Below are 144,179 nucleotides of genomic sequence, written 5' to 3' on the forward strand. Positions count from 1 at the left end.
TTTTTCTTGATCTTCTGCGGCTATTTGAATTTGACTGTAACCACTGAAACCATCTAGAAAAGAAAAATACTTTTTACCAGCTAAGTTGTCAAGGACTTGGTCTATAAATGGCAATGGAAAGTGGTCCTTCTTAGTGGTTGAATTGAGATCCCTATAATCTACACAAACTCATCATTTTCCTCCCTTCTTGGGTACTATGACCAAGGGTGAGACCCATTGACTATCGGAGATAGGGTATATAAAATCAACACTTAATAGTTTCTACAATTCATTCTTAACAATATATTTTAAGATAGGATTAACTCTCCTTTGAGGCTGTTGAATAGGTTTGAAGTTAGGGCTGATATAAATCTTGTGAGTGCAAAGCATAGGATCCAATCCTTTCATGTCCATGTAATCCCAAGAAAATGTGCTTTGATTCTCCTACAATAACTACAACATAGCTTCTTGTTGGGAGGGTGATAAGGCATTGTTTACACTCAATTCCTTGCCTAGACCAATTTCCATTTTAATAACCTTATATCTGCCATGAATAATTGAGCAATAGGAGAAGAATCCATCTCATGAGGTAATAATGAATGGAGAAATTGTGAAGCTTCTGAATGATGTAGTGAATTCAAAGATGGTACAATTGTTTCTAAAATACATTCAGCTTAAGGACACATTGGGGATTTTGTTCCATATTCATTTAGAATAATGTATGAAATTATTTCATCTTCTTCTCAAGCAGTTATGAATAATTTTCTACCTATCATCATCAACTGATGGATGGAAATGGCTTATGGATGATCATCACCCAAGTCTGGCCAGATTACTTGGTCATCTAGTAATAATGGTTGAGTAGGGGAGTATAAAGTCAGGTTCTTGGTATGAACACCATTGGATATTGTCATCTTCCCAGATCGGCAAGTTATATAAGCATTTGTAGTGGCTAACCATGGTATCCCTAATATTAAAGGATATCCTCCCATATTAGCCTTTGGGGAGAGAACAACAAAATCAACTAGATATTCCCAAGAATTTAGGGTGACTATAACATCTTCTATCATCCCATCTAGTTTAATGGTAGAGCTATTAGCAAGTTGAAGGATGTTGGGTGTCTCTCTAAGGCCAACAATATGCAACCAAGATAATACCTCATTTTTCGTGACATTAATAGATGCTCCTAGGTCAACCAAAGCATTTTAAACTTGGATCCCATGAATAGTAACTATAACTACAAGACTCCCAGGTTAGAGTATTTGGGTACAATTAATTTCTCGAGCATTAAGTCAAAAAAACTATCCTAGGACATGAATGGTTTTGGTTTTTCCTTCTTCCTTCCTGACTGCTTACTACATGCTTCCTTAATAGCTTTAGTATAGGCAAGGACTTCCTTAATAGCATCCAATAATGGTATTTTTACTGTCATTGTTTTAGTTGATTAAGCAAAGCAATGACAGCATGGTTCTCCATGGTCTGGCCTTATTCTATCAACCTATCGGGAAAATGGAGGTTCTTTGGCTACAAGAGAGGTATGCTGATTTGAATCATTTGTATACTTAGTCTAAGGATCCTCAACTTTAGTTATTATAGGTTTTGGGGCACAAGAAGAGTGGTGCTTGACCTTAAGTGAATACCATTCAATAAGATGGCATAGTTTTGATGTTGAGTCTGTTATTTAGTATTGTTCATATTAGGGTTGGGTTGAACTGGTAGTTGGGTCTTCTTGGAAGGATTATTAGTAGCTATAGGAGGAGGCATTAGAGCTTGCTGCTAAGTTGGTGGCAATAGGGTTGGCTGACTAGATTGGGTACTCCAATTCTAAGATTGTTGCCAACCCTGATTTCCACTAAAACTAGTATTTTGAATTTTTTTTCCATTGATTATTATTATTATAACATTAAAGAGGATCTTGTGGCATACCTTTTCTTTGAGCCCATGGTCTTCTTTGAGCAACATAGTGTACCTCTCCATTGTCATCAATGGATTTGAACTCGGTTGGCATTAGTTGTGTCTCCATACTTGCAACGAACTTACATCTACAATGCTTTTTCTTTTCTCTACAATGTGGATAGTATTTAGTCAACATGGCATTAGCTTCATCTTTCTTTCTTTAGGCATGCATGGTGTCTAGCTAAGTGGCTACATCGTTAATGATATCTTGCTTGAAGTCTGATAGAAAATTAGATAATTCCATCTTGGATACTCCTGAATTGCCATTGGACTTATGTGGTAGGTCTCCAAGTCCCCTATATTTCTTCACAGTAGCTCTAGAATAATTTACGTATATACTCTATATCTCAGTCAAAGTCTTTTGAGTAATGTCACCTCCTACCATAAGGTCTACAACTTCAACGCTTCCTTCATTTAAACCTCTCAGAAAAAGATGTTTATTTGATTCCTCATTCAATTGATGTTGTGTGTTACACTGCAGGTTGAACATGAACCAGGAAACATGATCTTCCAAGGTCTCATCATCCTTTTGAAACATTTTGAAAATGTCATCCCCTTTCAAATCTTGACCCCTGCAACATTCCTTATACTTTGTGAGAAATAGATTGCTCATTGTAGGCCAATCTACTACAGCATTGGCACCCAACCTCATGAACCATCACATAACATCTTCTTTAAGGGTAGAAGGAAACAACTTCAATTTGTGGGCATCAGTTGTATAGTCATAACTTATACATAGTATGTCAAACTCAAAGAGAAAGGTTTCAAGGTCTTCTGTGATCAAGCCATAAAACTTGGGAAGTGTAGCAACAAGTATGTTTTTCAAATTTTGGTTACCTTGTTGAGGAGGGATAGGAAAAGGAAAAGTTGGTTGAGGTTGAGGATGAGCCATTCCTAGAGGAGGTACTATTAATGCTTCTTGATATATGACAAGAGCAAGTGGATTATCTTGCTATTTAGGTTCAACAAAAAGATTATTTAGATGCAAGGATTCATCAGAGGATAAGAATATTCGTTCTTGAGTAGTAGCAAATGGATTTTCAAAAAGTTCTTCTTCATTCTCACTGTGTGGTTCTTCATGTTCAGGATTTAAAATGTCTTCCTAAATATTACGAGGAAGAAATCTCCCAAAGGGGTCTCTTCTTCTATGCATGCAAAATAATGTGGAATCTAATCTAACATAATGACTTTAGGGTTGGATTAGATTGACACCTTCCCCGACAATTATACCAAAAATGGTTGGTCAGCCAAATACCTCACTAACAAAGGATTGGGCATCCTTCTACATTGACTCTATGATTAGATAGAATCGTGTATTTTCCTAAGAATAACATACTAACTTCATTTTATTTGTCAACCTGGGAGCATAAGCTTGAGAGGGTGGCCGCAAAGTATATTCTCTAATTCATCTTTAAGTCATTACAACTAAAATAGGAAAGAAATGTTGAAGGAAACTAAGCTAGGAACTGAAACGACATTTATCTTAAACCTTAGATTTATGCTACAAATAGTAAATCTATTTATGCACCTATGTTGTAGGAATAGTTTAATGATTCTATTATCAATGGTTGCAAGAACAACAAAAGTCTACTTTGCAAAGAAAAAAACAAGGAAATAAAATCTATTCTAACAAAGTAGTTCACTCACTAAGTGGGCCGGCCCCCTTGGATGAGTGAACAGAAAGATGGTCAAGACTAAAGGTCGAAACTTGAACTTTTTATTTTATTCATTCATAGTAAGAGATTACATCTAAAAACAAGATTACACACTAATGAACAAGCAATCTATTCTATCTTCCTTCTAGTCAAAACTAGGAAAAATCCCTTTTCAAGGTTATAGTGGGAATTATTTAAAGGAAAGCTACAACAGCTTCCTACTCCTACGATCACTCCATCAGTGAGGATCAATTATAGATCATAAAGTTTACAACAAAAACATCATTAACTATGTTTTAACTCCTCCAAGAATATAGTAGTTAAAGGAAGTTATCTTCATGTGCTACCATAATAGAAGTCGTACAATAATCTACTTGCGCGGTGATTCATCAATCATCTGGTCGGCTTTGACTTAGTGTTGAAATGTTAACTTGAATATGTGCAACAAGTACCTACAAAACATTAAACACAACAACTTCCACATACATTATTCATTTCATCATCAATGTTAGAAAAGGTGTAATGTTCAAAATATCACTCTTGCAAATCCTACGGCTACAGGAAGAACCTACCCAAACATAACATAGATGAGGAAATATGTATTAGTGTATAATATTCCTTCATTGAACCATAGAAATCCATAGATTCAAGAAAACACAACATATTTGAACAATCTATACTTTAATCTCCATGTCTTAACATATAGATAGTATATTTATAAAAAGATAAGTTCGTTTGCTTAAACCATGGAGTCATAAAATGTTTCTTGCAAGATAATTTTCTAAAAAAAAGATAAAAGGTTCCCAAAATAATGGCCTTTTAGATGCTCATCAGTGATTCTCTATGAAAGGCCAACCCTATTAAAGGTTACAATACACACTGTTAAATGTGACTTGGTTAGAGGATTTCAATCACCCTGTTAAGAGTGAGGCTTGTTAGAGGACTTTAGACCATTCACTTGGAATGTCACCTAGTTAAAAGATTTACAAATGTTTGTTGGGTCAACCTTAATCCAAAGGATTTACCCTAGACTGACACAATGATTAGAAAGTAATAGTAAGGCTTGATCTGATAAAAAAATACAACTCACTTGCAGATTACAAATCTTTGTTTCAATGCTCCATTCTACTTGGCTTTCACACACTTCAGCTGTAATAGCTTTTTCACCCTTGAAGCATTCATACTCCTAAGCCTTCTTGCTTTACATGCCAATTGTAGTCTCTTTTATTTGATTACTAAATGAAGCAACACCCTAGACTTCTTGTCTTCCTTAGCTCCTTGCACATGACAACCTTTGCTTGTAACCAACTCTCTATAAATAGAGAATCAAGATATTTTGTCATTTAACCACAATCATTTATTTCAGGGTTAGGCCAGATTAGGTAGGATACAATGAATCTACCCACTTTTCTATTTGCTTCCTCTAGAAACTTCTTCCTCAATCTTCCTTGAAGTCACCACAAAATGGTTTACCTTGAATTCTGTGAGACTAACTCATCATAGTTATCTTCCACACACTTCACACAATTCAAGAAAATGAAATAGTTAGCTCAGATTCGTCAAATCTTTGATTTAATGTGAATATTGGCACTTAGCATCAATATGTTGTCACTTGACTTCCCTACTATTCTTCCACTTGGTCAACACTAGTTTACTTGGTGAACACTAAAGTTTGTTGATGCTCGACATCAACTAAACTTTACTTGGCATATAGTGACAATCACTCGGCTTGCACTATTTTTCTTCTTTTCTTAGCACCTCTTGTTTTTCGCTCGACTTCCACTAATTTTTGCTTGGCTTGCATTGACTACTCAACAAGGCTTGACAGATACTTTTCATACTTGATCTTCTTCTATTCTTAACTTGAGCAATCTTTTATTTCGGACTTCAAGTAGATAAATAATTCACTATAGTATCAATGTCTTACTTGGTCTTAGTGCTTCTTTTACCTACCAAATAACTCAACCTTTCTCTAGGTGCTATTGTTATCTCCTCTTCTCAAATCCTCTTCATCAATCAACCAAATGATAGCTTTCAGACCAAAATAGCAATTGTCTCACTAGCAGGTAACAGGTTTGACATCTTTGACAAAATAATGATTATTCCATTACAAGTTCTTTACTCGAAAACCATCTCATATCAACAATTAGTACTTGTCTTGTGGTATAATATTATTAGCTGATAGGCTTCTCGATTAAGGTTGCTAGCAACTGAAATTCAACTCACGCTAATAAGTTTCTGTTAATAATGATTTCTGATTGCCAGCAAATGGTTTGACATTAAAGGTGGGTGCCACACTGTCCTGATTAATTTTATTGATTTTAAGTATTCAGGAAGTGATTTGTGCCATAGAAGCACTCAAAGATTGTCTAAGGTGCACTACATGCCTCTAGGGAGGAAAATAAATATTATCGGATTGGTAGCAAAAGCGCTTAATTGCTATTTTCAGACTTTATTCAACTGGCTACATTCACTCGCCACTACGAGATATTTGTTTCCAAGTGAGGAGTTGCTGATTTGAGGTTTTCAGCATTCATTTTTGTCAATATTTGTAAACACTAGGATTTTCTACACCCAAAAATTGAAGATGGTTGTCAAATAGGATTGTTCTATGTGCATTTATTTTCAAGTATTGGGGACTCTAAGGTTTATGTGGTCTTTTTTATCAAAAAAATGGTGGCATTTAGTGGCTTATGCGGTGAATTTTTTCTTTTTATTTGGATTTTGTAAAGCTTTTAGTAGTGGGCTGGACTTTTTGTGTTTTCCATGTCAATACTTGGTGGACGGGGGCATTTGCGTTAGGATTTTTGTTAATGGTCGAGGAATGTAACATTTTTTGATCTTCTGGCTACTAATTTTTTCTCTAAGGTTTTCTTCATTTTCTATTGGATATGGAGTATTTCTTCAAAGCCCGTACAATCATCGCCATGCCATCGCATGAGACTATTATCGACCAAGGTGTGGAGTTATGCCCCTTTTCAAAGAACATTACCAAACCCACAATTTTTTCTTTTCCTCGCTGATTCAGTTTCCTACACTAGTAAGTGTCATTTCATCTCACAAATTCCTAACATTCATGATTTTTTCATGGATTTTTATCAGATGCATATGAAAGGTAAATGTGTTTTTTAGGTCAACAACACCTCAGTCACTATTATCACAAACCATATGTGAGTTTCATTCTATTGATTTCCGCAAAAAAAAAATTCATTTGTGTTGCATACTTGTTCAAGATCCATGTCATTGGACATTGATCATACCAGGCTCAGGATTTTAATTGACCTTATATGCATGCTAAAGATGACACAACTAATACTAATTTTGATTCTATTTATTTACATGCTTGGAACACCTAATCCTGATTTTTTATTCTCTTTATTTGCATTCTTGTTCACTTTTTTTGCAACCAAATTTGACTCATGCAAGTAAACCACTACTGATAAATATTTTTAACTTTCCATTAAAAAAAATTCAGACATGGTTTTTCCCATAGATGGTTTTGCACTTATACCACATGGGATATCATTTCACATGGTAATTAAATGCAATAATAAATAGAGAGAAAGTGTCAGATGCGTTCATGAATTGAAGTGATTTTAGAGGACAATATCACTTTCAAATTGCATGATGAGTAGGGAAATCCAAGTGATAATGGGATAAAATTTTATCCAGATATTCGCTTTAAATAATCCAATGAGTTTACAGAACCACACTATGAAAAAAATTACATTCCAAGTATCAAGCGTAGTAATATCTCCATCCTTTTTTATAAGATCAAGCACACAGAATAGAGCAAATCAAGAGAATAGTATAATCAAATCTATGAAATATGGAAGATTGGGAAACTTGAATGTGACAGTCCTAGATTACTCACTTTATAAACATAAACACACACTTAAAAACCTCAACTCCAAATCATTTCAAACTTGGTACTTTTACTACATCTGCCTTTGGTGAAGAGCACCAAAATATTAGGAAAATACCAGAAAAACCAACAAAAACCACTTCTTCCCACATCAACTATCCTGGAATTGTAAGGGAAACAATGAAGTTGCTAATGTACAATTTGGGATTTATGTTTTTAGCAATATCATTCTGGTTTTGATGTTATGTCTATATCTATTCTTGCAAACTATTATAATAAGAAGTTGAAGGTTTTTTTAGATGAGCTGAGCCCATTTTAAGTATTAAAAAAAAAGTTAAAACAAATGATTTTCATTAAATATGTGTTGCGAGCTTTTTTATTTTCACTAAATTTTTCAAAGAGACTTTTCCACTAATATCATGGTATTCTAGTCATTTAAAATGAAAGAGCCAACAACGTTAAAAAAAACTTTCATTTAAATTGTAACAAAGCATTGCAACATTTTTTTCCTCCTTCTACGCTAAATTCATGTGTGTGAAATGGTTGCGAATGCTTTCGTTCATAATATGTCTTTAACAGGTTCATAATTTTTTTAATTTAAAATACCACGAATGAGGAGAATAATTTTTTTTGATGTTGATGTAAAGATGAGTGATTTGGCTTTTAGTCATGTTTTTAGTATAGTTAGGCAAAAGTTGTTGGATTGAATTTCCTTCAATCTTTCTTCAAGAAAGGAATCTATTAAAAAATCTAAAAGCTAGGAGAGACTAAATTTCTTAGCCAAGTCATTCCAATTTCTTTATACAATGTATAATCTAACAATTAAAGGTGTTAGAAAATTTTATTCTATATAATCTAAGCTAGGAGACTACATTCCTTGGCACTAAATTCTATAATTTAACAATAATGAACTTGCTGAAAAGGTGTTAGAAACTTTCAAGCAGATGAGATTGTAAAATGTAAAGCCAAATCCTTTTGCCACTGTCCTTCCTCTCATTGTCCAAATGAGAGCTTCCAACAAGGTCATGTTCACATCCATCCAAGCATAATTATAAGCCATTGCCATCTCATGGAATGGAATGTTTACAACACATGCACACAATTTGTTTTGCAATAAACCCTCAAAAAAATTGAATTAAAGATGCTCTATCAAACTTTTTTTTTAAAGCATTGTAAGCTCTTTATTCTAGGTGCATGGAGTAATACACGTTAACTAATGGATTAGTATTCTAAATACTTTTACCATATCATTAACTCTATTGAAATACACCCATAGATTATTAGACTGCTATGCTCACGTTCATATATGTGCTCTTTGGTGAGGATGCCTATATGTTATTTTCTTTTCAATTATTTGTTTGATTAAATAATTATATTAAATTTAAATTCAATCTAATAATATATTAAACTTATATAATTTATTTACATAATTAATTATCATATATATTTTTGAAAAGAATTATACATTAGTTTTTTATTAATATGTATATTACTTGTTCCAAATATTATAGTTATAAGTATATTTTTTCAATTATATATTAGTTTAAATATACAATTTTATGTAATAGTCAAAGTTCAATGATTTATTAAATGAAGCTCAATCATAATATAATGATTAGTTATAAAGATTGAGTTAAAACACTTTTCAAACTTTTATAAATTTTAATTTTAATTTTGAAGTAAAAGCTAAATACTCAAAAAACTAAAAATTCAACATCTATATTTATATTATATTGTATTATATTTATTAATACATGTACTATATTTATAATTACTATATGTGTATTTATTAATGTACTATATGTATTAATACTATTACAAATTTACTATTACTAATATATATTATATCACTAAAGTGTAGAAATCCAGGACAACTCTAATACACCTTGTGAAAGGTGGATGGACAAAATAAACTAAAATGAAAAAGTACTCAATGTGTTGTGGCACTAATATATTTCATTAACCATTTTGTCCATATCAATACTATTACAAGATGCCTCTATTTATAGAGATCTTTGATTGTATTTGGAAACATCTAAATTAACCGACATAAGACAAATAGACTTTTCTAGAACTATCTAAACATAAATGACATCTAGAACTTTACAAACCTAAATATTAATTTGACCTAACCCTATTCAATAATCTCGTCGATGGGGAAATTACACATATCAACATAAAGGGCCTTATACTAAACCATCATTCTTTTTTGTAAACTTAAGAAAATTTACCATTATGCAAATGATTCAAATATTTTACTTTAAAACCATGTTACTTTATAAGACACATTTTGTATCAATATAATGAGCTTGATTTATTTTTTATTTTTTTCTTTCTACAATTTTAATGTTTCAAATCTTTTTTTAATTAACTATACATAAATATAGAAGTTTTTAAAATATTTTTCCTTTTCATTGTTGAAATGTTCCAAGTTTTTTTTTCAAATTAACTATAGATAGATGTATAGAATTGAAAAAATTTATAATGTAATAGTTCACAAAATAATTTATCTTATAATCATATTAATAAAATGTAAACACAATTTATAAATTCATCTATTATATTTTAAACTTCAAATTATTTCTTGTTGGCGTAATCCTTGCACCTCCTTTTAGGTGCAAGTGCTACTATATATATATATATATCTCCTAGTGCTCAGTATTGCCTCTAACAAACTATGCATCCAGGGTCTACTATCTCTTTACATTTCATTCTTTAGAGTCAGATCTCTCTACCAGCTGCATGCTTGGATTTTTCATTCTTTGAATTAATGTGTTCCCATATCGATCACACATTAGTCAAAGAGAGAAAAATGTAATCACCCAAAAATGCTCACCTAAACTATTAGCCCCCTTTCTAGTATTTTCACTAAATTTATTAAATCACTTATTTTGATCAAATCCTCAAAGATTCATTATTTGACTTTATCCTATAGTTTGATCACTATATCTTAAGTTATTATTTAATTAAAAGGAACTTGTCCCCCTTTAATTAAATAAAAGATCCAATTCCCCACTTATCCTAAGTTGTGCACACATGAAGTATTATTCCCACTTTAAAAATAAAAGAAAAAGCCTTTTTGTTTCACATAGGGCAAAAAAGTCAACTCTTGATTATGATTGGTGGAAACACTTATGCTCATGGATCACTCAACTTTCATCCTCCATCCTTTTATTAGATCCCTCTTGCTCTATGATCTCTATCATCCATTATTGTTTAAAAGGGAAAGCTCTCTCCTCATCTCATAACATTCATACTTTTACTAATGTTATGTTGTAGGAATCTTGGGTACCCTTTGGAGCTTTGGAGAGATTGTGGCATTCTTGCATACTTCATCATCATTTGCATTTTAACATTATGTAATATAGTGTACCTTTCTTTTTCATACATTAGAATAACTCATCTAGCTTAAATATGAGGATTGTAACACTCTCATTCTTGTTAGTTAGTTTCCATTTTGAATTTCATTTAGCTTAGTGCCATTTGCATAACATTTTGTAGATTCTTGGACACTTGCATTGTTGCTTCTATCTTCGAATCTCCCATTTCATGGTGCACCTTGCAAGGGGTTGCATATCTAAGCTCATTTGAGAGCCACAATCCTTTTCTTGCACCATTTGCACATCATGACTAGGGAGCTCTAAGTCATCATTCGAGATTCTCAATCAATGAGATCCCTTGGATAGAAGGACTTGGAGAAGTGTACATTTTTGTGTATATACTAAGAAAAGAAAGCCTGAGGAGAAAAAGTCATATGTTGAGCCTTAGAAGGCCAAACCCTAAACCCTAAACCCTACATGAGATGAGATACACAGGTTGAATCTAGAAGTTCCCACACAAGGACAACAACAACTAGTACCAAGTTCCAGCACTCCAAATTCCAAAGGCAAGAAAATAAAGAGGAAGACGAAGGAGTCTCCATAGACCATGAAAGGTAAACTAGTTACTCTTGACGAAGAGATTATGATTCTGAATTGGGATACATCTAATTTAAGCATTGAGTGAATGAGAACACTTAGTGACTTGTTGAACAGGAAGGCAAAGCAAGAGCAGATGACAAAAGAGCATAAAAAAAGACATGTATTATATGATATTAAGGATATATTTATTGACACTATTTTTGTATATAACTTAGATGAAAAATCCCCCATCATAAATAATTGATCAAGATAATTGTGAAGCTAAATGACCTTGATGTAGGTACACAAGAAAAAATCATGCAGTGGTCAAAGGGGAAGTTTGAGAATGGAGTATTGGAGAAAGTGATAACTGAAATTGCACTAAAAAAAGGAGAAGATGGACAAAATTGATGCAGATCTATACAGGAGTGGTTAAGATCTATAAATGAATCTAACTTCAAATTCAATATATTGTTCAAAGATTGAATTTCTACAAGGGAAACAGACAAAGTTATTGCATGAGGAATGCAACATCAGATCAAAAGTCACGTCTATTCAAGCATTGTTATTACCTCATTTGGAAGCAATACAAAGGAATTTACAAGTTGCTAAGGACCTATTCATAATCAACAATTGTCTATAGCTGACAATATGGTGGATCTCATAGCCAGATTAGAGATAAAGAGAGAAGTTCTTTAGACACTCAAGAGCAATTGGGACAAGCCAATGGCTATTATCTTGAGATTACACTACCCATTTTTTAATGAGTTTGGTATAATTCCCAATCCACAACTAAACGTCACTACTCAACATAAGTGACAAAAACAAGGGGGAAATATTTATATGATCAAGTATGAAGATCTTGAAAGGAAGAAATGTAAATGCTATGTATATTATGATTGTGAAACAAATTTTTTTTTAAAAATGACCGAGCTACAGGTATGGAGTACAACCTAAGGGGGAACAAATGTTTGGAAGATTTTGTTATGTTAGATTTTGATCATGATAAGTGTTTTTGCCAGTAATTCCAAAGGGGGAGATTGTTGACCCTAAAAGCAATCTTAGTAACGTCTATTAGTGCAAAACACTTAGTCATTCACAAGGTAGAGTTGGTCGATCAACACTACGATCGAGCCATAATAAAAGCTAAGCTGTAAAGAGAAGAAGTGCATAAGTTCAGTATGTGCTAAGCAATCAATAATCATCAAGCATTCAGTGGTTGCCAAGCTATCAAGAAGGAAAAACATCATATATGCCAAATGATATATGAGTCAAGCAATTTAGAGTGAAAATAGTTCAAGTCGAGCGAAGTCTATGCCGATGATCAACATGAAGAACCAAGCACGAATAAGCGATAGAGGTTGTACATGTCAAGTTATGCAGTTAAGTATATGAGTTTGGAAAGACACAGAATCTTATGTAAACCATTTTTTTGATCATGAAATGTGTTTCTACGATTGAGCTGAACAACATAGAGGAAATTACACCTATACATCTGCATCATTTATCCTTGTGTAGTATGAAGGACCAATCATAAAATTTGAAAGGTTAAGCAAAAAAAAGATGAATGAGGATCTTTGGTTATGATCAAGAAGTTTCTTAAGATGGCTATTTAAGCACAGCTTCAAGACAAAATATGTTGTTGCAATTTGGAGGAGAGCGTGTATACAAAGCTGAAGGAGAATTAGTGAGTTGAGAGGGAGTAAGATGACTGAGTAATGTAGTGAGGAGTTGTTGTAGATCAGTCACATTGAGGTGATTACATATTGGATAGAGAATATCCATTATCAGCAATTAGTACAAACTGAAGAATCAAGGTACAACTACATTCTAATTGGTGTATCAGTTGAATCTCTTAACAAAGTGGTCCTAACAAGCCTATTGTAAATCTCTTAATAGAGTATTCACTTAATTGTGAAGTTGAATCCTTTTGTAAAGGTAGAATTAATAGTCTTGTATGCTTTTAACATAGCAGACCCCTCATAGCGTAGATCATCAGAAGTGATCAAATTGTAGCCCTAACAGGTACTTTGTTATTGCAATAGTGAAGATTTTTTGGGTGCCATCCTCATCACAATTTTACCTTCACCTTGGAGGGTTTCTAAGTTACCAAATCTTGTATCAAGTGTTATTTACTTATTGATATGTTTATTCATGCTAGTAGATGTTATATTTGGTATTACATATTATTACATGATATTGCATGATTGAGGTGTGTTGTGAATTATGTTTAGTATGGTTTATGTTTGAAGTGGTAAATGTTTTGGAGATCCTAATTCACCCCCCACCCCTCAACATCTCACTTTCCCATTATATTTCCAAGATATAGTTCAATTTGGTAGTCATACTAATGGAATTCCTCTTTGAGCTCTTCTTCTTTAACAATGTTGGAGGTAGTTTTGATGCCACATGGACTTTATTGTATTTAGTAATTATCTCGTTAGAAAGCGATGGAGCATTATGTACAACTAAAAGGGAAGTCTTTCATGGCCAAAGGTTTTCCCTAAACATTGTGTGCCTCAATTTTCTTGGCCGCCTCTACACATTGGATTGGGTGAGTCAAAAAAAATTTGGGTTTAATTTCAATCTTTTAATGACTTGTGCAAGTGGCTCGCTATCGAACATAAGCTCTACTTCTTCTTTTGGCTTTGTGTAAGGGGTTCCTTTGGGTCCTCTTGCTTCAACATATAGACTTCCTATTTAACTTTTGTTCTCATGTCATTGTTTGCTACATCAAATAGGAAATGCTAGTAATATTAGCCTAAGAAAGAAGATTTTTCTTAGTTCTAATATTAGAATCCTAGCTTCTACATCTTTCTATTGCCTAAAGAAATAATGCACAATTACTAGTATAAATGAGTATCAATGAGGGCTGATTAGATGCAATATATACATACTTGTACACAAACACAGAGAACAAAGGCATCTTATAAGTCAAATGTGCACTTGTAAGTATATATGCTCACTATTCTTCCTGTACCATCTTAAATTGGAAGCACTCTAATTTAATGGAGGTTTAGCACCTATTTAATGTAAGATCATCAATCTCCTTGTGCCTCTCCTTCTTTCTTGCCTTTTATGTCTTTTCTCCTAGGTGGAATTGGGGTCTAACCTAATCGATCCTCTTTAAAGCTCCTATTTGCATGGCGTTAAGCTCAAGGTGGGATCTATCCTCCTAGGTCCTCTCTTCCCTTCATTTAGCTACTCATAATCTATTCTTCATGCCAAAATAACTATATCTCAGACTTTGCACCTAGTTTCTTGGATTTGGTATCTGTTTTGGGATCCCAAAGGTTGTAGGCCCTAATCATTAGGGATTTAGTGTTCCCCTAACCAGCCAAGAACACAACTCACACTTGATCAGAAAATTAGGGATGTAGTGTGTCCTTGATTAAGCCCTATTTTGGGTCCTGTATTTAGGTCTCATGTCTAGATAGCCTCAGGGTGTTAATTTCTAGGTAAGTTGGCCTGCAGAAATTAGTCAATTCCAAATCCTTTTTAAGCCTTTCCATTTTCTTTATATCTCATATCCAATCTCATATCATATCCAAGCATTCTATGATCAAGCACTCACAAATTCAAGCATTCTAGTTCTCAAGTTTTCAAGCCTTCAAGCATCTTTCAAGCAATTATTTCATTGAAAGTCAAGGATTCAAGCATTAAATTATGGGAGCCATCCTCAAGATCTCCTTCAATCCATTCAAGATCCTTGGTTGCTTCTTCTACTTCCATCCATTTTCATCTTCTCGATCCAAATCAATTAGTAAAGTAAGCACACTGCATTCGATTCAAGAGATCTTACCATTGCAAGGTGAATTCATATATTTGCTTTACAATTCATGTTATTTCAATTATTTAAATTCAAGGTTAATTACTAAACTAGGGTTTGACCAAGGCAAACCCCCCATCAAACAAAAAAAAACCCTTCTTTATTACAGGTTGTGTACATTCAATTGACAAACAAGTTGTAGATTTGAGTATCCTTTCGACTTTCTTTGAAACTGCAAATCAAAGTCAACTTTGCACTCATTCCATCAAGGCCCATCAAATTGCCCCTAATGCTTCAATAGTGACAAGATTGACCCCGATGCTCTAATTCGACCTTGAGAGATTGGTGAATGATTTCTAGGTTTTGTCTGCAATGCAGATTTAGGCCCACATCTAATGATTCCCATCCATTATGATAAGTACAACAAGCATAAAATTAGGTTTTAAGATGTGTGTCTTTTATCTTATTTTTCCTTTCAACATATTCACTCATATCTAGCTCTAGCCTACCATCTCATCTAGGGTTTTCAAGGACTTTGTTATCTTTTGCCTTATTCTTCCCAAGACCTAGTTTGCATTAGTGCTCCTTTCTTGATTGGTTAGCACTAATCTTTCTAGTCTCAATTCTTTAGAGTTAGGAGTGAAAGGATTGATCTCCTTGATTCCCCCCAGCCCATTATACAGTGCATGGTTATGTGGTGAACTTAGGCTTTATATCCTTGATTCACATTTACACCCGTACACTTCCTAATAGAACTATAGTAGAATACTAACAATAATAAAATGCTGATACAACATCTCATTTAACTTACGATTGACATTGGAAGAATTTTCCATAAGCAAGTTGGGAGAAGAAAATCACGATTAATTATGTCACATATAGTAAGTGGTATGACTGTTTCCTATTTGATATTACTCTATCATGCAAGAACATGCTAAGATCTGATCAGTTGTAAATTTTTAATTAATTGATAGGATAATATCAACTATTGGAAGCCTTTGCATGCAGATAAGAAACTAGCAAGGTAAATTCATTTTTATTGTTTTCTTTCTTTCATTCATTATAAAATAGTCAATGCTTTGGGGAGTGAAAGGGAATTCCTCCCATGTAGGAGAAAGATAGTGAAGGTAAAAGTTTTAGGAATGGAAATTAAAATGGAAACCTGTTATAGGGTGCAACCTCTATTTTACTAAATATTGGGGATTTAGAATGCAATATCATCAAAATCTTATAGATTTGGGGTGAGACATAACAAATAGGTAGAGCACGAGTTCCCATAAAGCATTGATTTTATTTATGCAGATTTCCAAGCGAGATGAATCTAGGTGATTCTAGAATCAATTGTCATACCCAAAAAACCCTCTAATTCTTCCTAAATTAGAAGCAGTTATTGCTTAGGCAAATATGAACAACAGGCTTTGCAAGCAACAAAAAACCAAAGCTTAACAATCCTGAAGCGTGTGTGGTGATCTTGTTGACTTTGTTATTGGTAATGTTATTAAAGTTAGCTTTTAATAGATGGACAACCAATAAAATTTCTGCAAAATCTAACACCAAAGTCTTTGTAACAAATTGTTGAGGAGAAAGACTTCACTATTTTAAAAACTTCATGGATATTGGAAATGAACCTTCATATTTGGTTAATTGATCAAGGAGCTTCAACCAAGGTGATGCACTTTCTAGACATTATGACTACCTCCTTTTCCTTCTAAATATTCCAATTGGATAAAACTAAAGTTATCTTCTTGAAGCACCAACTCATATTCATAAGCAATTTACCTCCAATCCTAGAATTTGGAAATACATTATATAACTAGTTAGTTGATATCCCTGACTCATAAACAAAGATTCTTAGTAAAGAATACACACAAACATTGAATGAATATATGGCTATTCATTTGATGGAGGATTTGACTAATTTGATAATATCCACACCCAATTTATCTAATCTTTTTGCATGCTAGAGGCAAGGGCACTAGATTTTTGAGTCTAAGATTAACCAGTGAACCAATATCACTCTTTAAAACATCTTCTTAGTCTGTAATAAGAATTAAAATCTCTTTCAATCTTCACAAAAGAAAATAAAGGAAATTGTTTCAACCTTAAAAAGCATAGAATTTCACTTAACGATAGAGAGCGAAGTGATGCTTTATTGAATTTTTTCATCTTATAATGTTCTTGCATACTCACTTTTTCTATTGGCACAAAGATCCATGTACAAAACTCTTTAGAAAATCTACACCTCATTGCATGAAAAGAATGTCTCCTGAACAAGTTTTATTTTCTGCAGTTATTGCATGTTTAGAGAATCACAACAATGGATGCGTAACCCTCTCGTAAAAATAACAATTTGCACATTGAAATATTACACACTACTAGAAAAAGAAAAAAATGTTGATAAAAATAATAACCACCAATAAAAAAAGATTTATTTTCATATATGATATAAAATAATTCCATCATATCTTACAAACTATAGTCTAAAATGTTATTATATGAAAATGCACTATTTCCAATCAATGAACTAATACTTTTGAAACGATTGAATCGTTTAGTCTCGGAATAATAATTATTAGTTCCTGTCGTAGGCATGAAACTATAGCATTCAATGCATTTCAACTTTTTAATTTGTTTGTCCAATTAGAACAATTTATTATTCAAATACTTTTTGAGCTATAAGTTTTCATATTTATTGCATTAAAATTAATTCAACACAATATATTTATTGACACTTTAATTGGTTATTTTTGCTATAGTAGGGAGTGCAACTTTTTCATATGTTTGTTCAATGAGAAAATTTATTATTCAATTACTTTTTGCAATTATAATTTTTTAATATATATGATATTTGAAATAATTCACAAATCTGTTCTAATTTGATTTTTTATATTTTAGAAGAAATTATCATTTTAAAAATAAATCTATCCTCAATATTTGATATAATTAATGAGAAATTCTGATAAAGAATTCTCTAGCATTTTTATTTCCTTACAAGAATAATGTTCATTTCTTTCTATTCTTGCACTTTGTTGGTGCAAATGCTAGTTTTTCTTGTAATACGACGACACCAGTTATGGCACAATGCATATATACAAATGCATGTACCTTACAGGAGAGCAACACTTTCCTAGTATCATCAGTCCCTGCAATATCCGGCTGTTTTGTTTTTCACGTCAAATCCAAGGTTAGCTAAGTCACGTTCCCGTCTGCCACTATCAGATCATATGCTCTGATCAAACGAGGCGTCGCAAAACAATAGGCTGAAAGAAACAAGGAGAGGACGAAATCGTAACAAGAAGATCTTCCATGGTGATCGGCGTCAACACCAGCATATCGTCCAATTCCCTTCTGTCAGGTAAATTTTGTCTGTACGAAACCCAACATGATCAGAACAATTGCCCCACTTTGCTGCGTTTTGAAATATCGTTTATTTACATTCCTGTTTGGCCGAGGGGTCTTTTTATTCTGTGTAAATTCTTTCTACATGTCAACATGTTTGTGATTTCAGGCTATATTGCTAATATTTGGGCTTATTCTGCGGTTTGATAAACATCAGACAATATATTAATTGATAATATAAAATTATTCGTTTCTTTGATTGTTATTTGATGCTTGTGGCATTTTGCAGGGCGCAATGTTGTTTTGCAATGTCAGGGTTGTTATACAGAGGATCTGGGGTTTAACACATTTGGCTGGAAGCCAGTGACACGGGAGGGGCGGATGAATAATTTTGGACCGAGCAAACAGGCTAATGGTCAGTGTGCTTTTCGGTAAGCGATTGCACACCTGTCCAGTGGGTGCCCCCTTTACTCATTCTTCTATTTTTGGTCTTTGTTAATTTAATTAGCTTTAGGCAGTATTTGCAAGATCAAAATCCGTAGTTGTAATATTGGTTCTTGCCATGTGGTGCTAACCAAAGCTCCATGCGTATAGAGAGCTATGTTTGTTTTCTTAGTTTTGGTAAATTTCCTTTTGTCATGTAACCTCCTTCTGCCTAGATTCTTAACGAGCGGTTTTTCTTCCTTAAAAGTAACTGGAGCTCTGTTCTTAAGTAGGCTTATGTTTTATTTTATACAATCTGGTAAATCTCTGTTTTGGAGCGGCCATTGGCTTAGATGTGGCGACCGAGATGTAGTCAATGGAACTGCAACTCTATTCTTATGCAAAGGTTTATGTTCATTTGATAATTTTTTCCTTGTTGGGGAGGGGCTTCTGTATAGTCAGGAGTTTTAAATTTTTTTGACTTGATAATATTTATATCTTCCTTATGGGGCAACCTCTGGCTTAGATGTCATTTTCAGTGAAGAACGGCAATCGTTGATGCGTGTTTTGTGACACTTGCCAACACAAATTAAAATATCAAGTATTTCATCTTCTCTTGAATTGGGAAACATCAAATGCTAAAGAATGTGAAATTGTGTGGTCAAGTAGGGCATTCCCAAGGTTTACAATGTAAATATGCGACTTTGTGTTGGATATAGGCCCAGTAAAATGATGTGATTTTTCTGTTGACACACAAAGGGACTTTGCACAATCATTCTTGGATTCATCAACTCTTTTCCCTTAAAGCAGCTGAAACTTGAACAATAAATTCACTAGGACTTCAAACAAAAGACAGAAGGGGAAGGGTTTAGAGAAACACACGAAGGACAAAGATGATAATGGACAATGCTTTGATAAATGGATGGTCTAATCAAGTTTTGTTTTTCCACGAGGAAACAACTATACAAAACTGATGTAATCTCCGAAAGTGGTGAAGGATTTTTATGTTGTAAACATTCATCCAAACACCCAATACTGACAATCCAAACAAACATCCAAAATACACTGCAATTTGGAAACAACAAACTACAAATGGCATGAACCAACAAATTCAACATATATCTTCACATTTTTCCATCAAGATCAATGAATTTCAACTAAAACTTGTGAAGTAGAAACCATGCAAAATGTTGAAACTTTGTAATGTTCCCTTTGTGAAATAGGATTAATAATAAAAATAAAATAAACATATAAATAAATTAATAAATAATAAAATATAATTACTAGTTAATTAAGCTACTGAAAGGACAAGAGATACATAATGAAGATCTGTGATTCTATCAATATTAGATATAAAAGGGAGGAGAGTTCATTTGAAAGGGGATATGAAAGAAGAGAGAGAAAGGAGACCCTAGGATTTAAAAAAAAATCAATGGAAGAAGATAGGACTGTAAAGAACATAAGGAAGTGATTCTTTCAAAGGGTAGTAATAATGATGGGTTGTATCTCTTTCAAAGGATTGTAATTATGAAGGAGTATGACTGTTTGAAATGGTTGTAATTGCGAAGGGTTGTGACTCTTCTAACAATGGACAATTATGAAGGGTTGCGACTCTTGCCAAAAGGTAGACATGATGAAGATTTGTGATGTCTCCCTCACATTGAAAGATATAAAGGGAAAGAAAGATCAAATGAAATAGAGAAAAAGGATTAGAGAAGATCTAGAGCAGATAGAACAAAAGTATGAGGAAGGAGAAATAAGAATTGAGAAGGAAAGAAGAAAAAAAGATGTGGATTTAGAAGAAGATACTTAAAGGGGATATGTGTAGATTTGGGAAGCAATAAGGACACATTTGAGAAGTAAGAGATAGGCAAAGATTAAATAAGTGAAAGGGGCAACAATTGTTATCAAACAAATTTATTTTGTTAGGACCAAAGTGTGTGACCCTTTTATCAGGGTATTAACAAATGAAAGGATGTGACTTCCAATACTCAAAGGAGGCATGAAAAAGAAGAATATTGTTGAAGAAGGGCATTGAATGAAGGAATAAATAAACATTGAATCAGATTAAGAACTTAATCTGGCAATACTCAATCACAAGTGAATGTGAAAGAGTCTTCAATTAAGGGAGAATCGCTGAGGGCACCATGTTGCAGTGGGAGTTAAAGGAGAACAACTATGAGGGCACTCTACTGCACTGTGAGAGGGGGAACTGCTAAGGGCATCTTGTTGGAGTGGTCGTTAAGGGAGAATAACTATGAGGGCACCCTATGGCACTGTGAGGGATAAACCATAATTGGCAAACTCTCACTAAGCAACAACTTCCCAAGCCCCTAAAAGTTTATTCGGGAAAAAATTGGCCAATTTTTTTTAAAAACTCGGGAGCCTAAAAAAACTGATAAAGTTTAATTGAAAATATTTTTTTTTTTCAAATTTCAATGAGAAGATGCATTTAATGAGTTAGTTAAAGAAAACACAAAAGAAACAAGCAGAGTTTAGATATATATAAATGCATAGTGGGTACAAAATCGCATTCTCATGCGGAATGCTGATGGCGGGAAGCAAAATAGTAAATAGTTTTTGTCAAACTAGAAGTAAATACTAAATAGTTTTTGTTTCCAAGGCACAATGGGGACGAGGCTACATGCTACAAAAGCTTAATGATTCCAACCTGCATTGTTTCTATAATTATCTTTTGACTTTCTAAATCCCACTTAAGAAATTGTATGTTTCAATCACAAAGAAATGACAACAACGAAAACAAACAAGGCACAAATTTGTCATAGTTTGACCATAACTCCCTTCAAAACAAAACATCCAAGATGTCGTTGACTTCTTTCAATTGATGAAGTTATTTGCATGTGGGTTAAGTATCAATAGATTATGATTGCAGCTAAAGTAGAAACATTTCTTGGTAGTATTAATTTTTGCTTCCATGGAGTCCATTTACAATATAGGCAGCTTACACCATGAAATAGAAAACACCTGACTATATATCAACTTGGTAGAATAATAACCCAAAAAATTGTGCAGACGAGTTTTAATCAGAAAATCGCGAGTTTTTCATAAAAATTGCCGAAAAATTGGCGAGTAATCTGCGCTTTTTTGGGTGCAGCCAAGTTTTGAAATTGGCGATTAGTTTCGCCAAAACCTCGTCGGGCTATAAAACTCAACGATTTCCTACTCATTGCAGAGTGTGCCAACCATAGATAAACACTATGAGCATCTTGTTGCATTGGCAGGCAGTTAAGGGAGAACAACTATGAGAGCACCTTATTGCATTGTGAGAGTAAGAACAACTAAGGGCACCCTATTGCAATTACCTTCCCTACACCTACGTCGGGTGACTAATGGTGAATCATAGAACTCCAACTATAGAAGAATGAAAGAGGACTGTATAGAGGGAGAACCATTATCTTAGGGCACCCTATTATGTCTCCTTACTCCACATCTTCTTAATGGGTATTCACATACAATGTAAAACAATGAGAAGGACATATTTGCTTTAGTCTAACTCTTGGTTTATCTATGAATAATATTTACATTATAATCTAATCCTAATAATAAATATGTGTTAGAGTATCTACTTGTATGTTGGCATTTGTGTTCATGTGCTGAATGCAGGATTCAAGTTACGTATCACATAATTAAATAAACCATTTAATAGTTTAACTCTAACCCTAATTTGTTGCCGTTGTGATTAAGGGCAACTTCTAGGGCAAATTAGGAAGGGGATATTACAAACTCATACACAAAAATCCACCAATTCTTCAATAAAAATTGTATATTAACTTCAACGTAATCTTGGCAACAATTTGTGATCTACTCCTATTACTACTACTTGCTAAATGACTAATACTAACAACTCATAACTTTACAAGTGAGAAGGCCAAGCCTTATATAGACATCTCAATTACAATAGAGGGCCCATGTTGATTCTAAATCAACGACCAAGATAATTCAAAGGGAACCCTAGTTGGGATAGTTACAATTACTGCTTACATACATTTAATGCCATCTAATGAGGAGATTACAAATCTCTAAGTATATATCTTTTCAAGGATGAACCATGTACTATTCAAGTAATGCCTTCCATATATCCAATTGTTTGATGAGTTTGATTTGATGAATTTAGACATGTGTTAGAGTTGTTTGATTGGTTGAAGATGACTAGGTGACACCTCAACATGTATGTCTCCTAATCTTGCACGATTCTCAAAGTATTCTTTCTTCTTTTTTGTTTCAACTCTACTTCATCATCATAAAGGAGTCAGTGAGTCTCTAGCAAGATCTCTTGATCCTCAACATTATCTAACTTTTGATTGATTGAAATTGTTCATTAGCTAAATTGCTCCATTTTTACCAATGTTGTGCTCCATTCTTTGGAATTCTTCATTGTTCTTGAGAAATTTTTTTCTTTAACATTTTCTTGTCTTGAAACTTCTTGTTGATTCCAAATTCATTATTTTTTCCTTTTGGATTTGTTGAGTCATTCATGTAGTAATTGATGTCCTCTTCATGTTGATTCTCAGATTTCCAAAGGAAATCCAAGGATTCTGTAGCATCCTTTACTTGCGAAGCAATTTCCTTCCTTGATCTTGGATTCTTTCTTAAAGTGATAGTCTTTTCCCTTTTTGTTCTCTTCATCCTCCAATCATCATCTTTGTCATACAATAATCCTCGCACAAAAAAAACACTTAAGTCAAAGTTATAAATAAAAATTGAATGCAAGAAAACTTTGAATAACTTAAAATATTTTTCACGACGAACAAGCCCTCAAAGAAATCATGAATTGAATTTGAATTTGGATGTGATTAGAAATTGGAGGTTTGAAATTTGGTTTTATCCCTCACAAATCTGGACTTGTCACTAGCCATGACTTCTCTTAAGAAACCTCAAGGACTTGGAACGATTAATTATGCGTGTAAAAATATAGTAATCAAAAGGTTAGGCATCAAGATACAATAGATGATTCCCTTTCAAGTCTAGGATAAATCCTAACCAGATGAGAAAGTCAGAGAATAATGACTTTGGATCCTCAAGCACTTATAAATATTCATTCAAGAAATGAACTGAACATAAAATCGGAATCGTACCCATGTATGTCGAGACAGCACCTTTTTTAGAAATACAGATCTCATAAAGGAATCTAAACCTAAGCAACAACAACACTAAAGCAAACTAAATTATTAGAATCAATGACACTGGGCAAACCACAAGCAAACTAAAACTATCTACCAAACTTCTTGGACTAAATGACTCAAGGCTGACCTACTCTAACCATGTACAAAACAAACCTGGGTGAATAAAACTCAAAAGACCTAAATATGTACATGACCTTAATGATTTCTCAAAATGCTCAACAACAACAAAGCATTCTTTATGGTTTGAAGCTTTGCAAATTTGTCCTTACAAATTTGTTTTACCACCTCACTTTCATGTTCACGAAATCAACGACTGAAGGAGTTGCTAGGTAAAATGGAAAACCAATTGGCGGATGACCTCAAGAAGCGTTTGTTTGTGGAGGGGCTGATATTCTCCCTCAGAAGAAAAATGAAGATTATACCTCCCTTATAACACGAGAATGCATACAGTAAAGCAACAGACATTGAGAGTGCAAACAAAAACTCTTGGAAGAAAAAGAGCAAACCATCAGATGAGGATTTCGCAGAGGGAAGCAACAATGACGAAAAATCTAATAAAAAGTTACAAATCCTTCATAAGGACATGCATTGAATGATGGAGGAGTTTAAAGCAATGAGGGTTAGCACGATAAAGAGCGAAGGTGAGTTATGGTGCACAAACTGTAAGGAGGAAGGTCATACTAAGGGCACATGCTTGAAGAAAGCCATCGACGACATTTGCCAGGTGATGGGACATTTCGCCAAGGAATGCCCATACAATATGAAAATGAGGGGTCCATAAGTACTCTTCAGTTAGGAACAATCATTGATGTCTACAAAAGTGTACAATTCTTAGACACAAACCAATATCAACACATCATCAGATGGATACTGTAACAGTTGATGCGGGGTAGAGGCAACAATAACAGCAACTAAGGTCGGAGTCAAATTTAATATGATGCGAAGGGTTGCCTTATGATTTAGTGTTGAGCTTTCAACTAGTGGGGACACTTTGTTTGTGAGGGCCAGAAGGAAGAAACCCCAAAGTATTTATGTTGATGGTGTGGTATGGGTGATTATGAGGACACAAATTGCATGAGGCTTCAAGTCAACCTACTGAACATTGAGAGGTCGGGTGAAGACGAAGTGGATACTAGCAATCACTTTGACATAGGACAAGATGGCAACATATCTAGACCCCCGAACTGAGAAAAAGAGGGTATGGAAAGCAAAGGTAGTGATGATGGTGAAAAGAAGAGAGACCCATGACATGAAAGGTACTTCATGTCATACGTGTACATAAGCCAAAGAAAACATTATGAGGCAAGTGTTGCAAATGACACTTGTTAAAATTAAGGACATTCTAGAAAGAATGTTGTAGTTGAGAGTGGCCATACTAAGCACCGTACTAGTCCCTACTCGTACGACAGAGTGCACAAAGGTTCCAAGAAGCCCTTCGACGAGCCTTATGTTCCTAATCGTGGACAATGGCCAACACCCAGAAGTAGTGGAAATGGCAATTCTCAAAACCAACCTCACTGACAGTACTGTCAACATAGGCTTAGGGTAAATGTGTTACTAGAAGAAACACAAAAGAAACTCGAGAGACTAACACTATGTTGTTGACCTTCAATCTAGTGGGTGTCGACGAATACAGTATCAAGGCATTTGGTACTTTGATGGCGCAATGGTAACAACTGCTACCCAACCTCTTGTCTTGGACTTCGTGGTGATTCCCTTGAAGAAAAAAGGATACAATGCCATCTTGGGGAGAGGGTGGCTTGTCACGGCTAAGGTGAACCACAACTAGAAGCTAAGCATCTTGTTAATGAAGAGCGGGAGAAGGAAATTTGTCATCAACGTCAAAACTCAGATGATGAGTGAGGAATTTGCATCTTTGTTGGAGTTGGAGTCCAAGGGAGAGTTGAGGGGAGTAGAAAGAAACCTCAAGATGAAGCTAAATGATGAAGGCATCTTGGAACTTGAAGGATGCTCCAAAGATGACATGAATTCATGAACAAACTCTTCCGTTGGCAGATGGAAGATTACGAACTATTCCAGCGTAACATGTTGCAGGTTTATGAGGATTCATAGAAAGACTTGTTGCCATTAGAGTATGGGTAGTACAAGGAAGGAGAGGCCCAAGTCAATGAGTCTCTGAAACACAAATTTGACAAGGAGAAACCCATAAAATACGAAGATCCCTTGCTAAAGGCTACACCTCGAAAATGAGGTGAATCCCAAAAATCTATTGGTAGGGGACGATTGGAATCTAGTGCCGAAGCCACAACATTCAAAATTTATAATAAGTACAAGGATGTCTTTGCATTGACATATAATAAGCTTAAGGGAGTGCCTCTAGAGTTGTCCATACATCGCATTCCATTGGTACCTGGAGCCAAGCCGGTACAAAAGAGGCTGTACAAAATGAATAAAAGTATGTTGTCAGGGCAAATGAGGAAATAGAGTGAATGCTTGAGGTAGGCATTATCTTTCTGGTCTAAACTAGTGAATGTGTATCAAGTTTTAACCATTGTAATCTTATTGAAGGAGACAAACCAAATCCACATATGTGTGGACTTTTAGTGGCTAAACGCCATCACCATCAAAGACCCCTTCCCCATATCATTCATGGAGGAAGTCACGGTACACAAAATGTATTCATTTATGGATGGGTTTTTGGGGTATAACCAAATCAAGGCATTCCTAAATGACTGGTCCATTTATAGTGGACAAGATACACACTTGGTAGCCCTATGAGAGGGCATGGAAAGGTGTCGAAGGGCCTGATTTGCGTTGAACCCAAAAAAGTGTAGATTCATGGTGCCTCAAGGGAAGTTACTAGGCTACATTGTATGCAAGGTTGGATTGAAGACAAACCTTAACAAGTGAGGGTGATTGTGGAGATGGAGCCTCGTACAGATGCCACTGGAGTAAATTCTTTCCTTGGCCACATGAGGTACTACAGTAGGTTCATAAAGAACTTTGCCCAAGTCTCACACCCTTTAGACAAATTGACATGGAAGGGTGAGTCGTACACTGGGGGACGACATAGGATGAAGTACTTGAGGAGTTAAAAAGAGAAGGTTGGTGGGTGCGCCAATACTGGCATACCCTAATCGGGACAAGGAGTTACACGTCTATGTGGACACTTCAAACTATGTAATTGGCACTACGTTGGCTCACTATGGGCTAGACCATCCAATCTATTTTGCAAGTAGATTGTTGTCTAAGGCAGAAAATAATTACAGTACGATTGAGAGGGAGGCTCGCAGAATGGTCTATGTTGTCCATAAATTCAGACATTACCTTCTAGCGACTCTGTTTACATTCTATTTGGACAACCGAGTGCTCATGTGCCTGGTAATAAACCCATCATTCAAGGATAGTTCAATAGGTGGTTACTTCTGTTGCAAGTTTTCACCTTCATAATCATGTATGACCAAGAAAGAGCCATGTGATTGTTGATCAGCTATCTACAAATAAAATCGGGAGAGCTTCCAAAGGAGTTAATGATGATTTCCCGGATATCGACTTGTTTCACATTGTGGTATTATTGGCGTGGTACACTAGCATCAGAGAGTATCTCTTAATGTCGTAGTTCCCGAGGGACATGCCACCAAGAGAAAGAAGGAAGCTCATCATGAGGAGCAAAACATTCCAGTTGCTTAATAGACTATTGTATAAGATGGGACTAGACTAGGTGCTACAAAGATGTGTCATGGAGGAAGAGGTTCCTAGAGTTTTACGAGAAGCACATGAAGGCCCAACAAGAGGGCATATAGGTGCAGACACCACAGCAAGAAAAGTGTTGCAAGCAGGCCTCTGGTGGTCCACATTGTACAATGATGTCTGAGAATGAGTCATAGGGTGTGATACATGTCAATGGGCTGGGAAGCCGTTGAAGAGGGCTTTTATGCCACTCCTCAATCCCTTGTATGCTTAGGAGTTGTTCCAATGGTTGGGGTTGTACTTTATTGAACCGCTGAAGGTCGACTATGCCCAAATGTGATGTTGCATTGTTGTGGCCACATAATATTCAATTTAGTGGGTAGAAGCTTGGGCTTTACCTGATAACTCGGTATTGAGTATGGCCAAATTGATCTATGAGCAAATATTTACATGACATGACATCCCCATCTAGCTGAAAAGTAATCGGGGAAGACACTTCATCAATCATGTGATCAAGTTGTTAATGACAGAGTTCAAAATTATTTACTCTTGTTAAGCCCCTACCACCGGAGGGTTAGACAGGCTGTAGCTACCAATAAGATTCTGGTGTATGTAATCTACAAGTCGTGCAAAGTGGAGTAGGAGGACTCGGAGGAGTTGCCTTCGACATGTGGGCCTACCGCACGACCTACAAGGTAACGACTAGTCAAAACGGCCTTCTAGTTTATGTAGGACTAGGAGGCTATTGTGCCAACCAAGTTTATGGTACCAACTTATGAATAGCCATTGAAAATTGGCTAGCTAATATGGAGAGTTTGACGAAGAGGCTATATGCGCTAAACAAACTTAGTGAATGATTAAATGATCGCACAGTGGGTGACAAAGGTAGCCTAACAATGCCAAAAGCTTTAGCATGATAAGCACCTCAAGCGGATGAGATTTACCTTAGGACAACTGATTTTGAAATATAGTGGTCGAAACGGAGAACTACAGTCAAGCAAGAAATTTAAGAGGCAAGTGGTGGTGTCTGAGAGTGAATTTGACACAGAAGACAAGGAAGGTGATGATAGTGGATGAGAGGAGTTTGACGACACATCACGAGTGAGTGGAGGAGTTTTCGCATGGTGGGCAGATGAGAGTAGCACTTGATTACGTGAGAGATATTGGAGTCTGAGGGTGTGAAGAAGTTCTTTCTTCGGCCAGGCGAGTGGAGGTGCCTGCTAGATGCTCTAAAGGTTGTCTTATAGGAGCAAGATGCATGTTAGACATCGCCATAGCTCAGATAGCATTGATGAATGGACTCCAGAACGGTATCGTGTATGATTGGGCCTCGGTGTTGGTAGACCGCATGGAGGAGTTTATGACATTGCAACACCACACATTTTATATGTCACACCATGCCATAGGGCTTTTCTCGAGGCAGTGTGTGCTTAGGTAGCTCCACACTTGCACCATCTTGTGCCACAGGGTCGTCTACACCCTGACCAACCACCCATCTTCTATTGGTTGCATTTGGACATTTTGGGACCTAACGGAGAAGTACAATCAAGCAAGAAATTTAAGAGGCAAGTGGTGGTGTTTGAGAGTGAATTTGACACAAACGATGAGGAAGGTGACAGTAGCGAACGAGAGGAATTTGATGACACATCATGAGTAAGTGGAGGTAGTTTCTGCATGGTGGGCAGATGAGAGGAGCACTTGATTATGTGAAATATATTGGAGTTTGAGGGTGGCGTTAAGGGCCTTTCAATAATGAGTATTACCGCACTCATTGTCTCTTTGAAGGGAGTTGTTTCAGCCTATCTTGTCTAGGGTACCAGGATTTGGCGAGTTGCGGGGTACTGTCATCTTGGCACCCTAGCGTACCATGATGGTGGAGCTTGTTGAGACAGAGGTGGCAGAGACAAAGATAGTGGAGACAGAGACAACAGTGGGGACAAAGGAGGTAGTTGTAGTGTGGTTGGTCGACAGGGATGTGTCGAGGGATGGTGTGGTCAAGATGCTAGTTAGTATTAGTACGAAGTTTGAGATGACCATGGATGCTTGGCTCCCCCATTTTCAGCTTGTGCCCCTGACACCTATTAGGGGCCAAACAATCACCTGTGAGGGAGCCAGAGGCAGAGATAGATCTTGTTGTAGATGGCTGGGAATAGTCACCTGTGAGGAGGAATGTGTGGGCAGAGTTGAGACAACCCTTCAATAGATATTTGAGCTTCATGAGGAGATTCATGGAGAGTCTGGCGTTTCGGATCTTGACCAATATCTAGCAGACATGGTGGTAGGCGCCAGGAGGATAGTGGCTTCAATTCGGTTATGGGCCCACGAGGGGGTAGATCAGTAGGTTGAATAGTTGTTGACATTTGTTAGTGGGGGTTGTATCCAGGAGTTTCCCAATGCTTTGAGTCTTGGGGATGGCCTGCCATTGAGACCCTCAAGATGTTGGAGGGTTGGGGCCTTTCTGAGCATACAAGAGAGAGTCCCATTCAAGCCTTATTGAGGAGGGTTAAGCCTTATTGAGGAGGGTTGTGTAGGTTTTTCTAAAAGGGGTATCATGAGTGGAGGAGGAGTTAGCATGTGGCCTCGGGGCTGAAGACCAACGACTGGCAGTAGTTGAAACTCAAGAGGCATTGGCCACACGACTCCAGGAGGTCGAGGAGCAGTTTGCCCAACATAGGGATGAGTTGGCCTAATACAAGGATTAGTTAGCCGAGATGGAGGCACAATGGGCTCAGGCATGGGCTGAGCTAGTGATGTTGGAGACACGCCTTACTAGTTCTATGGAATTGACGATGGAGAAAGATAAGAAGATTTTGGAAGCAGTCTACATGGTGAAGCCAACACAGGAACAACAGATGAATAGAGAGCAACTTGAAGTTCCAAACTGAGCAGGTGTACAGGCTGAGAGAGCAGCTGACAACTTCCACACCACATCCTTCCTCATTAGGGACACTTTCTCAGCCCCCTTCTTGCTCTCTTTATTTGTATAGTTGGTTTTGTTTTTGTCCCCATTTAGTTTTGCGTTGTTGCGAGATGACTGTCTTTTACGGGGAGGGATGATGTTGGGTAATTATGAGTTGTTAGTACTTGTTAGTTAGTCAAAGGGATAGGTAGTTGGGGATGGTTGCAATGCTTGGTGCTTGCACCCATCCGACCCTTATATATGTTATGTATTGCATTCGATAGAGATCATTATGGTTGTTGGCATTGTCATGTTGCTGTTAAGTAGTTTTCTGTCATGCATTGTAAAGCATTTGGTGGAATTAATGAAGAAGCAATTGTGAGTTCTCTTTTATACTGTGTTCTGTTTCATTTTCTATTATTCTCGTATGCATTAAACTAGTTACCCTATGGGGTAAACAAATAGCTGCCAATATCTTGTGGCAACATTTCTGTGAAGTTGAAAATTCTGCCATTTCATTTGTTTAAGGGTGTTGTACAAGTACAAGATAACTGTAAGATTCTTTGAGCTGTTGAATCACAGAAATTTTGTGTTTCAACAGTTATTATCCTCTTTGCGGTTGCCATACCATGTTTTAGGGGAGTTGCAGGATATTAGCTGCTATTTTAGTGATTGTAGCATATTTTTGAAACACTCCCCACCTGCTGCACACTCTATAAGCAGTAGTTAAAAATGGATATAGCAGCAAGCATTTTTGATACAGAATTCAGCTCATTCTTGTTTTTGGGGCTTATTATATCTAGTTTATCTGAGCATGATTTCTGCTAATAAAAAATGCCAATTTCAAAGGGTTTCTGTGGACTTAAAAATATATATTGTGTTGTGGTTTCGGCATTAAAAATATATTGTTTTCATGAATTCGATATTCATTTTGGAAGGCTTGCCAATAGAATGAACATGGCATCAGTTTCATATTTTATAATTGCAAGTATTGTAAATTGTGCAGCTTGCCACTAGTATGCTGTAATATGCCCTTTTGGAGTGGGATTTAATAGCAAATAGTAATAATAAAATTAAAATTAAAAAAATTAAAAATAAAAGTAAAATAAAATATAATTAAAATTTAACTTAGCTCAATGAATGGTCAAAAGGCATGAATGAAGAGTTGCCTCTTTAACAAATGAGAATCAAAACGCTTAAGTGGTTCACATAGACCCTCTACAAAAAGCACTATGAGTCTCCTTTGTCACATCTGGAATCGTTATATATAGCCTTGAAATTTTGCTACCTCATGCTCAATTGTCCCTTCTATCCTCAACTGTACTAGCTCCCTGAAATGAATTTCTAGATCCTTTTGATCAAACCTCACCATTAATCTTTGGCTGAACTCCTATCAAGCAGTAATTGAGTTGTGTCTTTGGGTCACCATGCCATATTACAGCCACTCATGAACTACATTGTCTAGGTGAAGGGTTGCAAACTTGATTGCTCCCTCTTTGTACATGGGGTTTACTGAGAAATAGTTATCCTATTTCTTCTACCAAGTTCGAGCTGTAATCCGATTGGATCTATTATAGGTGGTTTTACGAATTTAGTGATCATTCCCAACAATTGTTGTCGTATATCTCTCCTTGGCTGATCCTGATATCCTATTCCCCTACTATGATCATTTCTTGTCTTTATATCGTAATACTCCATGAGTGACCTGTCATGATGGAGGCTCGGGATAGAGCACTGTACTTTGCACAATATCTTGCCATCTCATCCTCAAGTCTTGGTGGGGCTTGCTACTCTTCTTCCAATGGGTCCTCTTCTTCACTTTGCAAATGGCTTGGTTGGTGGATTGACTGAGACTTCCTCATTAGCTGAGCGACTTCCTTCTGCACCATGTGGAATAGACCTTCCAATTTCCAATCTTGATTCATTCCTCATAAAGTCCTCACAATATTTTCCATTCACTCCCTCCTGGTGGACTGAAATTTTTACGTTAGCTCTCTATTTTCGTTCCTAATTTTCTCCTAGAGGTTGATTTCCTCGTTCTTACAACTTATGGCTTCTTTCCTTTCTCTCTTCACTTTTCTAGTGTCTGATTTTGGCTCACTTTTTTGCATGAATTTGCATCACACAACCCCAGAGGCTGGCAGAAAAGGCGGCTCTGATAGAAGTGGAGGATCCTGAGGTGTGGACTGTTAAGCCTGAGCTGTAGCTTCCTTCTGTGGATTTGCTTGCCCTGCAACTACCAATGGAACGTATGGCATCATTGTTGAATGGTCTCGTAGCCTCCAGCCTGCAACTTGCCCAGAATTTGTGTACTTCAAACCTTAATTCCCAAAAGATGGTGGATCTACCGTAATGGTTGGTGCCTACACACCTTAAAAATGTTAGATTATAGTTTATCGATGCCTAAAACGTGACAACTCTGTTGAAGATGGTTGGCATGCTGAATTTGATTCTGTTGGTAGCGAATCTAATGTTATGCCTATTTGTATCATGAAAACTGCACCTTACTATTGGTTTTACGACCTAGTAGAGATCACCTTGTAATGAAGAATGTTGATGCTTATAAAATCAGTTTCCTTGGCCTCTGGTTTAAACTACGATATATTCAACGATTGTAGGAGAAATTTATGAAATTGGTAGTCAGAATATACTGCAAAGAACTAATTTAGTAAGGCAGGAGTTTCACCCTGATCTCAACTTGCCTTCTGATAAGGGTTTTCCTCCCTTTTGAGAAGAAACAAAGTTGCTACAGTCAATTTTTTTAAATCAATGCACCCAAAATGGAACCTTCATCTCTTTTTATATTGTCCTGCAAGGTAGGTTTGTTGGGCCCAAAACTATGTGTGAGAAATTGAATTCAAATTTAACTTTGTTTTATTTAATTTTAGATTTATTATTGTTTTATTATTAAATATTTATTTATTTATCAATATATTATTATTTATTGTGTTTTAAAAACAACTCTAATTTTGGGCGTTAGGCCAACCAGTTTGGCTAGGAACATGACAGTAAAGATGTGTACTATATAATATCAATCTTATATACCTGTAATAGAGTTGAAAGCATTAATCAACATGCAGCTCTTCGGAGATGGACATAGGTCTTCTTTTGTTATATTTGTTCTTGGATGTCTTGTTTGGCTTATTAATTTGCATCATATTCACTAAGAACATTACTTTTTGACAGTGGGAACCATTATATTGGACTATCGGATTGTTATAGAGTCTCTAGAGCAGGAAAGCTTCGACATGCAAAAATTCAAGTTGCTGCAGATTACTCGGACTCAAGGTCTGCTTCTTTTAACTGCCATGGTGAATTAGGTTACCATCCACTTGAAGAAATAAGTGATAGTGAAAATGCTGAGAGGGGAGAGTCAAGACTATCTTTTGCTGAAATTGCTAGGAGCACTGTCGAGGTACTTGACATCTATGTTGGGAGCTCATTGCCTTGTGCCAAAATTATAGATTTTTAAATAACCTTTATAGCATAGGTACCCTAATAGAAAATTAAGAAAATTAATATTAAGAAAATTACTGATTGGTAGAGATCCATTCATATAAACGTCTCTTAAATCCATTCATGCAGGCAAATCACAAGGCAGTACTGGTGCATCCAGGAATGATTAATAACGAGCCATACCAGGAGACTTCCTTTTCTGAGTTGGAATATATTATTGATGATTATGGAGGTTTGTGGAATGCTTGATGAAATTTTTTGGTACATGTTGCTGCTGCAAGAGTTAAAACTTAGTACCTTCACCATGTTTTTGATTTAGCTTGTTTTGAAGATCTGTTCTTGGATTTTGCACAAACTTACTATTTTTGCATATAGTGTTACAGACATCTACTTTGAGTTGAATGGTGATGAGAAAATTCTGCGAAGCCCTAGGGCCAGAACTCCTGTGGTGTGTTAGCTTATGCAATTCTTTCATCTATGTTGCCTCCTTGATGTTAAGAGATTTGTTGTTTTACTTTTTCCGTGTTCATAATCCTTAGACAATCTTGTTAAATTTGATGCCAATATGTTTAGAATGTTTTCGTTGGATTGGATGAATTGCAAATCTATGGAGAGCAGGAAAGAGCTGCATTTGAAAATCAGAACAATATTTTCATTTACAACAGCAGTGATGCCAATGACAAGTATGATTATGAAGAGGTTTGTGCCAGTGAGACTATATTATCATTTACATTTTCCTTCTAGTCAATATTTTTAGAAAGTTAAGTTTTGAGAATCCCTTCTATTTGTGTTTGATATCTTTATAGGACTGGAATTTTATTGATTATGAAGGATATGACTCAGATTATTCTGAAACTCCAAAAGACTGGGCAAAACTAGACACCATGCTTATGGTTCATCCATTGCATTTTGCAAAAAAGATGGTCAAGGTAAGTCGTACACTTGGTAAAGAAACAGCTAATAAGTTTTCTTGTGGATGTTGTTTTGCATTGGTTTTGGTTTTGTTAAATAGCAAGGTCCTACAATGCATGGTTTGCAAACTCTGCGAGTACTCTCAATTTTTTTATTGGGCAAGTTTTCACAAGTTTAACTCTTTCATTTTATAGATACAAAAAAAAACATGGCTACAAATTTTAATGCAGGTAAATAAGTTGGTTAAAATGCATTTTTCACATGTTGTTTTTACTTTAGATTCTAGAACCATGCATTTTCTCTTTTGAGATGTCAATTTCTAATTTAATACATTTTTTAATAGAAGTTTACAAAAAAAATTGTTTTTAAAGAGATTAATTTTTAGTATTTGCTAAGTTGCCGAGTTTTTGCTGAGTTCTTGTCGAGTATTTGTCAAGTTGAAAATATTGGGCTAACCAAATACTCTCTTGAGTCCAAGTCTGTGAACTATGCTATAATGGCACTAGGAAATTGATATATGCAGTTCCAACCACACCTGCAATAGAAAGTTTTTAAACAACCTACCAAATCCATTTTGGTAATGATTGAATGCAATTTTAATTCTTATATCACATGCTGTAGACTTATTGCCATTAAATTACTTTTGATTGTCAGTGAGGGTCTACAACTGTTGTTGATGGATACTGCCTTTCAATAATCTCATGTTTGTTATGAAAGTGTCCAACGATAAAAAGTGCAAACTCAGCACTCATTTGACTGAATCATATTGCAAGTCTATCTATATCATATAGTCATGAAAAGCCTAGAGCATGTTTTTTTTCTTTTCCAAGTTACTGTTCATTGACACTGAGGCTTCTTGACTTGTCTTACAACAGGAGTTCATGGATAATACCTTTCTTTTGTTATGTAAGTGACTTAATGACTACAAATGCAAACTGGCTTTCTTTTGATAGAACTACAATGCAAGTCCATGTGTATGATATACCACGTTATTCTAGGATACAGTAGATTGAAATGGTCAGATATGAAAATTAATTAATTTTGACAGGCTGACATTGTCACCTAGATGCTTAAATACCCTCCTTTTTGTTTTTGGAGAATAAATGAACACTTCGAGTGGACTTAGAAGAGTTTCTACTAATTGAATGCAACAATATAGCCGTCTGGGTAGGGACAGTACTTTTCTAATCCTACTTTAGTTAGGTTTTGGCCAGATAATGTGGAATGTTTGAACTGATGAACAATTTTGTTACCAGCTGGGGGAGCTCGTTTCATAAAGTGACATAGATATTGCAACTTGCGCAACAATATAGCCCTCAGAGTATGGACAGTACTTTTTAAATCCTACTTTAGTCAGGTTTTGGCCAGATAATGTGGAATGGTTGAACTAATGAACAATTTTGCTACCAGCCGGTGGAGCTTGTTTCATAAAGTGACATAGATATTGAAACTTGCACAACAATATAACCGTCAGGGTAGGGATAGTACTTTTTAAATCCTACTTTAGTCAGGTTTTGGCCAGATAATTTGGAATGGTTGAACTGATGACCAATTTTGTTACCAGATGGGGGAGCTTGTTTCATAAAGTGACACAGATATTGTTATAATATCAGAGTAGATAAAGGGAGCTCAAAGAATAAATCTTCTGTGATATGTGACATGCCACCATGCATCCCTGTGAGAACATTGGTGTAATGTATGATTAAGATCTCTAAGGCAAAAGGGAAAACCAATGTCTTGCTTAGAGCACTGGGTTATTGTATGGTTCTCTTTGCAATTATAGAATGGCATGACACACACTTTCAGGGCATTCCATTGTTTAAAAATCAAGCAGACCTCTTTCTGTGGTATTGAAGTGCTGGTTTTCTTTCCATGGAAGAATTTTCTTCCACAGAACCTGCCTGGATCATGTAATCATTCCTGCAGATTGGTAAGTGTTTCAAAGACACCATTAAGCAACATCTACTTATCTCAATCCTGAAGGAAGAGATTGATTAGGGAGCAGGGGTTCAGGAAAGGATAGTTTGAGGCTTTGAGCTTTTTCCTCGAATTTCATGGCCTTCAGGGACTTGATCTTTGTGTAGTAGAGTATCGTTAATGAAATTAGAGGTGCATTTTGTGATTGTGTCTTGGCAAATATGTTCAAGTTCAATCATTAACCAGGTTTACTTCATGCTTGCTCAAACGTAGAACTTGGATAAGCCATTACTGGAGGAGCTATAATTGGATTATGAAAGCGATCCATTTAAATGTCACATTTTCCATAGATATAGTCATTTTACTCATATTTTGTCTTTCTAGTTGAGAATTGAAGCTCTAGCCTGGAGCAAGGGGAGGCTGGTACCTTCACTGACAACTTTTCTGTATTTTGAGACTTAAGAAGTAAGAATTCAATGTCAAGTGTACTGCATGCCCTATGTAGTGTTACAGAGATCAAGTCAAAAGATGATCAAACGAAGTTAACATTATATTTATATTTTCAGTTTCAGAAAGAGGGTAAGCATATTAGTTCTTTGAGCATCAACAAATATCAGTCTATCAAATAAGTTGCAGAAAAATTACTTAGTCAACTCAGTAGAATGCAATCTGTTTGATGGAATGTTTATATCCGGGAACTTGTGAAGTCTGCAAAAACTTGGTTTACAATTTAGCTCAGGTCATTACATTGCAGGACTGCTTTTCCCACTTATGGGCTGAATAACCTCCTCTAACTTTCAAGTCTCATCAAACAAAGGCTGGTCACTCAGAAATGAGCTGAAATTGTGAAATTCTACCAAGAAAATTATAAAAAAATGTAATATCCCCTTTCTGAAATAGGATTCAATAATCAATAATAATAATAAATTAAAAAATATAAAACTAAATAATATAATGTAATTACAAGTTTATTATAATTTAATGAAAGGTCAAGAGGCATGCAATGAATAGTTGTGACTCTCTCAAACATGAGGTATAAAAGGGAGAGGAGTTAATTTGAAAGGGAGATATGTGGGAAGGAAGAAAGAATGGAAGATGTGAATCGAGGAAAAAATAATGGAAGAGGGAAGAGGAATGAGAAGAAAATAAAAAATCACTCATTAAAAAAGCAGAAGTGATGAAGGGTTGTGACCTTGCAAAGGGTGGTTATTGCGAAAGGCTGCAACTCTCTCAAAGGGAAGCAATGATGAAGGGTTTTGACTCTCTCAAAGGGAAGGAATGATGAAGGGATGTGACCTTCCAAAGGGTGGTAATTATGAAAGGCTGCAACTCTCTCAAAGGGAAGCAATGAGGAAGGGTTGGGACTCTCTCAAATAGAATGAATGATGAAGAGTTGTGACTCTTTCGGAGGTTGGAGATTGTGAAAGGTTGTGACCATTGCAATGGGCAGACATGATGAAGAGGTGTGACTCCCCCTCACATTGGAGAATATAAAGGGAAGAAGGTTAAATTTGAGGAGGAAAGCTAAGGGAGTTTGATTCAGGGAATAATTTATTATTCTTAAAGGAAATAACGAAAAGTGGCGACTCAATTCTTATGAAAGCCAGTGGCCTTTTTACTAATAAAGTCTAAAGGAGAGTTCACACCAAGCATTTGTGGAAGGTTGTGACCATTGCAAAGAGCAGACATAGTGGTATGGCTCCCTCACATTAGAGAATATAAAGGGGAGAAGATTTTGTTTGAGGAGGAGAGCCAAGGGAGATCAATTTGGGGAATAATTTATTGTTCTCATGAGAAAAAATTCTTATGAAAGACAGTGACCTTTGCACTAATAAAGGAGAATTCACTCCAAGCATTAAATGACCACTTATCAATCATCACTCTTGAATCTATCAAAGCAAATCCTTCACTCACCCATCATTTAGTAATCCCTCAAGAAATCAATCAATCATAAAGAATAAATAAACAATCATCGAATCCATATTAATCGTCACTTCATCTTGGGATCAAGGAAATAGATAATTTAGTAATCAAGCATCACTCTATGAAATCAACATTCATTCAATCATCATTCACCAATATATCAAACAAAATTCATTATAACGTTACATTATCACTCATCAATCATCTAATCAACAATCACTTAATCATCACTCACCAATTCCTCAAATCATCAATCAAGGAAGATCAAACAAGATCAATATTTGAATACAAGCGATCTGTATTTCAGAACACAACCATTTGGTGATATAGTAAATATTGCACTATGCAATAGAGTAATAGAATTGATACTTAACTCATATCTTGTCCACGTGATGATACGAAATGCTACTATTTAACTACTTATAACCCAACAAGCAATCATGTAGAGAAGAGAAGGAAATACAAGAAGGGAGAGAAAATATTAGTTTTCCATCTAAGTAGGCTATGCCACTACCCCATGATGGATGACTTACGTATCTGCTAGATGTGGGCCATGAGGTTGTTGCATTTCTCTCTCGAGCTTAGGAGGATTTATGGGCACCCTATTGCAGCTTTCTCTCCAACCTCTATGAATGGTTGATTGTTGGAGAAGTCACAATCATATGTAGGTAAATAAGGTGACATGAATAGGGAGGGCAAATAAGAGCATCCTCACTAAGCAAGCCACATCATGATGGATGATTCACATGTTTGCTACATGTGGGCCAAGGGTTTATTGGGTATTAAGTCCCCTCTTGGGCTCAGTGTGATGTTGTCTTTCGGCACCCCATCATGCCCCCTCATTCAACCCTTATTATGGTTAAAAACGAAAAATGAATATAGATATTACATGAGTAATCTAATGGGTATATATATACATACATATTTATGTATGTATGTGTTTGATCCCTAACCCTTGTAGGAGCAATTTGGCTTAGAATTTATATGTCTGATATTGTTTAATATAATTTTAGGACCTAAACCAAGATCATTCTTGTTAAAAGGGCATTTTAATTGGTAAAGTTATAACTCGAACTGCATTTCTTATTTGAATGTAATTTATGATCTTAGGGCAAGATTTAGGGCAATCTTAAGGGACATTACAAAAAGGGAGCACATCTTGTGAGAATGAGGATTTGAACCAAGGAACATAATGGACAAGTCTACAAAAGGGACACACTAAGAAAGAGGTGTTCCATGTGGCTGCATGTTGCGTTGTATATCATCACCTTCAACTTCTCAAAATATGTCCATAAATTAATGAAAAAAAGAAAAAAGAAAACTTGTGGAATCATCCTCTGGTATTTGGCTAAGGTTCCCAATGTGACCAACGAATCAAAAAAAACAAAACAAAAGTCTATGGCAGGTTTGAATTCTGTCCTCATACAGGTACGCAGCCTCATGCTCATTCGTTGATGTAGGAAACAGTGAACTCCTTTTCCTAGTGCATTAAAATTTAAGATGGTTTGATGATTATTCTAGATCTAAAACCTTTCCTACTTCTAGTGCCTACCTTATCTATTTCATATGCCAAAATTCCAGCACCCCTCTTTATTAGCAATTGTTGGTGTCTTATGTTGCAAAATCTTCGTCACTCCCTTGTAGAGATTCATGTCTCTTGGTGTAATAAAGGAATAATGGTAGCCTTGGACATGTTTTTCCTTGGTGTAACAACCGCTTTTCTTGGGTCTAAATTAACATCTAACATAAGCATAAAATACAGTTATAACTTTGATTTCATAAAAAGGCAGTTACATCATTCATGTTCATGTGAAGAATATTTATCGTTAAAGTCAGTTAAACAAAAATTTCTTAACTAAATACTTGAAATACCTTTATATGAAATTACTTTAGAAATTGAAATCACATACCTCGGAAAACTGAGATTGAAGATCAAATAAGTATGCTTCTGCAACCACCCGTTAGTCCACAAATACACCATAACAATTTCTCAAATCGACTGCTATCTCAAAAATCATTTGATGAATACAACTAAATAACACTATAACTTAAATTAGGGCATCACATATCATCTTACCAATTAGGGCATCATTTACCTTTGGTTTATTTAGGGCTTTTGATACCGCTTTACCACTTAGGGCTTCTGTGACCACAGATTTAATTTAGGGCTTCCTCGACCACAGATTTTATCTAGGGTTTTCGCGACGATGGATTCAATTTAGGGCTTCCGCAACCATGAATTCAATTAGGGCTTTCGATACCATAGATTCAGTTAGGACTTCCAATACCACTGTATTGATTAAGGTTCCAGCTGTCACACAATCAATCAAGGCTTCAGATTTCTTTTCCTTCCGATTGCTTATCTGTGACAATTTCTCAAGATTAGATAATTACTTATATTCAATATTCATTTATATGAAAGTAAAATAATGATAACAATGAAATGCTTCAATTTAATCTTACCTTCTCATAAACAAAAATGATAATACTTGTCTCCGATAAACAATTGATTGCATGGCTTATCTCTGTCTAACACATATACGACATCTTGAGAGAGGTGAAACATTGCCAAGGGCTTAACCTCCCAGCCTCGGACCACAATATATATCCCCACACGATCTCTAACGAGATTGGCCCTCCCTACCCGGAATTGACAGAGAACATCTTACCATTCACTGGGCATCATGATATATAACACGACATACGACATGGTAGCAGGAGATCATCATAACAAGAATATGCATGAGCTATTAATTAATTCATATTAAATGGTAAATATTGAAAAGTCTTAAATGATACTGATTCATATTATTGAGGATACTTTTCTCTTACCTCATCACCCATCTTCTTGGCTTCACAGCCGAGTGAGTTCCAGGTATTCAAGATTCTCAGACCAGATGGCTCTTACAATTATTCAAGAAGATTATATACAACATCATTTCACATTCTATGATCATATTCTTTAGTGATCTCAAAATTGACAATATTCTTCCTGATTGAAACATGCATAAGCTAAAGAAATGTTTTATGTATTATTTTTACAAGTACTGATGTCAACTCGTTTTGTCGACTCTCTACACCCCCTCAACCTATTCAGGCCCCCAAGTTGGTGATTCCTAGGTGTTATCAAATTAAAGATCCTAATGATACTTTACAACTTCTTCACCACACACTGGCGTCTTCGCCTGGTGAATTCCTTGGTGTTCTGCTTCTAATATCTCATTCCCAGTTAAATATATGTTTCGAGATGAATTTGATTCCATTTGGAATGATAACATCTATGCCTTGAGTTGTATGTGAATTTAAAGAATCCCTATTTTATCTTCTCACATATTCAGTTATATATGAATCGACAGATTATTACGCATAAACAATATCATATTATAACCAGGATTACGACAGATTGTATAAGCAAAATCATAACTTCAAGAAACCGTCAGTCTTGGTAAAAAAAAAAAATAGATAATAATTTTATGCTTAAAACCTTTGTCTTACTATTGATGTCTTTAAGGAACAGAATTCTAAATAATCAAGTGTTAAAGAAGGTTACGGGTTGCACCAAATATCTTACGAGACCAAAAATCTGAGTTAGACTTGCAATGGAATGAATTCGCCAATCCCTGCTTCCTGATCTGGAAGACTCGCCATTGCATGTATGACCCATAAGATGAAGCCACACTATCTGGATAGCCTTCTGGTAACAGCCAAGATATCATAAAAGTTTTTCAAGTCCATGGCAATCTTGTCTTCTGAATATGCAATGATATTGACCATCCTGAAACCAACTTTCAATAGACGTTCTTCTAGACCCCGCACACATACATATTTCCTTAGATTCGCGCCATCTTTCTCTATACACAAGTATTCCATTATCATGCCGACGCAAGTACTTCGTTGAATTTGACAACATCGCCTGATGAAATGGGTGCTCTAAGAACAGACCCCCTAATACCGTAGAACTACAGGATGCATCTTGCTTGTTCGGAGCCAAGTCAAAACAACAGCAAGCAGATGTCACCCCTTTCTATTGATTCTCCATAATTGCTTGGGAATTCGCCCATAAGAAGAAAAGGTAAACTGGTGCTTAAAACAAAATTTTTATATCTTCAACTCCCATTCTTGACTTCTTATAACATAATAAGGTGACCCATTAACTTCTGTAACTTAAAAGATTAATAGACAAGTAAGAACGCCAAGTGTTTGATCGGTTATAAACAAAGATTATTAAAATGAAAAGAATAAAAGAATGGAAAGAGAGTTGGAAGGTTGTAATTCAAAAATTATAATAATAATTGAAATGTTATTATAATTTGAACATTATTAAAAACTTACAAGCAACATTACTTTATTAATTATTAAATTAAAAAGGTGCCGAGCCATCTATACATATATGAACGTTTTTAAAAATTAAAAAATATATTAAAATCCTTTGAGATATATTTTTTTTATATATATATAATCTCAATTTTTTTTTTTTTATTAAATTATTAAATAACTCATGCAAGTCCTGCACATGTATTCTAGCTAGATCTTGTACTTGTCTGCCCAGTGATGGTGATGCCCTGCCTAATTCTTTTCTGACAATGCTTCCACCCCTTCGACATGCTCCCTGCAAGAAATTTCCTAGTAATTAATTAATTTAATCATAACAGTTAACCTTTCATCTTAATTCCATGAATTCGCAATTAACGATCAACTAACATGTCATCTTTATTTGAAATCATAACAACCATCTTATCATTTCGCCAGAATATATCAAATTAGACTGCCAACTGACTTCATGTGAACCTCAACAGCTATAATTCAAGCTAGGTCAAAAATTGGGATGTAACACTTGGCTTGCAATTTATGAAGTTTTTGGCCACATGTCAACCTATCAATGTATACTATCCCAAATAACCACTTTTTAGCCACATTAACAACCACCCATTCTGCTCTCTATAGCATGCTTGTAGAAAAAGAAATTGAAGAGACCAAAATCCCACATGTTATTTCAGTTAAATGAGATCTAAAATGAATCTTTCCCATGTCAAGAATGTGTTGAACCAGGTCATGACTGATCTCCAGAGGAGACCTAGTGTAGATAACCAAACCATATAATAGTTATAGTTTACATCAGTCATCTTGTACGCTCAATTGTTTAGGAAGTGTAATTATGTATCACTAGTTGATTGAATTCGTTGTGGGTAGTTGCTGACAATTATGATTCCCTGGTAATTGTTGGCAAGTTGATATACTAGTCCCATGGTTGGAAAATGGGACTATGTTGTAAGAACTTATTCCATATCCAATTTTCTATGAGATCATTGATGAAAAAAATAAATAACTCTTAAATCGTGATGTTTCTATCAGGATTTAACTGTGTAGTTTTGGTGTCAAACTCATTGACTCATGTTTCATGAGTAGTGATTCACACGAATCCATCTATCATGACAATAAATGGAATACTTAGCACTCATTGGATCTACGTGATGCTCATTGGATAAGTCATCTCTAGTAGGTTAAGAGATGAGAAGCAAATACTTCTTTTATATGGAATACATGTCCCTTCGTAGATTTGATTCCAATGGGGTGAGCACAGTTATCACTGAAAGATGTGGTTCCAGTGGGGTGAGCGCAGTGATCACTGAATGATGTGGTTCTAGTGGGGCGAGCATAGGTATGCCGGTCATTTGTAGAAGGCTATTTAACTAGTATTATCATATTTTAAAAGAGTGACATTCTAGAAACTCACTCAATCTTTGTTCTCTACCTTGGATGTATATTTCCTGGTTTGATGGAACTTTGTTCAGCTATATTGTCAACTGGAAATGCAATTTATCGATTTGACTTGGTTTCTCTAAATCTCTTTGCTATTGCTTCTCAAAAGTTTGTATCAAGGTGCTTCACCTTTGTGAGCATCACCTAGATCCAACGAGTGCTAAGTGTTCCATTTATTGTCATGAGAGATGGATTCGTGTAAACCATTGCTCATGAAACATGAGTCAATGAGTTTGACTCAAAAACTACATAGTCAAATCCTGATAGTAATATCACAATTTGACTTGCTGTGGAAAAATATCTCCTACTTATCAACTCTTAAATCTTTAGAATTAGCATGTTATTCAGATTCTCATGTAAATGAATCATGTTTGTATAAACTAGTTTGCTTTAGTAATTGTCTATTTGTAGATCAACACCCAAACTGCAATCAATATGGGTCCTGTGATCTACAAGTGTACCTCAGACAAGGAAGAAATAAGAGTTTACATACAAGCACAAGGACAAGGGAAGTGGCTCAATTAATAGTTTCATGTAATTGTCCCTCACATGCAATATCAGATTCAAGGGTCTATATTCACTCTGCACGAGGCTGAATTTAATGGAATCATCCTTCACTCTAGCAACCCTGTCAACAGCTTAGAGGGTCAAGATTCAGGAAGAATTGTGTGCTCTTTCACTTGTTTGGTTGGTGGAAGGGATTTGATCAAAAGTTCTAAGTTCCAAACTAGTTTTATCCTTGAAATGTTAGGAACATTTCCTTAATGGAGTATGATGTGATCTTTTCACACCATTACCTTATTGTAAATGGGGAACCCCTCTTTTGTTTTAGTGGTTTGTATTAGATTATTTTTAATCCCTAAGTTCTTGCTATATTTAGCTCGTTATTTTATAACCTTAGTTAATGATCATTTAGGCTTTATTTTTAGTTCTCTTAATCAGTTCTATTTTTAGACGTGGTCTTCATGTAGACAACTTTGCTTTTTATCTAACTCTTTTTATAGTGTCTGTAAACTCTATTTAAGAGTTTGTATTGTTAATACACTCAATTCAAATTTTTAAAGTTTCATCGCATCAAAGTAGAAGCCAGTTTGGGTATGACTCTTTTATCGGAGTGTTTTAATATTTTTTTGATAAAATTATGAGTTGGATTTTAATATTTATTTTCCTAAAAAATTATTTGTTTCCTATTCCCTGATCCAGGTTTTTTGATTGAGTTTTCTGCTCAAAAATCGTTTCTGGTTTTTGTAATACACAAAGCTCATGTGGGATGTTTTGTTAGAGATTCCTGTTTTAGGGTTTTACCCTTTTTTCCTAAAGAATGATGCTTTTTAATCTTCAAATCATGGTATCTTGTTGTTGCTTTTGGGCATCCTACTCATCTGCAAAAGTTTGGAGGGTTTGCCGATTTTTCCTCAAAATCATGACAGTCGTCCTTAGTTGTTCTCTGTCTATAGGGAAGGAAAGTTTTGCTATCCATTATCATGTTGGACATTTTCAGATGTTTTCTAGTGAAAGATTTTGCAGATTTTGGGAGGGTTTGTGGTTAGACTCATCTTAGTGGCAGAGTCAGTGGTAGGTTCTTCTTTATTGTTGCAGACAATTCTGAAGAAGGGCACAGCCTTCACTTTTTTTCCTAGGTTAGTCTTGGTCATTAACATTCTGTAGATCGATGGAGGGTCTCAGCACCAACAAAATGTTCTGAAGGATCTTAATTAGTTATATTTTTAGATGTCTTTATTTAGACAACTTTGCTTTTTTACTTGACACTTTTTATAGCATTTGTAAACTCTATTTAAGAGTCTGTATTGTTAATACAATCTATTTCATTTAAAAAAAGTTTGTGTCTGTAGTACTTAGTTTTAGTCGCAGCTTGGCAACATTTTGAGGTTTTGCAGTAAAAATTCAACAGTAAAGAATCATTTTTGTTGTTTTCATTAAATAAAATTATTAAATCATGTCATTGCAGAAAAAATATTCATGCTTAATAGCTTAGTCTTATTATCTCTATTAGCAACAAATCTAAATAACACATCAAACACAAATTAACTACTACAAAGATCTATCATATTGAAATCTATCTTGGTAACACAGTATAAAGCATAAGACATCAACATTATAAAACAGTGGTAAGACATCACCAGTATAAAACAGCAGGACACAAAAATTTAGATGGCGTGTAGATGTTGAAGAAGCAAACAAGAACTGTTAAAAGTTTTTAAAGACTTATTCGAACCCGTTTTGGAGGATAATGACGAGTCTATATATTTTGTGAAAACTGAGAAGGCACCCTCAGATCTATAAACCCATCATAGTGAGAAGCCAGATGAAATTAGGCTTAATTCCAACTCAGCTGGAGTTTTAATGATTCTAGCTGATATATGTGGTACCTTGTTCCTTTTTCTAAGTTAACACAATATGTGCTGAACTTATGAAAGGGGGAAGTTGAAATCTGATCCACAATGGCAGGGAAATAGTCCTTCCATCTAAGTTGCAGCACTGAGAAAATGGTTGTGGTAGTCATCTCTAGCAGGTTAAGAGATGAGAAGCAAAGACTTCTTGTATATGGAATACATGTCCCTTAGTAGATTCGATTCCAGTGGGGTGAGCACAGTTATCACTGAAAGATGTGGTTCCAGTAGTGGGAGCACAGTCATCGCTGAAAGATGTGGTTCCAGTAGGGTGAGCACAGTCATCGCTGAAAGATGTGGTTCCAGTGGGTTGAGCATAGGTATGGCAGTCATTTAAAATGGTTGTGGTAGTCATCTCTAGCAGGTTAAGAGATGAGAAGCAAAGACTTCTTGTATATGGAATACATGTCCCTTAGTAGATTCGATTCCAGTGGGTTGAGCACAGTTATCACTGAAAGATGTGGTTCCAGTAGGGTGAGCACAGTCATCGCTGAAAGATGTGGTTCCAGTGGGGTGAGCATAGGTATGGCAGTCATTTTTAGAAGACTATTTGACTGGTATTATCATATTTTGGAAGAGTGACATTCTAGAAACTCAATCAATCTTTGTTCTCTACATTGGATATATATTTCCTGGTTTGACAGAGCTTTGTTCAGGTATATTGTCAATTGGAAATGCGATTTATGGATTTGACTTGGTTTCTCTAAATCTCTTTGCTATTGCTTCTCAAAAGTTTGTATCAACAATTTTCTTTCTTATGTTAATAGAAGCAAGTATATATGGAATTGAAGGCTAGACACTTCGGTTTTTCATAAAGTTTAGTCAGATACTAATTTTTTCATGCAATGACGTATGAGTTCTTTGTCTAAATATTGTGCCTTTCTCCTGTTTAGGCGGTTTCTACCAACTGCTCTGAAAAGATGGACAGACCCTGTAATGGCGTTGCAATAATTGGACTTCTAAGGCCTGCTCTGATGGAAGAAGAATCTTATCTACGAAGGTTTCTATATGGTAAAGAATACTCAAGTGGAGATGACAATTGCATAGGAAAAAATGGTAAGTAATTTTTTAATAAATGTATGATGATGAAGACAGAATTGGAAACTGCTAATGAAAAAAATGATTTTCTTCAAGATAAGAGTGTTAGTGGCAAAATTTTTGAGATGATAAAAATAAGTTCCGTCTTAAAAACAGATATTAAATCTTTCTTCATGATTGCAGATGAGTTCAGTAATGGAAATGGAGAACCAAAGGCACTTTCTGACAAAGGAGAAGGCAAAACACAATCAGAAAATCAAAATGTTTTTAAATTGGATGACATGTTGGAGTCAGGATATGATGATCCTACCGATAGTGGTCCGAGTGCTGATGATCCTGACTTATTGTCCATGATAGCACCTGAAGCTGAAGAATCTTGGACTCTAGGATCAGAAAGTGATAGTGACTCAATTAATTCATCAATATACAAGCTTGAGATTCTTAGCATTCAACTTACATCTGTTTATGGTAATCAGGCAAGTAACATGGAGCTAGATAAATTTTTCTAGTTTTTCCTTCTGATGGAGGCCAAATTTTTGGGGTCTCCGTTTGTGCACTATCCTGAATCTTTTCGCCCTTTGATTAATATTGTTGTCCTATTTTACAAAATTTAGTTATCTCTACAAATTGTCAATCATGATTAGTCTTCTCAATATTCCTACAAAATATTATCCTAACCAATACCACATAGGTATAATGTCAAACCATTGGTATGTAAGGTCTGGCCAACTTGTAACTAAGATATGATACCTAGCTTTATGATAATCTCACAAGTTATCAATGCACAAATTAGTAAACTCTTTTCTATTCAACTGTTGTCATCTCAAATCATCACGTTCTGAAGAAGCCACCCATACAGCAGTGACATTTTCATATTGCATTTAATCTTTTAGATCTTCACAGACATTACTTCAAACACTTATCTTGCTTTCTCTATACGGCAAACATCTCTCACTATTAGCCTGGAATCTTATTGGAGAAATTCTGAACTTACAATATAAATGATTTGCTAAGAAAATAATGAAACGTATCACCAAATCGTGCTTAGCACAGGAGTGGCAGAAAACAGAGATATGCGGAAGGAATTATTACACCTGGAATTAATCTTCCTGCGCCAAACAATACGGTAGAATACTGGTTTCTCAAGCAGTAATGATTATTCTGGAAACTACATTCCGTTGGATAAGGATGTGTTTATATTTCAGCGTTAGTGAAAGGAGTTTCAGTTTGAGATGACAGAGCACATTTTTATGAAACCATAGATATATCTGAATGTACTCGAGGAGCCATCGAAGCTTGGAAAGCAAGTGTTGGATCAATCCATGAATTCACTTCACACCAGCGATGAAGGTTGCAATTATGACTTAAAGGTCTGTCACGGTATTCCAGTGCATTGCGCATGGGGAAAGTAATGTCTTCTGGACACTGAACACCAAGCGAGCACGTACAACAGCAATTCTTATCATTGTCCAACGTGGAGTTATTTGGAACTGAAGAATTAAAAGTAGGACATGTATTTGCGCATAGGAAGCAATCGTAACTCAAGTTGTGTGTCGCTGGAAAATATGGCCAGGAGAGCAGTAGATATATAGTACTGGCAATCCACGTCAGAGCTGGGAAATTTTCGAGCATCAGGATGTATTTGTTTATACATGGCAATTTGGGTTTCATGCCAACGTGTGAAGAGGATAGAGTGACTTCAAGAGTGGTGAAAGCACTACGCTTGGAATGGAGGAAAGCCTTGGCAAATGGCTTGAAATGGATGGCCCGTGCTGTAGTTCGTATCTCAGCATCCAGAAGCGTGTGGAGTGTATGTTCAAGTAATATCTGCATCTATCGAAAGTTTTTATCTAACAGACCAAAAGAAAGATTATTCAAAATGTCCGCTAAGGAAGGAAGAAATGCCAATCAAACATTCGCTTGGAGATGTTTCGTTTACAAGTAGCATCAAATAAATTAACATTATCGCCAAGGATTTAAAAATGAAAGCCCAATGAGGGTAAAGCTAATTACGGGAGGATGATTAAAAGATATAACTATATTTATTATATGTAAATAATCTTAATTTTTATGATTGAGAGGTACACCCGTTCAAAACAGAAAGGCATATTGGTTTATTCTCAAAATATAAAAGGGGAGTTATTCATTTGCATAAAGAATAAGAAGACACATTTGATGTTGGATATTTGACATTTATATATTTATTTGTTTGGAGGAATAAGGGGCTAAAAATATGACTTTATAATATGGATTCAAATATTTTATTTTAAATAAAAGGTCTTGTTTTGTATATTTTTATTGGAGGCATGGAGATTTAAACTGCAGTTGATTCGTCCTTTATAATCATTATTTTTATTTTTTTTGTAAATATATTATGTCAGATAAGTGGACAAGGTCATCTATGGCATTTTAAACTTGATCATTGCAGATATTGTGAAAGATTTAATTGTTTATGAATCTGTGTCCAGTTTGTCTCCCCGACCTTAGGAGTTAAAGTGCAATCTGGACTAGTTTAGAATTGTGTATATATTTGATCCGTCGCATCTTGATTATTCATCTGTTTATAGTTTATGTGCATAGAACATTATAAAGTTGTATGTTATAATCTTTATTGTAGTTGACTTTGTTGCCTGAATAAGCTAAAGCACTGGTCTTTTTATCATTGAAGTATTGGATTTATATTTGAAGTTAGAAAATCTACAACTTCTTCTTACAAACCTTAAATCCATTGTTAAGACCTTATGCAAAACATTCATTTCAAACTAGCACGTAATTCCATATTAATTGAGTTCAAAGACCTTGCCAGTCGAAGAACTCCAAAGCTTAAATTCGTTATAGAAATCCTTGAACTAGGCAGTTAGCGTTTATCTACCCACCTAGGTGTAGCGGAGCCTAAAGTGCAGGGAAATCAAGGTGGTTCTTGTTCATTGGTTAGAACTGATTGTGGGATCCTATCAGAGAAATGGCAAGCTCTTGGATTCAAATTTGCGGTTTTGGGAACCAAGACCTACTAAAATTCATAATCGTAAAAGCTATAGCTAACATAATTAGAACTTGTTATAATTTGTTAGTAATTGTGATGCTGCCCTATTTTGTTAGTTTATTGTTGGCTTTGGGTAGTACGGTACATAATAGCTGTAAATAATCTAAATAAAAATGATTAGGCTCTCCAAAATCTCCATAGTCATGGAAGGGGATGGATCTGTCGATGGTCATTCATGATTTTCATTCATTTTAGTCAAGTACTACCCTCAATAGAGCATTTATTGTGAAGTTGACCTATATTGTTAGTTTATTTTTGGCTTTGGGTAGTATGTTGATATATAGCTAGAAGTGCTTACCGATGGTCATTGTCTAAATTACAATGGTTGGGCCTGAAAATATAATTGTCTTATTTATGAAGGGGGATGGATTCTTGGATGGCCCTCCATGATATTCATTTAGTTTAGTCATGCACTATCCTCAATAAAGCATTTATTGTGCTATTCTCATACATTCATTCTTATATGTATTGTTCTATCTCTATCTTTGGCACCGTGGCATTTGTATAAATTTGGATCATCAAAATTGGTTTACAGGAAACAATAGTCAACAATACCTATTGATGGTTATGTCAACATAAATGGGTCAACCAATTGAAGTAGTAGTTGAAATGAACCAATAATGAATGATAAAATGATCTCACAAGAGATTTTAGGTATTTTTGGTGTCTATTTTTATAAGAATACATTTGAGAAGAATATGAAAACTATCATGTATTGCAAGACATTGTATCGAACAATTTGGTAGCAACATAGGAAGTTGACACATTTCTTAATCGCCTTCCTAGACTCCTTACACTAAATAATAGCTCAATACTTTTGTGCCAAATGTGATTGTGAAGGGAGGACAACTCTTACAACTATATGAGGAAAGGCTTTGTATTGAGGGAGAAGAAAGATTAGAGGACCAATGCCCAATTGCAAGGAAGTGAATGCTATTGAACTTAAATAAAGGATAGAGAAAGGGAAGCCTAATATGGGGTTGGACCAAACTATTTGACAGTCTATGTAAGTACTAGGATAAGAAGAAAGAAGACAAGGGCTATGAGATGTGGCCTCATCTAGGAAATTATGCCACAAGTATGGGAGATTATTTGAAACCAAAGGGGAAGTGAAAGTTGTGTGAGAAGGAACTGAAGCCAATGTTGCAATTAAAGAAGAGCTTAGTTGGTTGAAGAAAATTGTACACTATTTAATTGTTCGACAATTGTCTCTTCTAGAGGAATGAAAATCAGATCTAGTTTGGCAGCCAAGGTAGGCCGCATGCACAATGTGAAAGTGTAATAATTGGGGCCATTTTGCAAGAGATCGCTCTAGTAGTCAAAGGAATTTAGGAGTTCTAGGTCAATAATTTGGCCTTGCAGGCCATGAAAGTGGCAATCGCCTCAAACAAGCCTATGTCATATTGCTGACATGGTTTCAAATGAGTTAATGACAATTACTAGATCGCAAATGAAAAGAGATCAATAATTGGATCCTCCCACAAAGGAGGAAATATTGGTCAAAACAAGAATTGAAGTTCACGGAGAAATGATTGAAGAAAGATGGTAGTCACCTGTGATTACTAGGAAAATCTTCCATCCACAGTACCTAGGCAATAGATTTATTGTGCAGCATTCCAAATTGATTAATGCACAAATTTTTTGGTTCAAACATGGAATACACATCCTTGCTTAGTATACTAGAGGACACGATGTTAGGTGATGCGGGGAGGATGTGAAGCAAAATAAAGGACCAATGATGAATCCTGCTCTATTAGGTGATCATGTAATTATCATGTTCTCTTGATGACTGTTCTGGTGGGATGGCCAAGGAGGGATTAATTTGTTGGCTTTTTATAGCCTTTACTTCATTAAACACCATTCATACAGCGGTTTTCATATCCTTTAATTCTTTGACCATTTTTAAGGCAACTGGAGAACATTAGATATTTGGATATAATGGTATAGTTTTCTTAGGTGCATCTTGCCCAGTCTATATTAGTTAATATTTATCTTCTTGGAGCAATATCATAAGCTGTTGGCAGCTCAGTGCCTTACATAGATTGAAACATCACAGCAATTTCAGGACTGAAAAATTTCAAGAAATATAATACCATTTGAGAAAGTGATATTCAATCTTGAGGGGTTATATTACAAGGCTTGTGGAACTTGGTTAAAAATAGTAAAAGCAGTTATGGTTTCCATTAGAGCCCTCATTAGTGTTGTTAACTACTTTACATAGAGAGGTTATCTCCCTTTTCATTTAACTTGATGTGTAGTGCTTCCAACTGATCCTCACTTGTTATAGAATTTGAGCATACAATTCTAGAGCAATCTAATGCTTCCCTTAAAAAGAGGCCTCCAAACAATCTCTAATCTGCGTCCTAATGTGTAAAGTCATTGTAATATCCCACTTGAGGATATCGGTTGCCTAACTTATAAGAAATAATTTTTCGAGAGTATAAACAGATAATTCATGCATGAATTCAGATTTAAAACCAGTAAATGAACCAGCAAATGCTCATGAAAAAACCTCAGAATTGTTATTGTATTATAAAACATCAATATAATAACCAGATATTCAAAAATCCAATCTTAAATACAGTTACAGAGTCAGATTAGAAAGCTCAGAAAAGAACTTGTAACACCAAATGTGAACTCTGATGTGAATCCACTTCTAATGCTGAACCGGGTTGGCTTCCAATCTGGTGAGTTGAGCCCGAAGGTTTCTGTCCTCAGGTTCTGAACATGAAGCTGAACACTTGGTAGATTTCTCCAAGAGAAACTCAAGACTAAAATCAATATCCAAGTATGTCCATATGAATGAAGCCTTCTTTTAATGCTCAAAGCTGTGACCCTTCAGCTCCGTTCTCCTGTCTTTCTCGTCTTATTCCTCCTTTGTCACTTTTTAGCCCACTTTATGATATTAATTAACTTATTTATAAATTTACATTATGCCCTCATAAGTCAATTTTAATATTACATGAATATCTTCTTAATTTCCTAATGTCCCAAAAAAGGGGACATTACAGTCATGGACAATACACAGATTTGCAATATGTTGTAAATCTTTAGTGGGATTCCTAGAGTTTTCCCATGTGATAAGGGTAGAGATTTTTAGGTCTGAATTGGAATAGCATTCCAGATAGCTGGAGCCACTGGTGCAAATGGGGGCTTTCATTGCCCCATGATGCAAACGTTTGATTCTTTGCCATAGTTGTAGTATGAGATGGTTGGTGTTATTGAAGGAGTTATTAGCTAACCTGAACTTGAGTTTAAGGTTGTCTCTTCATTGGAGATAAATGGGAAAGAACTGCAAGGTATGAAGCTGATGCAGATCTAGTAAATCCTTTCTGTCAAATGCCTTTGAGTTCCTCTTTTTAGTAGTTGTAAGGTGAATGAAGAATATGTTTAAAAAAGTAAAGCAGATCAAGATTTTATTAGAACTTAAATCAGCATGGGACGTCCCCAGTTTTGGCATCAATCTGATTTCAAGAATGCCACATTGCCCTTGCAACCATAGATAAGATAAATTTATTAATGTCCAACAAGAGACCAACAAGGGTCTAAGGGACTATAAGTTTACAAACAATGGAAACCACCCACAATAGGGACATCAAATGGTGCCCACAAAAGAACAAAGCAACAAAGGAAGATGCCAAGGAAAAGGAGTAGGGTCCCTTCTCTCGTTGGAAAAGTCCATCATTGAAGGATAAGGAACAGGGCGACCAAGGGTCCCAGAACGTCTCTAAATACTATCGAATGAGTGCTGCTGTTTGGTGAGTCCAGAATAGGGGTTCATTGATTTGATGTGGTCGGGAGCAGGAGTGCATAACTGTCGCTTCATGCTTGGCGGAGGACATGGGTGCATAAAAGTTGGTGATATGCTGATCCAAAGCCTGGTGTTGAGGAAAAAGTAGCTGCAAAGTATTGTTTCGAAGCTGAGTGGCCTTCCAAAGAGAGAGCGCTAGGTAGTGCTAGTCAATCTAACTGAAAAAAGCCGATAAGGACCTGCAATCTTAGAAAGGACAGTAAAACCTCCCTTTGATCTCATTGTAGATGGGACAACGAAAGATGAAGTGAATCTCCGTTTTAGTCTTCGCCAAGGTACATAAACGACAAATATGGTCCTCTCTGTTGATGTGATGGTTTGTCTGGTATTTAAGCTGGTGGGATCCAACTTTGAAGGAACCAAGAGAGATACGAAGGGCATGACACCAATGTCGGATCAAATATGCAGGACACACGATAATCCTATCACAGATATTTGAGAAGTGCTCGGCATAATAGGCCATCCACAGACGCAACCTTCCTGGAGGGTTGATTCAAGTCGTCCCAATGTACCATTTGTAAATATCGAGTCTCACATGCCCATTCAACTCTTGATGAGAGAGCTGAGTAGGAGCATCCAGAGAAAATTGATAGGGAGGGAGACAATCAATCTCAATCTCGATTGAACCCAATAGAGTAGTGGCCTGAGCGTACCAACAGCGGGCTTGAGTGGATGAATTAGAACCAACAACAGTGACTGAAGAGCAGTAAGCGAGGTAGGAATATTTGTGTTGACCACCAGTCGAATCTGCCAAGCCCCAAAGACAGTGAAGAAACCAAACTAGATCAAAGATGAGCGCAAGTCTGAAGTGGTGAGCCCCAAACTTCACCAAAATAACATTGCAGGGAGTGGAGCAAGGTACCAAGGGAACGAGGTGCGCTAGAACAACTTCGGCAAATAAACAAGTGTGTCATGAAGGGATTTGCATTGGGAAGTAATGGACAACTGCTTCTTATGGCGAAGAAAGTGGTGATACGAAAGCCGCAACTAGGAGTACAAGGGAGAGTGAGCAGCCAAAGCCAAACACGGATAGCAATGGAACAAGGTACCAAGGGAACGAGGTGCGCTAAAACGAGGTACCAAGGGAGTGGAGCAAGGTACCAAGGGAACGAGGTGCGCTAGAACAACTTCGGCCAAAAAACAAGTGTGTCACGAAGGGATTTGCATTGGGAAGTAATGGACAACTACTTCTTATGGCGAAGAAAGTGGTGATACGAAAGCCGCAACTAGGAGTACGAGGGAGAGTGAGCAGCCAAAGCCAAACACAGATAGCAGGGAGTGGAGCAAGGTACCAAGGGAACGAGGTGCACTAGAACAACTTCGGGCAATAAACAAGTGTGTCACGAAGGGATTTGCATTGGGAAGTAATGGACAACTGCTTCTTATGGCGAAGAAAGTGGTGATACGAAAGCCGCAACTAGGAGTACGAGGGAGAGTGAGTAGCCAAAGCCAAACACGGATAGTAGGGAGTGGAGCAAGGTACCAAGGGAACGAGGTGCGCTAGAACAACTTCGGCCAATAAACAAGTGTGTCACGAAGGGATTTGCATTGGGAAGTAATGGACAACTGCTTCTTATGGCGAAGAAAGTGGTGATACGAAAGCCGCAACTAGGAGTACGAGGGAGAGTGAGCAGCCAAAGCCAAACACGGATAGCAGTGGAAGGCTTTGCAGTCATCGTCGAACCATTGGTTCACAGGGTAGGTGTTCTTGCGCATTGGGCTGAGAGGGGAAGGAGAGGTGCGGCGGGGGATGGAAAGGAGAGTCGACTCCCAAATCGCAATAACTTGAACATAGAAGAAACCTAGCTAGTATCTGAGAAGCGATTCGGGGGGAGGAGTTGTCTAAGATGGATGCTAAAGGGGGCCTCATCACTCTTAGGATACTAGAAAAAGGTATAGAGGATAGCAATTGTTGATGAGGGCTGATGAGGGGGGGCCGAGGGCTGGGAGGAAAAGTGGATAGAGATGTTGAGGAGGGCATGATTGATCAACAAGAGGCGAGTGATTGTGAAACAACTGTTGTCACTTAGGTTTGCACCCTTGTCCAAAGCCTATGCATGAGGACAACCTAGTGAAATATGGAAACAACCTACAAGCTGTGGGACTTGAACTGTGAGGTTGAGTCTCCGGAGAAGGCCGACTTCCTCTTACTATCAGGATGCACCTAACTACTCTTGGAGAGGAAAAGGGAGGAGAGCATAAAAGAAAATCTACCTAATCTAGTCTAAAGAGGTGATGCACCAAAATAGAGTGTTTAGACCAATCTCTACCCATATATGCACTATTGAACCAGAATGAAACTAAGGATATACACATTCAGACTTGTTTTAATCAAATAATCACATGCAGATCAGAAAACCAGAATGAATGACACAAGGAAAGAGAAGATTCACTTATATATCATTCACAGGCCAGAAGAGATACAGTCATGGAGATTACAGACCTCTACAAAACATTGGCGAAGGCAAAGAGTTCTTGCACTTTCATACCAATGGCTGAAGGAGATAAGATAGAAAATCATGTGGTTTAGAGGCACAAGGGAATTTACACTGAAATTGCAGAGCAACAGCAGAGAAAACACAGAAGGATCGACCTTTACAAAAATCACAAAAATTGCCTTTATAGTTCAGGCATAATTGAGATTTTCCCTCCAAAACTATCTTGCAACTACTGCCATCAAGTCCTGCAGAGAACAATCATGGAGAAAATCTGATCTGGAGGCGGATCCAGACGCAATGATATCTGATCTTGGTTGGAACAGGGCCTTGAGAAGACAAAAACGACGCCATTAAGCTATTTTGACCGGGTAGATGGATTGGATCGGGGGGGGGTAGAGTGTTCTTCCGCGTTTAGCATTCATTTCCTAGTGGTTGGAATCGATCATGAAGATCAGATTCGTGTAAAATCCTGGCTTTCCCCTGTTTTTGTCTCATGAATCAGCAAGTCAACCTAGTCGACCTATCTTTGGCACCAGGATGAGCCACGTAGGCCAATAGTCTTTTATCTTTTTGCCACCCTGCGGGTCTTCACGAGTTGACCATGTTTCTTAACTTTACTAACCGCGCCATTTCCTCAAACTCCACCCGCGACAGTCACGTTAATTGCTAGCCCCTAACTGTCAATGCCTTAACCGGACCCACTGGGACACGTGTCACCTAGGCGCTATGTCGCTATGCATATCCTTCGTGCAACTTCCCATAGCAAGATAGCGCCCGCTGTGGATCTTCCTTAATCTAATGATCATGAAGACTCGTCGTTTCCTGCGCTTTGCCTTTAAACTTCTGGGCCCACGAAACACTGTCAGCACACCTGGCATTATCTGGCTTGAACTGGTACCATCCTCGCAGCTTTATAACACTCGGCCCCATTGATCCACGTGGCGAAAGGGCGCTATGTCGCTATGGTATCATCCTCGTAGCTTCTCATAGCGCGATAGTGCCTACTGTCGATTAGATCACATCGGATGATGAGGGCTCATCAAGTACCTTCCTGCGAAGAGGGCGGGCAAATGACGTTATCTGGGACACGTGCCCTCCACCCGCTTCCCCACATTTTTTAATTTCCTTGCACTTCCATAATGCGGGAAAGCGTTGATCATTGATCTCCACGAGATCAACAATCGAGAAACTCCTTTGTGTACTGCGCTTGTTCCTGCCCTGGACCCATCACACTTGGCGCCGCCTCAGCAATCCGTACCATGCCTGGCAACACATGGCGTCCCGCAGAGAAATTGGTCCCGCAGAAACATGTGGCGGCTACCCGCTTTCCCGCATTTTTAAATTTCCTTGCATCTTGATAATGCGGGAAAGCGTCAGCCCTTGATCTGCCTGCATCAGACGGTGAACATAAGTTGTACTTTCTGAACCTCTGAGAACATCCGCCGTGACATCACCTAGGACATGTGTCGCCAAACAGCTTCCCCGCAATATTTAATTTCCTTGATAATGTGGGAAAGTGCCAGCCCTTGATCTGGGGAGATCCGACGGTGCTCGAAACATGTGCTCTTTGAACCTGCACGACTACACTCCGTGACACCACTTGGATATGTGTCAACAACCCGCTTTCCCGCATTGTCAGAAGGTCTGACAAAGCTTAGAATGCGGGGAAGCGGGCACCAATAGAATTGCCAGCTTAGCCAGCCACCCTGTCCAACCTGCGGTCCACAGAAGGAACACAGACCCACCTGCTACGCGTCATAAAAGGGCTTTCCCGTATTATTTAACGATCGTGCATTTGGAAAATGCGAGGAAGCGGGGAACCGTAGATCATGGAAGATCTAATGGCGCGGGAAGTTGCAGGCTGATGGAAATAAAACATAAGGTTTCATCGTTCAAATTTTTTGATATTTCCATGCTGTTTAAAATAATATTAACTCTGGGAACTAGCCGTTGGGTGGGGCTGGGCATACAAATTTGAATTTTTGGGCAGGAGGCAAAAAATGGCAACAACAACCAATGGAGGGGATGAACGAGGTGCAAGCTAAGACATAATCTACAACACTTGCTCGCCCACAATGAGGCTAGCAAGTAAAAAGCTTAGAGCTAGGGTAGCAACATAGACTGTTCAGGATCACCAGGCCAGAGGACTTGTACAACTAAAGAAGGTGGCGACTGTAGCATAAAAGAGGGCAATGAAAATCCTCGGAGAAGCATTGGAGACCCAAACTGTCGGGCTTTGTCTCGTGAGTGCAAATCAAGTTAGAGTCATGGTCGTGTAGAGGAACTTGCATATCCCTAGTCTGTGCATTAAAGTCACCCAAAATAATGATGTCACCCAAGGAAAAAAACTTGGAGATACACTTGTGTAAATCCAAAAAGGGTCATCATTTTCAAGATCGTGCACAACATACGAAGAGGAATCCAACGGGAAGTAACAAACCGCTACGAAGATATCTCTGAGATGGTCACTAGTACCTCAAATACAAATCCCCATGAATCTAGGAGGGGTGTCAAAATGAACCACAAAGGTAACACTCAAAAGGCCATCTCTAATCAAACAAGCAACACCTCTAGAACCACACACCCCGCTCGAGGCCTGAACCTCCTCTATGCACATCGACAACCACTATATCCAACAACACCAGGAAGAGGGCTAGCGAGACTCTTGCGAGTCTTCATGACGACTAGAATGTCTGCTAAACCCACAACATCAAAAAGGAGACTAGAAAATGACTAAAGAGTACCATTGCCATTCTTGCAGTTGATAAGAAGAGAGTCGGAAGGGTCTTACTCTTGCCCAACTGTTGGCAAGACCGTCACTTGGCAATGAAAGCCAGTCTTTGTTCCCAATTAGAGGGAGGTGAATCACGGATAATAGTCATGAGATTTCAAATAACTGTCCACTTCCCCTTTCTCCTTGCCTTTGCCACCAAACCTCTAGAATGTTTCAATTCCGCTATTTGTGATCTCGTGAGATCCTCGTCTAGATAGATCTTAGTGGGAAGAGGGAATAGCTTCCGCTTCACCTTAAGAGCCCGTAACCTATCTGATAGAGAGAAACCGAAGGTAAAAGGTGTCGTCTGGGACAAACTGACATCTATCAAGTGTGATATTAGAGATTGTAATGTCCCCACTATTAGGGTTAGTTTGGGACAAGTAATACCTGCAAAATAATGGTTAAAATCACAAAAATAACAAACAAACAATATTATTCTACCCTTTAATTTAACCTCAATCTTAAGGACGTCTCCAGATCGGGCTTCCTAGCTCATAGCTACCTTGTCATCTTCCGAGGAGCGCGCTCCTTAAGATTCTTCTTGGATGAGCATCCTCTATCCAAGGCTACTCACATATGCATATTTTAACAACATCAGAATATTCTGGCACATTGATTATCGGCCATGGTGGACAATGGAGATCTTAATATCTCCACGCTCCATGCTTCGATATCGATTCTCGGCTATGGCAGACAATGTAGATCTTAATATCTTACATGCTCCATGTTTCGACTTCACATTGATTCTCGGCCATGGTGGACAATGGAGATCTTAATATCTCACATGCTCCATGCTTCGAGTCTCATTAATATCCATGGCGCTAACCCCATAGGTTAACACAATATTATTCACAAGTATGATTCATTAACATAAATAAATTCATAAATATAATTAAACAAATATAATTCATAAACATACCTTTCTTACCTTCTTCTTTTCTTGGTCCATGTGGCTCTATCTTTAGTTGGCCCTTCGATGAATTATTCCTTCTAGAATTATCTTAACTCTATATTTACTTTCTAAATTCTTCTTTTCTAATTATAAGGAGAGGACAATATATAACTTCTTTTCCAAGAGTCACAACCTTTCATAATACAAATCCTTTGAAAAGTCACAACACTTCATAAATAAAATCCTTTGGAAAAGTCACAATACCTTTATAATCACAATATTTTTAAAGAGACGCAACTATTCATAATTATGACCCTTTCGAAGGTTCACATCCTTTCAATATCATTGATACGTTTTCAAAAAGTCACTTCCTTATTTTCTTCATATTACTTTCCTCTTCCATTTTTCCTTTTTGAACCCCTATGTTCTCCTCTTCTTTTTCCCCTCTCCAAAATAAGCTCTCCTCCTTTTTATATCTTAATTTTAAGGAGTCATGTCTATTTGTTAAACATCTCTTGACTTTTCATTAGATTTAGTTAATTTATATTATTCTATGTTATATTATTTATTTACTTATTTATTTGTGTTTATTATTATTTATTATTAAATTCTATTTAGAAGGTTAACATAGTTTCTACAATATTGTCTCTTGTATTTAATTTTATTTCTTTATTTACTCATTGTAATTTAAATTTTTATTTATTTATTTAAAATATCATACTAAATATTATTTCATTAATAATATAGATTAAATAATTACTATTTCCTAGTTTTATATTTTAGTATTAGTTTTAATATAACTTTATTATCATTATTTATTTAATAACATTGTATTATTTAATTATTATTGAAATTCTATCTTAAAATGGGGATATGACAAAGATATCCAACTGATTGCTGAGGAAAGGCTGACCAACAATGAAAGTTTCTGGCGTGGTGGAACTCCTCGGACCCTTAGGTTGAGCTCACGGACACGTCTTACCTGCTCATCATCAAACCTTCCCTGGACCAATTTTTCAACTCCTAAAAGAGGTGAAGGGCTGGTGCTGTTGCAAATGGTGGCCCAAGACTTTACTTGTTCAGTTTCCGAGAGTATGGAAGTTTGCTTAGCAACAAGTACCATTTGTTTGTTTTTAAGAGTCTCTAGATCCCCTAGCTGTTCAATAACGGAGTCAAACTGCATTTTGATACTTGCAGTCTCAGAGGTGGTGGTGGCAGAGAAGTTGTTAATGTGCGAAGAATTTGCATCTGTTTGCAGTTTCAGATCAGAAATAGTCTTTGAGAGTGACATAACAATGTCTTCGCCATCTGTCCACCCATCAAAAAGAATGTTGCTGCCTAATTTTTTCCACTCTTTTTTCTGCTCTATTTCTTTTGCCCTATCAATTTCATTTGTGAGCGACCTACAAGAACACAATGAAATTAGGTATTAGTACACAATTTTGACGTAATAAACAAGAAAAACAATAAAAATTTGAAAATGAAATCAAGTCGACTATTTACTAAACTCCCACCCAAATCCTCACGAGAAGGGGCGTTGTAACCTTTTCTTGAACAATCATTGTGGTTACCAAATTGAGCCAAAAAGGACTTTCTACCACATTCAATGGGACGTTGTTGAAGTACCCAAAATCAGCACATACTATGTATGTGCCTCCTTATTCCATCTAGTGGCCTTTAATGGTGGTCGTGCTTTAGGTGTGTTCTTGGGCACAAAATAACTATTGATAGGTCTGTTTCTTTGATGGTGATGAAGCAAAAGGCACTCTACTAGAGGAAGCTGAAGCAGTAAAAGAGGAGATGCTCATCTTGCGGATAGGCCAGCCACAGGGTGAGCTCTCTATGCTTTGAAGTGCTTCTTCTACTTCTTTAATGTCAATTGAAATACCTTGAGATTCAACTATGACTTCCCTTAGCTAATCTTGCCCTCTCCCTTCGCAAATTTTTCTCTTCCTCAGCTACGAGTATGACATTAACAAATCTTTTTATCTCTTTTGTGGTTTTATCACATTATCATGCTTGTCACTGCCTGCAAGGGGTGGTATTTGAGGCAGTTTATGCCTCCATGAGTTTTACTTTCTCACATTTTATGCAAACTACTGACCCATGCTCCGGTATTTCTTAAGCATACCTCCATGTCTTATCTCTAGCACTCGTATGACGGGTGCCTATAAATCCAAATGGGTATGGTAGTAGTGGCCAATCATTCCCTGAATCTGCCATGCTGAATTAATGGTTAACTGTTGACCTACATATACAAAATGATGACAAAATTAATATTTTAGTTAAACAATTAAAAAACTATCTAAATTAGTTCCAGTAATTATGGACATCATTCAAAGTATAAAAAAATACTGAAAAAAAGTACTAGGGTTTGGCTTTTTTTTGAAAATTAGAGATTATTGCAAAAAATAGTGAAAGATTTAACAAAATTTGTGAAAAATAGTGTTGAATCAAATTCTAATGATTCAAAATCATTTCTAACTATTTAGGAAATATTTTGTATTCAACTAGATATAATAAAATTAAAATATAAATAGAATGTTATGAAAAAAAATAGAAACAAAATCAGAAAACCTACCTAGGAATGTGTGTTCTCAAAAACGATTTCAAATCTGCTTGAATCTGCTTCCAATCGATTGTAATCAGCTACCAAGGGCTACCTACCTAGGAATGTGTGTTCTCAAAAACCATTTCAAATCTGCTTGAATCCACTTCTAATCAATTGTAATCAGCTACCAAGGGCTTGGAAGCCTCTTTTCATTCCTCACTACCAAATAGAAATGCTCAAAATATAAAAATGATAAAAAATGGGCCATTTTTTGCTCTTAGCAGCCACTGCCCAGCCACGGGCAAGTTCTTATCATGAACTTGACGTGTTTTTGGAAACTCTCGACAAGGTAAATTGGCAAGTTGAATTGGCAAACACTCACCACTGTCAAGAACTCTGCGAGTTTTAGAGTTTCGGTATTTTTTGGCAAGAACACCAACTATGCTCTACATGGTATATAACTACAAATAAAGCAGTGATTTTACAGTGAACTAAGGAGAAATTAATATGAAATAACTAGCTTTAATATTTCTTTCTGTTCTGCAACAAACCAGCAGTTGGGATGGAAACGAGTTTGCAGGTAGCAACAAGGAGATCTGATCTGATCTGATTGAAAGATTAGATAAAATAATTGTTCTCAGTCACCTGCAAATGTTAATCGCTCATGGTAGCTTACATAAATGTGCATGAGGGAAATAATTTTGTGTGCTTGGAAACATTAACGTGACTGTAATAGTGACACTACGAATAACCACCCTTAACCAAAGTAACCTTAGCTTGGAGGCTGGACAAGATGAGTTTTCAATAAAATATGTGATGGTTGTCGTTGGGAACAAACAATAAATTAAACTGCACGCAGCATAAACCAAAGGGTGTGGTTTATAATAAGTATGCAAGAAGAAAATATTTAATTAAAGAGAGAAGTGATTTGAATGGATTACCTTGCATAAGGAAAGACACTGATTAAGCAAGAGTAACATTAGTTGATAAGAAATTAACAGTCAAAAAAACTATACTAAAATTAAGTCAAAGGATGCGATAATCCATGTGTAATACTAAAGAAACTAGCTAGTAGAAATAGTTGGGAAGAATGATATAAGGAAAACACAAGTTGTACCCTATACACGAGTTTCCAACCCAGCAAATATATGAAGACACTCGTCCTCATTCCAAAAGGCATCAAATACCACCTCTTTTTCTTATTTCAGTTGGTAATCAGATATGGCACACTAAACCAGGACACCAATAAACAATTAGATAATCGTACATGCTTAGATCTATCAGCATCACACACATCACATACATTTAAAGATTAAAATATCAGAGACAGTGATCAGTAAATTCTTACCGATCCTACCGATCAATACAACTTCTATATTAAATTAATCTAATTCAGCAATAATAAATATTCATTCGTTCCTCCTCACATAGTGATCGATACTTAATTAATACGATTCAAGATCGGATTGGAAGTTATCTGCACCAGCAGTTGGTGAATAAATCAGTTTCATATATCTTCAGAATCAACATTAGTCACGTCATAATTTATCTTGCATAAGCATTTGGGGACAGGAAGATTACTTTTTAGATCCAAGACAATTTCCACCAGACTGCTTCATCAACTTAGGAATCATATCAAATTTATTATTTGACTCTCAGTTGTGTACAAGTTATACATAGAAAGAAGTCTCTAAAAATTGGAATTGTAAGAATTCAGCCCAACCCCTAAGAGATTGCACAAGGGGACATGACAGTGATGGAGTGCAGTAAATTGTGGAAATGTTATGGAAAATTCACTGAGGTTTTGAATTTTTTTTTGTGAAATTAGGTCTACAAAAGGTTTCAATCAAATGGTAAAATCCCAACTAGTTGGTAAGTTTGGTATGTATATAATGAGGTCATATGCCATTGTTGCAAGTTTTTGGGTGGTTTAACATGGCCGACATATGATTGCAGCACATATTGTATGAAATTGAGCATTAAAACAAAGTAACTGTGAGGAAAACACCAAGAAATTGATTGAGTAAAAGCAGCTGGCTTTTCTGCAGGACCTTTCTTATTTGTTGTATTTTTCTTCTATTGAAAACATGATATATTTCAGTTTATTACAAGATTTTAATATTTATGCCTTTCTCTCATGGGGTCCACTTGTTCTGCAGTCTACTGTCAAGGTGCAAGATTTTCAGGAAGCTGAACCTGATATTCTTACGCATTCTTCTTCAGAAATTATAGCTTGTTTCAATAGTGGCAGTCAAAAAACAAAATATGCTCTTAAGGCTCTTTGCCAGAAGAAGAAAGGTCTTGATGTTGAGGTATAAAGCTTTGAACTATCTGTCTTAATGCTTTTTCTCCATATCTCCGTTCTAGTTTATGGATAAGATATTGAAGAATCCCTATTGAATTTGGCTATGGAAAAACGTCTGAAAAAGGCAGAACTTTAGAATGACACAGAGCATCTTTAAATTAGTTGTCTAATATATCAATCATTCACAGTCTTACTCAGTAGAGATTAATTTATTATTATTTACATCTAAGTCACAAGATATATTGAATTCCATCCATGAGATTCAAATTTCAACAAATTTTTCCCCTTTCCAAACCTCACTGGATTTTATGATATTTAATATAAAAGAGTTATTTAATATAATATTATCTTATTTTACATTGATATAGAGTTATTTAGTTAAATTATTTAGCAATTTTAAAGTATTTTGACAATTTTGTGGATATATTACTTATATTAAAAATACATAAATATATATAACTTAAATTTAATGTCGATTTTTTTCTCGAATTTTTACCCTTTCCGAATTTCATTCGAATTTTATTATCGACGAACTCGAATTCGAATTTGAACCTTGTGACTTAGATTTACATAATTTAGAACGTATGTTTATATTTCTTCTAAACAGGGTATGAAATGGAATGTTTAATGTGCAGGGTTTTGTTTATGTGCTAATTAGGGAACCACTTTTATCATTTGAGGTTTTGAACTAGGATCTGATCTAAGTCAAGTCTGCTAAACCATGGGCTATAATAATATCTAGGTGAGTGTTTTAGGTCTATAAAAGCCACGAGATTTTCCACATTACTTAAAGGAAGATTCTCACACGGTCTATTGATCTGATCTCACTTTGACTCATCATCTTCCTATGATCTTGCTGTTTGTGGTTGAAAGACATCTAAGTATGAGCTTCTTCCCAAGTTACTAGGCTTGAAATTTAACTTAAATTCATTAAAGAAAAATGATTGGTGTAAATGTTTCACTTCACTTTAACATCAGAAAAACGAGACATAGTGTGCAATAGATAAATTAAAATGTACATTCTGTTCATTATGGAAATATACGGGAACACAATTTATATCCAAACAGACATAAAAGGGCAATCCACCCGTCTTTTCAGGTATGTGGTTGAGCATCAGTATAAATTAATATATAAGATATTTATTGGGTTTATGCATTCTCAAAGTTATTGAGTTAGCGTCTTTTTGAAACTTCTCTAAACCAAGCTGTTGGTAAGTGTGAGTGGACTTTACATTTAGGTAGTGTTAATGCGAGTTTTGTATCACTTACATAACATATTAGGATTTGAATATTCAATATGGGATATCAAACATGCAACTCCTCTCTTGAAAAGTTATTACTCGTGAAGACATAAGCAATAGCTCCAATGTTCCTTACACCTTTGGATACTCGCTTAGTTTTATCGATGTGATTTGCTAGTAATCACGTAGGCGGCCTTACGCTATTCATTCGAGGATGACTTGGACTTTGGTGGAATGATGGAGATGACGACTCGGTTTGTGAAATGTGCGGAGGCAGATAATGTTGATGGTGGTGGTGATGGAGGATATGTCTGCCAGTGATGATGTTGATGGGAAAGCGATAGTTGTGGAAGGTGAATGGATGTGTTTTAATACTTAACTTACTCCTCTAACTTGCTTCTCTAAGCTTTGACAACCCAGCTACTTACTATTCTACTCCTACTCCTATGAATGGAAGGTTAGCAAATGGACGGAGATCGAACCTAATGAGAGCTGACCAGCGGCCTCACTTCCACAGGTGCAATGATTCAAAGGAATAATAAACTAGCTTACCACACAAAGCTTCCCAACCAGCGACTAGGATGCTAGTGGTTTAGCATTGATCCCTATCAAACATTTACCAATGCTACCATACAACTATCCATCTACTTCACTCCTACTTAGCAACTTGAAATGAAACCAACTTTAACAACTTGAAAGGAAATCTAAGTGGGAGTAGAAAGCATGCAATAATACCCAATGTTCTTAATCAACATGCAAATCGCAACAATGAAAAAGATAGCAATTTTGGTATTATTTTCGCAACAATTTCTCCAACCCTTTACAAATGAGAGCAAATGGCCTTTTATAGGGGCCAGAAATACAACGGACGGTGGAGATCAAAACAAGATCAACAATCCAGATTGGATCCTCAAAACCCTAATTAGGGTTGCCACCCCATCGGCCAATAAGAAGCTGCCACCTCATCAATGGACCAATGAAAAAAGTGCAAAAAGTGGCAACCAATGAGAAGGCACAAAAATGGTGGCCAATTAGAAATAGACACGTGTCCTATTCTAGAAGAAAGAGAAATTTGCCACTTGGGCTTACATCAAATGATCTTTTAATATAAATCTTCCCTTTTCTTTCATTTTCTTAGCTAAGGCAATGAACTTAGCTAGCCTTTTGTTAACTTCTTCCATAGGAGGACAAAGTGTGTGCTTCGCCTTGAGTTCCGTTGTCTTTGCCACGTTATTCGTTGCTTGTAGTATTTTTTCGTGATCCTTCTCATATTCCTTTGCAAATCCAATAAAAGTGCTGAGAGAGGAAAGGGTGCCCAAATGCTTTCTCTTGATAGCAACCTTTCCCAAGTCATCCAACCTCGATCCAAAATCTATTTCATTGACATGCTCTTCTCTGATATCCTCAAAATCAAATGCCACTCCAACGTCGCTCATCATGGTTCAAATAGAAGTGTCGACGCTTGGACTGTGCCGTACAATCTCATTATGTATTTCCTCAAGTGTTCTAAATCTGGTAGTCAATGCAACAAACCAAGATTCAACTATACTCAATCCTCTCTCATCAACCAATTTGGCCCTTTGCAAATATGCCTCTGGTAGCCCAATGAACGATTGTAGCCTAGGAATAGCCAAATCTCTGATGGGAAGGAAATCTTTCCACTCCTCTTCGAATAACCTGAAATTGTCTCTAATGGCCACTAATGACTGGAATGTCGAGACGAAGGAAGGCAAGAAATTTCGCCCATCTTAGATTGTACCATGGATACAATCCCTAACTTCATGTAGCTGAGCTGATATCTCTCTTGAATTGCTCTCGTTGTCTTGAGGAAGGGTTGCCTGGTGCAACTGTTGGATGGGCTAGCTATCTCTCCAATATTTGTTCTCAGCCTCCAACTTTACTATCCTTTCATTTGCCTTCCTTAACCTTTCTCTGATTGATGCTATACCTTCCTGGACCTCCTCACACTCCATATCATCTGTATTCCTTCCCAAGTTATGTTCTACTATCTCGTATTCTTGGGCCACAATCTCATTCACTACCTTGTTGACTGTTGGAATAGCAATCTGAACCTTTCGGTGATCATCATTGTTGTTCCTGATTACCCTTGCCACTATTCTTGCTATTTGTTTTTGGTTCTCGCTATCACCCTTTTCTATTAACCCTTGTATGTCCTCAGCTGTATAGGCCGTTATCACCTCGCCTCTTGGCATAAGCATTTGTCTTAACCATAGTGGTGCAGTGCATCTTCCCAAATCTGGATTTGGTTCGACTAACAAAGCATCACCAACGGCCTCGAGTTCTTGACTTATTGCCCCGATGTCGATTGGTCCATCTTCTTCTCTGCTAGTTTCTTCCACATCATTTCTTTACTGGTTCTCCGAGAGAGGGAAGTATTCGGTGCTTTTACTATAGCCACTTGATTCCGAATTAGAGCTCACCTCCACTGCGGCCCCTGTATCATTCGAATTGACCTCTTGGCCTCTAGCCTCAATTATACTCTATTGATGGCGCTGCATGCTGTCTCTTGGCCGGAGGCTCTGGATGTTCTTTGCCCTTCTCTACCTCCAAAACTTTCTTCTTGCCATTTCTAATTATTTTCCGTTGTCGGCTATTTCCTTCATTCCTGTTCTGACTGATTCTGCTTGTGTCTCTTTTGGTTTCATCTCATAGGTAAGGGGAATCCTTTGTCTTTGTAGCTTCCTTAGTCCTTCATTATACCACGACTCGGTATGTAAATCCACTACCCTTGTAATTGCTTCCAAGGAAGGATCCTGATGGTCATCCCAATCCACTGGATTCAATTCTGTTCCTTCTACTGCATCATAGTCTTCTCTCAACACATTTCCATCATCCTCCAGTTGATCCAGAATATGACTTTCTTCTTGCCATTTCTAATTATTTCCCGTTGTCAGCTATTTCCTTCATTCCTGTTCCGACTGATTCTGCTTGTGTCTCTTTTGGTTTCATCATCTCATAGGTAAGGGGAATCCTTTGTCTTTGTAGCTTCCTTAGTCCTTCATTATACCACGACTCGGTATGTAAATCCACTACCCTTGTAACTGCTTCCAAGAAAGGATCCTGATGGTCATCCCAATCCACTGGATTCAATTCTGTTCCTTCTACTGCATCATAGTCTTCTCTCAACACATTTCCATCATCCTCTAGTTGATCCAGAATATCAAGGCCTCTCTATCTAATAGGCCTCATCATGTTCATCGTCAGCCTTGAGAAAGCTAGCTTTCTCACATGACAGTCATCTTTGGTGTTGGCCCAAAAGTCTCTATGGTGGGAACATGCTTGAATTCGTTTCCATGAGATGCCTTGATAAGACCATTAGGGTCAAACCCTTGCCTTGCTCTGTACCATCCTAGATGATACCATTCCAATTCTTTTTCTGCGGCTTCAAAGGAGGCCCGATTTGGGCAACTATCATTGCCAATTATGATTGAGAATGAAATGCCTGTTTTCTCTTCGTTTCTCATTATTCTATCATATTTCTCAAGTTGTCTAGCCAATTCTAACAAAGCTACCTTGTCGGGTGGGTACCTTGGAAGCCTCTTGGGACAAACTGTACTTCCTGCCACTCTAATGTATGTAATTTGCGGAAATTGGATGAACCAACTCCCAAACTTCTTAATTCTTGCTTCTGCTTCCGATGAAAGTCTCTTAGCAGGTGTCCCTTGTAATACCCTTACTGTTTTCATGGCGAAGGCATCACAAAATATCTTGTAATCTTTGTTATCGTGCAAATGGAGCTACGGATAGCATTCATGTACCAAATATTGTCCTGGTCCGCTACCAACTTCTCCTAAGGCCTTAAGTCCCGGACTCTTGTACAATCTAGCAATTAAGTAGAATAGATAGGAGCCCATGTAGAATTGCCTTTGGTTTTGCACGGTTCTGAGTTGCAATTCTAAGTGCTCGCTTATGATCTTGGCCCAATCAAACCTTCTTTTCCCTCTCTCAATCTCATCAATGAAGAAGTACATCCATTTTTCAAATTTCATCCCTTGAGCTAGGTCCATGATCCGATTGAGCAGAACAATGAGATCACCATATTTTGGTTTGAAATTTGCCATTGTAAGCCTCGAAGATCTGTTAACTCCTTTCCTTCCCTCGTGTATCCAATTTTGCTTTAGATGTGTCTAATAGGCCTCTTGGTTATCTTAAAATGACTTAGTTGCTTGATCCATCATCACAATCGTCATGCCCTTGTATTGGGGAATGTTGAATGTTTCTTCGATTGCTTGTTCACCAATGCTGGCCAACACTCTTTTCTCTTCATCAAAAATGATGGAATTACTGTTTAGATCAAATTTGGATGCACATTCCATAATCAATTTTGGACAGCGCAATGTGAGAGGAAAGGCCGCTGCGTGTACAATTCCACTCTTGTAAATCCTTTTTGCCAAGGGGGATTGTCCTTCTTTTAGTTTGTCCCTCACCCGTATCATGTCCATTGTATAGATATTGGTGTCGGTTATTCTCTTCATTTTTGAAAAGAAGGAAGTTTTGGGCGTCATATCCTCTTTGTCTTTCTTAGTGTTCGCCCGCTTGGGATTCTTACTTGCACTATCATCTTCCATGCTCGTCGCCCTATTACGGGATGGTAGAGTGGTGGACCAAAAGGCAAGAAGAACCAAGCGGACAATCCTTAGACTAGAACGAAAGATGGATGTCAGCTTAAGCACTCCTTGCAACTCTAGATGATGAAAATTCACCTTAACCAATAAACTTACAGCGACTTTTCGGAACCTAGGATATGACTTTCAAGAAGTTCAAATCCCTTTGCAAATTAGAAATTTACACTCCTAAAACTATCCAACACTTGCCTTCTATGCAAAAATCAAACTTTCATATGTATCTCTTCTCCCAACAAAATTGCCAAAATCCAGTATAAAAATGCAGTCCTAAATAGGAAAAAATCAGACCTTCACCATGAATTGCCCAAAAATCAGAATCAGATCTGCCTCAATAAAATGCCAAGAATGGAAAATTTTGCCTTTGTCTCAAATTTGCCCAAGCATGAAGTCTGAAATCTGCCCAAAATGCTACCTAGGGCACAAATCTCAGCCCACAAATGGAGGAGAAAAACACCAAAATATGTAAGAATCTGCCCACAAGAAAAAATCGCCAAGGCCTGAAAATGGAGGAATGCAAGCAAAAATCGCCCAAACATGCAAAAAATTGCCTCAATAAAATTGCCTAAGTCTGGAAAAGTCTGCTCCTTAAGAAATTCGCCCAACATGGAGAGGAGAAAGTGATTTGTGAAAATGAAATGGGGAGGAGAATCCCTTTATAGCCAATCTTCTTTCTCCATAAAGCTGGCCGACCTAGTCTAGGAGAAAACAAAAAAAAAAAAATTAACTCCAAATTAAGGTCCTCAATTAAATGCTTTGCTCAACAAAATTAATTTTGTCAAAAAGAAATTGCACTTTTAAATTTGCCAATTAGCTCCAAATTGCAAAACCAAATTAAATGGCCTTGAGGGTGTTAAATATTTCCATTTAATGAGGGTTTAGTAATTAATACATCATTAAATTTGGATTTTGGCTAACCAAAAGCTATTTTTTCAATATTAAATTACTAAATTTATTAAAAACTTAAAAGTTTTCAAGGCAAATTAATCCAATTAAAGCCAATTTTTGCAATTTTCTACCAAATCGATTTTGCCAAGCTAAAAATAAAAATAAAAAATAAAAATTGCATTTAGAACCAAAAATCGATTTTTTGCAATTTTCCTCATTTCAACAAAATTAAAAAATTTCCACCAAAGAAAAATTTGAGATTTTCCAAAAACTTAAGTCTAATTAAAATTTCTCTTTTGAAAATTATCCAAATTTACAGAGTTAAAACCAAATTTTCAAAAGAAAACGTCTAAGTACAAAATTCACAATTTTATCCTGCCAAGTTGAAATTAACTTAGAAAATTATTCGGCCTAGGGATAAAATTGATAGCTCTGAAAAATCAAGTTGAAACCGGGCGAAAATAAGCTAAGCCTCCCATATTTGTTTTGAAGGTGCCAAGGCGTGAAATTTTCAAAACTCAAAAATTTTGGGCAATCCAAAAAAAATTGCTGAGGTGATTAAAAGAAGGGGGTCCCCAAGATTTGGGGCGATGTGTGAAAACCTCACAATAGGTAGGAGCCCTTACTTGATGCTAGGTTCAATTGATGGATAATGTTGTAACGTATTTGTGATACTGTATATAACTTCTAGTCGCTCCAGTGTTTCTGTATTTTTCAGTGTTACTTTCCTTTTCTGTGTGCACAATGTGTCATAAGGCTACTTGGTGGAAGTTTGCTTGGGTGCTAGGCAAGATCAACAACACTGCCAGAGAAAGCTTCTTCTGGCCAAAGTAGGACTATCTCAACTACAATCTTGTCTCATCCACAATTCTCATCAAGATTCTAGATCCAATGGTGCTGGGCAGATATGAATTTCATAAAATGGTCATTCTTTGCTTGTCTTATGAAACTTCATTTAAATGTTGTTAAAGTCCTATATTCGTCAGGCCATTAGCTATATTAGAAATTGGAATCAAATAATATAAGAACTGCCTGTGTTCTCTATAAGGAGAGATGTTGGGCTATAGCCTATACTTGAATATCCTTTGAGCCTCTTTGTGGTTTGATAGTAATGGAATTACGTATCATAAAATGAAGATGAATGTTTATTATCTGTTATTGTTAGCTGAAATCCATGTTATCTCACAGGCCTGCCTAGGGTTGATGTCCTAAGTCATATATAATACCTTTATCAATTCTCTCTCTAGGTACAACTTCAGAGTAGGGAAAAAATGTGTTAATTACTAATTATGTTTTACGTATGCTTAATACGGTGTAGAATCCATTTGGACAATCTGCTTTAGAGACTATCTTAACAGTGCTTGATATGGTTTAATTGTGTACATCTGGAGCACAGAGTTCTTTGTTCCAAAATATGAACTTGTGGATCCTCAGTGGAAGTCGAAGTTGTTCATGATTCTAAACTTGTGGATGGACCTATTTTTGAAGGGCTTCAATATTTAAGGGTTAACACAGTTACAGATCCATACTCTGTGTTGAAAGGCTGCAAAATTTTAAGGTAATACAGTTACAGTGGCTGTAACAAACAGGATTTTTTTAAGTCGGTATAATGTTTGCTTTGTTGTCTTGAGTTGTTAACAGATGTATTGTCCATTGAAGTAGTGAACTGTAAGTGTTTCAATGCATACAGAAATTGGTCCTTAGGAGTTGCATAGATTACATGGTTGCAGCACTCCAATGATATTAAAAAGTTAAAATTCATCTGATCATGGAAAATGCAATACCTTATGCTCAGTGCCGTTCAAATGCAGTTACCCCATGTTTAATTTCTATTTTATTGTCTTATTGTTACCATAATGTGGCCCTTTAAATTAAAAAATATATTCTAGTCTTCCATTTCTGATAGTCCTTTGTGGTTCTTTTCAACTTAATTCTTTTGTGACGAAGATAACTGTTATGTATCAAAGAGTTATGAGATACAAAAGCCCTTTCCAGATCTATTCTTTTAGTGGCCGATTAAACTCACCTTGCACTAGTAGGTGTTGTTCAATTTTAAGAATTTTTAAATCAATAAGATTAATCTGAGAGAATAAAAGAGAAATACTATCAATTTGAAACTTCATAGTGAAGACATGAGGAAGATGACGTTTTAAAGTTGTTCTTGATGGTTTTACAGTGTCATTTTTCTGTGTTTGGGCCAGCAGACAATCGAACCCTCCGAGTGTCAGTGCTGACCTAGTTGTCAATTCTCCTTGGCTGCCAGGATGTAAGTTCCACTGGTTCATAGAAGCAATGATGCTATTGTGAGAGATGGGCATGGTATCTGCATTTTTTAAATGTTGTTGATCTGTGTTAATTGCTGATCGAGGAGTTTGTTGTTTCTTGTTGGCCTCTCAGCTCCAAGGATTCTTTCCGTGACCTGTCCCCATGAAGATTTCTGATAGAAATGATCAAGATAACCAATTCCTCTTCTTTCTTATTTGTGCAATTTATAATTCCTCTTTGGCTTTTTTTTTGTGCCCAGTAGATTTTGTGTCAGCAAGGTAGTGTATTGTCACTTGGACTCTTCTTGCTTGTTTTGAGACTCCATTCTCAGGACACTTAGGTTGTCATTAATATTGGCTAAAGGCCAAATGAATGGCACTTTGAAAGTGATTGGTATTTACCAGAAGATTACCATGTGCTTTAGCTATTTTCTTGTTTCTAAAAAAGTCTTAGGGAAATTATTTCTGGTGGGAGAGCCATGAAGTAGCAGTTGTGCAAAATGTTAAGTTGGCAGAGGATGAAGTCTTCGCTCTATGACTGTTGGGCTAAGTTGTAGCAGCTTTTGGAGGTGAGATGTATGAAGTATAACAAACAGTGTGAGATATAGGTCAACGTGAGGAACTTTAATAGGCTACAATGCTACATATGAGATGAATTGAGATCAATGGAGACAGGAGCAAAGGAAGAAAGATGAGGTGATCTTAACCTCATTTCTGACTTTGGCATGGTTTGCCTTGTTCTGTTGGATTGGAGTGAAAAAATTGCAAATATAGATGTCCTCATCTCCAATCTTTTTATCTAGAGTTATGACTTATTTACCTTAAACTGGAATTGCTTGATTGGATTCTTCAGTAGACCCCATGGTAGAGGATGGAGGAAATCTGAAAATCTCACAGTCCAGACAAGTTGTAGCAGCTCTTGAAGGTGAGATATAGGAAGCCTAACAAGCAGTGGGACATGCTAGGAAAGCCATGTGAGTTGCTTTAAGTGGCTCCATATGAGATGAATTCAGATTAATGGAGATGAGCAAAGGAAGAAAGAGGAAGGAATTTATCCTTGTTATATGATATTATCACAGTTATTGACTTTTGGATTGGAGTGATCGAGAATTATCTAATTTACCAGATTTGCTCCTAGAAAATGAAATTTGAAACTCGGTATGCTGCAAAGTTGGATTCAGTTCAAATTCGCTCTAAATTCTGCCAGTCAGGTAAATTCTCTCAGAAGAACCCGGTAAGGACTTTTGAACAAATTTGGAAGACTTTTGATTTGGATAGAGGAACCCAAATGAATCTAGGGTGAATTTGACTGAAAATGTCATTTTTACTGACATTTTCACAAGGACTTTTTGCCAACTCAGGTCTATTCTATTACAATAATAGATAAGACGTCTATTATTAGTTAATGGTTATCTTGTAAATATCTTTAGCTTTAGTTTGCTTTCGTTTTTTGCTTTCTCTGGAATAGAATGTTTCTATTCTTTACGATCGTTTCCTAAGGAAACATCGTCTCTTCCTTTTGTATAAATTGACCTTTCGGTCTCTGTTATTAATAAGCAAGTATTTACCAATTACCTTGTAATATGGTATCAGAGCTAAATACTTAAATTTTTTCGGAAAAATTTATAATTTCTTCTTGAAATTATTTGTTTAAATTTTTCCAAAATTATTTCAGCTAATTTCTCCAAAACCCACCTAGGGTTTTTCTGCTTGGAGAAATTTCCGAATTACGGGTCTGCAAATCGCGTGGAAATCGTGGCCATTTTTTGAAGACTCGCGTTTTTGGGGTGAAAATTTGCATGTTTCTGTATCAAATCTTCATGCTCTTAGCCGTCTCAGTCTGTCATCGTGCTCTGGGAAGCAGATTCGACCATTTTTCATCAAGAAATCTGAAGTTTTTTCAAGCTTTTTTCAGCTAGGGCCGTTTTTTTTCGAAACCCTAATTTTTGGGGTCAAAAATTTTTTTTGTTTGCAGATTCTTGGTGGGTTTTTCGAGAGCTCAACTGGGTTGTCGTCCGTTTTTTCTGAGTGCCTCGATTTTCGAGCCAGCGGATTCAAAAGACGACAACAGATTCCTTTTGGGTTTTTCGAGCTCTCTTTTGGGTCATTCTCTGATTCTTCTGGGTCTTCCGTATTTTTGCCTCGAAGAACGTGCCTTCACAGATTTTCACAGTTTTTCATTGAAAAACGTGCCATGGCATCTTTGACAAATATTCTGCTCGAGCATAATTCCAAATTCAATGGTCACAATTATGGAACCTGGAAGCAACGCATCATTGCAATCTTCGAATATCGAAACACTGATCAACTTGTTCTGGGTGTTACGTAGCGTCCGACTTCTTCGGGCCCTGATCAAGATACATGGGATTTGAATAATCGAGAGGCAGTAATGCTTCTCAAACTATCCGTAGCTGATGACCAGCTTTCTCAAATTCCATCCGGCAAGACAGCGGCCGAAATCTGGACACATCTAAAAGGTCTTCATGAGACTTCCGACAAGAGCAGAGCCTTCTTTCTGAAAAACACTCTGTTTTCTATTGTCATGGATGAGCGCACCTCGCTCCAGGCACACCTGAATCGGATTCAGGAAATCCGTGATCAGTTACTTGCCATCGGTCGCAAGATGGAGGAAGAGGATATTGTGGTAATCACTCTTCGGAGTTTACCAAATTCCTATGAGCATTTTATCGAGACTCTCAACATCACATCTACTGGTGTTGATCTAAAGTTCACTGATCTCTGCACCCTGCTACTTCAGCAAGATCGGCGGAAACAACAGTTCCGTAGCAGCTCCAGTTCCACCTCCACTGAGCAAGCCTTTGTTGCGAAATCCTTTCAGAAGGATAAGGGCAAGTTTCAGCTACCATCTCAGCAGAAGTCTTCTGCTCCAGCATCCGATGGTACCAAAAAGAAGAACATTCAATGCAACTATTGCCACAAGTATGGTCACATGAAGGTTGCATGTCGGAAACGCTTAGCTACCCAGTCTAAGCAATCAGGTTCGCAACCCAAAGCGAACAGTGCAGAGCACACTGAGCAGGTGGAATCTGCCTTTTATGCCTTCATGGCTAAAAGACCCGCAGATCATGTACAGTCATCTGCCTGGTACATTGATTCAGGTGCCTCTCGACATTTCACTCACCGCAGAGACTGGTTTACTGACTACCAGCCTTATTCAGATTCTGTTATCTTTGGTGGTGGAGAAGAGTACACGGTTGTTGGTAAAGGCAACATTCCAATTCAGTCTGTTGGGAGGAAGCTCATATTCCTTGATGTGTACTACGTTCCAGGGATGGAACTAAATCTACTCTCGGTCAGTCAGTTGTTGCGACATTCTCCACACTTGGCAGTCACCTTCAGTTCACATCAGTGCACCATCACTGATCGGGCGACTAAGTCTACTGTTGCAGTTGGTCTTGAGGATCATGGTCTTTTCAGACTTACTGATTCTAGTGATTCTCAGGACTTAGCTATGGCTGCTCGGCGATCTTCCATCAGCACACTTTGGCATCAGCGATATGGGCACTTAAATGTGCATTATCTCTCACAACTTGCTCGGGATGAGCTTGTTCTTGGTTTGCCAGAGATTCAAACCCGACACCTTGGAGTTTGTGACGCATGTCAGGCTGGGAAGCAACATCGCACACCTTTCCCCAGTGGCGATTCTTGGCGAGCTTCTCAAGTACTTCAGCTTGTTCATGCTGATATCTGCGGCCCTATGGCCACTCCTTCTGTTCTTTGATACAGGTATTTTCTGTTGTTTGTAGATGATTTCAGTAGAAAAATGTGGGTGTATTTCCTTAAAAAGAAATCCGATGCATTTATTGTATTTCAGAAGTTTAAACCCTTAGTTGAAAAAGAGTCTGGGAAATCTATTATTACTCTTAGATCAGACAATGGGGGGGAATTTTGTTCTAATGTTTTCTCCAGCTTCTTCGATACACATGGCATCCAATGCCAGTTCACTACACCCCACACGCCACAACAGAACAGTGTAGTTGAACATCGGAACAGGACAATCACCGAGATGGCTCGTTCCATGCTCGAACACAGACGTGTTCCGAAGCGTTTTTGGGCAGAAGCAGTTAACACTGCAGTTTATCTGTTGAACCGGTCACCCACAGTGGCGGTCAAAGGTAAAACTCCGGAAGAGGCCTGGTTAGGTCGCAAGCCCAGAATCAGTCACCTGAAGGTTTTTGGCTCTCTTGCTTTTGTTTGGATCCCTGATGCTTCACGCACCAAGTTGGATGCCAAGAGTCAGAAACTGATGCTTGCTGGATATAGCAGTCTTCACAAAGCCTACCGCCTTATTGATGTTGAGACATCTCGTCTCATATACAGCCGCGATGTAGTCTTTGATGAGCAGCGAGGACCATTCATGCCTGTTTCTCCTGTTCCTGATCCAGCAGACCAGCCTATGCAGGTTCATGATTTGGGAGTTTGGCTTCCATTAGGTCCACCTGATGGGAGGGCTCCAGTAGCTCCTACAGCTCCAGTCCTGCCAGTGATACCTGTACAGCCACCTCCGGCTTCTCCTGCAGGATCACCTCGTTTTGAAGATGCTTCACCTGAGTTTGATCCAGATTCTTCTGATCAAGATCCTGCTGATCAAGCATCTCCTAGTACTATTGTTGGTCATTCTCCTCTCCGGCCTAAGTGGTGGGCTAAGACACTTGCTGATCTTCATGATGATGAGCTCATTGATGGGAGAACTACTCGGAAAAAGAGCAAAACTATAGATTCTGTTAACTTTGCTCTTATGGCCAACATTCACAGTGTGTTTGAACCTCAAACATATTCCGAGGCTAAAGGAATTCCAGAGTGGGAACAGGCCATGCAATCTGAACACCAGAGCCTGCTGAAGAACAACATTTGGGTCCTTTCTGATCTTCCCCCAGGGAAGAAACCCATTAGCTGCAAATGGGTCTACAAAATCAAATACAAATCAGATGGTACTTTGGATAAGTACAAAGCTCGTTTAGTGGCAAAGGGCTTTTCTTAGCGTCAGGGCATTGATTATGAGGAGACCTTTGCTCCTACTGCAAAGATGAGCACCATCAGATTAGTCCTAGCCATGGCAGCATAGTTTGGCTGGAAGGTCCATCAGATGGACGTAAAGAGTGCTTTCCTGAATGGTGATCTCCATGAAGAGGTCTACATGACGCAACCTCTTGGTTTCAAGGTTGTTGGTAAAGACCATCAGGTTCTCAGATTGGCAAAAGCTCTCTATGGTTTGAAGCAAGCCCCTCGGGCATGGTACATCAAGATTGATACGTACCTCAGTGATCAAGGCTTCAAGAGGAGTTCTTCAGACTCAAATCTGTACATCAAGACTACTGACAGTGACATCATCCTTCTGGTTATCTATGTGGATGATCTGATCATCACTGGCAGTTCGGCATCTTTGATTCAGGGAATCAAACAACACTTATGCCAGTCTTTTGATATGACTGACCTTGGGCTCATGCATTATTGCTTAGGTGTTGAAGTTTGGCAACAGTCTTCTGGTATATTCATCTCTCAGTCCAAATATGCCAGAGCCTTGTTAGACAAATTCCGAATGCAGGATTGCAAACCTGCATCTACACCTATGGAGAAAGGTCTCAAGTTATCAGCCAAGTTTGATTCTCCTTCCGTTGATGATACTACGTATAGGCAACTAGTAGGCAGCCTCATCTACCTATCTGCTACTAGGCCTGATATCAGCTTCGCAGTCAGCTATATTTCACGCTTTATGACAGCTCCTAAGGCTGATCATTGGATGGCAGCAAAGCGTGTGCTTCGTTATGTGAAGGGCACTTCTGATTATGGACTTCTGTATTCTCGGAGTTCTAATCCTAAACTCAGTGGGTTCACAGATTCAGATTGGGCAGGCTCTGTTGATGATAAAAAGTCAACATCTGGATATGTGTTCAGTTTGGGATCCGGTGCAGTCACATGGACCAGCAAGAAGCAGCAGGCAGTTTCTCTCTCTTCTACAAAGGCTGAATATAGAGGGACTGTTAAGGCAGGATGTGAAGCTGTCTGGCTTCGTCGGATGCTTGGGGATATGCAGATGTCACCAGCAGGATCGACTACTCTGTTTGTTGATAACGAAGGCGTTATCAAGTTAGCACGGAATCCAGTCTTTCATGAACGAACCAAGCATGTGGATGTTCATTGTCATTACATACGACAGCTGGTTGAAGACGGGACTATAGATCTGCAGTATGTTCCTACCTCAGATCAGACTGCAGACATTCTCACCAAGCCTCTTGGTCTTGATAAGTTTGTCAAATTTAGAGGACAGCTTGGTGTGTTAGATAGATTAACCATTAAGGGAGGGTATTACAATAATAGATAAGACGTCTATTATTAGTTAATGGTTATCTTGTAAATATCTTTAGCTTTAGTTTGCTTTCGTTTTTTGCTTTCTCTGGAATAGAATGTTTCTATTCTTTACGATCGTTTCCTAAGGAAACATCGTCTCTTCCTTTTGTATAAATTGACCTTTCGGTCTCTGTTATTAATAAGCAAGTATTTACCAATTACCTTGTAATATATTCGACCCTCCAACCCTAAAAGTGACCACTAAAAAGACAAAAAATGATTATTTTATTTGTGCATTTGTGAATGAAAAGAAAAAATTCTTGCCTTCATTTGTGTATAAATGTATTTTCTGCTGCACACACATATTATAGAAAAAAAACTTGTATGGACAAACCTAAAACGAATCTGAACCCAACCCAATTTTTTTTTGGACGAATTTCGGACCCGCATCTGTACCAGTACCCGAACCAGCAACTTAGAGAATTACGATTACTTTACCCAATCCACAATTGTTTGACTGGATGTTTTAGTAGACCCCACTGTAGAGGATGGAGGAAATCTCCAGTCTAGAACAGCTGAGTAAAGTAATAGCAGCTCATGGAGATGGTGTAGGCAAGTTACCAGGCAATGTAAGCTATTATGTAACTAGTAGGGTGATCTATCATGTAACAATCAGGGTGAGATACATTAGTATGTGAATTCAGAGTTGTTTATCAGTATCTAGCATTCATTAAACAGTTGATGATGAGCTCCATGATGAATTGTATATACTGGATATGGCCAAAGGCCCAGAAGTTCATCGCGTGGCTGATTGGAAAGTCATTTTTGAAGAGGATTTTAACCAGTGGAGATCTTATGGTTCAACCTATCATGATTTTGTCATGATGTGCAGATTGTTGTAACTGCGAAATTCCTGAGATAATAAAATACTGTGATACGTTTACACAAGGTTTTTCCTGGTTCGTTACTGGGTTTTCAATATAAATCTGTGTGTTTTTTCTGTACTACTTTTCATTGTTTAGTTTTATATTGTAATTTTATTAACAAGATATTAGGTCTGCAATGTTAGTTACTTTAAGCATCTGTATGATACAGCCAGGGGAGGTCAAATGAATGACAGTCCGCTCCTTGCAGCCACTCACATAAAACAACGCACAATACATTATGGAAGCAATCGGGACTCAAAGGCACAATATTTACTTATCAAAATCAGATTAGGTACTTTCTTGGCAAGCACATAGTCCAGCAACAGTAACTTGCAAGCAAACTTCATTTCTGACTCTAACTGATACGGATATCAATAGGCTTTTACATTTGTGAAGGAAAGTACCTGCACATTTTTTGTGCACAATCTTCTGTACATTTTCTCATCTCTTAATACTTAGCCAAGGAGGAATATACTTCATTGCTTCTCTACTACTACACTCCCTGATTCTTCTTACCAATATATGCTTGATTTTATAATGAATTAGAATTCCAGAATAGGTAAAAGCCACTAGACAATGGTACTCGGTTCAGAAAAAAATGGACAACCATGAATGAAGTGCCAGTCAGAATTTATGGGCAAGGATAGCTGTCAATGTTACTGCCTTTTAGAGCAGCAGGTTGTGAATATCACAATCGGCATAAAGATGCTGCATGAGAATACTCTCCCTGGTTCCCTCTAAGCCGCTCAGCATAAAAGGTAACTATCTCTGCAGATGCATACATAGCTGTCACTAGCTCTAAAGACAGCACCATTTTTTGATGATACTTTGTAAAGAATATTTAATTGTCTTATATAACTGCCAAATGCATACAACTATGTTATGTGGTCCCACAAAGAAATGTCATTTAAATTATAAGGGAAGGGATGATTGATTAGCTTAATATCATAGTATGCAGTCCCCAGTGGAATTTCAGATAAGAGAGATAACATTCCTCTTTTGAATAAAATATGAAGTAAAGGTAACTGCCATTTCTTGGATAGTGTCATCACATGCAAAATATTATTAGGAATAGAATGTGGGTTGCTGATGAGCATGTGATTATAACAAGAGGTTGGGTAGACGGGTGGAGAATTGGTATAATACAATATTTTACTTTTCAAAACATAAATGACCACAACAATAGCAACCACACAAGATCTAACAGTTATGGAACACAAAAGGAACACAAGGAGAGCCACATGATTTACATGGAAACTGTTGTGGGAGAAAACCGAGGCAAACCTTGCTTATTTATAAATCTCTCTTACAATCTTTGTAGGCACCATCCTACAGGAGACAACCACCCCCTCCTACGTGATTCGTAGACACCAACCCATTGAAGAACACAATTCTACTTTTGAGAGTGGGGAGGGGGAATCAGTAGCAGATATAATCGTATAAACTTTTAATGCTTAAACAATTTAAAGTTTTATTAAAATTTGTGAAACTTCAATCTGAAAACTGAAAGGAATTGAAACTGTATTCAGAAAAAGAAGCAATCGCCCAATGAAGACAATGCACAAGAGCTATGTCGAAACCCACGATGGGAAAACCGCAGTGAGAAATGCTGCTAAGATCTAGTGTCTAATCCAGCTTCACAATTAAAATGTTTACTATCTAAACCCAAGGAATCACCGAATTCTTTATGAGAGCACCAACTCTTGCAAAACCAAATTCAATGATCTGAGCATCAACATAGAAATTCTTGAAGCACCAACTCTAAGAATGTCACAATTACAACTGATTACTCTGAGATTTCTATTTAAAACATTTGAAACGTACAAACAATCAATTACACTTTGAACATATATAAACTTCAGATAGGTTTTTTGTATAAAGATGATCTGCAAAAAATAAAATGATAAAATATCTTTGAAAGTTGAGTGCAAAGTAAATGAATGATCAGTGTAAATCTCCAAATACCTCACACTGTCGTAAATTTCTAACCAGCAATTTCTGATTAAACTTGACAGAAAAATTAATGCATTTGTTATACATGCTCTAGATCAAACAAGGATGACTGATACCAGTCACAGCATGCACATTGTAAAAGTCTTCCTTCCTTATGATAGCATCAAAATTTCACATATCTGTGTAGTTCTTCGAAACAATTGTTATGTCTTTCCAGTTCTTAGAATCTTGTATACATATCAGGTATTTCCTTTCAAACAATTGTTTTTAGATAAACAATATATACTCAGAGCATATAACTTTGCACATTCAATCAACACAATGCATAATAATGATGCCTCCACTTTGCATCAGAATTATATTCTGTCATTTCAATCACACTCACATCTTTCAATCAAATGCAATGTATGTCTATAGAGGCCAATATTTCTTCATTGATAGAAGTCTCTAACTGCCATCTATTGGAAGTTCTAACTATTAAGCCAACTTATAAATCACTGCACAACTCCCAGCTACTGTGGCTTTATTTCTAAATCGAAAGCTTGAACATGGCAAAGTTCAATACAAAAGCGATAGCATCAATTACAATTGCCTTTGACACATGGCTTGAACACTCGATCAATCGACAAAGATATAAATCTAATTTGTGGAAGTCAAATTAACAATGACACAACAATGTATTGTCAGAATCGATATTGGCAGAAGTGCTGTAGATAACAAAGATGGGCACTCATGACAAAACTAATTCCAACGTTTTTGTAAATATTAATACACTTGCTTGAATCTTATTGTGTACTTCCATAGTCGACATGTTGAGACATTATTGGCTCTTATATCTCTAACGGGTTTTGCATAATGGGCGTGATTTGGAGAATTCTTCTGCTGATTCAACTGCCATTGAATTCATCGTGATTGCCATATTTCATCCACTGCCACTAAATTCACCCGGAGCATGCATCCACTGATTGTTGAGAGCTAATACGGGCATTGAAAGTCTGTGTCAGCCATTGAGTCACGGAAGTCAATTGTTGGTTATGTGAACACACCTGATGTTGGATTATAGAGTTGAATATCATCTATTGGTTGCCAGCTACTGGTTTGATAGAGGTCGGAAATAGCAGGAGTCACTTAGAAGGCTTCATTAAAAAAATCCGATAACTCTTTTTTTTAATCTGTATACGTCTCGATAAATTTCATTGACTGACTGTTATGTCTATATCTGACTGCTGCATGTTATCATTGTTATGTGAATATTTGACATCAAGGATGAATTCTTCTTCCAACTCAGCGAGATACACCAACTCAGCAAGAGACACCAATCTCTTCTTGTGATAGACACCAATCCTCTTCTGTTCTATACCTCTTCACAAGGCTGGTAAAATCTCTTCTCAAAACTGATCAAGCTTCCTCCAAAATCTGCTCAAAATGCCTCTGATGTGCTCAAAAACTCTTCACAGTTCTACCTTGAAATCTCTCGTGAATCTGCTCATAAGTATCTTATTATTCTGCTCAAATCTGCTATGTAAGTCTCCTCACATCTTCCATATAAGTCTTCTCAAAGTCTGCAATTAAACTGATGAGATGATTGCTCCATATGACTGCTCCAAAGTGATGTACTGATTACCCCATGGTTTGCTCCAAATTCTGACTCAAACCTGCTCTTAATCCAGCATAATGTCTGCTGTACATTTGCAATGAATTCTTCAGAAGTATTTGCACATCTTCTTCCTATAAATCTGCGCTTTTTCTTCATACAAGAATACATTTGTTCTTCATTAGTATTTGCACATACTCTTGATATATTTCTGCAATTGTTCTTCATAATTCTGCTCACACATAACCTGACTGCTCCATAATCCATACTGATCCTTAACATATATCTTTGCTCTATATCTGCTCTTCATCTTTTTAAAATCTTCTTTCAAATTAAATGACATTGCATTGGAAATTTCGCTTGGTGATACTCCATTCATCTTCTATTTATCTGTCTTTTCACCAAAAGGTGACTATATCTTTTCAATTCAGCCTTAATTTAATTTACTTTTTATTTCTCTTTCGTCAAGATGTTCCTTAAAAAGGCATGAGATGCTCTGATAAGATAAGATAAATTTATTAATGTCCAACAAGAGAGCACAACGAGGGTCAAAGGGACTGCCAGTACACAACAAGAGAGGCCAGCCAACAATGAGAACCCCAGACAGTGCCCGGGGAAAGCACAAATGACAGCAGACAGAAAAAATTCCAGGGGGCAGCCACCCACAACAGCGAAGCCATGCTCTGCTAGCAAGAAGAAACTCAAAATCGAGGGATATGACGTAGAACGAGAGGAAACCCTGTTATGCCACTGAATATTGCTGGAAGTGGAGAGTAGCTGCCAAGAGTAACTCCAACAAGGCCACACAGATTTGATGTGCTCGGGCCTCAAGGGTATGGGGACCAAGTGTCCGCTTGGTACCTTGAACTGGAGAGACCACTGAAAAGGAGGTAATGAGCTGATCTATGACTTTCCTCTAAGGAGACATGATTTGAGTAGTGGGGTCCTGAAGTCTCATGGTCTCTTGAAGGTAAAGGGCCAAGCACCTTTGATCTATGAATTCTAAGGAGGAGAAAAGAGTCAAACAACCCTTGAAAAGGTAGTAAAACCTTCCTCAAATCTCATAGTAACGAGGGCAACTGAAAATGAAGTGTGTATCCGTCTCAGGCTCTCCCATGTCACAAAGTTGACAAATCCTATCATCTCTATCAACATGGTGATATGTTTGGATATGAAGCCAATGAGAACCAACTTTCAAAGACCCTAGGGAGATGTGTAGTGCGTGTGGTCAACGACTCAACACCGAGAGAGGTAAGAAGGTTGCACAATCATCCCATCTCGAAGTTCAAGAAACTACCCAACGTAGAAGGCCATCCTAGGCCACAACCTCCTCAAAGGGTTGACCCAAGTCATATGGATATATTGCCTATAAATGTCCATCCTGACATGTCCATTTAACTCTTGACGGGAAGGGAGGAGGTGAGTGGGTGCATCCAAGAAATACTAGAAAGGAGGAAGGTGGTCCATCTCAATCCACACTAACCCTAATAAAGAAAAAGCTTGAGAAAACCAACACTAGGCCCGACCAATAGAGTCAGCACCTGCAATTGCCTTAGAGGAGCGATAGGCCAAGTAAGAGTACTTATGTCACCCCTCAGTTGAATCTGCAGAGCACTGAAGGTGATGAGCAACCATACCAGGTCAAAGATAGCACCAAGTTTGAAAGGTTGTGCCCCAAACTCGACCAAAACAATACTGTGGGGAGTCCCTTGATGGCACTTGATGATATGTTTGAGAAGAAAGGGTGACCCTCTCCACTGAAGCCTAGTCCGACTCCAAAAGGGTGGGCCTCCAGACAATTGAACCATAAAGCATGATCAGTTTGTCTAGAGTATCTAGAAGGGCCATCTTGGACGTGTTGTCTTGAAAATCATGTCAAAAGCACTGTCTCTCAAGCAAGGCGAGAGAGCCATACCTCTTAGTTGATGCGGGGTTGTATGGTAGGACTCAAACTAAAATGAGGTCTAGAGAACTTGACTTCCAGGTAAGTGTAGGAAGATGCCATCTCAACTTGCGTGCACTGAAAAAAGAAATGCAGATGAGAGGTCTTTAAGAAAAATTGAAGACCATCACTTGGATCTTGCCCAAGTTAACTACCAACTGCCACGAATCACTTGGCTAAAAGAGCCACTACATCCATGAAAAGCAAAATGGAGATCAAAGTCTGATGCCAAACACACCCATCCCTTGGGAGCTAGTGCTCTCTAAGGAAAGCCACCAACTCATCAATATAAGCAGCAAACAAGGTGGAGGAGAGGGGAGATCCATGCTTCACCGCAATAGTACTCTAAATGGGATTAGAGAAGCCCCATTGAGTCTTGAATCTGCCAATCACACTATCATACAACCTCATGATGACCGTCAACAAAGTCTATTTATTCCCCAAATCCCCGAGTCTTTGAAACAAGGCAACCTTAGGAACAAAGTCAAACACTTTATGAAAGTCCATACAACAAAAGTACACTTTTGCAGAGTAGTGTCTAGCCTCCTCAATGATAGCCCAAAGAGTCAGGATGTAGTCCATGGTTGAAAAGTCTGCCCTGAAAGTAGCCTACCCCCTCACGGTGATATGGAGCTGGTCTAACTCCCTGGAAAGGATAGTATGCAACATTGTAGCATATAGCTTAGCGAATGGGTGTCTAATCATAATAGTCTTGTAGTTGGGATCCGAGGTCAACTAGACCTTGTGAATCAAGTGAATAATATGCCACAACCAAGAAGAAGGGAACCAAATATGCACCACCCTGTTAAAGAGCGTAGAGAGGAAAGGGCCCAAAACAGAATTGCCCAACTTGAAGAGTTCCGCCTAGGACCCTTCCTCATCTGCAACTTTGTTGTTGTTCATGGATTTGATGACCTCACTGATGATGGAGTCAGAAAAGAGATGGCATTGGAGTGGGAGGAGTGATGAGGATGGGGGGTTGGATGGGAAATTAGTAAAGGGTGGAGGCATGTACAACTAAGGAGCCAGGATCAAGTATGTAAGCGAGGGGGGATGTTGGTGGGGGGGGATGCTGGGGGAGAGGGTGTGCTAGAAGGACTTAGGGGATTGGTAAAGCAAGGTGCTGAGCGATTTACACTGTGAGGCAATGAACAACCGCTTTGTATGGCAGAGGAGGCAGCGGTAGGTCTTAAGCAAGGAAAGCTCAGGAGAACAGGGGAAAGAGGCAACACAAACTAAGCGGTGGAGGGACTTGCAGTCCTCGTCGCACTAGTTCATGGGGCAAGAGTTCTAATGCTTGGGCCTGAGAGATAGAAAGACTGAGTGGTGTAGGAAGGAGAGGAGGGTACTCACCCAAAGTGCAAAGGTGAGGCAATCAAATAGGGAGGAGGCGAACACAGTGGCAAGAGAGGGGTCAAGGGGTTAGAGTGGAGCTGTGTTGTGAAGTTTTCACACCATCGCCCCAAAATTTTGGGTTTTTTTTTTGAGTCGTCCAAAATAAATTTTTTGATTCGATTAAGTGATAGGACACCTTCAGGGCCAGTGGGGAGAGGGTTAGATTTATTTTCACCTAGTTCTAAACTTGATTTTCTAGAACAACCAATTTCATCCTTAGGCCAGACAAAATTTCAAAGAGCAACACTTGGCAGGATAAAATTGTAAATTTTGTACTTAGATGACTTCTTTTGAAAATTTGGAGGTAATTTATAAATTTAGATAATTTTCAAAAAGTTAAATTTTGTTAAATTTGAGTTTCTTGGAAAATCTTGAATTTCTTTGGTGAGAAAAAAAAAAAAAATCTTTTGTGAAGATGAAATTAAATTTGCAAAATCGATTTTAGACTCTAGAAATGATTTTATTTTCATCAAAAATTAAAATGACTTAGTAAAATTGATTTGAATTGAATTGCAAAAATTGGCATTAAATAGATTAAATTGCCTTGAAAATTTTTAAGCCTTTAATAAAATTGGTAATTTAATATTGAAAAAATGGCTTTTGGCTAGCCAAAATCTGATTTTAATGATATATTAATTGCTAAATCATCATTAAATAGAAACATTTAGCACCTCCAAGGCATTATTTACTTTCTTTTTGCAATTTTGGTCTAATTGGCAATTTAAAAAAAAGTAAATTTCATCTTGGCAAAGTTAATTTCGAGCTGGGCATTTAATTGGGGGCCATGTCTTGTATTCTAATTAATATTTTTTTGCTCCGAGGGTCCTAGTCGCCCAGCTAGGAAGAATGAGCAAGTAGGGTATAAGAGGAAACTCTTTCCCCTTTTCTCCTCATTCCTCAATCCTCTTTGGTGCTTAGGTGATTTTTGGCTAGGAGCAGATTTTTTTCTTCCTTGAGCGATTTTCCTAAGGCAGATTAGATCTTCTTTGGGTGATTTTTCTAGCTAGGGCAGATTGGCATTATTGTTGGCAAATTTCTTCATGGTAGAGATCTCTATGTTTGGCGATTTTCCATGATTGAGGGCAGATCTGCACTCTTCTTGCTTGGCGAATTTTGAGGGAGCCGATTTTGTGGGAGCAGAATTTTGTGGGAGCCGAATTTTCTGGGAGCTGAAATTTGTGGAAGACAAAAATTCTGATTTTCAAGAGGGGCTGCAATTTTTCTCCAAGAGATTGGATGATTTTGTCGGTGAAGAAAACAAGTGATAAAGTCTGATTTTTTTTGGGCAAATGGAGGACAATTCCGAGAGCACTGAATTTTGATTTTTTTTCAGCTAGAGCCTCAAGATTTGCAAGGGGTTTGAAATTCTCAAAGTCTGATCCTAAATTCCAAAAGGAAGATCCGGCTATTGGTAAAGGTAACTTTAAATCATTTAGAGTTGAAAGGGGTCCTTAAGCTGATTTCCTTCTTTTGTTCTTGTATAGATATTGTCTCCCTTGGTTCTTCTTGCATTCATTATCCACCATTTAACCATCCTATCATAGGTTGATGAGATGGTAGATGTTAGTGCAAGCAAGAATCCTAAGGGAACAAACACTAAGAGAGACAAAGAGGATATGATGCCCAAAACAACTTTCTTCTCGAAAATGAGGCAAATAACCGATACCAATGTCGGTATAGTAAACATGATACAGGTAAATAAAAGACTCAAGGAAGGACAATCCCCCTTGGCAAAGGAGATATAGAAGGTGGTTGCTCATCACAGCCCAAGCGTCGACACTTCCATTTCAACAATGATGAGTGACGTTGGGGTGGCACTCAATTTTGGAGACATCAGAGAAGGGGATATCAATGAGACAAGACTTGGATCAAGATTGGGTGAGTTAGGAAAGATTGCTATCAAGAAGGAACATTTGAACACCCTTTCCTCCCTCAATGCCTTTATCGGATTTGCAAAAGAATATGAGAAGGATCATGAGAAGACACTACAAGCAGCAAGCAGTGTGATGAAATCGGCTGAGCTCAAGATAAAACATACACCTTGTCCTCCCGTGGAAGAAGTCAACAAAAGGCTAGCTAGGTTCATTGCCTTAGCTAAAACAATGAAAGAAAAGGGGAGAGTTATATTAGATCATTTGATGTAAGCTCAAGTGGCAATTTCTCTTTCTTCTAGAATAGGACAAGTGTCTAATTCCGATTGGCCACCATTTTGGTGCCTTCTCATTGGTTGCCACTTTTCCACTTTTTTCATTGGTCCATTGACGAGGTGGCATCTTCTCATTGGCTGACGGGGTGGCAACCCTAATTAGGGTTCCTAGGATCCAATCTGCATCGTTGATTTTGCTTTTGATCTCTACCGTCGGTTGTAATTTTGGCCTCTATATAAGGCCATTTTGCTCTCATTTGTGAGGGAGTTATGGTGGAGAATTGTTGTGAAGATACTATCAAAATTGTTCTCTATTCATTGTTGTGGCTTGCATGGTGGATATACATGATCATTTTGGTGTATTGCATGGTTCTTCTCATTTCTCAAATTAAAGTAGGATTTCATTTTATGTTGTTAGAGTAGAAGTAGATGGCTAATTGTATGGTGATGTTAGTGAATGTTTGATAGGGATCTACAACTAGGCCACTAACATCTTAGCTACCGGTTAGGGAGCCTTGTGTGGTAAACTAGTTCTCTTTCCCTTTGAATCATTGCATCTATGGAGGTGGAGCCGTTGGTAAGCTTTCATTAGATTCGATCCCTGTCCATTTGCTAATCTTTCCATTCATAGTAGTAGGAGTAGAATAACAAGTAGTTGAGCAGTCGGATTTCACTCTAAGAAAGTTAGGAAGGTAGAAGTCATTAGAGGCATTATTGCCTCCTCGCGTAATCAATATTATTTGGCGCTACACCCTCTACCATCACTGTCACCATCAACATCATCTAGCATTCACACCGAATCACCATCACCATCATTCCACCAAAGACCAAGTTATCTTCGAATGAATAACGTAAGGCCGCCTACGTGATTACCAATGGATCACATCGATAAAACTGAGTTAGTATCCATAGGTGTAAGGAACATTAGAGTTTTTTTCATGTCCCATGAGTATTAACTTTTCAAGAGAGGAATTGTGTGTTTGATACTCTGTATTAGATATGCAATTGCTAATATGTTATGTAGTGGTACAAAAATTGACATCAATAGGTCAAAGAAATGGTATTCAGTGCCAATTGCCAAAAGGATGGACCAAATAATTAAATTGCATAAGCAATAATAATTGCCATTTGCTTAATTATAACAGCACCAAGATTGAGATACAACTCAAAGCAATAATCTAGAAAAGACACACTGACAAGGAGTAACCCTAAAACACACATCAAAATTAGAGCCAAAACTAAAATTAATATTCCATTGTTTTTGGGCAATGTAGGGTTTGCTTATGAACCTATATTCTCCTACAATGCTATAATAGAATAGAATCAAATAGAATAGAATAAAAGAATTTCAAAGTTCATGAGGTCGAAGATAGCGTATGGGACCATTTTAATTTTCTAAGTTGTTGGCCGATTGCTAAAAATATTGGTGATGACCTTCCTTGTTTTCCCAATCTTTTGTTCTTCGAACAAATCTTGCAATGAAATAGCTGCTAATGTTTTTTTGGCCCAAATGTCACAATAAGCTCTACACTTAATTTAACTGCTTTTGCTGTACAACTGACATGAGTTTTTCCTCTTGTTCTTCTTTAGGACCCTTTCATCTACTTATTTCATATTAAGGATGATATGAGCTAGTTCTTGGTTGCACTATATATGTATTTTCTGTCCAAGGTATATTTGCCCTATGTATGGCTTTTGTTGATGAACATAAGTGAGGTTATATTCATTAAGATTATATTTCCTTTTTCTCCCCAATGGCTTGCTCCACATAGACTTGTTGAATTTATCAATAACAAAGCCTGTATTTATTTGGAAACTTATCTACCCGATTTGTTCATCTACTTGAAGCTGCATTTCATCCATGACTTTGTTCTCTAGTTCAAGGCTTTTTGGATGGCAGCCTTAGGCCATCTATTTGCCTCCACCTGCTCAATTGTCTAAAATAAAACTTAAGAGATGTCCCATAGCATAGGCACTTTTTGTTTATAGAAGTCTCATATGAAACTGAAGCGTTAAAGTTTCAATTTACTTGTGATTATGTGTTTTTGAGTCATTTCCATTTGTTTCCATTTACCACTATGCATCACTAGCCGATAAATCACATCTGTAGAGCACCACTAGAATAACCAAGAGCCCAATTTGAATCTGCATAGTTTTCCAATCCTAAAACTCTGCCTCCCTGCTTATATTTTGCAATGTATAAAGCACTCTCCTCCCTCCCAGATTTCTCTTCTTTCTACATGTATCCCAATTGAGCTTGTTGCTAAACTCAATTCCAAGATAATTGTACTTTGTTACCTTCTCTAGAATATTTCTTTTATAATAAATAATAGTTCTTATCTTCTTGTTAATAGAAAACACTATCTTATTCTCGATGGTGTTGATTTGCATACCTACCTCTCTCCAGAATTGTTCTAAGGCATATAAGTCCTCTTGTAACCCTTGAGCAAATCTAGTCATCAAGATGAGTTGTTGATTTACAAGAGAAGGCTTGCAACACATTCTTCCAAAACAACTTTGCCCCCTCCTTGCATATTTAGCCATTTTTCTAGGTTGTCACCTTATAAACCAAAAAGGCTGCGGGAAAGAGGACACTGTTTTTTGACACCTATCTCACTTCTAAATACTTTTTGAAAGGCTTGTGTGTTATAATTTTCACTCAAATTTCGTCCTGAAGCCTATTAAAAGCTCCTCTATATTGCTTAGGAATACAAAAATCCTTCATTTTACACCATAATTTACTCCTTGGAAACATACGAGATGAATTGAGATCAATGCAGATTGGGACATAGCCAGAGAGAGAAGGGAGCTTCACCTTAGACTATTGGACTGGAGTGACAATGACACAAATATAAATGTCCTCATCTGCTATCTTTTCATCTAGGATTATGGTAACTTTACCTTAAGCTGCAACTGCTTGAGTGTACATCTAAGTAGGTCCCATTTTTTATGGCTTTTGAATGGGTTAATTTCTCATTATCTGTGAGAATGTATACAGAGATCTGAGTAGAATGAATGAACTCACAATGGCAGATTTAAAGGATCTATGGATAGAGTTCTCAAGTATTCTTAAATTCCTTCTTAGAGCCATATATGAGTCAGTTTTCTCAATAAACAAGAAACATCAAGTTTGAATGTCAGTTTGAGCCTATCACAGCATAAAATGTACCTACATTCTGAAGAAACCATGAATAAATTAGAACTCATCAAAGATCTGTAAACCGCACACATCATTGCTTTGTGAGATCATACACTGAACAACATTTATGGCACTTTCATAGTGAATACATATGGTATAACAACTAAGTTTACATTTCTATAAGCCAACAACCGGGATTATTGATCGATTTCTACAATGGAGAGGTAGTTATGATGTCTGATTGATCCACAGTATCACTTGTGGAAGCTATAATTGAAGGATGCATTTTGGAACAACCTGAGCATCTGCTCCTAACACAAGAATCGTAAAGATTATCTATTTGAAGGTTTTTGTTGGGCCTTTTATTATGCACACCCACCGAAACTTACATGATTGATATATATATATATATATAGTGGACAACTGTTGAGATTGACGCAGGTGTCTAATGCACTCTCAAAGTAGTCATAAAGTTGGAGCTTCTTTTATAACTGTGAAGGAGTGAAATGATCAAGCACACTCTGGTGTGTGCTCGTTGTTATGAAGTAGTTTTTTTCCATCAGTTAAAGGACCACCAAGGATCGCAAATGCCCATGTTGAAGCCTTGAGATCATTTAGGAAGGGTATACAACTTTGCTGTTTGTTTCTACTCCTTGTTTTATATCATTGTGATGCTCATATTGGCTGTGGCATTTGTAAATGTTGTGGGCATCTACGTGAAAGGAAGTAGTTCATGCTAATTGATTGAGAATTTTGAATGTTGGACTCTCATCAAAGCCAAATAATGAAGAAGTGTGGAAAGGATGAAACTGAGTGTGTAAGTAGACTCATTCATTGACTTGTTTGAGTTGTGATAGCCTATTAAGGTTTCAGGGAAGTGAACACACTGATCTTTAACCTGTCTCATGTTATACATGGATCAAAATCCCTTCATTCCTCATGGTACTACACACTTTTCCTATTGGCTTCTTTAGCGACCCTCATTTCAGCATAGCCTGGTAATTGCAAGGAATTATAGAGCCTGACCAAATCCTTGGCATCAATTTGGTTTTTAATCACTTCATTTTCAAGGCTGTCAACATGGTTTCCAGAGTAAATTGATAGTGCAGTTGGACTTTCTGGAAACCTTAGGCTTAAAAAGGGATGGCTGTTTGGTATATCATAGGATGCTTTTTCCAGCTACACTGGTGGTGTTTGTTTTGAGTGTGATTTTGAACCTGATATGTAACAATTTTGATGTCATCTTCAATGACAACGTATATCATTCCTTACCATTTAAACCCCTCTATCAAGAGTCAGCATTACAACCATGTAATTGCTTCGAATTTGAGTTCCTGGGTTATTCAAATGCTCACCAGCAAAACTCACAATGTGGGATCTAAGAGTTTCTCCCATAGGTGGTCTCCCAGTATTACACTTTGAGGGACCATTAGAAATTAGCTTGATCCAACCATATAAAGTGGGAGTGCATTTGACTTTTGGGGTGATAAAAACAAAGCCACATGCATAGAACCCCTGAATTCCCCACTGTTTAGCAGTAGTGTAATTGGGATTGTCTAGTGAAGGCAAGCTCCACTGCTTCAACTATAATAGTGAATGTAGTAATTATCTTCTGATTTCTCATAAAAAAATGTCTTTTTACACTTAAGTTTAAGAATGAGAGTATTTTTTCTGATCGTTTAAGGTTTATATCTCTAATGTGTTATGTATTACATGATATATTTGTATGTAAAGTATTTTCAATGATGTCTTCAGGAAGCAATTCTAGTTGGAGTGGATAGTCTTGGAGTGGACATAAGGGTTCGGTGTGGAGCTGAAGTCCAAACAGTCCGAATTGCTTTTAAATATCAGGTATGCAGTATTCATTCAAAGAAAAAGTGATGAAGTACATTAAATTTATGATTACTTTTTCCTATCTTCCAATTAGACTTACATATAGAATAGATTCTCTGAACTAATATTTATACTAGTTACAGATAATAAAATATGCTCAGTTATGTGGTGCCTACTGTCAATCAAAGCCAGGTGTTAGAAGGAAAAACCACGTACATGTAGAACAGAGTCTCATGAGCTAATACACACACACACATTTGTTATGGATAATAAAATATTGTCAGCTGTGTCACATCTGCTGTCAACCAAAGCCAGATATAACAATTCAATCAAATTGAATTTACACTTAATCTTCACTATCACGATTCCTTTGTTACAGAAATATGATAGATGTGTGGATCAAGACTAAGGGAAGTTGTGCAACATAAGCATCTATTGGGATTTTTGGCTCTACATGCCAATGCCTCATTGGCTCATCCTGGACTTGCTTGTGTGAGAATGTATATGTTGGAATGCATACATGCTAATGACTTTGGATTTTTTCTGTCAACCATTTGCACTTAATTGAGTGGATAAGGACCAGTATCACTTACCTAAAGAGGAACTCACAATTTATTGAGATTCACAGACATGATGTTAGAACACAAATCAACCTCACAACTTTAAGTGATCAGTAGCAATGAAGTTTTGGGCGAGTAAGGAATTAAAGGTGAGTAATGCTGTTTGCTTTGGCTTTTGTGTTGTCAATGTAGTCAGGTATTAATATAATTTTTTTTTTGTTTAGTTTAGATTTTTTACTTTTTCATTTGTGTTTCTTCATTTTATATTTTTTTTTGGGTGTGGGTACTTGGTTATGGCTTTGGATTGTGGTCCTACCCCTGTATGGCCCAAACAAACTTGAAATGTGCCTACACAGGATGTAGAATCCCATGCAAACTTGTGTGTACAAACACCGATCAAATTTGCAGTCTTGAATGATGAACAACAATGGAGTTTGGGCAAGTAAGGAATCAGAAGTGGGAAGTGTTTTTTTCTTTCGTAGAAGATATATGAAAGATATGTCATGTGGACCTTCAAAGCTTAGCCTTCAACATCTCTCTGATTTGATTTGCTTTAGAACACTCTCACAGTGTGTATAAGATCTGCATTTCAGTTTGCATACCAAACCAAAACTTAGTAGACAACTTGCATAATTTTTGCCACGATTATCATTCACACACCCCCAGACCAAACTAGAATGAATCTAGATCACCAATATATATGCATTCTGATGATAATTACCCTGTCAGCCTAGATCATGTTTATAATATTTGCAAGTTGACCATAAGAACAATTGCAACTCAAGTGTGTAGTTGGCTTGCTCCTAGGCCAACATGTTATGCCAAGAGAGGGAACACACTATACACAACCTCAACTTGGTCCAAAAAAATCTTCACATGCTTCCTCCAGCCGGTGCACTTATCCTTCTCTGACGCATTCATCAGGAACCTCAGCAGAGTCAACTATTATCAAAGTGTGCATTCTGGTATTCATTTCTTTCTGTCCACTGAAGCTTGACCTATGAACATATGGAATATGATACACCATATGTGAGTTCCAAACCAAAAGCCATAATTCTCAACTGCAGCAGAATGTGGAGCCAAACACTATGATAGTGCAGCTAGGTGCACAAGATGTCTCTAAGCAACAAAAGCTCAGAAACATACTGCAAACGCTCCCAGATCTTTGCAAAGAACTGAAATTGTAACATGATGATAGTATTGACATTCTGCATGTGAGAACATTATTAAGCTCTGTCCTTCACTGAATTCATTTCCTGACATGACACGAGAGAAGAAATTAATGCTGTAGTAAACTTCTGTATATCTAGATGTTAATGACAACACTGACAGCTCCTTTGACATCAATGACAATGCTTTGTTCAACCGGACTGATGTTCAATTGAGTTCTCAATATTGAAAAAAGCGTTTGCCAAAACTTTATGTCATCCATGCATTTCTTTCTGAGATAGTAGTTTTTGAAACTCCATGTAATTGGAAGATTTCTTGAATAAATCTTTTTGCAAGGATCGTCATCTATCTGTCAGTTAGTTCAATTGAATTCTCAATTTTGAAAATAAGGTTTGCCTGAACTTCAAAATCATTAATGTATTTCTTCCTGAATATATTTTCTGGAACTCCATGGAATCAAAAGAGTTCCTAAACAGTTTTTCTATTTGAGGATTGATATCATCAGTCAAGTTACTTGATGTGAAGCAGACAACTTTTATAAGCTTTTCTACTGCCACTAGGATCATGTTGTGATAGTTCTTAGAGTTTGGAAGACCTTGGTTAAAATAACATTGATGACATGCCATTTGCTCTTTGGTACATCATGGCGATAATGGAATCTGTTAGGATGCATATGGTCAACCTTATCTTGCTAACACTTTAAGCGTCTAGCACAAAATTGGTTAATGTCTTGTTTGATAGCTTTTCATAAATAAAGTGGTATTAGATCAGCCGTCAATTTGTTTACATCTTGGTATCTTGAGTAGGTGCATAGTGAGCTTCTCGTAGGATTACTGTTTATTAAATCAGCTTGATCTGGAACATTAGTTCTACTCTTAAATTTGAAATAATCTACGTTGCTCAAATCTGTATCTATCATTTTTAAATTCTTGCGAATTTTCTACAATAACTTTCTTGACTTGCTTATAGAATTCATTTCTCAAAAAGTTACTCAAAATATGTTCTCGGAAAGTTGATTGAATAATTGTTATTGCAGTAATATATCATCTTCAGTTTTCTGGTTTTCCCTTAATATAGCTAATGTCAAAATCATAGTTATATAGGAATTCTAGCCATCAACTTTTACAGGCATTTAGGCTTGGTTGAATGTAAATGTAGCAAAGTCATTAGTTAATAGACTTAAGATTGAATGGTTTATTTAATAGATAATGTCACATTTGCAAGACATGAATTACTACCAGAAGTTGTAGTCATGTGAGGTATAATTCAACTTATTGGACACAAAGGCAACAACATGGCCATTATGCATAAGTACACCTCCTAAGCCTTTACTTGATTCATCTTTGATGACTACAAAAAGAGCTCTAGTATCAGGAAGCCTAAGAATAGGTGAAGTTAAACTTTTTTTAAAGATTTGGAAAGCCTCTTCAAATTTATCCAACTATTCCAATCGTCTATCATATTTTCAAGTGAAGCAATGGGATTCACTATCTTAGAAAAATTAAACTCAAATTTTGTACTAATATCCCGTTGAACTCATAGAAGCATGAATTGTTTGGGGAATAAGTTGACAAACAAGAGGTGTAGGATTTTTTGAATTTTATTTTTGGCAAAAATTGGGGGAAAATCAGATTTACAAAACAAATGTGAAAAATTGAAGAAAAACAGTCAAGAACCACTTTTTTTCTAAAATTAAAGGATATTTCCATAGCACAGGGGATAAAGTACTTATATAATGATTCAAAGCACTTGCACAACCTCTTGATATATTTAAACTTGGAGGACTCAGAGTTTAATCAGTGATATTGTTTGTTTAAATTTCATTCAAGCTATGTTTTGAAGCAGCACCAAAATATGATGTGGGCTTTCTTATTTTTCAAAATCAAAATGAAGCTTTCTTTGCTATATTGTTAACACAAGAAAATCTTCATATTCATATAAGTAGAATACATTTGTGATAGTGCTGTTTGGATTCATCTGTGTAGTTTTTCAGTCAAACTTATTAATTCAAGCTTCATGAGTAGTGGTTTACAAGATTCCATCTCTCATGAGAATGAATAGAAGTTGGAACACTCAGCACTCATTCCATCTAGGCGATGCTCACAAAGGTGAAGCATCAAGGCTTCCCAGGAGGTCATTATCCAAGTACTACTCCAACACAAGCACACTTAACCACGAATTTTCGTCCAAGGTTAAGCCCACATACTTGCAACCCCATTTGCAAAACCTTTACCAAGTGTTGTGGCTTAAGATCCATTCATTAGAATGCCCCTTAAGCTCTTCAATTGTTAAGTAGAAAATATTTATCATAAGTCTAATTGTGATATTGCTATTAGGATTCATCTGTGTAGTTTGAGTCAAACTAATTGACCCAATTTTCATGAGTAGTGGTTTACAAGAACCCATCTCTCATGTGAATGAATGGAACACTTAACACTCTTTGCATCTAGGTGGTGCTCGTAGAGGTGAAGCATTGGGACTTCCCAAAAGGTCACACATCATAGTGCTACTCCAACTCAAGCACACTTAACCACAAATTTTCCTCCAAGGTTAAACCCACTTTGCTTTCAACCCCATTTTCAAAGCCTTCAACAAGTGTTTTGCCTTACGAACCATCCATTAGAAAACCCCTTAAGTTCATCAAATGGTAAGTAGAAGATATTGTCCATAACTCAAATTATGATATTGCTATCAGGATTCATCTATATAGTTTTTGAGTTAAATTCATTGATCCATGTTTCACGAGTAGTGATTCAAAAGAACCCGTCTTTCATGAAAACAAATGGAACACTTAGCACTCATTGCATCTACGCGCTGCTCATAGAGGTGAAGCACTAAGACTTTTCGGGAGTTCACTCATCCCAATATTACAGCTAAAGCATTCTTAACCACGGAGTTTCCTCCAAGGTCAAGGCCACTTTTCTTGCAACCTCATTTGCAAAAACTTCAACAAGTGTTGTGCCTTGTGAACCATCCATTAGAAATCCCCTTAATAATTGATAAGTAGGAGAATTCATTTTCTATAATTCTCTTAAGTTCCTTTGATTATATATACTCATTAAACAATTATATACAAATTTGGCATGACATACACATATTGAAGTGTGTATACACCTAAATACAAAACAACTCTATATATGTTGAACTTGGAGACTGAATTGCATTAATCATTTAATTTAATTTTGAGTAAAGTTATAAATATCTAGCAATTTGATTAATCATAAGAACTTATGTCATAATTGAAAAACCTAAAATGATTATATTGAGGCTCTTTATTTTCTCTAAAATAAGTGAGACAAAACTTTGTTATCCTACTCTTTTAGATCATATCGCAACATTTATTTTCTCTAAAATAAGTGAGACAAAACTTTGTTATCCTACTCTTTTAGATCATATCGCAAAAAATATATAAAGCAGCTTTGTTATGGTCTTCTTTTGTTTCATATTGCAACAACTTAAATATTTGAAATTTATACAAACAAAATCAATGTGAAAAAAGAAATAGTATTAATCAAGCTATACAATATATTCAACATAGAAAGTGAGAAAAATTTATTTGTAGTTGCCTATTTCCCATACTACTTTCCGACTCTGCAACACTTTGAGACTATACAAAACTTCCAACCCAAAATTCCTAGCTGTGTCATCAGCGTCGCTCATTAATTTTGTAGAGAACCACATCATGTTTTTGCAGGTTTTTCCCGTCAGTGTCACTTTTAGAGTTTTTGCTACTTCTCCGTGATATATTTGCTGATTAACTGTCACTTTTTGCCAATTAGTCGCCTGATAAATCACAAAAAAAGTATTGAAAGTCATTGACTGATTATTTTTGATTTTTTTGGGAATAAAGCACTGTACACATTGACTCCCAGTTAATCACAAATAATCATAAATTTTTGCCATTATTTGCTTCTATGCTTTTAATATATTTTAATACTCAATAATAATTAAAATTTTGAAACTGCTTTATAATATTAATAATAAACTATAGGGGCTCGCTGCTTCCCCATTAAAGGGCAATCCATAAGTACAATAATTATAATTTTAATATTAATAGATAATAATTATTATATAGTTGATCTCATCAAAATCAATGGGGCAATGGATATTCAATAGCTTCTTCGACACTACATCACATGCCTTTGACAAGTTAGGATGATTGAGGCCATTGCAAATTTCGTTGATGACCATCATTGCTCCATGTGCTCCTTTGATTAGGGTTTTTCAGAGGTTAGGAATAAAACAAAAGGGGCATAATTAAATTTTTTTTTCCTGGGGATTCCTCATTGACTTTACTTCTGTCTTGGAATCAACCCTATTTCTAAGTGACTTATCATTTTTGAGAGCTTTTAATAGGGTTTTGAAGGTTTTACAATGATTTTTTAATGTTATTTTGCCATTTCAAGGGATTTTAATTTGCTTTAAATGCAAAAGGGTTGAAATTGGTCCAACAATTTTTTCATGAATTGGGCTTGTTTCAAGGTAAAAATCGACAAGCTCCAAGATTCAAGATTAATCGGGATTGTTTTGCAGATTTATGCTTCGTCAGTTGAACCCATAAATTTGCACATCTCATGGACAATCCTAGGTGCTAGTCACTCTACTATTGCTCTTATATTTGTTGGGCTTGACCTGTTCAATGCACTTCTCTTTGAAAGAATACACACTTTAATAATTTATTTTAGATATTATGCTCTCCGAACCATTGTAACACGAACTTTAGCTCATGTAAGTGCTCTTCTTCATTTTTGGAGTGTGTTAGCACCATCCAAAAAGACAAGTAAAAGCACATCCAAATAGTTTCTAAAGACATTGTTCATTTGGTTCATGAACCCAACTTGTGCATTAGTTAAAATGATAACATTGTAAAATCCTAATGGCCTTGTCTTTAAAGTTTTTTTAAATTAGTAACTGTGGATTGTGGGCCCTCTCCCATATAGCACAGTCAACCAAAAAATAATAAAGCTTCAAATCTGAATTCGAGGATAAGAAGACATAAAGAATTACTCAACGAGACAAAGACCATCACTACTGCTAAGGAAATCAGCTCAACCAAATTATGCTTGAACTCAAGAATCAGCCTTTTATTTTGTTTTTGTTTGCTTCTAGTGAGGAGTGCTTCCACTGCCCACTGAGTTCCATTATGCATAGAATCCAAAGATTCTATTCTTAGTTTTTTCTGCTTCAGATTTTCTATCCCTGCACTTGCTACTCTTGCTTATGTTTGGCTTTGAAAGATTGCTTGCCATCTGGAATAGTGAGATCTCCCATTCCTATTTTTTCCCCTAAAATTGCAATTGCAACAATTGGGGTCAAGGATACAACTTACTGATTAAATCATTCCTCAATAATACAATCTTGGATTTGGCTCCTACAATCACAACATGAAAGACATTCAATACACACACACATGCATATTTAATCATTAGGGTTAGCCATGCTGCATTATATTCAGAGTATAAACACATTGGGGGAAGAAATATGACGGGTCTGCCCGAAGCCTTTTCTAAATGAAGTCTTAGAGTGGATGTCTACCATAACCCTCTTTCTTGGCAGCTTGTTCTTGCTTTCCCAACCATGTCTCGTCTCCCTACAAACAGTTGCTGTCTTGTGGAGTAAAAGTGGATGTTGTAAGGGCTTACTTGCCTCTATAAGTGCCCTCAATGTCCTGGGCTGTAACGGTCCTTCTAGGACAACCTACTTATGAGCCTGCTCACCACCCCTCTCTTGCACCTTAGGTCCTCTCTCTTGTAAGGTGGATTTTTGATAGTGTGTATATTTATTTTCTATCAATGAGTCACACACTTAAGTATTAATCTCACACACAAGATCTATATATGTACTTATATATATATATAAAATTGACAAATACGATTATTTATAATTTTGAATGTATGGTTAGATTGCAATTTCTGACTGTTGTCTATTGATTGAGTGTATTCTCTTTTTCGATCTGAGATCATGCCCTAATATTTAATGTGGCGCTGGCTATTCGATCTTGGTAGCCTACTTATATTTCTGCATATGTAATGAATTTCTGAATATGTTCAAAGGCTTGGATTATGCTCCTTCTATGGACTGTTGTCTTTCTTGGATGAGTGTTGATAGAGACTACAGTTGTATTTACTGCCCAAATGATGATGTTGTTGAGTTGATTTGGATGTATTTATATTCCCCTTCTTGGATTACAAAGGACATGTCTCTTTTAGTGATTATGGCTTCCTAGGAGATTGATGTCTTTTCATATTTTATTTTTGAAGTAATTGTTCCTTTATACTAATCGATTCCAAGCATATGGTTGTTTGTAAAATTTCAATCATTGTCTTTATGGAATCGCTCCTTAACACCCTTATGGATTTAGCTCAGAAAACAAATATGAACAACAATAAGGAAAACAAAAACAAAATATATCAACACCAGAAATACCCTGGGAAAACCCTTCTGGAATGAAGGGGAAAACCCAGCCACACAAAAAAATATCATTTTATTGGTCATAAAATTCAAGTGTACAACGTCTTTAGCTTGATGTGATATATATAACATAAAGAGAGTCTTCACATTACAATTGAAGGTCTCTTCAATTTTCAAAACATAACTCTTTATTACAAATACAACTCTTTGTATTTCCATGCCTTAACACATGATGAATGATATATCTTTATATTTAATATTACAATTATCATAAATGTCATTTTCAGCTGCAGGTGGCTATAATGGAATTAACTCCCAGAGATAAAGATTTCTATTGCAGCTACAAACTCCAACAAATGAGATCGCTCCTTCAAGTGATTCTACCTTTAAATAAATTGCTTCTTGCATATTACTCTACCCATATCATCTATGGGGAATGATTCGATATTATCCAAGGCACTTACAATACTTTTGATTGATTCCTTCAGTTCCTCCACAAATAGGTAAGCAACTCTCTCTTGAGAGATTTCTAGTACCATGATGACCACTTTTTGGACTTTGGTGGTGAACTTGCTGCTTTAGTTGAGTTGATTATTTAAAATACCATTGTGGGTGCCTTTGATCAAATCTTTTGATGAGTTTGTGTGTAAATTTTTCATATGTAGTTATGTATTGGTGGCCTTAGGTATTAAGGCCATGATGCCATCACTCATGGGTTGTTCCTCTCAAATGGAGTGCAGCAAATTGTATGGCATTTTCCTCTATCACGGGGCTTAGTGAAAGATAATTGTCCAACTGTTGGACCCATGAATGTGTCATGGATTTTCTTGATCATAAAAGCTAGGAAGGGTTACTTTACTCACCCTTTCCTTTAGGTCCTTATTGGGTTGCCCCTTTCTTTTCTTATTAGGGGCAGCTTTCATTGGGGCATCACAATAATCTGTGAAAGAGATATTTCTTCTAAATTTTGGGGGCAAGTCTAGAGTGTGCTTGTACAATTTTATCAACATTATTCATGGGTGGAGTGTTTGCTTCTTCTTCTTCTTTTGTTCATCCCTAGGTGTAAAGGGAATTCCTTTTTCCTAGGGTTGGATACCCTTGAGGAGATATTATAATTTTTCTCGAAGTGCTTGGAGTTGGTATCTTTTGTTAGAACTAGAGCCCAGAAATCCATAAAGATAACCAGCAATAAGAAAAGAGAAAAAACTAAAACAAAGAACACTAGAATTATCCTGGGAATACCCTTCGAGATTGAAGGGAAAAACCTAGCCACACAACACAAAAAATCTTTATTGATAATGAAAATGTTCGAGTGTACAATATCCTTTGCTTCATGCAGATATATAACAATAGGAGAGACTCTTCACATGATAATCGAAGGTCTCTTGAGATTCCCACAACTTCTATAATTGATTACAACTCATCAAATATTCATGCCTTGATTTATGTTAATGACACATGTCATTTACATTTAATATTACAATTAAATATAAGTGTCATTTTCAGCTGAACTAACAATAACGGTAATAACGTTCATATTTTGGAGAGATAAAGATGTTTATTGCAGCTACAAAGTTCAACACTCCCTCATAGCAAGAGAGAGATCTTTAGCTGAATAGTCACATAAAGCTGCAACCAAAAAATGTCAATGATAAATTCTGATCATACGAATTCAAAACATAATTCATGGAGTTACTCAACATGAACCCATGGAACAATGAATCATATTCATGGAATCACTCAACATGAAACCTGTAACAATGACTCATTCATGGAATCGCTCAACATGAAAACCTGTAACAATGACTCATATTCATGGAATCACTCAACATGAAAAGATTTATAAGACTCACAGCTAAGCCTTTATTCACGGACTCTCAATGTGAACTGTCATGGAATCTCCCAACATGACATCCAACTCCCATCACGGAATTTCTCAAAGTGATGACATCATGGACTCTCTCAACATGATGTTCACTATCGCATAGTGAAGGAATTATCATAGCTGATCTTACAATTTCATTTATTCACACAAGAATAGAAATAGGCATAATAAAAGCAAGACTTGGTTCCATTTAAGTCTCAGATTTTACATAGACCAAGCATCACAATCATAAATGAGAATGAAGGGGATTTCTGAAACACTTCCTCTTAATTATGCAGCCTCCTCTGAAACTAAAATCTCTTTCTAAAGCTCAACATCTCCCTCTAGAGCTATAAACCTTATCTTGTTGTATCTTGCAACCAAGAGAGATTATTAAATCAACTATCAATGCTAAAAATAATCTCTTTTTAGCAATCTAATCATAAATACTCATCTCTTTATGGGCTAATTTCATACATACACAAAGAGATTCAGAATGATGCCTCTACAGCTAATGTAAATCTTATAGCATTATAAGAATACTTATCTCTTCAATTCCATGCAAGGTAATGGAGATTTAAATCCTAGACGATATTTGAATGCGAACAAAACAAAACCCAATACTGCCAAATGACAAAAGCTTAGGTTGTAAACTCATAAAACCATATCATACGGGTCTAGGGATAACTTTAGTCGAAGGGTGTTTTGCAGATTCAACCATGCGATGTATGTCTAGGTGAAATGTTGTCAGTGACTCCCAATATACATATTCTTACAACGATTCTTCAAACCATTGACGTGAATCCAAATGTATTGTCTTTGAGGTATACCATTGCTAAACAAAGATAATACATGCCATGCATGCAGTTTCACTAAACAAAAAATTGTGACCAGCTTGCTTGAATAAACAGATGCCTTATGATGCTTGCAGATTATGAGTCTACCTTCACCTCCGTGTCAAATACGATGGAACTATATATTGCAATTTAAAGACAAATGTTGCCCGTGCAAATTTAATTCTAGACAAAGATAGTCTCATACAGCTAGCTAAAACAATATTCCAATATAGCAGTAGTAATAACAAGGAAACTGCTCAGTCTAACATACAAGCTTCAGTTTTCGAATAGTAACAATGATATTCACTATCTAAATTGTCAAGAAAATCCCACGTCCTGGCAAACAATAAGGTTGACCAAAGGTGAATAGACAAGGAACTCCTAAGAATCAAACGCAGTTCCAAAGGCACATAGTGTACACCCTCGACTCACTATACTCTTCACCGCTCAAAATCTTGCCCTTGCGCCAATGTATGAGGGGGAAAAAAAATAGCAGGGTAGAGTCTCACTCCCATGCAATTTATTACACTCGCATCCTCCTTGCAAGCTCATGCCACTCAAATCCTTGAAGGTATTCATTGCCCAAGGATTCATGCACCAACATTTTACATTGAAAAACTCTGCAATAATGATCCGGCTAGGGTTGCATAGTTCATAAGCCCAAAGAGCTTTCAGTAGATATCCAAATTTTTTATTCAATGTGACCTGACATTCCTTAGACACACGTTGTGAATAGAAGAGACTTCCCAAGCTGTCGATGGGTGCGTTAAACATTAACTAAGATGGTGAAATATTCAATCTGCCTTGCCGTTACAAAGGCTTTGCTTTATCGAGGAATACTCATTGCTTGAAAAGATTTACGAAGACACAGATATCATTGCCATAGATAGAAAAATGACTTAGTTCTGTAACTGTAGAAGCCAGGCTTGCCTAGAAACATGCAGACATTTAGAGAGTCCATGATGCGTTACTGAGGAGGATTTGTTTGCCCAAAAACTCATGCCAAAACATGTCACGATGAATACATTAGTTAAAACAAGAAAATGAGAATATATTTATGCCAATAGATCATGCATACTGCAATTGCTCAAAGCTCTTAATGTCATAAATTCCAATCTTTGACATGTCTCTGTCATTTGCATCCTTCTTCTATGAAACCTCCGACCTATTCCCTCACATTAATAGGATTTCAACTTCTATTTCTGCACCCCAATCTTTCTATCAACAACCCACGACTTTGCTTCCTCACAGGTTCACCATGCTCGAGACAAACCTTCCATTACATCTTCTTTTGCCTCTTCTAAATATGTGATTAAAACTATCCCAAGCATGGTCTTCTGAGATTGAAGATACACATTCCTCTATGATGCCAAGAGATTGTCAATACAAACAAATCCAACATGCATTGGCAATCATGAAGCCCAGAAAATAGAGCTTGGATCACACATAGAGCCAAAAATAAAAATAGATCATGACCAAGATTGAACCGCAAATATAAGAGAGAGATTTCTTGATGCTAATATCAAAAGAACTTGGCTTTGATACCATGTTAGAACTAGAGCCTAGAAATCCATAAAGATAATCAACAATACGAAAAGAGAAAAAACTGAAACAAAGAACATCAGAATTATCCTAGGAAAACCCTTCGAGATTGAAGGGAAAAACCCAGCCACACAACACAAAAAATCTTTATTGATAATGAAAATGTTCGAGTGTACAATATCCTTTGCTTGATGCAAATATATAACAATAGGAGAGACTCTTCACATGATAACCGAAGGTCTCTTGAGATTCCTATAATTAATTACGACTCATCGAATATTCATGCCTCAATGCATGTTAATGACACGTCATTTACATTTAATATTACAATTAAACATAAGTGTCCTTTTCAGCTGAACATAACAATAATGGTAATAACGTTCATATTTCGGAGAGATAAAGATCTCTATCGCAGCTACAAAATTCAACATCTTTTCCATTGCAAATATTTTGAATGGCTTGGAGGAGGATTTGGGTAGTTCTTTCATTCCTCTCATTTTATTCCATGAGAGTTTGAGGGATTTGAGCAGTTCCTTCCATGAAGGCCCTTAACTCACTGTTCGTTTGTTCATGCATGGGGTTGTTTGGTTAGGATGGTTGGTAGCCTCAAGCTTTCTTTTGTCTCTTTCTAAATCCTTATGAGCCCTTTGGCTAGTTTGCATCAACTACCTTTCACAAGATGGCAGGAAAGATGCTCTGGTACCAATTGCGATGTCTTCTTCCTAGAATTTATTGTAAAATCACAATTGCAACAAATTAGGGTCAAGTTTACATCTTATCTAATAAATCTTTCCTCAATAATATTATCTTGGATTTGGATCTTGCAATCACAATTGTATGTATTTATGTATGTATGTAGTTAATCATTAGGGCTGACATAGCTGTCATTCAAGACTGTAATATCACACCCTTATATTGCCCTTCTTTTCTGATTTTATTTTTTCATTTCTAGACTAATCAGACAATAACAGCAAATAAATAATATGTAACATATCAAATTATTGTACCACATGGTTCACTCAATATTAGAGATGAAATACAACACGAGATGCACAATATATGAGCAATAAATGCACACCATAAGTCTGAAATTCTGATGATAACTCTGCCGTCATAAGCCAGAATATAGAAGTCTGAAAGTACATCCACACAAGGGCAAAACATGACAATCTTGTCTAGAAATGCTGCAGTCTAAAATTAGATTAATATCCTGGAATTATTCATACCAAATCATGGCCAAAGCTCTCAAGCTTCTCAGAGAGAAATAAAAAGAAGTCGAGTATATGAAATGACTTCCTCAAATTTCCATTCATAATCGTCTCCTTATACTGACACCTATATCCATAAAACATTTTATTTAACTCCTTACAATTGCCTAGGCGTCAAAAAAGCCAGTTTATAACTCTTATTTAGACATCCACATAAACACACTTTAAATTTATTGAAAAAACATAAAACATTATATTTAACTTCAATAATAACGTTATTTTTATAATAAAGCTTTGGACTATAATTAACCATTAAATAATAATATATAGGAGCCTGTTGAGAAAAACTAGAAATATAAATCTGTACACTACCCCTATTGGCATTCCTCATGGCTTTCTAAAATGGCCAACAAACTTTGGCTGTACAAATCCCAAAACTGAAGATACTGCATGTTGAAGCTGAAGAGAGATTGAACTAAGACCAGTAACGGAAATAGCAGTTACTATATATAGTAACTGCTCAAAATAGGAATCAGCTCAGACTCTCAACTAACCGAATAACACTGAAATTGACATTTACTAAAAATAGTGCATCTTGGACGAGCTGTCCCAAATCACTTTAGAAAGTGTCTTTTAACACCAATACATCCTCTGAGCTCATTGGTGACATCAAAGACCCCCTCCAAACTGGCTGACATTGACTCCAAAAATTGGTGCCAACCACTCTGCAAGATGACTTGAAAGTTGGGATATTACAGAGACTTGGAAAGAAAGGAGATAAAATTTATTACGATGGTTGATCATGCATCTTGGTTAAATATTTGGTCAGACTTTGCACTTGATGACGGTTGACTGTTGATCCTTTGGTTGTTGATAAAATCTCTATCATGAGCATTGATTTTGAGAAGAATTTGGCTACTTGGACCTGGTTATTCACAATTTGATCTTGTTCTTGAGCCTTGTATTCCCTCTCCTACTCATTTAAAAAAGTTTTTAGATAACATTATAGTAATGCAGAAGCTCACATTGGTCTTCCTTATCTAGCTCTTTGGGCCATATTCCTGCTAGACATCTCATCTTCGTTTGTAGAGTCACATATTTGAGATTTGGGAGACATCATTCATGATATTCATCTTCTCCATAGTGGAGTTAATTCTTGAAATATTATTAGGGCACATTTAAACCCCCTCATTCCCTTTTCACCTTTTTACCATTTGTTATAGTTTGATAGTGGCTTTAAGATTCATGAGGAACATTTGAGGAGGCATCTTTATCTTTAGAGGAGATGGCTTGGAGATTCGTGTGGAACAGTTGAGGCATGTTTATTTTTAGAGGAGATATCTTTATCTTTGGATCTTATTCCATATTCATCTGCACCAGATTTTGAATCGTCACTTTTATGAGGGAGGCATTAAATTCTTGATTTGTTTGTGGCACCTTTAATCATTGACATGGAGACACATGAGCAGTTTTCAGTAACTTCATACATTTCTCTCTTTCTTCCCTCATATTCCTTTTAGGAATGGGAAGACTTTCTTCATGCAGATTTGGTTTTATTTCTTCCAAAAGGGAGGAACATTGTTTGATGATCATGGACTGTCTTTTACATTCAGTTTTGAGCATCAACCACTGGCACTATTAACTACTTGTGGGAAGCTACATAACCTCCTCTCTATTTTAGAGAGGACTTCATCCTTGGACAAGATTCTTGCTTGTGTGGGGGAACTTTTTTTTCTCTCTTTTTGGGAGGAGTTTTGGTTTTTCTTCTTTTTCCATTCCTGAGAGATCATTTTTTTACCTGGGTACCTAGTACGGCCTTGTAGCTGGGACTTGGGGGTTTGCATATTTGTATTTTCACCCATCTAAGGTACACTTGGGGGCGTGTTAGTGCAGCTTTTTAAATTTTTTCTTTCGATATAATTCATCAATTATACATGACTTGCACCTGTCTTTGGGTAGTTGAATCTGACACCCTCTTTTGGATATATATTTGTCACCCCCATAACTATTTGCTTCTCTATACTTGGGTAGGTGCAACAATGTAATTTGAAATTTACCAGGTAGGTAAATCTCTTGCCTATTTTGTGCAGTTGGGACTTATTGCTACTGGAATTGTTTGCCCTTATTTTTCTATATAACAGCACCTACCTCTCCCTTGGCTAGTTCACTAGTTCCCAAGTGTGTCCAGTACAAGGGAGTGCTCATTTTATTCATCTCTAAATTTTTGTTCTTGTTTTTTTCAGTCATTTTAGTCTTGGGTGGCTACACAGAGTCAAATCTTACAAATGTTGCAAATACATTAGATCCTGTACTGCCTGGGCAATTATTAAGCTGACTATTAGAGGCCAAGGAATTGTAGCCCTTTGCTGGCATCAAATAGAATTTGTTAATCAATTTTCTTCGTCATCCTTAGTGGTTAACTTACTATCAAGAACATGACAAGGATTGTATCTAGTTATGCATAGATTTTCAAAGACGGTCATTTTTGTGCCTTACCAAATATTATCTCAATTGTGGAAACAACTCGATATGATCTTGTTATGAATTTGAAATATGTTGCTGTGTTTGTCTTTTTAGTTCTCTTTGATTCAACATCTTGATCATTTTGTTGCTGTGGAGACAACTCTGCATAATGCAATCATCTGCTATGATTTTAAAATATATCACCGTTTTGTCTTTTTAGTTCTCTTTGATTCAACATCTTATTATTGTTGTTTACTCTCTTACAAATCGCTTCCATTGATGGCATTAAAATCCATCTTGGTATCTGTTGTTCGTCTGGCACCTGGTACCAGATCACAAGGAAAAATTAGAGTTCAATTAATAAGCAAAATACTACAAATTCTCCTCATATGAAGCTAAGCAGGAGCTTGGACTGACTATATATAATCCCAGACTTCATTGGGCTAGGTACTAAGCTGTTCATTTTATGGTAAGAACTACCAAGACAAATCTAGAATATTACTACCTCATCTATTGTAACTCAACATATTATTTATTGCCAACATGACATCTATTCTCTATTCTGCCCGTCTTGCTGGCTGTTTTTTCCAAACTCAAAAGCTGGTGTTTTGTTGCTTCCCTAACAACATACACTTTTAATTTTTATACCAGCTAATGTTGTCTACTTTCTTTGATTCTAGCTGGGACAGCCAGAGAACTGACAGAGTTTATGATCCCAGCATTTGTAACCCATATAAAGCTTGCAGATGTATTCAATATATAAAGAGAGCTGAACAACTGAGAATGTTTATGACCCTAGCCTTTGTGAGCCTTTTCAGGATAGCAGAGCATTTGATAGGAGAGCAGGGCAACTTGCAGCTTGTATAAATAGACGTTTTACTCACATTGGCACAATATTCCTTTTGGGGAGAAGGCTGATGCAGCTTCATGAGCTAAGCTCTCTCTCTCTCTCTCGGTTCTCTAGTTTGGATGGATTATGGGAGTTTGGTTTGCTCATTGCTTGGTCACGACATCAAGAAATATGTTTACAAAATTTTTAAACAGTTTTTAATGTAAATCAAATAAAAGCTTTTGTAGACTTCCTCAGTTGGGTCTTAGATTGTATCTGACTTGACCGGGACATAAAAGAGCAACGTTAACCATATTTCACGTCTCTTTACCCGAGTTTTTACTTTTCCTTTTGCTGAATTTAGTAGCATTTAAGGATCATTTTCAGTGTGTTTTGTGTATGTGTAAAATGATATTCATAGAAACATAATGACACAACCAAATGCTATATTTTTCTTTTTCAAAATTCTCTGCAGGTTACTACAGAAAATGCCGCAAAGAAACAAATTAGACACTTGTTATTCCCTAGTTCCCGCTCTCGGCGTCGGAAATCACATCGAAATTGCTAGAGGCAGCTGATATAGCAGCAGTTTCTGTGGGTGCAAGTACACTTTCCAGTCTTTGTTCCATTTAAGTAGCAAGCTGTAAATGCAACGACAGTTAGTTGACTTGTGATAGTCTGGAAGTTTTCGTAATCAAAGCTACTCTTTGAGAGAAAATGAAGAAGAGTTGAGTCAGGGTGTCTTCTGGCGGAATTGTAATGATTGTTGCTGCATGTTGACATCCAAGGCTTTCAAAGTTAAAGCATGCTGAGATTCTATCTTCTGGGTTTCAATAGTTTTTCATTTTGTTGGTGTTCGCTTTATCTTTTATCCTGACTTGTATTGATCTGCTTTTGCATTCAATGTTGGAAGGAAGAGGGATTTCAATCTTCAATAATTAGCAAGATCGATAAGACTTCTGACATTGAAGGATTACAAGTGGACAGTAGTTACGTCCAAGTCTATGAATGAGATCTTTGAAGAGCCCCAAATCATTTGTAATTGAACGCCCAAGGAAGAATCAAATGACTTTGGTACAGTTCTTGGATGCTTGCAAAATTCTTCCTCCTTACTCTTGGATATATAGTTGATTTTCATGTTGAGCTTGGATGTATAAAGAGCTGCTAACAAAGCTGGTATAAAGAGGTACACAACACCTTTTAATTAAAAATATGGTCTTTGACATTACTTCCATCTAGACATTCAACTGATGAGAATGATATGAAATCTTGTATTGTTACCTTTTAATAATTAGTAGGAAAGCCGAAAAAAATCAAATTTATTTCAGGAATTTTTGATATACAAAATAGAAAATAGATTATTTTAAATCCGGTTAAAAGCTTTTAAGAATACATATGAATTAAACATTATAAAGAATATCAAATTATTTTTATATTAAAAGCAGTATAACAAGAGTGCTGAGATCCAAAGACAATTTGAGCAGTTAAGCATCTCAATAACGACACATTTAACAACGCATAAAAGTCCATATTCTTGTTTTGACTTCTTTATTAAATTATATGAGGAGAATCAATATCTAATTAGTTTACAATACTTTGATAGAAGTGAGAACAATGGTTATGGAAATCTAAAACCAAAAGGTTATAGTAGAACAAAAGAACAACACTTCAATCACAAACTATTTTGGTATAATAAAAGTTTAATGTCTATTTATATATTGATTTAAATTGTTGGTGTGAAAAATACTATTACAATCACTAATTATTAGTCTCCTATCTTAAATGATTATTTAATTGCCAAAAATTGTAACTTTACCAATAAAATACATAAATAAATAAGCAACACAATGACACAATATGGACAAATCATCCTTGGATAAACTCCTAAGGGAAAATCAGTTCTACACATGAATTATATTAATTTTAACAAATCAAGAGTTATTAAATTTCTTGCCTCTTACTGGCAGAACTTCGACAACCTCTCAATTTCTCTTGCTGATATTCCTCCACTGTTATCTCCAACGCTATCACTGCGCCTTTGCCAACATTGAAAGACCATTTGCTATCATTACAAATTCATTTGTTAACATTGCAAATGCTTCTCCAACTTCTATTCTCGAACTGCTCCCTTGACCCCCTTTTATATTAGTACTGTTGGAAAAACAACGATCGAGATTGCTTCTCAATCGATGACTAAGATAAAAAATAAATTAACAACCTTAACCAAGTTGGTTTCTACTTGCTTTTAAAAGGAGTCATTATTCAACAAATAATTGTTACTATAACTAATTAGTTAGTAAAACCATCATTTGCTAAATATTCACATAAGGACAAATAGCTCTCCAAAGCTGCCAAAACTGACACTCCCTCTTAGTGAGGAAGTTGTTATGCATGACACCTAACTTATCTTTAAAGAAGATGGATTTTGCCTTCCCCAGTGCCTTAGTGATAATGTTTGCAACTTGCTCCTTTGTAGGTATGTATTGTAGCTAAACAACCTCCTGTTGTACATAGTCTCTGATGAAGTGATATTTGATGTCTATATGTTTAGACCTATCATGAAATACATGATTCTTAGACAATTTGATGCAACTCTAATTGTCGTAGTTTACCACAATAGTCTTAACCTTTTGACCAAACAAAGCCACTAACAACTTTTGAAGCCATATATAGCTTCACATGTTGCCATGCTAGTTGCTATGTATTATGCTTCTGTTGAACTCAGAGCCACAAACTTTTGCTTCCTATTGAAGCAAGATACAACTCCTAATCCCAAAGTGAAACAACACACTAAAGTGCTCCTTTTATCCATTGTACTGCTTGCCAATGTGCGTTAGTATAGCCTATCAATCTGATACCTTCACCTCAAACATATATGATCCCATACTCAATTGTACCATGCAAGTAATGCATCACATGTTTAGCCATTTTCCAATGCATTCTCTTTGGTTCAACCATGAACCAACTAAGATAGTTTACTGCAAATGCTATATCTGGCTTGGTGTTGACCAAATACATACGTGAACCAATCAAATACCTATATGAGGTGGGATCTACATCCTTCTCCTTGGATGTATTTGCCTTTCTCCAATTCGTGATCATGGGTGTAGACATGGCTTTGCAATCCTCCATCCCAAATCTCCTCAAGATTTCAATGCAATATTTTTCTTGACTAAGAAAAATCTATCCGTCTACCACACCTCCATGCCTAGAATGTAGTGCATAAGTCCCAAATCCTTCATCTCAAACTCTTTTGCAAGGTCCCTCTTGCAATACTCTATAAGACCTAGTGAACTTGTAAGAAACAAGTCATCTACATAAAGAACCAGAATGAGAACCTCAACCCCAACCACAAAGTGGTAGAGGTTAGCATCCGCTTCACTCTTCACAAAGCCCATTTCCTACAAGTATGTACTAATGCCCTCATACCACGCTTCGGGAGCCTGCTTGAGTCTATACAAGGCTTTCTTTCATCTGCACATGGAGGTCTCTTTGTTGTGTGTTACAAAGCCTTTTGGTTGCTTTATGTATACCTCCCCTTTTAACTCACCATTAAAGAATGTTGTCTTGACATCTATTTGATGGATTTGCCATCCCATTTGTGCTGCAAATGAGATCACAACTTGTATAGATGTATACCTGCCACTAGAAAAGGGAAAGGAAAGGGTCTTTTATAGTCCACAACACCAGCCATAGCTTTTGGGTTGACATATGGTGATAATGATATGGACCAAATGTCTCCTCATAGGCTATTCCCTCCTTCTGAGAGAACACTTTTGCCACAAACCTTGCCTTGTATTTCTCGATGCTACCATCTACACTGTGCTTTATCTTATAGATCCAACGTGATACAACTATTGCCCTATTTGTTGGTCTAGGCACTACCTCCCACACATCATTCTGCATTATTGATGAATATTCCTCAACCATAACATCTCAGCATACTTGATGCTCTGCAACCTCCTAATTGTTGGAAGGCTCACTATCTACAGATTAACTAATGCCATATAGTCATTGAACTTCGCTGGTTGTCTCCGCTGTCTAGTACTCTTCCTAGGAGCTTCCACAAACTCTTTGAGTATCCTTTTGCGTATCTTGAACCTCATGGTTCCTACTACCAACTGTAGAAGAAGAAATATTAACCTCTACGTCTTCTTGATGCATTTCCCGTTGTAGTAGTTGCTCCATTTTTAATGAATCTTTACCACCTGAACCTACATTTGTACTGGTAATTGTACTCGAGCTTTGTTGCCCATGACTTGGCCTTGGAGCTTTTGTTGGCTACTCACTTTGATCATCTATTGACGAATCTCTAGACCTTTTAAATTGATGGGGACACAACCCAAGAACAGAATGGAAACAACAGAAAAGGGAAATTATATTAACCGAGAAAATAAGCTAGTACAAATAGTACAGAGAAAATAAACTTCAAAACATGCCCTAAGGCTTACAATAGCATAAATCTGGAGATTTCTCCTTTCAGTACCTCCTCTCAAACTCCACTCCGAACTGCCTTTTACAATGCTAGAAATCTCTTTAAATAGACCCCGGAGGGTTAAGGACTAGGAGTACATTCTAGAAAGTGCTAGTAGGTACCCACCGACCAAATAGAAGGTTCCGGAAGCTGCGGTAGAAGTCGGCGCAAATCTAGAAGAATCCAGAAACGGTAACCGAACTTTTGGGAGGCATAACTTTTGAACCGTAGCTCCGATTGACGAACCGTTTACATTTTCGAAAAGCTCTTGAAGCGCTCTATAGCCCTATGGACCAGCTTCGTTCGTCCCCCATTTTTTGGCCCTTTTCGAGGTCATTTAATGCCCCTAACTTGACTTTGAAGCATTCTTAGGAGGTCTCCAAAACTCGAAAAATTGCAATAACTTTCAAACCGTGGGGCCTTTTGACCTGATTCTTTTTCTGGAATGCTCTAAATCACAATTACATTCATCTGGCCAATTCACACCTTCCAAGTCACCAAAATGATGGCCAAATTGCATGCTCCTATTTTTTCGAGATTTTCTAGCACACTGATAGTTGAACTGTGAGAGTTGGAACCTTTATTTGACCCAAATGGGTATCCAAAAATGTAAAGACATGAAACAAAAACTAAGTCTAAGTACACTTTTTTTTGGGTGACACAGGATTGCCCTTATACCTCTGGATGCTCCTGCATCATAAATGCCTTGTCCTCCATGAACTTGACATCATGTTTGATAATAATTCTTCGGGTCTAAGGGATAAAAATCCTATATGCCTTTGAGGTTCTGCTGTACCCAACAAGGTACCCTCTCTCTATAGTGTGATCTACCTACAAATGTGTATCATTTGGAATATGCCAATATGTCAAACTCCCAAATATCCTGAAGTGACCAAAATTTGCCTTCTTCCTTGTGAAAGCTTCCTTTGGTCTCATCTTCCCTAGCACCTTGTGTGGAACCTTGTTCTGAATGTAAACTGTTGTACTACATGCCTCTACCCATAAGTAATGGGGCATGTCTTGATCATGTAGCACAACCCTTGCTGCCTCCAATATAGAACAATTCTTCCTCTGATGTAGGAGCATCCTAGATTGCACTGATATCCTACATGTTCCTAGTTTTTCCTTTCTCCCAAGTTGCAATGTTTTGCATTGCTGAGCTTCTGTGGTTGTCGAGTTCTTAGTTGTTGCCGAGTAATTTCTTTGGGTGCCGAGTGATTCCTTTGGTTGCCAAGTGATTCCTTTGGTTGCTGAGTGTTGGAGAATGCCGAGTTCGTAGTTGCTGCTGAGTGACTCTTTGGATGCCAAGCTTGTGTGGTTGTTGAGTGCTAGTATTTCGTGGAGTCTTCGTTTGTCGAGTTGTCTATGTCTAGTTCCAATTTAGGCCGACCTTGCTTGTATTTAATTTCAATATAGGTAGTTAATATCTGATGTGAGCCGACTTGTGGCTATGCATGCATTTAATGTAAGATTTAATTTTTTGATAGGCTGACCTGTGGCTGCAAAAGTATTTAAGGAAGTCTAGGATTGAGTTTTAGGTAGAACAGAGAAGGGGAATAAGGCGTTATGTGTCTAGAAGTGTGAACTTGAAGTTGGATTATGAATTTGGGTTTGAATGTATGTGTAATTGGCCGTAACCCAGAAGGCCTTACAACTGGGCATGTATACTGATTATTTGATGAATGTATAGTATTATTTCACCTCTTTCTTCTTTGGTGGTTGTTCTCTTTGTTGTGTTAATTCTTGCAGGTAGATTGGATAGCTAGGTGTGCCTTTGGCCTTAGTCTTTTCCATACCTCTCTGCAGTAAGTGGTATCAGAGCTTGAGGTTCGTCCTTGTGGTGATTGAATTGTGTAGAATCTCGAGTGAACTGGGTTGTAGGATTGCAGATCTACAGATTTTACCTATAACTTGCAGAGGGTTACAATCTTGCAGGAACTTGATTTGTAAAGATGGTTCGAGGTAGAGGAAATGTTGATAGTGCAATATTGGATACATTGAGACAAATTGCAACCATATTAGATGCTGTGGAGACAGTCTAGAGGAGAGGAGCACATCTTGATGATGTAAGTGATGATGAAGTAGCACCAAACTCTAATCCAAAATCTAAAGAAGACCAAGATGAAGCAAGGTTGTTGAGAGTATTGTCTAGAGAAAATTCAAAGCCTGCTATAGAAGTTGTTCCTTATGATGGAAAATTGGATACCAATGTTGCGTTAGATTGGATTTCTGAAATGGAGAACACCCTTGATAATAGGATGGTGAAAATTGTAGTTACAAGATTGAAAGGTCATGCCTCAGTGGCTGGAGCATTTACAAACTGATAGGAAAAGGAGAGGAAAGGAAAAGATCTGAACTTGCATGAAGATGGTGAACAAAGTAAAGAACAAATTCCTTCTTGCTGATTACCAAGTTATCTTGTTGAGAAAGATGCAAAATTTGAGACAAAGAGACATGAGTGTGAGGGAGCATACTGAGGAATTCTATAGATTGGACATCAGATCTGGACATGTGGATGATGATGTTGAGAAAATTGCAAGATACATAAATGGGTTGAGATTTGGATTTCAAGATGAGATAATTTTTGTGAAATTGGAAAGCGTGAAAGAAGCATACCAATATGCTTTGAAGGCTGAGGAGATCTTGACAAAGAAGCATGAACAAAGACAAAGAGGTAGAGGTGGTAGATTCTAGAGAGGGAGAGGTGGATCTTATAGATAAGGTGGCAGATCTGACAATTATGTGCAAGATAAAGGCAAATCTGAATGGAAGAGTAGTGACAAAGACAAAACTGAGTGGAAAGGTGGTAGTTCTTACCAAGGAGGTACTGGTTCTTATCGAGGAAGAGGTAATTCTAATTCTAGAGGTGGTTTTCATGGTAATTGTTTCAGATGTGGTAAAGAGGGACATAGATCCATTGAGTGTAGATCTTCTGAAAGTGGACAAGGTAACAAAATGTTGTGATTCAAGGAGATGATGAGGGTTCACCTAGTGGACCTAAGGTTGGTGAGAATTTGATGGTGAGAAGGACCTTATGTAATAAGGGAAGTGATGAAGAACCTCTCCTTAGAAGAAGTCTTTTCAAGACAAGAAGTCTTTTCAAGACAAGATGCAAGATGGCTGGGAAATATTGCAAAGTGATGATTGATAGTGAAAGTTCTACAAATTTGGCATCAGAAGAATTGGTTACAAAGTTGCAATTACAAAGGCTGAAGCATCCTAAACCCTATCATGTTTCATGGATCAAAGATGAGCATAAGATATTGGTAACTGAACAATGTATTGTGAAGTTCAAGATTGGGCATTACTTTGATGAAGTTTTGTGTGATATTATGCCTATGGATTGTTGTCATATTTTGTTGGGTAGACCTTGGCAATATGATAGATATGCTATACATGATGAAAGATTGAATTAATATACTCTTTGGGTGAATGAGAAGAAACAAATATTGCTGCGTTTGATTGAAAGTCCATATGAGGTTAATTGTACTATTATGAAAATTTGCATGGTTAATGGGAAACAATTTGAAAAGTAAATGAAAAAGAATCAAGTTTGTTTGGATATAATTCCTAAACGACCGAGTTTTGCTAGTGGTGACTGAGTGACAATAGAAACTAGTAGAAGTCGAGTATCAGGAGAAATTGAAAATTTGTTGAATGAATATAAGAATATTGTTGTAGAGGATATTCCTCATGGTTTACCTCTAATAAGAAGTATAATTCATTGTATGGATCTGATTCCTGGAGCTAGTCTTCTGAACAAAGTACCATATAGATTGACACCTATAGAGAATGAAGAACTTAAAAAACAAGTGCATGAGTTATTGGAGAAAGGTTTGATTAGAGAAAGTTTGAGTTCATGTGCTGTACCTACTATTTTAGCACCCAAAAATAATGGAGAATAGAGAATGTGTATTGATTCCAGAGCTATTAAGAAGATCATAGTGAAATATAGTTTTGACATAATGGATTGTTTGAGTGGAGCAAAGTATTTTACAAAGATTGATTTGAAGAGTGGGTATTATCAGATCAGAATAAGATAAAGTGATGAATAGAAAACTACTTTCAAGAAAAAAGATGGTTTGTTTGAATGGTTGGTTATGCCTTTTGGTTTGACTAATGCACCTAGTACTTTCATGAGATTGATGAATGAAGTTCTGAAAAGATTCTTGAGTAAGTTTGTGATTGTTTACTTGAATGATATTCATATATTCAATAAGACTAAGGAAGAACATCTTGATCATATTAGACAAGTATTGCAGAGATAGAAAGAAGATAAGTTGATGATTAATTTCAAAAAATGCTCTTTTATGCAAGATGAAATTGTGTATTTGGGATTTGCGATTTCATCTAATGGTTTCAAAATGGATCCTGAGAAGATTAAAGCAATTTTGGAATGGCCTACACCTGAGAATGTGGGTGAGGTAAGATCATTTGATGGTTTCGCTAGTTTTTACAAAGAGTTTATAAGGAATTTCAGTTCTGTTGTAATGCTATGACTGAGACAATGAGAGGAGATAAAAAGGAATTCAAGTGGACACATGGAGCTGATAACAGTTTTGAGACTTTGAAACAAAAGGTTGCTGAGCTACCTGTATTGGCTTTGCCTGATTTCAATAAGGTATTTCAAATTGAATGTGATGCTAGTGGTAGTGCAATAGGAGCTGTATTGAGTCAAGAAGGAAAACCTATTGCTTTCTTTAGTGAAAAGTTGAATGATGCTAAAATGAAGTATTTTGTGTATGATCAAGAGTTTTATGCTATTGTTCAAGCCTTGAAGAAGTGGAGACATTATTTGATTCCTAAGGAGTTTGTGTTGTATATTGATCATAAAGCTTTACAATACTTGAGAAGTCAACATAAATTGAATTAGAGACATATGAAGGGGGTTGAGTACTTGTAGAGTTTCACATTTTTTATCAAGCATAAGAGTGGAGTTACTAATAGAGTTGCTGATGCATTGAGTAGAAGACGTTCTTTATTGATTGAAATGAAGGTTGAAATTCTTGGTTTTGATGAAATGAAAGAGTTGTATGATATTGACCCTGATTTTTCTGAGGCGTCGAGAGAGTGTAGAGCACCAAATCTAATAGATCAAATAAGTAAGTATGATGAATATTTCATTCAAGAAGGTATGTTGTTTAAAAGAATTCAGTTATGTATCCCTAGAAGTTCTATGAGAGTTAATTTGATCAAGGAAAAGCATAGTGGGGGATTGGCTAGACATTTTGGAATTGATAAAACATTGAGTTTGCTAAAAGAGAAGTGTTACTAGGCACAAATGTATAAGGATGTTTAGAAATTTGTAAAGAGTTATCGAATTTGTCAAGTTGCAAAAGGAGTAAGTCAAAATACTGGTTTGTATACACCTATTACTGTTCCTGAGAAACCTTGGAGTGACATCAGTATGGATTTTGTTCTTGGATTACCTAAGACAGTGAAGGGGTATGATTCTATATTTGCTGTTGTGGATAGATTTTCTAAAATGACTAATTTCATACTATGTAAGAAGACATTATATGCTAAGCATGTTGTTAAACTTTTCTTTAAAGAGATTGTGAGATTGCATGGATTACCAAGAAGTATTATTTCTGACAGAGATAGTAAGTTTGTTAGTTATTTTTGGAAAACTTTGTGGAAGAAGACAGGTACTGAATTAAGGTTTAACTCTACATTCCATCCACAAATAGATGGACAAATAGAGGTTGTGAATAGAAGCTTGGGTAATTTGCTGAGATGTTTAGTTGGAGACAAGCCAAGTAATTGGGAAGTAGTAGTAGCACATGCTAAGTTTGCATATAATAATTCTGTGAATAGGAGTACATGGAAAACACCTTTTGAGATTGTTACTAGAATGTAACCTAGTGGAGTATCAGATTTAAGAGATATTGCTGGTGAAGAAAAGATAATGGCTACAGGCGAAGAATTTTCTGATTTTATGCAATCTTTACATAAGGAAGTGAAGTTGAGGATGGAACAAAGTAATCAAAAGTATAAAGAGAATGCTCATAAGTCTAGAAGATATCATGATTTTGAAGTTGGTGATGAGGTAATGATTCATTTGAAAAAAAGGAAGATTTCTTGTTGGAACATATAGTAAACTGAAAATGAAGAAGTTTAGACCTTGTAAGATCTTGAGAAAATTTGATAGTGGTAATGCATATGAAGTGGAGCTGCCTAATGACATGGATATATCTCCTATATTCAATGTTATTTGATTTAAAGAAGTATCATGAGTGAGATGATGAAGTGGATGTATCAGATGATTACCCTAAGAAGAAGGTTGACAAAGTTGAACATATATTGGATCATAGAGTGGGCAAGAGTAAAAGAGGAAAATATTAATATGAATATTTGGTGAAGTGGAAGAAAAGATCCGTTGAAGATTCTTTATGGATTTATCAATCTAAGTTGGATTCAGCTCAGGTTGTAACGCCTCAATGATTTAGGAGAATCATTTCTTCCAACCCTGGTTGTCTAATGCAGGAGCATTCGAGGCCACACTGATATCCTACATGTTCTTAGATTTTCCTTTCTGTTGAGTTACAATGTCTTGCATTGTTGAGCTTTTGTGGTTGCTGAGTTCTTAGTTGCTGTTGAGTGATCCCTTTGGTTGTTGAGTGATTCCTTTGGTTGCTAAGTGATCCTTTGGTTGTCGAGTGTTTGAGGATGCCGAGTTCATAGTTGTTGCCAAGTGACTCTTTGGATGCCGAGCTCATGTGGTTTTTGAGTGCCAATATTTCATGGAGTCTTCATTTTTCAAGTTGTCTATGTCTGGTTCTAGTTTGGGATGACCTTGTATTTAATTTCAATATAGGTAGTTAATATCTAATGTAGGCCGACTTGTGGCTGCACATGCATTTAATTTAAGATTTAATTTTGTGATAGGTCGACCTGTGGTTGCAGAAGCATTTAAGGAAGTCTAGGATTGAGTTTTAGGTAGAATAGAGAAGGGGAATAAGGCACTATGTGTCTAGAAGTGTGAACTTGAAGTTGGATTGTGAATCTGGATTTAAATGCATGTGTAATTGGCCGTAATCGAGAAGGCCTTACAGCTAGGCATGTACACTGATTATTTGATGAATCTATAAGTGTTATTTCACCTCTTTCTTCTTTGGTGGTTGTTCTCTTTGTTGTGTTTCTGCTGTGTTAACTCTTGTAGGTGGATTGGATAGTTGGGTGTGCCTTTGGCCCTAGTCTTTTCCATACCTCCATGCATTATGCTCTCAATAACTCCATTCCGATGTGGATTGTAATGAAGAATCCACTCTTTCTTGATTCCTTCCCTCGTGCAGAACTCTTGGAAGAGGTTTCCTTTGTACTTGCCTCCATTGTCTGATCAAAGAATCTTTATCTTCCTTCCTATCAAGTTCTCCACAAGAGCCTTGAACTCTTGGAAGCAACTGAAAACCTCATCCTTGGTCTTCAAGAAGTATATCCAAGTCTTTTTAGAGAAATCATCAATAAAAGTAACATAGTACTCGTATCCTCTAAGAGATTTCGTTGACATTGGTCTACAAACATCTGAATGTACTAGATCAAGAACACCCTTAGATCTGGTGTCACTCATTGAAAAATATGCTTTCGCAAACTTCCCCAACACACATCCCTTACATACATCATCATGCTCTGTGCTCACCTCTAGAACATCCATCACTATCTCATGAAGCAATTTGAGTACTCCATGATGAATATGGCCCATCCTTCTATGCCATAGCTCTCTAAGATCTCTAGGATTACTATAGCCTATAAAGGCGACCACTCCTAACTCCAATAGCTATGGGTGACTTCCAATCCTTATGCTTGATCAACATCTGTCCCTCTAAAGAGTACACTAAACCCCCTATCCTAAAGGACATATACAGAAACCAGATTCATACCTAAGCTTGGCACATGTAGAACATCATGAAGTGGAATAATCTTTTCCATTCTCCCTTTGAAATTGAATAGTCCCTTTCCCAGTTGGGTTGAGTTTGGACAAGTTTCCCATAGAGACTTGGACACTAGTGTTCTCCTCCTTATAAATAGGGAAGTAATCTGTAACTCTTGTCACATGAAATGACACTCCACTATCTATATACCAAACACATTGTGAGGTTGAGCTAACCATACAAGCTATAAGTGCAAAGTCATCTTCCATTCTACTAGAGAGTTCTTCTGCACTTGCTAAAGTTGCCACTTGCTTCTTCCCTTTTGGGCAATCATTGACATAGTGGTCTCATGCTCTTTACAACCAAAGCACTAGATCTTGGATAGGTCCTTCTTATTATTCTCACTTTGTGAATTTGATCCTGTTCTAGACCCCTTCTTTGCTTTCCCTTTTCTTGCTAGAGAAACATTTTCCTATTTGACCTCACTTTTCTTACTCTTGTTGGCCCCATTGACAAGACTTAGTCTAAACACCTCTTGAGTGAAATCACTCCATAGTCGATCCCAACTTAGTAAGGTGTCTCATTCACTAACAACTTAAACAAAGATACTCCACTTCTTAGTAAACTCATTTAGGGCTATTCTCACTAGCTCACCATCACTAGGGCTATCTCCAACACCTGCTAACTCATCCTTGAAAAGTCTAAGTCTAGTGAGGTAACTTGTGATGTTTTCTCCTTAGTTCATTTGGGTATTCTTCAACTTCTCTCTGAGAATCATCTTCCTATTGGTGGTAGCATTCTAGTATAGATTCAAAATGGCATCCCACATCTTCTTCACTATATCTAGCTCTAAGATATGTTGAACAATATGATCCTTGACACCATCAAGGATTATACTCCTCGCCTTGGCATCATCCTTCGTGTATGTTGCAAGCTATGTTGCATCTATAGGTACAACTACAACACTGATAACATAATCCTTGATATCATTCTCTTCCAACAATAAAGAAAGTTTGGCCTTCCAGACACCAAAATTTGAGGCACCATCCAATCTGTCTTGATCTCGCAAACTAGCTGAAGCCATCAAAAGGGATTAAAGCAATAATAAATCTAAAGAGATCAAACTAGGGTTTTTAAACCCTCAATTTCTTTCCTAGGGAAAAAAATTTTCTACCCTCAACACTACTCTGATACCATGTGAAAATTACTATTGCAGTCACTGATTATTAATCTCCGATCTTAAATGATTATTTAATTGCCAAAAATTAATTCACAGCTAATATCAAAAAATAACACTACTACAAATTCACCAATAAAATACAGAAATAAATAAGCAACACAATAATACAATATTTTTAGACAAATCATCCCTCGAAAAACCCTGAAGGGAAAACTAGTTCTACAGATGAGGAATTATATTAACTTTGACAAATCAAGAGATGCAAAATTCCTTTCCTCTTACTAGCAGAACTTTGACAACCTCTTGATTTATCCTACTAATATCCCTTCACTGCTATCCCCAACACTATCACTGCACCCTTGCTAACACTGTAAAAATATTTTCTATCATTTCAAATTCATTTGCTAACACTGCAAATGCTTCTCCAACTTCTATTCTCCAAAGGCCCTCTTGACACCTTTTTATACTACTCTTGTTGGAAAACTAACAACCGAGATTGATTTTCAATCAACGACTGAGATAAAAAACAACTTAACAACCCTAACCAAATTGGTTTCTAGTTGCTTCTAAAGGAGTCATTAGTCAATAAATAATTGTTCCTACTCTAACTAATTGGTTAGTAAAACCATTATTTGCTAAATATTTACATAAGGACAAAAAACTGTCCAAAGCTACCAAAACTAATTGTTGGTTGGTTTACATTAAACATATCATCATTATTTAACTATGGAAAGTAAGAACACATAATGCAATTGACATAAGTACTAGTTATGTTAGCCTTAGTATCAATAGGTAGCTCATCATCATCATCAATCAATAATGTCAAGATGGGCAAGAAGACTTTCAACATCGCATGCTCTGGGTGTCTATCCTAATGCTTTGCTTCCCCTATTTTTGTAGATACTTTTTATGTCATGAGCTTCAATTTAGAATGCACATAGACCAAATCTTTCACCTTCTTGTAGTCTACCACGGTTAAAGTGGTTGGAGGAGTGTGTGCCCTAATTCCACTCTCGAATGATGATGAACTGGAAACCTATCAAGATTTTCAATTTTGCAATTAGTGTTGAGTGTTTTGAATAAAATAAATCTTAAAATATAATTTTAATATTCATCCACAAGAATTTAGAAACTAGACGCTTAATAGTTAAAAACTTGTGATAAATTTTTAATGGCAGTAGGTTGTAGGTGCTAGTACATGTCTCCATGGAATTACCTGTTGGAAACTTACAATTGAACAATTGTCATTTTGTCATTGATGTTAAATCTATTGATAAGATATATTTCTACCCAATCTAAATGTCATATCTATTTGATTGATGAAGATGATTTGAGAAGTTGCTCATAACAATAACACCTAGAGGAAAGGTTGAGTTATGAAAAGGAATTTACAATGAATGTTTGATTAGATAGACTTTGATAAAGAAAAGTGATTGTTTATGTCAAGAATGCTAAGACAAGCCGAGAATAAGTATAAAATAAAGTTAGTGCTAAGTAATGCTAGTGTCAATCAAGCTACAATTAGTACTGAGAAAATCTAGTGTTGATCGAGCATTAACATCGACCGAGCAAGACATTTGATGACGAGCCAAAAATTTCTACTGTGACTAAGTATTTTAGTGATGACCGAGTGGCATAATTTAGAGATTTCTGAGTGACAATATAAGAATGAATTCAAGGAAATCATGAGATCAAGCTGAATCAATTGATTTCTTGGGAGGTGTAAACTGTGTTGAAGGCAAGATTGATGAGTTTGATCATTAAATTCAAGGAAAGGATTAGGTAAAGACCTAACAGACAAATTCTAGAGAGGTTTCAAGAAGAAGATCAAGAATATGGACATAAACAATGAATCGAGTTGAACTTGATCATAAACCCTAAGATCTACCGTGGATGTAGAAAATGACAAAGCATGAATTACCTATTTAAAGAGATACATAGCCAAAAAATTGGTGGTGTGTGCATGTGGTGTAAATGTGTGAAGCTTGTATGTGAAGAGAGACGTATAGAGCAAGGTTGATCAGTAACACACGAGTGTGAGTGATTGCGAAGATAATAGAGAAAGCTTGCAGAGATGATGTTGATGTTGATAAGTGAATCTAAGCAGGAGGTTTAAGTGTTTTTGAGAAGAGTGGACTGATTTCTTGAAGGGTTTCCAAGTGAATCAAGATCAAAGGTGAAAGCGAAGAACTTATCAGCCAATCAACACAAGGACCGAACAGAGATTTGAACCAACAAAAGTGAGTTGTAATCATATAGATCAAAACCTATTGTTTTCTTTCTAATCATTATAAACAATTTGTGTTGAAATCCTTTTAACAAGGGTTGACCTAACAATCATTTGACGACTTAACGGTTTGTGTAAATCTTTTAACTAGGTGACATTCTAAATGGAATGATCAAAGTCCTCTTACAAGGCCACTCCTAACAGGGTGATTAAATCCTCCAACTGGGTCACATTTAACAATGTATTTTGTAACCTTTAACAGGGTTGGCTCCTAATAGAGCTCACTTTGAAAGAGTGAAAAAGAGTGACATGTTGCTACTGGTTTTTCCCAAATTGGATTTTCACATAAATTCCTAGTGTCAAAACTGTGATGAATGCTTTATGTATGTTTACATTTGATAATGTTTTCATTATGCAATGCAAATTATGTTTGTGACAATTTTATAGTATAGACCAAGCAACAATAGGATGAGTAGAATAGTGAAGTGTTTATTGTTTAATTGTTCAAGTGGTACATATTGACCTTGAGTAATTGATTCACCCCCCTATCTCAGTTATTATAAACATTTCTAGCAATTGGTATAAGAGCTTAGTGTTTACAGAGAAAAGTTTGAAAGTACTTAAAGCTAAAGATCATGACTAATAAGAGAGATGTACCCAAGCTGAACAAGGAGAACTTTCTTGCATGACATACCTTGATGAAGTTGCACTTATCTAGTATCAATGATGTTGTTGTTAATTTTATAGACATTGAATATGTAAAGGTAACAACTACTCCTCTGACTACTAAATAAATGAAATATAAGTTAGAACAAAACCAAAAAATGTTGGAGATTGCCGCAGCCCTAAGCTATGTTGGGTTTGATGACCTAAAAGAATTTGACAATGCAAAGAAGATGTGGGACATATTGAAGACCATATATGGAGGTGATGATAATGTTCTAAGAGCAAAATCAAAAAGCCTGAGAGGTAAATTTGATGACGTGAGGGTGATGGAAGGTGAGAACATAGTACAATACTACACAAGAGTTAAAGAGGCTGTTAATGCTATTTGAAGTGCAAATGGAGAAATCAAAGATGAAACAATGATAAGTAAGGTATTGAGGACTCTACTCCCTATCTATGCCATTAGAGTCTTTGCAATCCAAGAACTAAGATGCACACCAGGTAACAACTTGACCTTAGAAGGTGTAATTGGTAGACTTACTACTTTGAAGATGTCTAACTTTGATAACTATACACCTGCTACCATTGAATCTGCTTTCAAGTAACAACTAGTTCTTAGCAAGAAGAAAGGAAAATGTGTGAAGAGTTTAAGTGATAGTTCTGATGATGACATTGATGAACTTGAAGACCTCATTACAAAAAGGTTTCAAAGGGAAATAGGTAAACACAAAGGAAAATTTTTTGTCATTTATTTTTCATGCAACAAAGTTGGTCATATTGCTGTTACATGTCCCAACAGAGAAGATAAGGATGAAAGGAAGGAAAACAAGTACAAAGGAAGAAGAGATGACAAAGGCTACAAGAGAAGCACATATGAAAAATGTAAGAAATCTTGTTTTATTATTGAAGAAAAGACTAGTAATGAATCTGAGAGTAATGATGATGAACTTGTCTATGCTTCTATGAAAGAAGATTCTGACAAAGATTAGAAAATTGCATTAATTTCTTATGTGAACAAAAGTGATAGATTGATAATTGATAGTGGATGTTTTGATCATATGAGTAGTGATAAAGATAATTTGAAGATATTGATCCATACAATGGTAGATGTGTTAAATTTGATAATGATATCCCATGTGTTATAAAAGGTAAAGGTACTATTCAACTATTTGACAAGAAAATATGTGACAATGTTTACTAGGTTGAAGGACTTAACTACAATTTTTTGAGTGTTTCATAGCTTAAAAAATTAGGTTACAGAGTTGAATTTCACGATAGAAAGGCTAGGATACATGATGTTGATGGTAAGCTAATTAGAACCATTGAGTAGACAAGGGGTAACTTATTCTATCTAGACCTATCAAGTGAGACATGTTTGTTTACACAACAAAAATATGTTTGGTTATGGCACAAAAGATTATGTCATGTAAACTTTGACAATTTGGTGAATATCAGTAAGATGAAGAAAGTAAGAGGGTTGCCTAAACTAAAGAATCTTGACAATGCTATGTGTAAACAACGTCAGTTGGGAGAGATGATAAAGTCTAGTTTTAAGAGTAAAACATATACTACTAGTGATTTTTTGGAGTTGGTTCATACTAACCTCTATGGACCCGTTGGTATTCAAAGTTATTGTGGAGATCAATTTTTCATTTTATTTGTGGATGACTACTCTAGAATGATGAATGTGATGTTTCTTAAAGATAAATATAATGCTTTTTAGTTATTTAAGTGGCATTTAGCTAGAGTTGAAAAAGAAATAGGGAAGAGTCTAAAGTGTCTAAGATCTGGAAAAGGTGGTAAATTCATTTCACATGAGTTCAATACATTCTATAATGACAAAGGAATCAAAAGATAGATCTTAGCACCAAGGACCCCTCCTCAGAATGAAATAGCTAAAAGGAGAACTAGATCAATAATGGACTATGTAAGAACACTAATGATGGAAAAGAATGTATCACATAAATATTGGAGAGAAGCTATTGGTACTGCTATTTATACCTTGAATAGAGTACAAGTCAAGAAAGGTACAAATGCTACACTTTTTGAGCTATGGTATGGTTATGCTTCTAATGTAGAGTATTTTCAAAATCTTTGGTAGTACCTACTATATACTGAAAGATAATAGGAATGGAAAGCTTGATGCAAAAAGTGATGAAGGCATATTCCTAGGTTATTCCACTCAAAGCAAAGCTTATAAGTGTTTAAATTCTAACACTAACAATGTTGTGGAAAGTGCAAATATGAGAGTTGATGAGTTTGCAAAAAGATGTGGAACTTCATGTAATGAAGAAGATGAAGACTATAGTACATTCATCTATGTGGATGATGATGCTCCCAACACTCAAAGTGAATAGACAAGCCAAGCTGCAAGTTCCCATCAAACGGGAAATGATGGAATGTAAATTTAAATTGCCAAGCAACAAAGAGTGAGTGCTGAGCAATAGACTAAAGATGCCAAGTCACACATAGGAAATGTTGACCATTAGATAGAAAATTCCAAGCATGCAAAACCTAAACTAGAACCAGAGCAAGGAAGAGTAAATGAACTTGAGATTAATTTTCAAGATAAACCTATAGAAGATCAAAGAAGGAAACTACCTATGCTAGCAAAATGTGTGACAAGACATCATATACCTGAACAAATCATTAGTGATGTTGAATCAAGTATTATGAAAAGAAGATGACTTAAAGACAATACATGCTTACTTTGTGAGTTTGAGCCCAAGTCAATAAGGGATGCCTTAGACAATGAAGATTGGATCTAGGCAATGAATGAAGGAATTGACAAGATTGAGAAGAACAATAATTGGACCTTAGTGCTAGGACCTAAAGACAAAAATGTCATTGGGACAAAGTGGATTTTTAGGAACAAGCTCAATGAGAACAAAGAACTAACAAGAAACAAGACAAAATTAGTATGCAAGGGTTATGCACAAGAAGGAGTTGATTATGGATAAATTTTTTCTCTTGTGGCAAGACTTGAAGGAGTCAGAACTTTGCTTTCATACAAAGCCTACAAGAATTTCAAGGTATATCAGATGGATGTCAAATCTGCATTTTTAAATGGTATACAGGAGGAAGAAGTATACATTGAATAGGTTGAAGGATTTGTTGATCCAAACAAGAAGAACATGGTATGCAAACTAAATAAAGCCCTCTATGTATTAAAGAAAGCCCCCAAGAGCATGTTATGAAAGATCACATAACTATTTGGTAAAGATTGGTTTTGAAAGGACAAACGATAACAATAACCTATATTTGAAGAATGGCAAGAACAATGAAGTACAATTATCTAAAATATTTGTTGATGATATTATATTTGGAGGAAGAGAAGCATTATGTAAATCAATTGCTGATGAAATGAAGAAGGAATTTGAAATGTCTATGTTTGGTGAAATCAAATTCTTGTTGGATTACAATTGTATCAAATGAAGTTTGGTATTTTCATTGCACAATCTAAATATATCAAGGAGATACTAAATACTTTTGGTATGGAAGATTCTAGGCTAGTGAGTACACATATGTCTACTAGACATAAGCTATCTAGGATTGATGATTCTGCTGATGCGAACCAAACCCTATACAAATCCATGATTGGAAAACTACAATACGTTGTTCACAACATGCCAAATATGACTTTGGCAGTTGGGATAGTGTTGTAATTCTTTAGAATAACTGAGAGGGAGGTGAATTAGTTATCCAAGGTCTAGATGTACAAAGAAAACTTTTCACAACTTAGTGAGCCCATATAAAATATTTTCATCATGCATCCATCCATTAGATCATACAATCACTTAAACTTGTAGGTTACTGTCAAATTAACTTTGTAGAAATGTAAACATGAAACATAACAGACAATGATTAAATGTGGAAACCCAATTTGAGAAAAACTACCAGTAACATGCTACTCATTCTCACTCTTTTGAAGTGATGCCTTTTGAAAGGCCAACCCTATTATAGGTTACAATGCACACTGTTAAATGTGACCTAGTTAAAGGATTTCAATCACCTTATTAGGAGCGAGCCTTGTTAGAGGACTTCAGATCATTCACTTGAAATATCACCTAGTTAAAGGATTTACAAATGATTGTTAAGTCAACCTTAATCCAAAGGATTTACCCTAGACTGATACAATGATTAGAAAGTAACAACAAGGTTTGATCTGATAAAACTTACAAAACACTTGCAGATTATAGATCTCTATTTCAGTCCTCCATTCTACTTGACTTTCACTCACTTTAGCTTTGACAAATTGTTCACCCTTCAAGCATCCATACCCTTAAGCCTTCTTTCCTTGCTTGCCATTGTAGACACTTCACTTAGGTCACTGAATGAAACAATACACTAAACTCCTTATCTTCCTTAGGTTCTCGGACATGACAACCTTTGCTTTTGACCAACCATCTCTATAAATAGAAAATTAAGATCTTTTTCCGTTCATCCTCCATCGTCCATTTTAGGGTTAGGTTGGATTAGGTAGGATTCAACGAATCTACCCACCATTTTATTTTATTCCCTTCTAGAAGCTTCTCCTTCAATCCTCTTTGAATTCACCTCAAAATGATTTATCTTGAATTTTGTGCCACCAACTCATCAATCTTATCTTCCACACGGTTCACACAATCTAAGAAATCAAACTCGTCGACTCAAATTCATCAAATTCTCAACCTTTCTCATAATGTTGACACTCAACATTAAGTTGCTTCTGATGCTCGACACATACTACGTTGCTCAACATCTACTATCAAAACACTTGACACAAACTAAAGTTTACTAGTGCTCAACATCAACTAAACTTTACTCGACTTACATTGTATCACTCGACTTATACTGAAATTGACTTTTTCTTGGCTCCAACTAATTTTTTGCTCGGCTTACACTAACTTTGCTTGGCACCTACTATGCAGATTGTTAAGCTTGACAGACATAATTCTTTTAACTTGTTCTTCTGAATTTAATCAGTTTAACTATCCTTTGCAACCTTAACTAGATTATCGTTGCACTATAATATCACTGTCTTAACTAATATTTGTACTTCTTTTCATTATCATAACTCAACCTTTCCTCTAGGTGCTATTGTTACTTCATTTCATCAAATCCTCTTCATCAATCAAACAAATGATAATACTCGAATCATCTAAGTAATTGCCTTACCAACAAGTGGCAGGTTTGAAATCAGTGACAAAACAATGATTGAAACACATATTCATACTTGTATTAATCTATTTTCAACAATCTCCCTCTTTGACATTGATGGCAAACCAAACAGATGAAACTTAATCAGTATAACCAACAAAATACCAAAAAAATAACAATTCTTTATATTGAAATCTCTCCCTCTATCAACAACTTTTCATCTTTTGAATAGGTTATAAAATTCTATTATGATCAATAGATAATCAATCAACACATCCTTATGACTCCCTTGGAATCACTTCTTGTATCTCCCTCAACATTATCACCCTCTTACTAGGTAGATGTAATCAACATGTACACTATCTCCCTCTGAGTACATATTCCATGTTTCTTCTATTTGGATCTTCGATCTGTATCTTCTATGTGTATCTTCTATCTCCCTTTATGTCTCTCTTTCTGGATTTCTCCCTTTCTTGACAATAGTACCTCCATCTGTAGGATTAGGAGGATCAACATTTCTCCTTTATTTGTCCTTTTCTTTATCAGTCTCCCTCTTTGACAAAAATGCTAAAGACTTGTCATCTTAATATGTAGATATGAACATTTTCAGTTTCTCCCTTTGATGCAACTCTAATGTCATTAAAGAATAAATCATAATTTGACACAAGACAAGTGCTTTAGAATACCATAACTCTTCATGAAATTTTTTTCGTAACTCTACTCTACCTCTAAAATGAAAAAAGCATCTACTTATTACAATTTTGAAAATTACCATATTTGGCAGATTTTTGGGGAAAATGAAAATTTCCATTTTTGGTAATTTTTAAAACTTATCCTATGAATCCCAATTTTTCCTAGGAAAAGCCCCCAACTAAGGCAAGATGAATCTCCAACTAATCAACGAAATCAAAGATATGATTTCAGATTTATTACAAAAACAAAATTCTAAAAAATTTGGAAAAAACACTAAAACCTGATTTCAGAGGTCAAGATGAGTTTTCAAGATCCCAAAAAATGTCAAAATGGCCACCTATCGAGCTGAGCTCTATCAACAATCCTCTCCTTCTAGTGTAATTACTTGCAAAATTTTAGCCAAAATCCACATTCGAGTCAAAAGTTATGACCCGTAGAAGTAAATCTTGAACAAAACTCACATCTAAGTCAATAGCCTTAACCCTAGGATGCCTGTGCATCACCCTTAGTCAATTAGCTTGTGACTGATTTGTAACTCCATCTCTTTGATTACTTTAGGAAGCTCCTAAAGTAGAATTCACTGCATCAATGTGTAACATATGTCAATCAACTTGTTTGATGCAAGTCACTTCTCATGCTTCTTAGATAGCCTTTGATAGGGGTATCACCCCTAGTTTACCTCTTAGATACTCACGTGCATCCTTAGATAATGCTTTTGTAAAGATATCAACTATTTTCTCTTTTGTGTTAACATATTCCATCTCCACCTCTTTATCTTGAACTAACTCTCTCAAGTAATGATACTTGATTGCAATGTGCTTAGTCTTTGTATGCATCACAAGATTCTTTGATATATTTATAGCACTTGTATTATCACAATAAAGTATGATACGTTTAGTGATTTCTTCTTTCATACCTTTGAGTAGCTGTTTGATCCATACAATGTTTGTACAATTTACTACATCAACAACATATTAAGCTTCAACAACAGATTGTGATATATGGTTTTGTTTCTTGCTAGTCCATGTAACCAACCTTTTGTGTAAGAAAAATAAACCTCCACTAGTGCTCTCTCTGTCATCAATATTTCCAGCCCATTGAACATCAGTGTAGGCTCTCAATTAAAATTTCTCATTTTTCTTGTATTATAGACCATAGTCTTTTGTTCCTTTTAGATATCTCATTATTCTCTTAACTTCCATCAAATGATACTCTTTGAGATTAGTAGAGAATCTTGTAACTATCCCAACAAATAATGCAATATCAGGCTTGCTATGTACTACATATTGCATTTTCCAATCATAGACCTATATAATGTTTGATTCACCTTAGCTGAATCATCACTCTTTGACAATTTATGGCCTATCACCATAGGTGTGCTTACTGGCTTTGAATCTTTAATCTAAAAGTTTTTAGTATCTCTTTTACATACTTTGACTGAGTGATGTATATACCATATTTCATCTAATGTACTTGTAAACCCACAAAGAACTTGATCTTTCTAAACATAGACATCTCAAATTCTTTCCTCATTTCATTTGTAAAAGATTTACATAAAATATCTTGACCTCCAAATATAATATCATTGAAAAATTTCAGATATTAAAATACCTTTTCCTTTATCTTTAAGTACAGATTTCTATTATTACTAGTCTTCTCAAATCCAATCTTTACAAGATAATTATGAAACCTTTCATACCATGCTCTTGGTGTTTGCTTCAAACCATATAAAGCTTTGTGTAGTCTATATACGATATTTTTGTTGGTAGCATCAACAAATCCTTCTAGCTATTCTATATAAACCTCTTCCTCCAATATACTATTAAAAAATATAGACCTAACATCCATTTGATAAACTTTGAAACCTTTGTATGCAGAGTAAGCAAGAAGAGTTCTTAGTCCTTCCAATCTTGCAACAAGAGCGAATGTTTCTCCATAGTCTATCCCTTCTTCTTGTGCATATCCTTTACAAACTAATCTTGCCTTGTTCCTTGTGACTTCACCATTTTTATCTAACTTATTTCTGTATACCCACTTGGTGCCAATCACATTTTAATCTTCTGGTCTAAGAACTAGAGTCCATTTCTTATTTTTCTCAATTTGTTCAATCTCTTCTTTCATAGCTTTACTCCAATTCACATATTCTAAGGCATCTTTCACTATTTTAGGTTCTTGCATGCTCAAAAAACATGTATCATTTCTCAACTTGTTCCTTGTCATTGGTCTAACATCTTTATCACCAATGATCTGTGCAACAGGATGATGTCTCTTGACATATTTATACAATCTTGGTTCTGCTCAGTTTTCCTCATTTGGTCTCTCAAATTCTGAATCTCTATATACATCTCTATTAGGTAGTTCAACATCTCTTTCCTATACACTAATCTTAGGATTAGAATATGCTTCAACTTCATTCTGCAACTTGACACTTGAATGTAGCTTAGTTTTTGGATGCAACTCAACATTCATAGTATGTGACTCGACAATCACTAAAACTTGTTGATTTGTAACTTGATTTATAAAATCTTTATCAGCACACATACCTATATAACAGTAAACAAATAATTTGTATGATTCTGGTTCCTTTATAGGTTCAGCCTCATGTACTTTAATATATTCATTAAATTTCACATTTGCACTTTCCACAACTTTATTAGTGTTAGTATTTAAACACTTATAAACTTTACTTCTTGTGGAATAGCTAAGGAATATACCTTCTTCACTTTTTGCATCTAATTTACCATTTTTGAAATCTTTGAGAATATAACACGTTCTTCCAAATACCTTAAAATATTTTACATTGGGTGAGTATCCATACCATAGTTCAAAAAGTGTTGGATGAGCACCTTTCTTGACTTGTACATGGTTCAAGGTATAAACAACTATACTTACAACCTCTCTCTAGTATTTCAAAGCAGCATTTTTCTCCATCATGAGTGTCCTAACACAGTCCATTACAGATTTGTTCTTCATTTCAACAATTCTATTTTGTGGAGGGGTTCTAGGAGCAAATGTCTATCTTTTGATTCCTTTATCATTACAAAACATATCAAACTCATTTGATGAAAATTATCCTCCTCTTTCAAATCTCAAACATTTTAGACTTTTACCTTTTTCCTTCTCAACTCTTGCTAAGTACCACTTAAACATTTGGAAAACATCAAATTTCTATTTTAGAAACATAACTATTATCATTCTAGAATAATCATCAACAAATAGCATAATGTACTTATCTCCTTTGTAGATTTTCACTTCAATTGGTCCACACAAGTTAATATGAACAATCTCTAATATTTCTTTAGAGGTATGAGTCTTACTCTTAAAACTTGACTTTGTCATTTTTCCTAACTGACATTGTTTACAAATTATATTTTCAGGTTTCTTCAACTTAGGCAAACCTCTGGCTCTTCTCATGTTACTGACACTAACCAAGTTATCAAGATTAACATGACATAACCTCTTTTGCCATAGCCACACATTATCAAATTCTATAGCTAAACAAGTAGTATCCTCTATATCAAGGTATAATAGATTACCTCTAGTTTGATCACCTTTTCCAATTAGATTTCTTTTAGTATCATATATCTTAGAAATCTTGTTCTCAAACTCAACCTTACAACCTGAATTATTTATTTCTGACACACTCAACAAGTTATAGTTAATTCCTTCAACATAATAAGAATTGTCACATGAAATCTTTTCTATGAGTTGGATATAACCTTTTTCTTTTATCAAACAGGGTGCATCATTACCAAACCTTACACTATTTCCATCATAATAATTCAAGGTAATGAAATTACTTTTATCTCCAATCATGTGATGTGAACATCCACTGTCAATGATCCATCTTCCATTCTTGTTCACACAAGACACTATTGTGGTTGCCTCATACTCATCAGATTCATCCTTCATTGCAACATACACCACTTCATCATCATGATCATCAGATCCATCTTTTGTTTCCTCTTTAGCAATGTAGCAAGACTTCTTGCCTTTTTCTTTGTAATCTTTGCTATCTTCATCTCTTCTACTTTTGTACTTGTCTGTACCTCTGTAATTCTTCTTCTTTGGACATCTAGCAGCAATATGACTAACCTCACTTCAATTGAAACACATGATAGGAAACACCTTTGAACTTGCCTTTACCTCTATGAAATCTCCTTCCTAGTAGTGCTTCGAGTTGTTCTACATCATCCTCATCTATTTCACTATCATTGGACACATACTTTACATTTTTCTTCTTCTTCTTCTTCTTTTGATTAGGTTCCTTCAATGATAGCTTGGCTTTGAAAGCAGATTCAACATTGTCAGGTTTGAAAGTATCAAAATTAGATAGCTCAAAAGTAGTGGACCTACCTACCAAACCTTTAATAGTTAGATTAGAACTTGGTATACATCTCAGTTCTTGTATTGCAAAAACTCTAATAGCATGAATGGGCCATAGTGTTCTCAAAACTTTTCTTAGCACAGTCTCATCATCTATTGTACTAGTAGATCCCCTTATTACATTAACAACATCCTTTATCCTAGAACAATATTGAGTAATATTCTCAGCTTGCATTCTCATAACATCGAACTTACCTCTAAAACTTTCAAATTTGGCTCTTAGAACATTTGTATCTCCTCCATAGATAGTGCAAAAAGCATCCCACATCTTCTTGGCACTGTCACAACCCTTGATATCATCAAATTTGGAATAACTTAGGGAAGAGGCAATCTCCAACATTGCCTAGTTGTTTTCTTTCTTCTTTTTTAGATCTTCAACATTTAGAGCTCCAACCAGATCAACATGCTCTGTGGTGATGGTAGATTGTGCATGATCTAAAAGACCTACTAGGTGTAGCTTCATTAGACTTTTCCATGTAGGAAATTTATCTCTATTAAGCTTGGGTACCTCTCTTTTTGACATCTTGATCTTTTTTCTTCTAGTACCTTCAAACTAGTCCTCTTAAGTAGATGATTCTAATACCAATTGTTAAAATTCTTTAGAATAATTGAGAGGGGGGTGAATCAGTTATCCAAAGTCTAGATGTACAAATAAAACTTTTCACAACTTAGTGAATCCATATAAAATATTTTCATCATGCATGCATCCATTAGATCATACAATCACTTAAACTTGTAGGTTACTGTCAGATCAACTTTGTAAAAATGTAAACATGAAACATAATAGATTTAATAACGCATTTGACATAATGATTTAACATGAAAACCCAATTTGGAAAAAAAACACCAGTAACATGCTACTCATTCTCACTCTTCTGAAGTGATGTCCTATGAAAGGCCAACCTTGTTAAAGGTTAAAATGCACACTGTTAAATGTGACTTGGTTAAAGGATTTCAATCACCTTGTTAGGAGCGAGCCTTGTTAGAGGACTTTAGATCATTCACTTGGAATGTCACCTGATTAAAAAATTTATAAATGACTATAAGGTCAACCTTAATCCAAAGGATTTACCTTAGACTGATACAATGATTAGAAAGTAATAATAAGACTTGATTTGATAATAACTTACAACACACTTGTAGATTAAAAATATCTAATTCAGTCCTCCATTCTACTTTGCTTTTACACACTTCAGCTTTGACAACTTGTTCACCCTTCAAGCATCCATACCCTTAAGCCTTCTTGCTTTGCTTGCCAATGCATACACTTCTCTTAGGTCATTGAATGAAATAATACCCTAGACTCCTTGTCTTCCTTAGGTTCTCACACATGACAACCTTTGCTTCTGACCATCCATCTCTATAAATAGAAAATTAAGATCTTTTGTCGTTCATCCTCCATCATCCATTTTAGGGTTAGGTTGTATTAGGTATGATTCAATGAATCTACCCACCATTTTATTTTATTCCCTTCTAGAAGATTCTCCTTCAATCCTCTTTGAATTTTTCGCAAAATGGTTTATCTTGAATTCTATGCCACCAACTCATAAAGCTTATCTTCCACATGGTTCACACAATCCAAAAAACAAACTTGTCAGCTCAGATTCATCAAATTCTCAATCTTTCTCATAATGATGACACTTGACATTAACTTGCTTCTAATGCTCGACACATATTCCATTGCTCGATATCCACTATCAAAACACTCAACATGAACTAAAGTTTACTGGTGCTCTACATCAACTAAACTTTACTCAACTTACATTGTATCACTTGACTTATACTAAAATTGACTTTTTCTCGGCTCCTACTGATTTTCTGCTTGGTTTACACTAACTTTGCTTGACACCTATTGTGCAGATTGCTAAGCTTGGCAAACACAATTCTTTAACTTGTTCTTCTGAACTTAATCAATGTAACTATCCTTTTCAACCTTAGGTAGATTATCAATGCACTATAATATCATTGTCTTAACTGATCCTTGTAATTCTTTTCTATATCATAACTCAACCTTTCCTCTAGGTGCTATTGTTACCTTATTTGATCAAATCTTCTTCATCAATCAAACAAATGATAGTGCTCAAACCATATAAGAAATTATCTTACCAACAAGTAGCAAGTTTGACATTAGTGACAAAACAATGAATAAAACACATATTCATACTTGTATCAATTTGTTTTCAGCATATAGTTTCTATATTTTCAGCAAATCCTAAAGAGAATTACATGATGAGAGTAAAAAGGATAATGAGATATCTAAAATTTATAGATGACTATGAATTGTATTACAAAAGAAATGATAAGTTTGAACTAAGGATGTTCATTGACTTAGATTAGGCAGGAAATATTGATGACAAAAAAAGCACTAGTGGAGGTGCATTCTTTCTAGGAAAGAGATTGGTGTCATGGACAAGCAATAAGTAGAATTGTATTTTCCAATCTACAAATGAAGCCGAGTATGTGGCAGTTGTAGTGAACTAGTCAAATATTATGTGGATCAAACAACTACTGAAAGGTATGAAAGAAGAAATCATAGATCCAATAGTTATCTATTGTGATAACACAAGTTCTATTAACATTTCTAAGAATCCAATGATGCACACTAGGACAAAGCACATTGCTATCAAGTATCACTCCTTGAGGGAATCAGTTCAAAACAAAGAAGTGAAGCTAGAATATGTGAATAATAAAGAACAAATTGCTGACATATTCACAAAACCCTTACCTAAAGATGCTTATGAATATCTTAGAGGTAAACTAGGGGTGATTTGCCTAATTAAAGCTACTTAAAGTAGACAAGGTGCATTGCATCACATATGCTAAATCAAAATATCCAACACAGTGATGCAATACAAATCTACTTTGGGAAGTGCCTAAGGTAGGTAATTCAATACCACATAATAGATCAATCATAGACAAATGACAAGTATTAACCATATATGCAAAATTTATATAATTTAGATAAATGGAAAATTTTTAGTTGAGAAAGCTAGAAGTCTTTGGCAATGTTGTCAAAGAGGGAGAGATCACTTAAGAGGAAGAAATATATAGATAATTGATGGGGACACAACTTAACAACAGAATGGACACAATAGAAAAGGAAAATTATATTAACTGATAAAATAAGCTAGTACAAACAGTGCAGAGAAAATCAACTTCAAAACATGCCCTACGGGCTTACAATAGCATAAATTTGGAGAATATTTCTCCTTTTAGCACCTCCTCTCAAGCTCCAATCCGAACTGCCTTTTACAATGCCAGAAATCTCCTTAAATAGACCCCGGAGGGTTAAGGACTAGGAGTACATTCTAGAAAGTGCTAGTAGGCATCCATCGAAAAAATAGAAGGTTCCAGAAGTTGCGTTAGAAGTCGGTGCAAATCTAGAAGAATCCAGAAACGGTAGCCGAACTTTTGGGAGGCATAACTTTTGAACTGTAGCTCTGATTGACGAACCGTTTACATTTTCGGAAAGCTCTCGAAGCGCTCTATAGCCCTATGGAAAAGCTTCGCTCGTTCCCCATTTTTTGACCCTTTTCGATGTCATTTAATGCCCCAAACTTGACTTTGAAGCATTTGTAGGAGGTCTCCAAAACCCGAAAAACTGTAATAACTTTCAAACCGTGGGGCCTATTGACCTGATTCTTTTTCTGGAATGCTCTAAATCATGATTACATTCATCTGGACAATTCACACCTTCTAGTTTACCGAAATGATGGCCCAAATACATGCTCCTATTTTTTTCAGGATTTTCAAACGCACTGATAGTTGAACTATGAGAGTTGGAACCTTTATTTGAGCCAAATGGGTATCCAAAAATGTAAAGACATGAAATAGAAACTAAATCTAAGTACATTTTTTTGGGTGACACAGGATTGCCCTTATACCTCTGGATGCTCCTGCATCAGACACCCAGGGTAGATTGAAAAGTGACCCTGTCACTTTATGGATGGTAAAGGAAATCCCAAATGGGAAACCTCAACTGCTGAAATCCAAGTTGAGTCCTCGATTGTCCGTCCTTTTCATTTGACCAAATACTCTTCATACTGCCTGTTTCTGGTACTCCTACCCACACGATGATCTAGAATGTCTTCTATCTCCTCCTTCTTAGAAGCAAGAATTGGACATGGCTCTAAAACCAGCTCCTCATCTGCACCATCATCATGATACTCTGTTAAATCTGCAATGTTGAAAATGAGAGAAATGTGAATACCATCTGGCAGCTCCACCTCATATGCATTTCCTGAGTTATGTTTCTTCAAAACTTTGCAGGGGCCAAATTTCTTCATTTTCAGCTTGTTGTAAGTACCAACTGGAAATCTTTCTTTTCGTAAGTGCACCATGACTAGATCCCCTACTTGGAATTCCTTATGTCTTCTCCTTTGATCAGCCCTAGCTTTATACTCTTGATTCATCTTGATAATGTGTGCTTGAACCTCCTCATGTAGACGCTTGATGTGTTCAGATAATTTCTCAGCTTCAGCACTTGTCCTCTCCCCTTGTTCTATCTTCCTCAATTCTGGTGTAGTCCTTGGGCTATTCCCATATACAATTTGAAATGGTGATTTTCCAGTACTC

General features: G+C 36.4%; 1 protein-coding gene across 8 annotated transcripts; it reads left to right on the plus strand.

Annotated features, from left to right (window-relative positions):
- Positions 1-18,144: 18,144 nt before the first annotated feature.
- LOC149562465 (uncharacterized protein At3g49140-like) lies at positions 18,145-114,196 on the plus strand. Of its 8 annotated transcripts, none has more exons than XR_016363949.1 (13): positions 18,145-18,478; positions 18,752-18,893; positions 33,766-33,994; positions 34,165-34,267; positions 34,419-34,483; positions 34,654-34,734; positions 34,842-34,964; positions 47,852-48,014; positions 48,180-48,472; positions 65,667-65,819; positions 96,008-96,103; positions 104,514-104,729; positions 113,444-114,196. XR_016363949.1 is itself a non-coding variant. In XM_089825951.1 (12 exons), the coding sequence occupies exons 1-12, from the start codon at positions 18,430-18,432 to the stop codon at positions 113,534-113,536; spliced, it is 1,590 nt and encodes a 529-aa protein (XP_089682077.1). In that variant the 5' UTR covers positions 18,145-18,429; the 3' UTR covers positions 113,537-114,196. The 8 variants fall into 8 exon arrangements, 3 of the variants coding, with proteins under 3 accessions (XP_089682077.1, XP_089682076.1, XP_089682079.1); XR_016363947.1 differs by having other exon boundaries at positions 18,146-18,478; positions 34,609-34,734; XR_016363948.1 differs by having other exon boundaries at positions 18,146-18,478; positions 34,609-34,734; positions 104,520-104,729; positions 113,444-113,667.
- Positions 114,197-144,179: the final 29,983 nt, after the last annotated feature.

The sequence above is a fragment of the Cupressus sempervirens genome, chromosome 4 (genome assembly GCF_028749045.1).
Source record: "Cupressus sempervirens isolate cs-2001-9-10 chromosome 4, ASM2874904v1, whole genome shotgun sequence".
Taxonomy (NCBI): Eukaryota; Viridiplantae; Streptophyta; class Pinopsida; order Cupressales; family Cupressaceae; genus Cupressus; species Cupressus sempervirens.

Excerpts from the sequence above, each read along its gene's own strand:
- LOC149562465 (XM_089825950.1), top strand. The coding sequence starts at position 18,430 with ATGGTGATCGGCGTCAACACCAGCATATCGTCCAATTCCCTTCTGTCA. Across the intron at positions 34,735-34,841 it reads ACAAGTATGATTATGAAGAG|GACTGGAATTTTATTGATTA; the intron begins GTTTGTGCCAGT and ends ATATCTTTATAG. Across the intron at positions 65,820-96,007 it reads AGAAAGGTCTTGATGTTGAG|GAAGCAATTCTAGTTGGAGT; the intron begins GTATAAAGCTTT and ends TGATGTCTTCAG.